Source organism: Vanellus vanellus (genome assembly GCF_965231255.1).
Source record: "Vanellus vanellus genome assembly, chromosome: Z".
Classification (NCBI taxonomy): Eukaryota; Metazoa; Chordata; class Aves; order Charadriiformes; family Charadriidae; genus Vanellus; species Vanellus vanellus.
Window position 1 is genome coordinate 72115072 of NC_138908.1, and position 144179 is coordinate 72259250.

General features: G+C 39.8%; 3 protein-coding genes across 3 annotated transcripts; 2 read left to right on the forward strand and 1 right to left on the reverse strand.

Moving 5' to 3' along the window:
- Positions 1-6291: 6291 nt before the first annotated feature.
- Positions 6292-97188, reverse strand: OXCT1 (3-oxoacid CoA-transferase 1). Its single transcript, XM_082497967.1, has 17 exons — positions 96882-97188; positions 93983-94091; positions 92495-92585; positions 77298-77433; positions 74821-74970; positions 72975-73081; positions 68218-68278; positions 49311-49418; positions 46523-46634; positions 45968-46062; positions 45271-45319; positions 41838-41910; positions 41003-41078; positions 24241-24330; positions 18831-18911; positions 16608-16709; positions 6292-10056 (listed from the first exon to the last, which is right to left on the reverse strand). Exons 1-17 carry the CDS (start codon positions 96963-96965, stop codon positions 10021-10023), a joined length of 1560 nt encoding a protein of 519 aa, XP_082354093.1. The 5' UTR covers positions 96966-97188; the 3' UTR covers positions 6292-10020.
- A 15169-nt stretch (positions 97189-112357) lies between these two features.
- RIMOC1 (RAB7A interacting MON1-CCZ1 complex subunit 1) lies at positions 112358-116376 on the forward strand. The gene is made up of 6 exons (XM_082497911.1): positions 112358-112472; positions 113040-113140; positions 113538-113684; positions 114077-114208; positions 114398-114512; positions 115815-116376. The coding sequence occupies exons 1-6, from the start codon at positions 112364-112366 to the stop codon at positions 116102-116104; spliced, it is 894 nt and encodes a 297-aa protein (XP_082354037.1). The 5' UTR covers positions 112358-112363; the 3' UTR covers positions 116105-116376.
- Position 116377: 1 nt separating this feature from the next.
- On the forward strand, positions 116378-125041 carry FBXO4 (F-box protein 4). The gene is made up of 7 exons (XM_082497912.1): positions 116378-116585; positions 116689-116924; positions 118604-118824; positions 119809-119884; positions 120405-120583; positions 121943-122118; positions 123137-125041. The coding sequence occupies exons 1-7, from the start codon at positions 116400-116402 to the stop codon at positions 123224-123226; spliced, it is 1164 nt and encodes a 387-aa protein (XP_082354038.1). The 5' UTR covers positions 116378-116399; the 3' UTR covers positions 123227-125041.
- The last annotated feature ends 19138 nt before the right edge of the window (positions 125042-144179 follow it).

Sequence of the window (144179 nt, forward strand, 5' to 3'; positions counted from 1 at the left end):
CTCACATGACTGGAATGTGGTCATGGGTGGCTATGTCCTTTTCAGGAAAGACAGGCCAGCCAGGCAAGGTGGTGGAGTTGCCCTTTACGTGAGAGAGCAACTACAATGTACCGAGTACTGTCCATGTGCAGTTGAGGAGCAAGTTGAGAGTCTGTGGGTGAGGATTAAGGGACAGGCTGGCAGGGGTGACACTGTTGTGGGTGTCTATTACAGGCCACCAGATCAGGGGGAGGAAGTTGATGAGGCCTTCTATGGGCAGCTGAGAGTGGCCTCACAGTCACAGGCCCTGGTTGTCGTGGGGGATTTTAACTTTCCGGATGTTTGCTGGAAGGACTACTCAGCCAGCCAGCCTCAGTCTAGGAGGTTCCTCCAATGCATTGATGACAACTTTCTGATGCAAATGGTAGAGGAGCCGACTAGGAGAGGTGCACTGCTGGATCTCGTCCTCACTAACAAGGAGGGTCTGGTGCAAGGAGTAAAGGTTGAAGGCTGCCTTGGCTGCAGCGACCATAAGATGGTGGAGTTCATGATCTCGGCTGGTGGAAGCAGAATAGCAAGCAGAATTGCAACCCTGGACTTCAGCAGGGCAAACTTTGGCCTTTTCAAACAATTACTAGGGGAAATCCCGTGGAGAAAGCTGTTTGAAGGTAAAGGTGCCCAGGATAGCTGGTCAGCATTCAGGTACTGCTTCTACCAAGCTCAAGATCAGAGCATCCCGACACGTAGGAAGTCAAGGAAGGGAGCCAGGAGACCTGTGTGGCTAAACAGGGAACTGCTTGGCAAGCTCAAGTGGAAGAAGAGAGTTTATAGATCATGGAAGGAGGGGCTGACCGCTTGGGAGGAGTACAGGGCTGCTGTCAGGGGATGTAGAGAGGCAACTAGGAAAGCTAAGGCCTCCTTAGAGTTAAACCTGGCAAGAGGGGTCAAGGGCAACAGGAAGAGCTTTTTCAAATACATGGCAGATAAAACTAACACCAGAGGCAATGTAGGCCCACTACTGAATGGGGTGGGTGCCCTGGTGACAGAAGATACAGAGAAGGCAGAACTACTGAATGCCTTCTTTGTCTGTCTACTCTGTCGGGGGCTGTCCTGAGGAGTCCTGTTCCGCTGAGACCCCAGATGAAGTTGAAGTCAAGTCAATGGATGAGTTTGCCTTAGTTGATGAGGACTGGGTCAGAGACCAGTTAAGCAACCTGGACATCCATAAATCCATGGGTCCAGATGGGATGCACCCGCGGGTGCTGAAGGAGCTGTCTGAAGTCATTGCTGGACCACTCTCCACCATCTTTACCAAGTCTTGGGAAACAGGCGAGGTGCCTGAGGACTGGAGGAAAGCAAATGTCACTCCAGTCTTCAAAAAGGGCAAGAAGGAGGACCCGGGTAACTATAGACCGGTCAGCCTCACCTCCATCCCTGGGAGACTGATGGAACAGCTTATACTTGGTGCCCTCTCAAGGCATATCAAGGATAAGAGGGTTATTAGGGGCAGTCAGCATGGCTTTTCCAAGGGGAAGTCATGCTTGACCAACCTCATAGCCTTTTATGAGGAAATAACGAGGTGGATGGATGATGGCAGAGCGGTAGATGTGGTCTACCTTGACTTCAGTAAAGCATTTGACACGGTCTCCCACAGCATCCTCATGGCTAAACTGAGGAAGTGTGGACTGGATGACCGGATAATTAGGTGGACTGCGAACTGGCTGAAGGAGAGAAGCCAGAGAGTCGTAGTCAATGGGGCAGAGCCCAGTTGGAGGCCGGTAACCAGTGGAGTGCCTCAAGGGTCGGTACTGGGGCCCATATTATTCAATATATTCATCAATGATTTAGATGAGGGAATTGAGTGTACTATCAGCAAGTTTGCTGATGACACTAAGCTAGGAGGAGTGGCTGACACGCCAGAGGGCTGTGCTGCCATCCAGAGAGACTTGGACAGGCTGGAGATTTGGGCAGGGAATAACTTAATGAAATACAACAAGGGAAAGTGTAGGGTCCTCCATCTGGGCAGAAACAACCCCAGGTTCCAGTATAGGATGGGGAGCTACCTGTTAGAGAGCAGTGTAGAGGAAAGGGACCTGGGGGTCCTGGTGGACAGCAGGATGACCATGAGCCAGCACTGTGCCCTTGTGGCCAAGAAGGCCAATGGCATCCTGGGCTGTATTAGAAGGGGGGTGGTTAGTAGATCGAGGGAGGTCCTCCTTCCCCTCTACTCTGCCCTGGTTAGACCGCATCTGGAATATTGTGTCCAGTTCTGGGCCCCTCAGTTCAAGAAGGACAGAGAGCTGCTGGAGAGAGTCCAGCGTAGGGCAACTAAGATGATTAAGGGAGTGGAGCATCTCCCTTATGAGGAAAGACTGAGGGAGCTGGGTCTCTTTAGTTTGGAGAAGAGGAGACTGAGGGGTGATCTTATTAGCGTTTATAAATATATAAAGGGGGAATGTCACGAGGATGGAGCCAGGCTCTTCTCAGTAGCAACCAATGATAGGACAAGGGGTAATGGATTCAAGCTGGAACACAAGAGGTGCCACTTAAATTTGAGAAGAAACTTCTTCTCAGTGAGGGTGACAGAGCACTGGAACAGGCTGCCCAGAGAGGTTGTGGAGTCTCCTTCTCTGGAGACATTCAAAACTCGCCTGGACGCCTTCCTGTGCAACCTCATCTAGGTGTCCCTGCTTCGACAGGGGGATTGGACTAGATGATCTTTTGAGGTCCCTTCCAATCCCTAGCATACTGTGATACTGTGATACTGTGAGTATGCCCAGGGCTTGGGCTAGCCAGCCCCTGCTGTTCAGAGAATCACAGAGTCATTTAGGGTGCAAAAGACATGAAGATCATCAACTCATTAGTTAAGCTAGTGCTGCCAAGTCCACCGCTAAACCATGTCCCTAAGTGCCACATCCGCACATCTTCTAAATACCTCCAGGGATGGTGACACCACCACTTCCCTGGGCAGCCTGTTCCGATGTTTGACAACACTTTCAGCAAAGAAATTTTTCCTAATATCCAATCTAAACCTCCCGTGGCATAACCTGAGGCTGTTTCTTCTCATCCCATCACTTGTTACTTGGGAGAAGATATCAACCCCCACCTCGCTACCACCTCCCTCACTAAGACGCATCCGCTTTACAGGAGTGCCTTGTTTTCATTTTTCAAACACAAGCATCCATGTGATCTCCAAGTTGGAATGGAATGAAAAACAGAGAGAAGCACATACCACGGGTCTGTTTTTTTTTCCGGCAGGAGGTACATGACTAGCGGCGCATTGGACACAGGCCGGCAAACCGGACACAGCGAGGCTCAGCAGTAGCTCCCTAACACCATTCCCCAGCACCATCTCTGCCCACGCCGCCCATCGCAGCCACGTTCCTACCTTCTCTCCTTCACCCCAGAACGAGCCCAGGCAAGCGGGAAGACTGATGACATTCAAGCAATGTTCCTCAGGCAAAGGCAGCTACTCCTTTAGGATTAGGAGGGTGCCAGAAGGACGAAGGCACAAGTGATGGGGTTTATTGGAGCAAATGCAAGATGGAACTAGACAGAGATGACTGGCAAGCCAGAGTGCGCAATTATAGCTTCAAAGTTTTTATTTTTAGGGATATTTATTGGACAAGACAGCTTTGCCAGCTATAGCCTTGCACAGATTGCTTTATTCTTGGACAGATCTGAGAGAAAGTGTTAATTGCTCATACAGCCAGATTTTCCAAATGGGTGGGGGAAGCACTGTTTTGCAGGATATGGGCATCAGATCCAATTTATAGTCTTTATTCACTCACCATCTAAACAGATGAGACTGAATTTGTCCTAGAATTAATGTATACTTTCTGTAGGTGGTACCAACATGCTGCTTCTGTGGTTTGCCTTTATTTTTTGGGGGTAACATAATAAGTTTGTTTTTCACATAGCTTTTGCTCAGTTTATGCAAACTAATTCTCCTCCTGGCTGCAGATTTTGTGCTTCTTGTAACATGTTTTCCCTGCACTGACAAAAGTTTTCAATTCCCTTTTCTACCTGTGTCTTATGTACTTGCCAGCTGACAGAACCAAAGGGAATCTTTAGGAACTTATCCAAAAAATAAAAGTAATTAACATAGGCATCTACAAGAGAACTTGATTAATTTAGGCAATCTCATCTTAAAAGGGGAAAAATCCGTCTCTGTACTCTGCTGAGGTGCCAGAGCGCCACACTGCTCGACCTGCCGCTTCTGGAGGTGCCTTCACGGCTTTGTTCTGCACTTGCCCTGAAACAGCCGGCTCAATGCAGGTAGGTGTCTACACGCAGGGGAGCCAGAAAGGAGGGGAAGCAAGCTGCTTACACAGTTTAAAGCCCACATTAATAAAACAAGACGTTCTTCGAAGGATAATTCAGGCCTTGCCACTGCTGGATGACCGTCTCCTGCTCCTTCTTGACTTCTCCATTCACAGCCCCGTAGCCCTCGCAATGCATTCTGCAAAGCCAGCCGGTTTCCCCCAAAGCAGCACTCTCACCCAGCTCAGCCCGCGGTGTGGTGGGTTAAGTGCTTTCCTGGGACAAGCAAGATGTGCTTTGAATCCTCCTGGGCAGAGTACGGAACTGAACCACCACAGACACCCTCCCTGCTGGGTGAACACAGGGAAAGAAGCATCACCACCGTTTTTCAGAGGGGCTGTGGCTGTGCCACTTCTGCATTGAAAACCGCACAAACCCGCGTGCCTGGTGGGACCCTTCAGCAGTCAGGTGGATGGACACCACCTTGTGCATCTCATACAGGCACAGGCTTGTGACAAATGTAATGACTTGCACTGCACCGAGGGCAGCACCTCTCGCCCTGCGCAACAGCAGCAGTGGCAATGCCTGAAAGCACTGCAACAGCTGCAGCATAAGCATGTATCACAGCTTTACACAAACTTGAGTTTTTCTCTGGATTGCATGCTCAGGGGACAGCTTTAAGAGCATGGAAACAGAAATTCTAGTTTTAGACTCTACTGCTCCCACAAATAAGTAATGTTCTGCTTGCTTTTGCCAGCCATTACAATAATAAAATACAATAAAAAACCTAAGTACCATGGCCGGCAGATAGAGAACCCACTGGCCCTGAAGGCAAGAATTTCTTCCATGCTCTCACTTCTCCCAAATATGAACATTAATATCTGAACCAGGCACAGAACATTTTTGCAACACAAACACGACAGCTACGTTTACCTTTGACTGGAGCCTCAAAATCTGTTACGTAAATACATTCAGGAGAGGAATATTCCCCCCACCCCCTGGTGTCCCCTGAAGTTGTTCATTAAAAACTGCCACACACCCTGCAGGGCAGGGATGTTCCCAGCTAAGACCCCTGGTCTACAGGAGCAGATGGATATAGGCAGAAGAGGGGTTCAGAATACTGCAATGCATCCAAGAAATGATTGGATATTGTAAAACAGGCAACAACAGGAGATATACAAGATATCACAAAACTGCTCAGTTATGCCTGTAACCAACTTCCTCCTCAGAGGAAAACTTTTCCTTCTATGTTCATATGAGTGGATTTTGTTGCTGCAAGACTGGTGTGTTATCTCTCAGTGGTTTTGCCACTTACCTGGTACCCCCCTTCACAGGGGTGACAGACACTTGGATTTTGACCACACGTATAAATTACTGAAGAGCTTCATTTCAGAGTGAATCATCAAGATTTTTTATCTAAGCCTAAACATTTTTCTTCACATTTGTCAACCTGCTTTCCAACGATACCGAAGATAAAATGATGCTATTACATATTTACTCATGACCTTACAACAGGTATGGAAGGATGACCCTGCTATCCACAGACAAGCATTTCCATCACTTTGCAATCATCTGCTTTATCATTCACCAGGTGGTTAATGGAATTTGTCTTCATGTGTCACCTAGCACTATTTTCAGAGTGCAGCCACACAACTAACATCAATGATTAACATCCTAAATGCTATCATTTCTACAGCAGTTTTAATCAAAAGGTAAAAAATCACTTCTCTAAGGACTATGTATGTAGTCCATTATTTGACTTGATTGAAAAACAAGTAATTACGAAAATGAATGTGATAATTATGTTTGAGACTGACCCAAGAGAGACATCAGTGAGAAGGAATGACATGGAGAATCCAGCTGATAGCTGAGTTTTGAGCTTCATTATTTCTGTTTATCAATTCCACCCACCATCAGCCAAGATCTTGAGGCTTTTGTATGCGCTGAGGTGTGACGTGTTGGTGTGAACACTACTTAACCTTTTACTGCTCCTAATGGCAGAACAGGATGGCATGAACAATGGTAAAAATAGATGAAACCTGAGATTTTTAATCTTTATTTTATTGATTGTTTTGCAAATACATAGGACTTTGATGTTTAGTTTGCAGAGCTTACAGTACAACTACATTTTCTACAATATTTCAATTTTTTACTTTTTCAGGAACAAACGTGAATAAAATATAAAGTGAAATAAGTCCAATGTGATAATACAGAAGAATCCCCTTCGTTAGGACAGAGTATCAACTGTCCTTGTTTTGTGAAGTGCTGCTAAGTGGAGGATAATCTCAGTGACATCCCAATAAACCTTCATGCATACCATCAACCACTGAAGAGGAACAAGCTCTCATCCCTCTAATACCAATCATTGCAACTACTGCTCAGAGCATACCTTACCTGTGAACCACGCTTGCGTCCACAGAGGAAAATACTTTGGAGTGCTTTAATTTCTAATCCTACTTTACAAATCAAAATGTGGAGTCACAGCTTGTTGCAATTAGCTTGTGCGGACACATGACGTTTTCATAACAATACCAATATTCTACCACAATATATTGCCCTCAAGATAAAAAAATTCAAGTGTGACATACGGATATTTGCACCACTGTTGTATAAGGAGAGAGCCTGTTCTCCTTTCTTCCCTGGTTTTCAGCATCATACTGAGTTTTGCTCTCTTGCATTAACAGATACAAATAAGAGAAGACACAGAAATCAAATATCCAGCATGCATGACAGTCTTCAAGTACTCTTCCACACTCTTGATCAAGTGTTGTCTCCAAGCTGAAGAGAAAAAATAACCTGTTGCACAGACCTTAGCTGGTTATTCCTCACAACATCCCTGTGAGGTAGGAAGAAAAAGATCCCCTTTTCCAGCAACAGGAGACAAGGCAGAGAGCACAGATGGCATTTCTCAAGGCAATAAGTGGAGAACTAGAAAAAGCTGAAGCTCAGTTCTTGGCTCCTAATTCTTTGCTTCAGAAACCAAGGTGCTGAACTCCCAGACATTATTAGGTCATTAGTCTTTTTATAGCCATATATTAATGACAACGATGGCTTCTGTGCGTACGCCAGCAAAGCATAGTTCTATGGCAGAAGCAGCATACACCTGATGCTGCCCTCAGACATTTCTCCTGTACTTTGTATATGTCAATAAATGTTCACTGTAATTAACTAATCAGTCCTACAACTAATGTAGCATACGCAATTTCAATAGATCAACATTTCATTTATAATTTCTTTAGGACTTCCCCAACTCTTTAAATATATATATTTTCTCTGGCTAAGTTACTATTAACTCCTTTCCCCTGTATAATAGTTCTTATACTCCTCCCCAAAACCAGTATCCATTCTGGGTACTCTGTACCAGAGCTTTGAGTGATGATGAACAAGGCACCTTCAGGGATCACACCCATCCCCTCAGAGTAGCTCTTCACCCATCCTTGGCCCTGAAGGCAAAGATAGGCACCTTTTGCTGTGTACAGCACCACAAGGGTCAGAATTGTCACTGAAGTGTCTTTATGGATTGGGGAAGAGGCCTCTGGTCTGCTCTGTCCAAAACTGTTTCACACTGAGCTAAAAAGTCAACTTCTGTTGTACAGAGACTTTAAATCTACAAAACCTCTGTGAGCAGAACTTCAGTCCACCTCCACAGCAATGGAAATCCCCAAACATTAAGAAAATAACTTGTCTGGAATGAGTGAGTAACATAGGGAATACACCTAAATAAAGAAAACAGGTGAAAACTAAAGCTAGGTAAAAACTAACTTGTGCTAATCCTGGGCTAAGGTATTCTGAAGCACTTTGATCAATGTAGTTTCAAGTCTTGCATGCAAATTACCTATCGAACTAATCCCTTGTATATGTGTAATCATTAGATTAGCACTAGTCTTTGTACAACACTTTTCTACACCATGGGCTCAGCATCAGGTCTTGCCTACAAATTCAGGCCTACCACCCATTAGCACCCCTGTGTTCAAGTCATACAACTTAGTATTAGGGAAGTAATTTTGTACTAGCATAAAGCTGCTTACAAAGGCATTTTGTTTATTCCTTTGTGGGAAGCAGGATAACCTATTCTGGTATTGGGAAGAGATTATCAAAAAATTGCTTAGAGTACTGCAACTAAACAAAATAATCTCTCTAATCAAAACAGTTTTACTGCTATAAAACCCATGCGTGGATCAAGACAAATTGTAAAACTGACCCATGGAAAAGAAGCATTTTTTATTTTAGAACAGAAAAATGCAGTACAAAGGCTAGTATAGGAGCTCAACACTGCAGGATTTTCCCATCTGCTTCCCAAGAAATGTGTTGCATTCCTTCCGCAACACACACTATGGTGAATACCTCATCCATCTAGTATTAGAATGCCCTTCTATACCATATCCTAACACTACTCATCACATGTATGATAGGCATATATATATATATTTATTTGTGCATCTACATGCTACATGTTTTTCCGTCACTTAATCTGCTACTGACCTGATGTCAAACATTATGTCAGGCATAATTTTAACTGAAGTGTTTTACGTGGTCCTATTTGTACAAATGACAGAAACCATTATACTTGGAGGGAACACTGTATTTTAGTAAATATGGATTTCCAGTCAATTCATGCTCTGTATAATAAAGACATACCATGCTGATTTAGGATGTGAGATCCAATGCTGTCATATTACCTATTTGCAAAAATAACAGTCATTTTGTAATTAATAACAGGGAAAGGAAGTTCTTTATCAAATAGCATTGATTGTCTCATGTCTTCATTCTAGCTATCATGAGTTTGGGTTCCAAACTCTTTAGTTTTTGTCAATGACAGGATAGGCAAGTGGTGCAAGCTTTCTGCTTTTACCCTTAACCAACTGTATTCCCTTCCAAGTCCCCACAACATTCTCTTCCCCGGTTTCTCTATGCAACACTGGAAGGACAGATCTCACTCCAGAAACAATTTTCATCTGCTTTTGAATGGGAGTTGGGGAGAAGAATTACAGCTGGAGAGTAAGAGTGGTTCATGTAGGGCAATTGTGCAGCTACCAGTTGCCTGCGTGGGGAAGGAGACTTCTTAACCTTCCTCCTTCATATTAGCCTCATTCTAGTTTGTATGATTTAAATAGAAGGGGTCAGATTAGGACTTTGGGAGGTGTAGGCTTCTTAATGACAACAGATACACACCGTGGAAACAGCAGATACATTCAGGGCTAAGAACGCAGCTTCTTCCATCAGTATAAACAGTTTTGTCACAGACTCATTAAAAGGTTGAGGAAAAGGGAAGTCCATATTCCTTATGTCTCTCTACAGCTTCGTACATTTGCCATAGACCACTCCAGAACCTCCCCCCCCTCCACTTTTACAGTAGAATGGACATGGTAAATGCTGTAGTTCCAGAGCAACGGAGTGACTTGTAAGTTTAATGACATCAGGAAAAGCAGAGACAATCATAAGTTTTGCATGGTCATTTTCTGCATTTGTGTAAAAAATGTAGTATTTGGAAGAGATACTACAAGGCATTTTTTGACAATGTTCATTAACACTTTAGTATAACATTATTCAAAATTTAGGGAATAAATTCGCCCTTCCATGAAAATTGGTAATGTTATAAAAGTAAAATACAATTTAGTCTGATAGTCACAGTCTGAGTTTAACTGTCTGGAAACTACCTACAAAGCCCTTAAAAAAAAAAAAAAAGTAAAATTGCAAAACAGTCATCGATTTCTCTTCACTGAACTCCCATTTGGAAACAAGCCTTCTGGCAAGTTAAGCCCAGTCTGTATTTCACGTTTAAATCTGCCTCATTGGTATTAGTTTTGGCGAAACCTAGCAAAAAGGAGGGAAAAAACACAACAGTTGGCATACAGATATAGCAATACAACCCACTGTTCACTTCCACCTCTCTCAACTATGTGCTACTGATGATTAGAGACACTGTATTTATTTAAACTGATATATTTGCCGTATTTCAGAGAAAAACACTCCCACAACTAAATTTTCTGATGCAGCAATACAAGATATGTGTGGTGCCGGTATCCAGCCTCTAAACTTCATTTATTTGAGTTGGGTTATTGATTTAAGAATGCAAGCAGATTAAACTTGGACAGCTGAACCTGTACTTGCCCATGCTAACTGCATGGTCTTCTCGAATGGCTTCCAATGCCAGCAGAAGGGATGGCTGAACTCAGGTGAAGCAGCTCCTCAATTGTACAGCATACAGGATGAAGTATGAATGTAACTCAAAAATATACTGTGGCTTCGTTAATGGACTGGCCTATAAATGGTCATAGTTTGTGTACAGTGGGGCTGCACTTGCTACAAACAGCAATAGGAGAGAGAGCTGCCAATAGGCAACAGCTTCAGCCATCACTTTCTAATCCATTTACATTCATGCATCAATACAATGAACGATGCAGAGGCAACAAAACAGATTATATTCAATACATGATTGAATCGCCACTGAAATATTCGCACACCGAGGAATCTTATGATTTCCCTTCGTTGCTCAATAGCCAAGACCGTTCTGATTTTCTTCCCCACGCACCAGGAGACAGGATGCTGTCTGTCAGTGCTGGGTTGGTACAGAAATAGTCAAATGAGTTTTGGAACATACATATTAACAGGTGATATACAATCAAATGTACACAAACAATATACACATACTGTACCTACAGTATATGTATACATTTGATTTGATTTTTTGTTTGATGATGATAGAATTCAATACTTCTAATTTTACTTTTTTTTTAAAACTTGCCTTTTTCCATTCACATTCATTTTTGTGTGAGGACACACTTATATATTCTATTGTTTTAATTCTGTATACTCGTAAAACTCAATTAGTGATATTATGAGATATCCAGCAGACCAAAAATAAAGCACAGTAAGCCTAAATAGGAAACTAGATGAGGACAGAAGGTGTGAATGGGAACAATATGGAGAAGACTTTGAAGAGTAGCGATGGTTATTATTTGGTTGAACCCTAACTGCAGGTCTACACAAATACCCTGAGGAAAAGCTCTCCACAGAAGATCCAAGCCTCTTAAAATACCTCCTGTTCCCAGCCCTATTTAAATAGGTGTCCCAGAGTGAAGATCAAAAATAACTCATGGGATCTTACTTGTTCAGGATGAAAAACAATTCCACAGATAATCTGGCTCCTAGTTGATTAATGTGTCCCACTGAAACATCGCATACTGTGCTCCTTCTGCCTCCTTATCCCATCTTTTTCACTTAACAGGACTGAACAAGCTAACTCATGATCGAATGATATATAAGGGCCTTTCCAAGCATTACAGCCTCTTTCTTTTAGAGGTACAGAGCTGTATTTCCTGTACCAGTTAAGAGTTCTGTGTTATCCTTCCTCCAGCCACCATATATCATCATTTATAACCTTATGAGAATAGCCATCAAGGAAAGCTTAGTTCCTGAAGAATGTGTTTACTGTATCAAATGTTAATGAAATGTTTTCAGTGAATGGAAACTGTTCATTGATTTTTCAAAGTTGTGCGTAAACTAGGATAATAAATAGATGTAATAGGTACAAGTGCAGAGGAGCTGGAGAAACTCTCAGAGTGCACCGGCATTCCTGGAGGAGTTCCAGAAATGTTTCAACGTTTCTGACTCCAAGTATCTATGTGCTTCACTTAATTTGTGTCTATTTCTGCCTGACCCTGGGATGGTTCCATTGAAGTAAAGGCAAAAACTGAAGGATGAAGATAGCACCATTAAAATCCGCATTCTGCAAAAAATGACAAAAGGCAATTTACTGCAGGAGATTATTGTTTTTCTGCTGTCATAGATTTTGGTGCCATAAAAACCTCAAGTGTTTTACATTTGAATGAGCATATTACGTTAAATGTAATGTCTGCACATCTGATGCTAACAGCTGTCATTTGTGTGTACCACTATTCACTTCAGAAGGGGTCTGATCCCCATGGGTGCTGAGGTGCCACAATGCCTGCTGAAGATAACAGAGGTGGCGAGAGCCCAGCACCACTCAGAACTAGACCCAAATACAACTGTTTGCTCTAAATAAAATGTGATTAAATGAGCAGGAAAATGCTAACGTTAACAAAAGGGATGGTTTGTGCTTGGAAAACAAGGAGTAATCAAGTCCAAAACGCAGAAAGCCCCCTGAGCCCACTGCTTTAAATCCCAGTAGAGTCAGTCAATTTGGTAACACTCTGTGCTAAGAGCACAGCATTTGGTAAAGGCTGAACATGCTTAATGAAGGTTATTTTACAGTACACAGCCGCAGAGTTGCTACTTTCTTACAGTACCTCCTAAGTAACACATTCTTAATGTTATTTCACTTACAGGAAGAATAGCTTATCTTGGAAGCTTCAAAATCCTTTGCTAACGTTGAACAGGTAGGTGTACCAGGAGCAGTTTGCCTGGGCAGTCTTGTACGCAGATTCCAAAATGGTAAGAGGACACATGGCCTCAGGGACTCCCTGCAGTTCAAGCTTGTTGACTCTCTGATTTCCAACCCCAAACTACCCTTTCCAGCTACACAAACGGCCCTATGCTTATTTCATTACACTTCTTTACAGCAAGCAGTTCTTCCAAGGCCTGACTCTGAATGATGCTGAGTCCTAATAACTTCTAATGACCTTATCGGGTGTGCAAAAGCAAGTTATTGTTCAAAAATGTAAAAACAGCCCCTCAAAAGAAAAAAGACAACCAGTGTTAGCATATTTGTTAAAATAAGAAAAGTTGCATATCCCTTATTAACTCTTAACTATTTGAAATTGCAGATAAAAGCAAACCATAATTCCAACATCAGGTTTTGTACAAAAATCTGTTCCTAATGTGACTTTTGTAGTGGGGGTGATTGATCAGGAAAAAACAACATCCATTTAAAAATGGACTCAATCCTGCAACAGCCTGTTACCACATATGAAAATGTACTTCCACAAAAAAAAAAACCTATACCCTCTATTATTTTGTACTCACTGCCTTGAACATGGACAGTCAATTTCTTTTTAAACATACACTAGGCAATTGCTATTCAACTACCCAGTGTTTCCTCGGCAGACACTTTTCCTAAACTCCATGTTATCTTTTAAGATAATTTTGTAAAACTGAGCACTTACACTAAGAAAAAAAAAAGGGGGGGGGGGCAGGGATGGGGAATTTTTACTAATGGATTTATCCTGATTTATAATGAAATACGTCTTCACAGCACAGTAAAATCAAGGGTGAATTGTTTATTTTTACATGATGTCAGTCTATAATGAAGACTCTAAATCACATTTTCTTTGACATTTTGTTGTCACAAATGTCCTTTAGGAGATGTTTTTCTATATAAGTAAGCAGGCTGTAAAAATGGGACTGTATAGCCAAATGTGTCTCAAAGAAAGCCATACAGGCTATAAAGTTCTCCTCTCCAAAAAGGAGTAGTCTGCATGGGGAGAGATAATTTTATATAAAGGTACAGTCATCCCTTAAAATCTCGCTTGTAATGAACCTAGAGAGACATTTGGTTTAGTTCAGATCATTCACTGGATCCACTGAAAAAAGCTGCTAGAAAAGGGTCAGCTTCTCGTTTTCTACCCATTAGTTCTGTTTCAAAGTAGCAAAACATATGATCCAAAAAAACCCTGCTTTTACTGTAGCAATACAGTATCACTAAAGTTCCTGTCACCGATATAAACAAGAACAAGATGTCTCATTCAGTGAACATAAATAATCACAAGCACAACTGCTACTCTTGCAAGCAAAAGCCTGAGGCAGAGTCTTGAAATGTGGAAAAAAAGGACCAAGGATGCTGCTTTCTGAACAAATGCCTATCGCAATGCTCAAATTTCTATTTTCTGAACTCCAAAACTAAGGGAAGGAGCTGTAGGTATTCACTGTATATGAAAATCAGGCCATCAAGGGTCCAATACTACGTAACAGTGACCCAGTCTTGCTGTCACTGATATCAACAGAAGTTTTGGTAAGGGTTTCAATGAGAGGAGGACTGGGTCACTGTGGCCTGGGAACATTCTTTAAAGGAGGGGAAAAAAAAAAAAAGAAAGAAAGAAAGAAAGGAATAGCCAGTGCTCTTCCACGCCGCAGCTTTAACCAACAAATCATTGTGGTTCATACTTTCCATCTGCAGTGCTATAGAGATTTCAGGCACTTCGGAAGTACCAGTCAAGTAAGTAACGCTGACCCCCTGCGCATACCTTGGCAGAGGTACATGCTTTGCAAGCATTTATGCAAGCCATGTGCTTTCAAGATAAGTACATGAAAGTGCATAAACCAAGCAGCATCTACATTTTTCATGCCCACAACTCCTTTAGTGCAGTTCGTGATTTCATGCATGACCACAGCACCATACAAAGCAGACTGCACTGGAATTTGCCTTCAGGAGAACTAGGGAATGGTGCCTGTGAAGTGTCCCTTCCTGATCCCAGCGAGACAGATCCCAGGGACCTAGACGATGGATTGCTGCAATACCTCTCATCAATTGCTAACTTCAGGCTATCCTAAAGATTCAAAAATTATACCATTCTTTTTTAACATTTACAGGAAAGCACTAAGGGACAGTGGGCGGTGCTAATCTTTTCTTTGGGCCTAATAGCCTTGCCCTATGATACCCACCGTGCTGCTGCAAAGCTTAATCTCATAGACCATCATTTTAAGCTTATCACCTCTTTTTCTGAATTCTTTGGTTGCTTCTGCTTTCATTGGCTTGAGCATAGGCTCCTGGACTTTACTTTGGCCTAAACCACGACACACACACTCAATTAAATACACATATATTGGTCACCTGAATCAGAAAAGAAACCAACTACTTCCAAACAATCAGGTTTGGAACATGTAAGGACTGGTGTCTTCTGACAATAAAAGTACTTTCCTGTAGTTTCAGTCTATTTAAATGCTTACTAAACATGGCACTTTCAAATCTATCATAAAGTTAATCCCCAAACTAAATATGCAAGAACAAAACAAAGTGACTGACCTACAAGGTTATTTTTGTGTTTTAATTTTGGATGCTAGCTGTTTGACAGGCTGATAAGCCAAAGAAAAAGAAGTCCTGACATTACTGAAGTTTTAAAAATTGATCATTTTTTCCTAAATCACAGTCAGAAGCTAAATGAATAATTTCTTTTGCACACAAAATTGCTGAATATGGAAGGTTGCTTCTGCTGTAAATTAAAAAATAATAATGATTTACATAAAATGTTACATGGAAAATTAATAATGGAGCAAAGTGATTTTGTAGCAGTTTCCTGCACTTTGCAGTTGCAGGTCACTTGTCTTTAAACAAACAACTTTTCTCAGATAAATGACTGTATTTTCAGAAGTGAACAGCTCTTTATTTAAAATATTTAAAACTCCACAAGAAAAATATACACTATCATACTTAGTTATCAGAAAGTCCCTCTTGTGGACACAGGAAATGAATGAAATTCCACAGGCTCATGGCTCAAAGTTTCACCTACTGCCAATAGTATGTTCAAAGCCTTAATAACAAACTCTTTCACATACTAACTGTTCTGCAGTCTTTCAATGATGTGCCCTAGCCCTGCCACGAAACTCTGCAAAGAGGAAGAGTATTGCACTTCATGACCAAATACTCCCCAACTATTTTAAGAGCACAATTTGTACACTGTCATACTTGCTGTCCCCACTAAAGGAGGGCTGACCTACCCCAAAAGACTTCACAACACAGAAGAAAAGATTTCGTAATGTGCGTGTAGGACAAGGCCATGAAGAAACTGTATGCTACCAACCACACATATGTAATCAGTTACAATCTAGTGTGCTACAGTTCTCCATTAATAAGCTCTCCATTTTGTGTTAGCATTGAGTGAGACTTAAGAATGAATGTGAAGGTCAAAAGGCAGTGGATTTCTGGATTAATGAAGAGCATAAGTTTCATTGGTACAAGCCAATGAGAGAGAAAAGGCAAAGATATCAACAGTAGAGTATTTAATTGATTGGCACTAGTAACACAGAGTGGACACCTGTAGTCACCCCTGTTGAGAAGACTCACAACCCCACCTAAAGATAGCATGACAACTTAGCAACAGAGTGAGGTAAATTAACTTATACAGTGGAAAAATAAACATCCATCAACCTCTAAGATATGAATCAGCTCCCCTCTTCAAAGCATCATAAAAGTAACCTTTCTACACTGTCCCTTTAGTCATTTCTCCATCTCTTCTGTTTTTCCTCGCTCCTAATGCTTCCAATATAATGATACTAGGTTAGCCCTAAATTATCTTCTTACTTTTGTTGTAAACCCCATGGGAAATCTACACAGCCCTCACCTATAAGGAGGAAACTTACTGCATCTACAAGTCTTCATGCGATGAGTATTTGTGAAGAGTATTTCTTCTGACACCAGACTAACTATATTTGTTTGTAAAATGACTTACTGTGAAGTCACAGCCAGTGCTTTTCTTGATATCATCCACTGTCAGTCCTTCCCAGATTTCCACAAGGGTTAATCCCTTCTTCTTGTCCACATCAAACACAGCCTATCAGGTTGAAATAGCACACAATTAATTTTTTATTATCAAAGCAGAAAACGAGGATGTAAGTAGTAATATTGTACAAAATGGTGTGCTGAAGTAGGTAGAGTACCCTCAGTAACAAAAGATGCCATTATCAAATGGTTTCACTTTTCACTTTTCTGACTGACCAATAAAGATTTCTGCTACAGTTATCTGTACCTGAAAGAAACCAAAATATGAGAGGTGTTTTGTGGGTGACAGAGCACTGGCACAGGCTGCCCAGGGAGGCTGTGGAGTCCCCTTCTCTGGAGATTTTCAAGACCCGCCTGGATGCAGTCCTGAGTAATGTGCTCTGGGCAACCCTGCTTTAGCAGGGGAGTTGGACTAGATGACCTCTAGAGGTCCCTTCCAACTCTAAAAATTCTGTGATTCTGTGACAACATGCATCTGGTCTTCATTGCATGAAATGAGGACCATGCCTCCTGCTCTAGTCTCATGAGAACTGGAGGTGCAAAGGAAAGGGCTGAGACGTTCTTTGCTGCAAGACAATCCTCACCAAGAGATCATGAAGGAAAACAGGAAAAGACAATGTCTCCCTCATTCTTCTATTTCATTTTAAGCCCAGTAGTGAGGTACAGAATGGTTGATCACCTTCGTCAAACTATAAGCTTCTCCAACAGCTATTGCACACCCAGGGCAAACTTTAGTATTTTCAGAAGACAAGATTTCTTGTTGTATTTTAAATAGAGAGCCTGGGAGGAAGTGGCTGAAGGAGCAAAGCCTATTCTTTCTAATATCTTCATAAGATATGCTTTCCACTTCAAAGGCTCACGATCACATCAAATAAAAACACCAGTAAAACACATCTGGTGTCTACCAGAGGGAGATACACAGGTTGGAAGCTAGTTGCCAGGGAAACCATAAGGTCTATAGTAATTTTCTTTAAAAAAAAAAAAAAAAACCAAACAAAAACAAACCCCAAAGTCAATAGCAAAAGACCAGTGAAGATTGAACCTGAAATGAAAGTGATGTCTTAAGCTCATCATAGAAGTGTCCTAAAGTTCAGCTCTCCTCTGGGCATGAGACTGATTTACGGGACCGAAAAGCAATAGCTCTTCTAAGTCTTAAAAAAGAAGCTGGTCATGAAGAATATACACACTAGGAAGCCAGTATGGAAACAGAATTTGCAACATTATCTCAGTACTGTTGTGCACCTGTGTCATCTCCTAATAAAGCAACCTGACCTGAAAAGTGGTGACTCTCAGAGAAATTTCTGCTTGTTGATTATTTTCTGTCAGTCCTTGTTCACTCTCATTTTTTTGTACCTTACGTTTATATGTGGCCAGTTAGTAGAAGACTGGAAAAACTTCCACATTTTCATTTATTTTCCCTTACTTTGTGGATGAAAAAAAAAACCTTTAAATTACGGTAGCAATATACCACCAGGAGAAAGCAAATTCTACATCAGCACCTTTGATGCATTCTACTTAATATGATAGATGGCTCACAGAGGGACTACTCTAAGCCCTTATAAATGTAAACACTGATAATAAAAGGAGTGTGATTACAGTAAAAACCTTAAGTCACTTATCCTTTGCTGAAAAGATCCACTAATGTACTCTGAGCAGCAGCAGTATCAGATGCTCACATGTACTTGCACTGGAGGGTAAATTGCTTCACCAATGGAATCAAGTAAGGTCAAAAGAAAAGCCTTGCTACAGCTACAGGTTTTGTTTTTCTGAAAGAGTCTGCAGCATACACCAGGGAAGATGCCAACCACCTGACACATACATGCTACACAGTTCTGGCTCTGCTGGAAAAAAAAGGAGTCATGATTAAAGCTGTGTTTGAGGATTTACATCTCACACAGCAAATTTTCAGCATACTTCTCATGCATGGCACCTTTGTCCTGAAGGCATCTAAAAGTACAATCCAGTATGCTAGATGTCAATGGTGAAAGCTTTAAACTGAAAAATATGAGCCCCCAGACCTCTGGAATTGAACTTCAAGGGAATTATGTCCTTCACTGGCAACAGATACTGAACGCACTCTTCATTTTTACTAAGCTTTACTACTTTTACTGACTGTCCCTTCTTAGGAATAGAGGAGGAAAGTATTGATAAGGATTCAAAAAAAGTACTTTACCTTCTCTGTAATGATGCGGTTTACACATTGTTTCCCAGTAAGTGGCAAATTGCACTTTTCCAAGATTTTATGGACATTGCCCTGTGTTTAACAACATACAGACAAATGTTACTTTTCAAAAACAACACAGCTTACTCAGAATTCAAATACGTACATGAAGATCACAGCTCTGGCCATTCAGTGTTATCGAAACATTCACTGTACTCAGAACACTCTTTGAATTAACTTCTACGGCAGATTACATCTTTGGCAATTTGGGACAGTTATTACTTAAATCCCACATATAGGGAGATGACTAATAAGAATCTCACTGTATCACTGAGTGGACTCCTGAGTTTAGAAGTTCTGCATACTTCTGCTTAATAATTTGTCTTTCCTGCTGCAATGTGAGGGTAAGAGAAACATGGGACCTCACTGATGACACATAAAGGACAAAAATTAGGGAAAGACATTGCAGGCACAACATTTCTCTGTCTTATACTTTATCACAAACAGCATGTGCAGGATCAGCCACACACACAGGGATTTCAAATCCCCAGGGCTCAAGTGCATAGTCATGCTCTGAAAATAATAAACCCAGTTTCTTTACCCACATTAAATTCCCATTCCCTCCATCTCTCCAAGAAAGCACAAAAGCAGACTAAGAGATGAGTGCAAGATGCTCATCTTCAAGCACTACACAGGAGTTACATTATCTCTGTTTTAGAGATGTAAATATAGTAGAAAAGAATGTATATAGAGAAAACAGGATTTACTTTAAGGCACTTCCTTTTCTGGACTATCAAATGCCAGCTACTCTAAACCCTGGGAAAAGTATTACCTAATGAGAAGACAAAGCTTCTGACATGAAGCTGGGCAGGTAAGGTAAGAGTGGTGAGGTTTTTCCTTCCTTTTTTTTTTTTTTTCTTCCCTTCTTTTTTCTTTTTTTTTTTTTTCTTCAATTTTTTTTAATAGGAGTTCACAAATGGCTTTAGATCCTGCTAAATGAATGTAGGCTGCAAGAGCTCTGGATGTATAAAAGAGATGGATCACTACATTTTTAGTCAGTATTTGTAGGCGTTTTACAGAGGTAGCATTAAGTGCACATTTCTCCCATTATCACATGCTTTTATTTTTTCTCTAATTATCAATTTTCAGTTATGCATTTAAAAACTCTTAGAGTATTACACGTCTCATTTAACCATGTGAATGCAATACTTTTTAAATGTACAATCATCAGTTTGCCTTAAGGCTTAATATGAACTCAGGAACCATCTCTCAGCCAGTTTGACTCCTGAGTGATAACAAAATGAGCAATCCATGTGCTTTTGCATTTATCTTTATCTGTGAGGAAATATTTCTTTTTTCTAATGCTAATTATACTGGCAAGATCGATATTTGGTATCAAGGCAACTATTCTGATGAAACTTGCTCACTCTTAATGAAAATAATGACTTGTGTTATTGTTATTAATATACAATATTGTTATAAAATATTGTATATTGTTATTATTATTATGACAGTGTTATTTTCAACTGACCTACTTACATCATGTCCATCTTGAGGATGGACATTTGCACTTTGCCCTGTGCACTTTGCCTAAAAGACAAGATTAATGCATGCTATTTGTAATATTTTCAGTAACATATCAGGTACGCTTCTCAGCCATATGAAATTAAGTGTCTCTTCTTGGTACTCAATTGAGACTGAAATGCATGGACTTGCACAGGTGACAGCTTGAACGGCTTCTGTGCCCCTGAGAACTCATACATTCCAGCTTCTTAACACTCGTGCTGAAGATTATTGTATTGCCAGTTAGCATAAAAGGTGACTTTTTCAAGACATCCATCAGGGCACCATCAGAATAGGAATCAAGATGGAACTGCATGAATTTATACCCTCTGAGTTTATATGGGATCTATTCAGATAAAGGAAAAGACTGTTGTGTAGATACATAACACCTTATCAGTCTGCTTTAAGTAAAAAATTCTGTTGTAGGAGAACAAAATGTCCTTAATCTTCCACAACACATTAAAATCAAAACTATTCACAATGATGGAAAGGAGCTTTCAATTCAGTGCTCCATGTTTCAATCACATCCAAATCAAGTACTTAAAACTACCTTCCATTCTATTTTTCTGAATGGTGTAGACAACTCATTTCGTAACGTGGAACAATTACCAGCCATTACTATGTTTTGCAAAACATGTCAATAATGGTATGGGGGTAAGAACTTGACTTTTATTTCTCTTAGGCAGTACTTAGCAAATTAGGTACAGATGCACAGTGACTGTTTAGATTAAATAACAACCTTATATTCTATTATTTTTCTTCATGATTATAAACAAAAGAGTAGCTTACCAAAAAATATTAAGAAATACCATAAAGAATGAGACTTAAGGTCCATTTGCCAAATGTTTCACAGTGGCCTAAGCATATGGAACAAAAATTGAGGCCCCTCCTTGCACAGATGTACCCTCCTGGTTCCTGGCATGCTGTGATGTATAGACTTCCTGAGCTACAGACTGCTTCTGGGCAATGCTATTTAATTGTCACTGATGAACTTAACCTCATAAAACAGTTTAGTCCCTTTCATACAGACTTAATTCTTGGAGCTCCTGCATCATCCTGCTCATCATCCAGAACTTCATTAGCCAGCCGTGAAAAATATTTCTGGTTGTTTTAAACATGCTGGTTGCTAATTTCAGTTGGCTACCCCTACTTCTTCTATAAGGGAGTGACGAGCCATTCTGCATCTACCTTCTTCATGCCCTTATTATTTTGTGTGCTTCTATGTTACCCTTCCCCAATAGTGTCTCTTAAGCTGAAAAGCCTTCTACAAAACTAATTTCATGTTGTTTCATCTTTGTTCTGTACCTTTTGGTTTTCATTACGTGTAAAAAATTAAGTAATTAAAAATGTAAATAATTTGGGGCAGACCGTATTTAGTTTTGTTTGTAATATACTCCATATCAGAATTTAAACAGATGAAAATGGTTTGAGTATTTATTTGAGTGTTGAGATAGATACTAGTTTCACCCTTATAATTAAGTGTAAATTACATTTTGCCTATGCTGGAAGGACTCAGCCTATCGCTATGTTTAAAAACTGCATCATGTACTGAAAGGAGAATGCATTTTTAAATTCTTAGAAAACTTATTTTAATGTTTAACAAGCCATCACTATTACACAAAAACAATTGAAAAGGATTAAAAGACCTTTCACAAGATCACAAATCAGACGAAAGTGACTGCAAGAACTACCCACAGCAGCAACTTTTGAACATGTCCATTGAAGGTGCTGGGTATATTTCATGACCTTCCACTCTACTTCCACCTATCAAATCTCGACTGCTGTTGATTTACAGAAGACTTTGGCGTCTAATGATAGATTTCTTATTATTTATTTGGAGAATAAGATGACAAAAATGTCCCTATACTATAAAGCCAGCAGACACAACAGAGTGCCACTGTACATGCAGACATTTTTTTCACTCAGTAGCACTCTGGGCTTTTAGCAGGACAAAAGATTGTTCCTCTGATGCATAGATGTAGATGAAATACGTTTGTGCGAAAATCTTTGGTGTAAAAATTAAAAATCCATGAATATAAAATCGGCTCTGTAAGAAGGAGCCACCCCCAAAAAAACCTTCTGATTTTCAGAACTGGTCTTACAGGTGCTATATTTGCACTTATATATATATATACGCACATGAAAAAAAAAAAAAAAAAAGAGGAGCACCTGAAAACTATAACAGAAGCTTTTGATATCCAAACATTAGATTTCCATATTTCCATATTTCACCATCTTCACTTTTGAACAAACAAGAAGAAGCAGTATGAAGACCTCAAAAAGATGCTAACTAAGCAAGAACGGTGCCAATAATACCCTTCATTTTAAAATAAGAATAACTTGAAAATCATGCACATGTTTAGTTTCGCAGTGCCTTCTCACAAAAGCAGAAAAAATAATTTATGAAAGCCTATAACTGGCTCTCTAGAAGTCCACACTAGGCATACCACGTACATAAGAGCTCAAGTTACGTATACACATTCCAAAATCCCTAAGTCTATGCCTGGAGTGTTTTTAACAGTGAACTTATCTGTGTTTCCATCTTTTTCAGGTTTCAGTACTCCTACTGAAAAACAACCAACATGCAAACAACTTCCAAGCACTGTACTGAACAAAGATATTGGTAATAGTACTTTTAAGAGAAAAACTAGCATGAATAATTACACTGTGTGTGGACTGTGAGCTTTAACCAAATTCCGCAGTAACTAGAAATTTAGCTTAAATGTTTTTTCATTAATACCTGAAGTATGTGTCTGAGCAAATGGATAATTACATGTCTAGGTTTTGTGAGGCTGTGATAGTGATGAGAGTCATATAGATGAATTTGTTTGAATTTTACTTATTTATACACATGCATGCAAAAAATAGTGGGTGAGACTCAGCCCTGTTACTGAAAACGTGCACCTTGAGATCACAGCTTAGTATAAACTGCGAAACTACTATATTTGTCAACAATTATTTTTTTAGAGTGAAAATTCATTCTTTAAATCACATTTAAAAAACACACAACCGTTAATATATTTAGCTTTCATATTTACATATTTACTATGGTTTACTATGCGAATTCCTTATGCTTGCCCTTATGCATTCTGACAGCAATACACAACTAATATCTTTAGCAGTAAACAACTCATTCTTATTGCAGACATACAACAAATTTGGAATAACAGAAAAAAAGAAATTAAACAAAAAGTTCATTTTTAAATATTTGGTATAGTTCCCTGAAAATAAGTATTTTTGTCCTTCAGTACATTTTTCTCAGAGTTTGGACAGTCCTGTTTTAGAAGTTTCAAATGACAAGTTCCCTATGACCTTCTGTGGAAGACCACTGTTTATATCTATAAAACTTCCCCCACAAAGAAGTCTCTAGATTAACCTCTATCACATAATGATGTAAGGCAGCCTGCATCTCATCATGCCAAAAAGATCTATTCTATTAAGCTGTCAGTACCAATTTGACTGGCAACTTCAAAGGTAAATATCTTTCCATCATAACAAGTATTTAACCATGGGGAACCTAATTTTTCAAATTATTCTGAGGTAAAGAGTAAAACCTCTGGGGTAGCATCTACTGTAGCTCTGGCAATTGCCAATCATTAAATCTGCATGAAGTAACTAAAAAATGTGTGCAGCTTTTAAAACATCAAGTTAATATTTCATCTTTTTCCATGGTGAATGATTCACTCACAAGACGAACGGAACCATATTAACCTAGCCCCCTGTTGCACCTCCATAACAAACAGAAAAACTGTCAAATCCCCACAAAGTAGCAGAATGAATGTAAGGTGTCTTTTTTTTTCCTTCTTCCTTTTTGGTACAGCACAAAATTCTTATTTAGAAAGAAGTGGCAGAGCCTTACCTTGGCTGAGTGCTCCATGGTGACAACCACTTTGGTCTGCGCACTGGATACCAGGTCCATGGCACCTCCCATTCCTTTCACCATCTTACCCTAAAATTAAATTTTTAATGGAAATGTAAAATTTTTACTATTTAAATCCCGCAAAGAAAGACCACCTATATCATAAACACTGTATTCAAACACTAACAGAGCTTCACCAGAGTGACAACAGCTGCCTCATTCTAGGCTCTATATGACGGAAACAGGAAAAGAATGACAAGCAGAGCAAGGATCCACTGCCATGGCTGGTGCCCTGGGGTGTAGCTAAAATCTGGGTAGTACCATTGGCTTAATGGAAGCCCTAACACTGAGGAGCAACAAATTTAGTTCCAATGGTCCTGACATTAGAAAAGCAAAGTGTTTGTTCTGCTGTTGGTAGAAAAGTCATTACTTCCTCAAACCAAATCTTTGCTTATGAAATGTAGCAACAAGAACATCTGAGCACTCTCCACCTGCCAGTTTAGAAAGCCATGGCTCGTATCACTGTATCAGCACAAACTGATCTTTTTATTCTATTCCAGATGTTTGTGGATGTCTTTTCAGAATATGGGCAAATAAGTAAATGTGGATTAGCATTCACTTCTGTTTGTCCCTCAAACCAAGCAACGCTTTCTGCCTCTGCGACTTAAAGGGTGTCCAAATTGCACCTATTATCACAGCAGCTGTATTACAGCTTGATGTTCAGCTACCTTTATTTTTACTTTCCATAATGGTACAGCATTCAACCCCTGCCTGCTTCTACCACCTTAAACTGAACACATCTGATCTTGGAAGGTAAGAGATGTGGCACACTGCAAACAACCGTAAGTACAAAGTTCTATCAGTACGAGCAGAACAGTCACTTTTGGACAAGAAGCACTAGACCCTAAAAACCGAACAAGGTAACAACCTCATATGCCACTCCAGAGTTGCTGAGGAGGTCAAAAAGCAGAGTGGAACATCAAGACACCTGCATGATAGGGGAGGTTAGGAGGAAACACAAGGCAAGGAATTTCACACATTAAAATAAATTAATTTCTGTCTCAAGTGTTTTGTATTTGCTCCCTCTTGACTGGTTATTAGTGGCAATTAAAATAAATTATGGACAGTAATACAATGGACAGTTTTATACATAAAACCTAAAAGTATATGGTTAAATGACTGGAAAACTTCCTAGTATAAAGCTTTTCTCTTATGCTTCCTTTCATTAGCTATGTGATTCAATACCTTACTAGCATCAGTACCTACGGTCCATGACCTAAAACATATGGAAAATACTTGTCTCATTAAGCTGACAGGCCAGCAACTTATTAGTCTCTTGATCATTATGGCCTCTCGATCATAAAAAAGGGAATATACCTCCCCCAGAAAAAAAATTTTTATTTTCTTACTGTTTGCACAGTGAATAATAAATCACATATTCCTATATCTATAAACAAGCCCTTTCGAATTTCTCAGGTCAGATTAATATTTAATATTAATCACAATTACTACTAAATATTTCTTTGCAAATACAAACCTGAGAGGGATGAGAGGATTTATCTCTGTCTTTAACGTCCTGGCACTGCTCAGATCATTCTCCACCCTACCTGGAAATACAGAGCTCTTACAGAGACTGCAGTGACCTCTAACCCGCCTGCCAGAGGCTCACCGACAAGATAATGCAGAGCAGCTGAAGATGATGGATTATGTCTCCAGTAGCTCAGAATACGTTTGCATTGAGGATTATGCTACCTGTCCTGACAATGCTGTTTCTTCTTTTTCCAGGCTTTTTAATTCTATTAACTAGTAAAGACCTATAACAACTAGGAAATATCTGAAGAAATATGCGCCGATGAAGGACAAACAACAACAAATCTACTGCTGGAGAAGCTGTTGCACAGGACTGAGAGAAAAGACTTCATCCTTTGTGTATGCAGAAGCAGAAAAATGCAAGTAAAGTTGAAAAGAAGGACCTAGGGATCTTTCAATTGCTACATCTGCTCCTCTTTAGGCAAACATCACTGTAGGGTACCTGGTAAAGCAAATCGATTAAGTATTAACTCCAACTAGCCAAGTAATGATATACTTTTATTTTGAGGAATATGGAAAGCATAAGAGCCTTACATTACTCGCAATACATCTACCAAACTCCTACAACTTGCACTTTCCCCCAAAACACACTGGCATAGGGGACAGCTGCAACCTAAATTTGAATTAAAATGCTTGAGACTAAAATGTGATTCCCAAAACACATTTTGTTCCTTTTTGCCTAGGATAGGCATGCAGACCAAAACAGTTCTGAGATTTATAAACACTGCACATTTACAAGCAACAAGCAATTTCTGTTTCTTTTAAATTTTAATATCATATTTAATCACATCTGACATAATTCAGATTGGTTTATTTGAATACTTTGCATGTAATGTGCAGCCTGTCATAAAAATAAACATTTTCACCTCCGGAAGACCACTTCCAACAGCCACCTCTGCTGTGAAATCTCTGAAAAAAAACTAAATTGGGTTTACAGAGCTGGACACTAGCTGAGATGGGAACTATACATTTCACTTCAAATAAATGTTAATTTTTATTTATTTTTGATTGAACAGGGCAAATTGCAGAAAGTAAAACTGTTTACTCTTGGTTATTCAATAAGGCATTTAAGTGTAATGTAACAATGTATAAAAAGCTCAATTGTTTTAAACAATTAACAAAATAAAAAAGGAGGTATTTCAAATAAGCAACTGCTAAAGTACATTTGCAGCTTTCCTGCATCTTCTTACCATGTTGGTAAGGTGCAGGGTTTGTATGCCCCTCCCCCCTCATTTATTTATTTAAAATTATTTTTGTTAGTTCCCAATTACATTGGTACTGCTATCTTAAGAAACCAGAAGGAAAGACTTAGTTCAATGGTAGAGCACTGGTAATTTGAAGCACTATTATAACGCCCACTTCATCAGCAAGAGCTTGAAGTGAGAAGAAAAGCTTTTTGAATTAGCCATGCGCTTCCTGGGAGGTGCAATGCTGCTAATATTTATACAGAGGATTAGGTAGAGGACAGAAACAAGCTGACATTTTCCTTGTAGCTTCTCAGTTTCCACAAAAGGTCCATATTACTGGGAGGAATTCTGCTTTTCCTGTTGTGCTTCATCAGCGGTTCTTGCTACGTCTCAGTCCAAATAATCTTGGGGTGCAAAAGGTGGACATTTCATGGACCTGATGAATTTTGTTTTTTTTTTATTTAATTAAGATATTCAGCTCTTCTGCTTCTTCACAGCCATAAACCCACAGAAAATTAGTCAGATTTCTTATAATGCCTACTTATTGCAAAACAAATTATTTTGTTATTGTGGTAATGGGGCATCTTTAAGAAAATATAAGAGAAGGGTACATATTTTCTCATCTGATATCTTCATATTGGAACATCATTTGAGTGGTCAAACTATAACATTAAAAAGCCTTAGAATGTACTTTAGCCTAATAGTAATTCCTAAGCAGATACTTTGCTTGGTTTTGGTCACTTGCAGCATCCAAGATAATCTGTGGCATTCCAGCAGAAGCTTGTGACTACTCCAAGGTGGGAAAGACAGTCCAAGATATTTTTCAAGAGAATGTGAAGGTTTTCCACAACAGTATTGCAAGCTAGAAAGATGCTATAGCAAGCAGGAAACAATTTATAAGAAAATCCAGACTAAAAAGAGGTGGCTGAGAGAAAAGAGGAAAACTCAGAAGCTTTCAAACACTGTTAGGGTCTTGAATCCATGCCGGTGTCTTAAACCTTTCCTCTATATTCCCAGGGGGAAGGACTTTTCTTCCATAACTGAATTTTATAGCTACTCCCAACATCATAGGATAAAACGCCTCTGAACTGATCTTGGTTATGTTAAAAGAACACAGTCTTTTGAGACAAACACATATCACATCAACAGTACAGCAAAGCAGATGTTACTGACGTGTTCAAGAAACAGTGAAAACTTATCAGTTGTAAATGCAGAGTTTGAAGGATTAGAATGCAGATGGAAATAAAAGCTTGAATAATTCCATTTAAAATTGAATATCAAAGGACAGACAAGGTGAAAATCTATATCTGTTAGAAAAGGAACTGAGCTACTTCCCTGTTAGGAGTTCTTGTCCATGTTGCTAACTGCCCTAATACTGTATTAAATAAATAGCATTTAGTCTGAAATTTGTCTCTCCTTCCATAAAATAAAAGAAAGAATACATATTGCCCCACACTATGCTCAAAGTTAGTAGAACTACTATTTCAAAAACTCTTACAGAAGATAATGAATGCTTCTAATTTAAACTACAGTCCTCATGGAGGCTTCCCATTCAATCTGAATTTTCAGTCATTGCCTCGAACAAGATACTTCAGATGACAGAGTAAAGACTTTAAGAATGTCAGTATGGTCTCTGATGGCCACAGACACAGACCAGGTGGCAGGTACAGAATCCATCACCAGTCTCAGCTTCCTTATGAAAGGAAATAATTATATCATGCCAGGGACAGCTACTAAAATTCAGAGCAACTGGAACAGTATGAACTCCCCAGAGAAAAGCAGAAATGAAGGTAATGCAGTGGATACACAACACTTCCATCACCGCCATCAACGGTGATAACTCTGCAGTCAAAAGGATGAACTTAGGATTCCTTCAAAGGTTTCCGCTCTGCCCCTCTCTGCAGTGCTATGTGTGCACTACTAACACAGGTTAGTCACACAGTCACTCCGTATAGGTACTGCCTGCCTTCACAGATGCGTCAGCTTCAAATGACACACACAGCACAAGTCAGTTGTATATGGCCCCGATAACCTTGAACTTAACAAAAATATCTTGTCAATTGTTGTAGGGTTAGATGTGGTTGGTTTAGGGTTTTTTTGTTTGTTTAGAGGGGTGCCTATTAGCACAGACCTTAGCTTTGTACAAAAAAGATACCAAACAGAAGGTAATATTAAAAAAATATGTATGCATAAATCTTCTCTAAAAACATAAAAATGTAAATGACAATCCTTTGCTTATTGTTAACACTTCAGCCCAGAGTTTAAAGAAAAGGTACGTTTATAGCTGATTCTAAAATGAAAGCCACAACTCTTCCAGATTTCACTTTCCATATCTTCAGTGAAAAAGACAGGATAAAGAACGTATCAAAAAAGACAGATAAAGCTGAAGATTAAGTGTTCTGAAATATACTTCCTTGTCCTATTTTCCACTGATTTTATGTCCTTATATGGCACAATTACAGAATTATTTTAATGATACTGTCAACTGTGACAGCTAAATTAGATTCTACTCTGAGAATATGACCAAGGAACACTGGGAAATCATTAATGGGATTTTTGAATCAGTAGAGTTGATAATGCAACAACACAACAAAGCGTTAATACTGGCTGAACGCAACAAAGCTGAGCACACTCTATGTGCGCAACAGGGTGAAGATACATTTTAAACGATGTCCAAAATAAAGATTTAGTTGTACGGCTTAGCCATACAGAGTATTACCTGATTTTCAAGAATGCTAACCAAATATCTCCTAACACGCACATAATGAAAAGCAAAATTAAAAAGTAAGTATAATTTTTGAAAGAATGGAACATAAGTTCTTGAGTTACTGATACTTCTTGACAAAATTTATCAATAACTCTTTCCTAAAATGTAGCATACACACATATGTGTATTAACTATATTTGTATTCTTACTTTCCACAACCAAAAATTAAGGCAGTATAAAATACATGCAAAGAAAGTTGGTCAAATTTTATTCATTTATCCTCCCATAAAACTAACTTGAAATAACCGTTGGCAACAGATTCAAATGATTGAGTGAAATTCAAACGAATACATCAAGAAACTGCATCTCAGGAGCAACTCAAAACAGTCTGTAACATGGTCCATTGAAATGGATTTGCTTTGCAGTGAAGAACGTTATTTCAGTGTAGTGGGACCTTTGCATACCATTTCCAAAACAAACGGCGTAGCATGAAATAATTAAATATTACTGCCAACATACTACTAGTCTCACTTGAAAGTGATGGTTCCATATCGTAGTCACAATTGTTACCGCTAACCCACAGATCACGAGTCTTTAGACATATGCTTGCATTTTTGAGACAGGTAGAATTTCTTCAGCTTCTCTCATTATACAGATGCCTAAAGCATAGCTGCCACTTCCCACATTGAAAATTTAAGACAGCATGAATAAAACACCAACAGTGATCTCCTACATTCCTTCCATACAGTCTGAAGAGAAATAAACACAAACCAAATTGATAGAAAAATCCCTCAAAAAGGTGGAAGTAAAGCTAACACAATACTCTCCCTTTCTCTTTTGGGGCTCCAGGATTCTTCCTATGGTGTTAATTATGTGCTGCAAAGGCACTGCAGGGCTTCCAGGCACATGTTTGTTGGCAGAGATGCAGTAAACTGATACATTACTGTAGGTTTCATTCCAAGACATGTATCCACAAAAACACAATCTCTCTTAATATTGAAATAATATTTCATTGAAATGTAGACTTCCAAGGAGATTCTAGCTAACTGCAGGCCCTATCTTTCTCCTTTGTTCAGCTACTGCTGTAAAAGCCCTATTCAGTCACGTCTCAGACATCAGACAACTTCACATTACTACTAAGAGAAACCCAGTCATTGAACATAATTAACCTGCATATTTTCTACTCCTACAGAATTTAGCTAATTTGTAGCAACAGGGCTCCTTGGAGAAGACCTACAGTGTTCTCAGGCATTCAGGGATAAGTGTCCTTTCTCCCATCATTAAAAATTATAATTTCAAGTCAGAAAAGCTCTTGCTGTGGAGCCCTCTGCTGTCACAAATAATAATTAAAAACAAAACCAAAACCAGAAAAATACACAGTTACATACTCAGCTGGCCTTTGCCAGTTTACTTCCATTTTAAAATGTCTCTACCAATGAACATGCAGGTCAACTCATGGTCAAAGTGTCCAAAGGACATATTTTGCACTGTTTTGACGGTCTATAGAAAAACTACCAATAATGTAAAAAATCATATTCTGAACATTTTAGGTTATACTGACCCCTACAGATAGTAAATTAAAAGATTTATTACTAAATTTTAATTGGGTTTCCTCATGACTTCCTTTCAGATAATCTTCTTTAACAAATCTTAGAATTTTTGTATCGTTTTCTTTCCATTTATCTCATTATTAAGGCTTTAATCCTTTAGGTTTGGCTACTCCAAGTTACAGCCTTAAAAATTAAGGCTGCTACTTCTAAAATTCGAGGATTTTTTATTTATTTGTGCCAAGAATAATCTAGATTTATGTATCCAAATTGCATCACCCTGTACAAATTACATCACCCTCTTCCTCAGCCCTCTAATTGCATTACCTTAGCTATCAAAACAATAATTTTATACTCCAGCAGAAGAATATACAAAGCTACAGTTAATTTTCTTGCTCAAAATTGTATTTGGTTTATATTGTTTGTAGGGAACAGAGATGTTAAATAGTATTGGTCCCAGCATCATCCCTGAGGCTGCTGCTTGTTAACCGAACTGCTGGCCAACTAGGCGTTGAGCCTGGTGGTTTAGGAATTTACCATCTTTTTTGGCACCTTTAGATGTATGCTGTCTGCCCTTGTGGACTTATACGTGTCTCTATGTTACTTAATCAGTCCTCAGTCCTCTTCTGCAAGGGGTACTACCCACCCTCCCCAAATTCTACCACTAGCCATAAGAGACCACACCACTGAAGTGTAAGGCAAAGATGCTGAGCACCTCAGCCTTCATCCTGAATCACAGAATCATTTAGGTTGGAGAACACTTTGAAGATCATTGAGTCCAACCATTAACCTAACACTGCCAAGTCCACCACTAAACCACGTCCCTAAGTGCCACATCTACACGTCTTTTAAGTACCTCCAGGGATGGTGACTCATCCACTTCCCTGGAGAGCCTGGTCCAATGCTTGACAGCCCTTTTGGTGAAGAAATTTTTCCTAATGCCCAATCTGAACCTCCCCTGGCTCAACCTGAGGCTGTTTTCTCTTGTTCTATCCTTTGTTACTTAGGAGAAGAGACCGACCCCCGCCTCGCTACAACCTCCTTTCAGGTAGCTGTAGAGAGCGATAAGGTCTCCCCTCAGTCTCCTTTTCTCCAGGATAAACAACCCCAGTTCCCTCAGCCGCTCCTCATAAGACTTGTGCTCTGGGCCCTTCACCAGCTTTGTTGCCCTTCTCTGGACACGCTCCAGCATCTCAATGTCTTTCTTGTAGTGAGGGGCCCAAAATGGAACACAGTATTTGAGGTGTGGCCTCACCAGTGCTGAGTACAGGGGGACAATCACTTCCCTAGTTCTGCTGGCCACGCTATTTCTGATACAAGCCAGGATGCTACAGGCCTTCTTGGCCACATGGGCACACTGCTGGCTCATCTTCAGGCAGCTGTCAACCAACACCTCCAGGTCCTTTTCTGCCAGGAAGCTTTCCAGCCACTCTTCCCAAAGCCTGTAGCTCTGCATGGCGTTGTTGTGACCCAAGTGCAGGACCTGGCACTTGTTGAATCTCATACCACTGGCCTCAGGCCATTGATCCAGCCTGTCCAGATGCCTCTGTACAGCCTTCCTACCCTCAACACTTCCACCCAACTTGGTGTCATCTGCAAACTTACTGAGGGTGCACCCGACCCCCTCCTCCAGATCATTAATAAAGATATTAAACAGAACTGGACCCAATAGTGAGTCCTGGGGAACACCACTTGTGACCAGAGAAAAGATTTAAGTCCATTCATCACAACTCTTTGGTCCTAGCCAACTAGCCAGTTTTTTTACCCAGCAAAGAGTACCAACATCCAAGCCATGAGCAGCCAGTTTCTCCAGGAGGATGATGTGGGAAATGGTGTCAAAGGCTTTACTAAAGTCCAGGTAAACAACATCCAAAGCCTTTCCCTCATCCACTAAGTGGGTCATCTTGTCATAGAAGGTGATCAGGTTTGTCAAGCAGGACATGCCTTTCATAATCCCCTGCTGACTGGGCCTGATCACCTGGTTGTCCTGTATGTGCCATGTGGTGGCATTCAAGATGATCTGCTCCGTAACCTTCCTCAGCACTGAGGTCAGACTGACAGGCCTGTAGTTCCCCATATCCTCCTTCCAGCCCCTCTTGTAGATGGGCATCACATTTTCTAACCTCCAGTCAACTGGGACCTCCCTGGTGAGTCAGGACTGCTGATAAATGATGGAAAGTGGCTTGGTAAGTACTTCCACCAGCTCCCTCAGCACGTACCCTTGGGTGGATCCCACCCAGCCCCATAAGCTTGTGTGTGTCTAAGTAGTGTAGCAAGTCGCTAAACATTTCCCCTTGGATTATGGGGGCTTTGTTCTGCTCCCTGATTCTCTCTTCCAGCTCAGGGGCTGGGTACCCCGAGAACAATTGGTCTTACAATTAAAGACTGAGGCAAAGAAGGCATTAAGTACCTCAGCCTTTTCCTCAGCCTTTGTCACTACATTTCCCCTCCATCCAAAAGAGGATGGAGAGTCTTCTTAGCCCTCCTTTTGTTGTTAATGTATTTATAGAAACATTTTTTTTATTGCCTTTTACAGCAGTAGCCAGATTAAGTTCTAGTTGGGCTTTGCCCTTCTAATTTTCTCTCTGCATAACCTCAACACCTCCTTGTAGTCATCCCAAGTATGTTCCCTCTCATAAATGATAAACTTCATAGTTTTACTTCTCACATCTACTGAGTTTCTGCCTACTGGAGAGTGATGTCACACATTTCATCCATTTTGCTCTTTCAGATTCATCAACATCCAGCTGCTGGGCTCCTCCACCACTGGTTCAATGTTTTTTCTGCTGTTACAGCATGCCAGCCATATCAGTAGTTATATTATTAGTGCTGTTTAATGGCTAAGGGATGTTAAAAAATGCATATTAAGATGTCGGAGGCCCTGGTGTCACAGGGGAACATTTCAGAAGTTCTGGCGTTTTGTTTTGACGATTGCCCAACCTCTGATTCATGTCACAACGGCAACCAGAGTCATGTACCTTCCATTAGAGAGGCTGTAGAAAATAATGCAGCACTTTGTAGTAAGGTGTAGCCACCAGAAGGGCAGCAGGAACTGTTTCATAAAATGCTTCTATTCTGAGAGTCTCAAAAAGTCATCAGTAGAAAGGAACTGCAAACAAAGCAAGTACAGGCAGGGAGATGTGCAGTCAATCCCACAATTTTTAAAATCCCAAGAGAGACAATTTAAACTGCCACAGGAGCCAGGACTTCTATGACAGTGCATGCTTGTGCTGCTGCTCCAAAGATGCAGTGAAGCAGACTTGCCAGTAGCAATTTCTGACAGTAGCTTGAAAGATACAGGTAAGTCAGATACCGTGTCCTTCATTCACAAAGGGAAATGTGGCTCCACCCAGTAGCTTCCAGAAGCCATGGGCTCCCATTTGCTCTGGCCTGTCTGCCCTGTTCCATGGCTGTGACCTCAGCGTTTCTCTTCCACCTCTCTTGGTCACACTCTCCCAGCTGCACTCTGTTTCCAGGGGCTCCTCAGAATTTTGCCACCTCCTTCTCCCTTCCCTCACTAGAAACCCTCTTGTTAGCTGGAGAAATACCAAAGGGAGGAAGACAAAAATCCATTAAGTAGTAGTGCTTAATGGAGTAAAACTATCAGTAAATGACAGTGTTTAGGAAGTAACTCCTACCTAAGCAAACAGCACTGTTTATGGCATGTGCTTCAAATATTCTCACCCTCTTCTTCCTTTACTCACGGGATTTTCCTCTCCATTAGAAATTAGAAGATAAGAGCGAAGAAAGGGTTGTACTAATTGCGATGAGCCTTCCTCAGCTTAGTTCCTAATAATAAGTGCAAGTAAATACACACATGCATGCACTACCCCTCAAGTGTTATCAAGCTTTTATGGGACAGAAAGGATAGCTTCATGATGATACGTACTCAAAACATGAAATTTAGAGTTATTACTTGCCTCTGAAATAATGGTGAATACCACCAAACCAAGAACCCAAAAGCTACAGTGTACAATAAATACTTAAACCAAACCTAAATGCAAAGCTAAGTGAAAAATATTACAATAAAATACAGCTTAAAGTTTCCTTACACTATGAGCTTCCAGCAAAGTCGATCTTTCTATCAGCCCACACAAATCTTGTGATAAAAAAGGTGCATCTTGCTCATAATTCAACTTAACATGAATGATGATAACATATCTTAGTTACAGGAAAAGCAGGAGGTTCTCAATGCCTACATGCTGGTTAATCCCATTTTAAAAATCTGTACTGTAGAAGAGTAATAACACATCAGTAAAGCAGATTAAGAATCATCTGAACAACAGATCTCGAAACAAAGTAACCAAAGGGAAATGACTGCTGATTGGAAAGGCTCCTGGCTGGGTTTAATGTGTGTGTCATCAGGCATATTTACTCATAAGTAAATACAAACTCACTGCAAAATAAATTTGCAGACAGCCAAAGGTTAGTAAGAGTAGCACGTGAGGACAGCAAAAAGTCACAGGGACCCATGTGGCATATGCTAGTAGAAAGGTACACCTTAAAAGTAACAAAAAGACAAATAAAAGCTACCCAAAGTTGTAATTTATACTTTCCTGTTTTGAGAATGTACCTATTATTCATAAATTTGGGGCTGAACAGAATAGAGAGGCATCTTCAGAAGCAAAATAAGCAATTCCAGATATGGAAAATAATGCTCTTGATATGGACGCAAAACTAAAATCAGCATCTTCTAGAGAACATAAAGCACTGAAGGAAGGAATATGTAAGTCTGCAGTTTTGAGAAAAACTTAGAATGCAAACTAAGCTTCAATGTTTCAAGAAATATGCTTGTAAATGAATCTGTATTATTAATGTAAAATGTTTGCTTCATCTTTTGATAGTTCAGGTCTTGAAATACAAGTCACAAAAACTGTCAGTGAAAGAATTTCAACATCATGATCAGAAAAATGAGTTTAACTTCTATATGGCAAAAAGTATTCAGAAAGTAAAAAGTACACAAAGCTACTGGAAAAGTGAGTGTTACTTAGACCCTGAAAGCACAGTGTGGTATTGTAAGTGTTATTTGTGCCTGCAGTGTCTGTGAATGCTGTGCTTTTGTTCGTCTAAGTCCAGGATAAAAGCTAAAGTAGAGTTCTTGGAAGCAGTTCAGACTGTTAAATGTTTTGCTTCAACACAGATGTTACTAGCAAGTTGAAAATACTACAAAAATAGTTCTGACAGTCTCCAATTGTGACATATCTTTGGAAACTAATGCTAACACGAATCAAACAAGCTCTAGAGAGTCAACTAAATATACTGCGGAAAATACCTTGATTTTGAAGTTTACCTAAATACAACACAAGTTGAATTTTCACCTCTTTAGAGAAAGAGAACTATATTATGTACCCCGAGGAAAAAATTACTTTTTGATTCAATACTTAAACAACATCAAAACATACTTTGTTGTATGAAATATAAACACATGTAGTTTATCAAGTTTAGAAAATGCTTGCTAAGCATGAATAATTTTGTCAAACATCAAAAAGACAAAATTATGGAAAACAACAAAAGTTGGCATAAGAAAATGGCAACACATGTTGACTTTAATTGCAAGTTTTAATTTAAAAAGAACAAGTCCTGTAACTTTATTTACAAATACTATAATGAGTAACAAGCCCTGCTTGCTAAAAAGCTTTGAACACAGTAAGAAAGTCCTAGGAAGAGCCAATGGGAGCGGAGGTCAAAATAAAAATAAAACTGACAATATAGCACAATGGGCTTCTTTTAAAAAAAGAAAACAAAAAACCCACCCCAAGTAAAATGAAACCAAGTAAGAAAACAAGTGGTAAATTGCTTCAGCTCATAACACTGCTTTTCAAGAACAGTCCAGTGCACAGTTTTTAGATTCAGCACAGATGTAACTGCATGAAATTTTGTATCTTGACATACCAATATGGTCAGTTGAAATTACTGTGATTTTTTTGGCATTAAAATCTATCCACTGATGATTCAGGAGTGCTTTTTTTCAAACATTTCAGCTTTGTGAACTATCACTAGAGGTACATTTTTGCTGGTTTACTAGGAATACTTTAGAGTAGGAAACTATTTCTTACTTGTTCACTTGGGTATTTTGAAGAATAATTCTCTTGCTGCTTCAGTTTACAAAAGCAACGTAAACACAAACAAAACAATTCCTCCTACCTAAAATTCAATCCACACTCTTCTGCTTTCTAATAGGCCTTTCAGAAACTCCTTGAGTACACAGAAAGCTTTACCAGGTGCAGGAAAATTTAACACTGCTTTTGCAGGACCAAAGGAGAAAGAATCACAGAATTTTCAGAGTTGGAAGGGACCTCTAGAGATCATCTAGTCCAACTCCCCTGCTAAAGCAGGATTGCCCAGAGCACATTACTCAGGACTGCATCCAGGTGGGTCTTGAAAATCTCCAGAGAAGGGGACTCCACAGCCTCCCGGGGCAGCCTGTGCCGGTGCTCTGTCACCTGAACCGTAAAGAAGTGTTTCCGTGTATTTGAACGGAACTTCCTGTGTACTAACTTGTGCCCATTGCCCCTCGTCCTGTCACTGGGAACCATTGAAAAGAGCCTGGCTTCATCCTCCTTCAACCACCCTTTAGATACTTGTACGCCATAATAAGGTCTCCCCTCAGCCTTCTCTTCTCCAGGCTAAAGAGTCCCAGCTCCCTCAGCCTTTCCTCATAAGGCAGATGCTCCAAGCCCTTAATCATCTTAGTTGCCCTTCGCTGGACTCGCTCCAGCAGTTCCCTGTCCCTCTTGAACTGGGGAGCCCAAAACTGGACACAGTATTCCAGTTGTGGCCTCACCAGTGCAGAGTAGAGGGGGAGAATGACCTCCCTCGACCTACTGGCCACACTCTTCCCTATGCAGCCCAGGATTCCATTGGCCTTTTTGGCGACAAGGGCACATTACTGGGCCATGGATAATTTACTGTCTACCACAACCCCCAGATCCTTCTCCTCAGAGCTACTTCCCAGCAGGTCCGCCCCTAACCTATACTGGTGCCTAGCATTCTTCCTCCCCAGGTGCAGGACCTTGCACTTGCTTTTGTTGAACCTCATTAGGTTCTTCTCTGCCCAGCTCTCCAACCTGTCCAGGTCACGCTGGACGGCAGCACGGCCCTCTGGGGTGTCAGCCACCCCACCCAGTTTGGTATCATCAGCAAACTTGCTGAGGATACACTCTGTCCCCTCATCCAGGTCATAAATGAATATATTAAACAAAATTGGACCAAGTATTGACCCCTGGGGGACACCACTGGTTACAGGCCTCCAACTAGACTCTGTGCCACTGATCACAGCCCTCTGAGTTCTGTCCCGCAGCCAACTCTCAATCCACCTCGCTGTCACCTCATCTAGCCCATACTTCCTCAGCTTCCTAATGAGGATGTCATGGGAGACAGTGTCAAAAGCCTTGCTAAAGTCAAGGTAGATGACATCCACGACTCTCAAAAATCAAAGAAGAAAATCTCAGGAGTTATGTACTCTTGAGTATAAAGGGTAGTCTAGGGATACGTTTAAACAGTGACTTTCATCTTGCAAAAGTATAAAGAGAATGACAGTTTAAGGCAATGCAGCTAAACAAAGCTGGGTATTAAACTGATAATTGAAATAAAAAGATGTATAGATTGAAATAATCTTGAACTGTCCCTATAAGAAAATCGCTAAGTACTATTTACAAAATTATTTATAACTTCTTTTTTCTAATCCATCTTCAATATTTTGACAGAGACGTAATAATTTATAATCCTTTTTAAAAGCCACTATATAAGCAAGTAATTTCTACTTGTATGAGACATCACAGCCACCACAAGTTAGTGAAGGCATTGCTTTCACAAAAAGTGAGCTACCTCATCCAGTAAAAGAAAAGAGTAGTTCTCAGAACGACATGAAGGAAAAAACATCCCACTCAGCTTCTCAGTGACGTATACCTGCAGTACTGGACTGACAGTGTAGATTACTTACATTTATTTACGTCAATCATCTGAAAAAAAAAATACAGTTTACTAAATGTACCTTTTTTAAAGTTAGCTATTTAAAATACACAATTAGTATTTGGGTGACTTAGACCTTTGAGATACAGAGCCATGGATAAATCAGATGAACACCAATTTTAGTTACCTGTGGTTTCAAATCCTTGAAAACTTACACTATCGTACTTTTTCCATGGCTCAAACAGCAAACCTAAGGTTAAAAACGTAATTTGATTTATCCCTTAAATTTCAAAGTGTGTGGGGGTTCCTCCATAGAGGCTGGTTTCATTATTTTGAAGTCTAGTGGCAAGTTCTTGTAACTCAAGACAAAAAAAAATATATTGTAATTGGATAATGCAAAGCTAACCAGTATTACCTTAATGCACGTCATACCTGGACTCCTACAGTATATGTGACCATCAGATTATGTTTAAAACACAGAGTTATACTATCAAAAGACATAAAATAGCAACAGAAGAGCACACCCAGGATCCCAGAGTGATGCGCTAACAGCAGCATTTATTTTCAGAAACCATTTTTCACAATATTAACTGGATGACAGTGCAAGTAGAAGAGAGTCTTGAAAAAGCTAGCACTTTTATCCGTGGGGACTGCAAAGATCTAGCCAGAACTAGTCCTTCTGTTCTCAGTTGTGTGACCATAAACCCAGGTTGTGCTGTGAGAACATCCAAGGAAGACTGTTTTCTTAAGGATTTCTCTGCTATGTGCCATATTCCAACCTATCCATAACCCCTTCACATTCCCTACAAGCACTCACACAGACACCTGGAATTGCCCTTCAGATAACCCTTCCTCCCACATCTGCCTGTACAGACCCTGTCTTTGTCCCCTCTCACTAAAAGCAGCTTATGCTCCAGCCACCGCCCCATGACTGGTGCGCTCACAGGCCTGCTGGAGAAGCCACACAGACTGCTGGGCTCAACTAACGCTCCTCTAAGAGACAGGACATTCACTTGGGTTTTTTACCTCCTCCACCCAGCTTTCAGTTTTCAAAGACATTTCTGAGACCTTTAGCACTACCCAGACATAGAAATATGCCTCATTACCTTAAACCAGGCTTAAAAGAAAATTTGTTTTTAGACCACATCAGAAAGTACCATATTGAAAGCCGTTGAAAATATCACACTTGTAAACCAAGGGAAAAATCTGTATGTTGCTTCATGTTAAAACATAAAATGTGTTCAAAGAATGGCTTAATGTCATCAGCTGCTTAAATAATACTGGGATTAACTTTTATTTTTATGGTAGGACTATTCAGGTAAATAGAGCATTATTGTTTCCTTCTAGATGTATTCAAAATCGCAATGCTGTGATCCTTTGACAGCAACACTGAGAAAAATAATGCAGACCTTTTTATAATGTAATGAGCTACATGCTATTTTACACCTTCCTTCAAGTTCTTGCTCCAGGTAGAAGAGTTGTCACTCTCAAGAAAAAGCATCAGTCCTCAGCAAAAAAAGGCGATATTTGAAAGGCATAGACCCAAGAGGAAGGAAAAAGGCTTACATAAATCGTTTAGCTTCTCACAATGCTTAGCACAAGCATAATTTTAGAGGGCTCACTCCTGATAACTGATTGCTTGGTGCCAGCAGTACACAAGAAAGTGCGTTAACCTTAAAGCTACACATATTCTCTATTTTAATGCTTTGAGCTTTACAACCACCATTCCGCTTCAGACCTTTTCTCCTTTGCCTGACCCTCAGCTACATTTATATTATCCTAAATACAGTGCACTGACAGTAGTGCAAACACCTACTTACAGGAATCATCCAGTTGGCCAGGTCACCGTACTTAGACACCTGCATAGCTCCAAGCATTGTCAAATCGACATGGCCTCTGGCAACAGAAAGTGTGTAATTAGCATATCATGTTCAAGTAACAGCCCACAGATCTTAACAAGCTTTTGTTCACATTCTCATTACATCAATATAAAGACAGTGGCATACCACAGAGGTAGCAACCATTTTGTCACACGTGTAGTTGGGGTTTTTTTTCTCCTCTAGATGTACTGCTAATGCAAATTTTTCTGTCTGCCTACTGAGCCTCAGAAATGATATTACTTTTGTCTGGTTTTGGTTAATTGCATGCACAGTCAATCAGCTCTGAACTCATACTTCTAAGTGCACTCCTTCACATATTTACATGTGCTCATTATCTTTTCAGAGCCATTAGGATTTAGTGTTTGTTTGCATCCAACCTCCTTCCCGAAAAACAAACAAAAAACAGGTGCAGACGGTGAATTTCCATTAGGGAGGTGGAATGAGGATCATAGCTGCAAGCTGAGCAAAGAGAGTATACAGAGTGCAAGTACAGATTAGATACTTGGAAATGACCAAAAAGTAGTTGTTAAAACACAAATGTGTTTATATATGGCCAGGTGGTGGTAGACATGAACATCACTACAGTATCTACTAGTTACAGTGTTTTTCCAATTGCTAGACCTAATCCTCTGTAAACCATCCCTGATTAAGTCCATGATCATTTTACAGGTTGTTAAATGCTAACCATATTTCAAAGAATTACTAATGAGTTCAGTCACTGACTCAGTTTATTATTTTCATGTTTCAAAAGATCAGGATTTGTGTTGTTACGTACCCTCTTATCATTGCAAATGATTCATCGCTAGAGAAATAGGAAGAACCTGGAAGAACAGTGACTGTCTCCTTACCTGTAAAAGAAATAAGCTATAGTATGTATGTATTTTGTCTCTCTGGCAAACAAAGTCACAGCTATTAACCAAGAAATAAGGTTGGGGTTTTTTTATCAAATTCCTTTGGATTCTGTACAGCTATGGACCTGATAACACTTACTAGTCACATGTAAACCTTAAAAGTCATAACGAGTTATGAAGCAGTTTGTTACAGTTTCTAATGACAGGATTGCCCACTCTTTGATCACCAGCAGTTCCAGGCAAGAAGTCACTGACACCAGAGGTTAAGAAACCTCTGTGGACTTCAACTTTCTGCTTTATCCACAGAGAAAGTAAAAGGTATCTCTCCTGCGATACAGAGAAAGAGCACCTTAAGGAGACAGAGGGGTTGGAGAAGAGTAAGTAGACCAGATTGAATAGTCTGGAGTGATAATGATGTAGAATACAGAAAAATAAATCACAGATCTAGTCTACTCTTGCATTGTTAAAGTGTACAAGAAAATGCGCTTCTGTGTGCTGTACTGTTCTATGCACAGTGCTTGGGTCAAGCAAAGGAGCACACATGGAAGTATCTTATCTTGAGTCTGTCCAGAGCCCTCTCTTTCCTCTTCTGCCACCACTTTGAATAAGTCTAAACAACAACCATGGGTACAGAGTGCCTCTGGAAAGGTGTAAGAAACACAGCTGAAGGTGTAATTATAAACTAAGCAGGGGAAAACAGAAAGAAAAAAAAACCCCAAAACACAAAAGACTTCAGCACCAGATGACACTGTGAAGAAAAAGTCACTGTAACAAGAAAGGGGAAGAAGAATGAGACATCATTATACATTTTCCAGAACATAGGGGAAAAGACACAATGAATTAACTAAGAGGATGGGAAAAGGGAAGGAAACACTGTAGGAAAGTTAAAATAGAGATCAAAGTTACCTGTTTTAATTTATTGAGTCCCCTTTATGTGTATTATGTGCCAAGACATTGTATCGAAATTAAATTTTGACACAAAATAGTACAGAATTAAGGTCATACAAGCGGTCTTGCAGTCTGATCCCAAGAATTTACCATGCAAACATCCAGACCCACTGAGACTGCCTGAATTGTCTTTCCCAATGGAGCAGAAGAGACAACACAGCCTACAAGCAGCAACATGGAGTGAGAACCCTGGGATAAAGCAAAAGCTAATGCAATGCTGAGAAGAAAGAGGCACAGGCTGAGGATCACAGAATAACTGTAGCAAGAGCACTGTATTACCCACTTGAAAATGTTCTCAGGAAGCCAGCACTTGTAAATATTTCTGCTCTAAGACAGTCTACCTTTCAGTTACAGTGAAGATAAACTTCATGTGAGACATTCAGGAAATGGGACAAAATTCCCCCCATATTTCAGACAAATAGAATTACATTCGCAGACCAAAAATTAGCAAAAGCCCAAACTGAGACTGCATTTTGAAAATGTGGACTTTGGGGGCTGATACTGTACCATTCCAGTTTATACATGCGAACAGAATTAAATCCTATTCCTTTGCGGTTTGGATTCTATTTTCTTCACATTTCTTTAAATTTGGCTAGAAAGCACCTAGAATGGTTTTAATCCAACTAAGTGTCAGAGGGATTCAGCAGCTTTTGTGTACTTCAACAATGACAGCGATAATAATTTTGGTGGGGGAGCTGAGGTTCACCTATCCTGTGTTCTGTCTACTGTTGCTTCAGAGGAAGATGTGAAGGTGCTTAACACTGAAATACCAATACTAGAATAATCTGATTTCCATGTTGCATTCTAACCTCTTATGTTAGCTTCATCCTTGCAAGATTATATCTTCAAAAATATTTATCAACCATAAACAACAATTCAAGGTCATCTTGACATCTACATAAAACCACAGTGATTTTTCAGAGTATTTATCAAGTTCTTGGATATTTTTTCCATCGTCACTGTCTTAACATGTTCATTTCTAATGCATCCATATTAGAACTTAAATTCTAATATGCATGCATGTAATTTCACCTTTTATAGTGTTTTTTATTTTAAATAATATTTTCCTTCCAATGACACCTTCAATATTTTTTTTTTAAAAAAAGCACATCAATTTCAGTTCAAGCATTAACACACCTCTCTCATGCCTCTGACATTTTCCTTGATAGAGTGTATCACAACAGTTACCTAGCTACTGGTGAAATTCTGGACTCAATTCCTTAATAAGTTCTTATTTCAAATCAGAAGATGGTCTTAAATAACTCCTCATTTAAAATATAATACTGAAACAGGGGCAATAACATAGCAGTATAATTAGTCAAGCCAGGTAGCAAATGTTTCAAGTCAGTGAACAACTGCTGGACTGTACCTGATACTAAATTAAAAGCTTGTTTGATGTCAGTGCTTAATCTCCTTGGTCTTTTCAGAGTTTAATCGTACTTGCTAAAGCTGAGAAAGGTACTGTCTGTATAGACAAATACGTATGTACCCATACATATATGTGTATGTATGCATATGTATACATAAACAAAAAATATAAAATGCATAGGTTTTCCGTATGAAAAAAATCAACTCTAAGATGTCAGCTATGGGTCTACAACCTATATCTTAATATCAATGTGAATTTGTAAGGTGCCAAGGCCTACTTCTGTTTGTCAGAATGCAATATATAGGTGTAATTTTACAGAGAAACAGAGAACGGATGCATGCACAACTTTCCATGAAGAAAACAGAAATTGGACAGACTCACTAAACCGTAAAAAGTGTAAGTTTTCAGACTGCTTAGCTGCTTCTGAGGTGAAATGCCCCAAAAGCGCTGGGCAAAAAAAAATCATGTGGTGACTGGCATTTTCCCCCTAAAGTGGAAAAGGCTCCTGCAGCAGAGCCCTCCAGTGCCCCAGGTCCAGGTATGGGAGGCCTGTCCCCCTGCCCTGGCTACCGCTCTCCTCCAAATGCAAACAAGTTGCATTCCTGGCAACTCACTAGCCAGGCATAAACCAGGCCATTATACATAAGACGGTTTAAAACATGTCCCAAATATAAATAAACCATTTTCTAGAAGACACAAGGTGAAAAGCAGCAGGAAAAAAAAAAAAAATCCATATTCGCATATAAGATTCACAAAACAATGTCACTTCTGAAAAGGAAGATTTGACCCTTTAATGCCTGGCCTGGAGGAGGGTTTCCTTCAGTAGCTACTAAAATGCACCAAAGCATTCTAACTGTCTAACTAGAATATTAAACATCTCCATTGATCAAAACCAGTCTTCACTTAAAAGAAGACATGTACATTAATATTTGTATGTAAATAAAACAGGAGTCTCAGTTCAAATAGTGAATCAAATGAATTTTTTAGATTAACAATGAATAATAATTTTCCATAAATTACATTTATTTAAAAGATTTTACCTGCATTAATCAGGTCTGGATCTACTTCATTTTCAAGTGGATAAGGACCCTGACAACAACACAGACATATGTCAGCTTTATATTAAAATACTTTTGAGATACAATTCATAACTGCTTTAGTATTTCTAATGCTTATTACTGAAAACAGATCTTCACAGACACGTATTTTTTTTTATCTTTAGCAGAACAACACCCCGACAATACAAGCCACAATTTCCATCAACTAACATATCAGGACTGATGGACACACTGTTAAAAGCTGTTAGAATTACTAAATAACCAGGAAGTGGGGGTTTTGTTTGGTTTGAATGGCAGACATTTTCCAGAAAAGGGTATGCAGGTGCAACTTCATAAAGCCATATGACAGTGAAAATAATATTCACTTTAAGCTTTATTTAAAACTATGTTTGCTAAGGCTTACAAGGCTTGGTCTTGCAAACTACTGAAGGTTCTGACTCCTTCCAGCAAAACATGTACTTAAGAACATACTTAGCAAAGTAGCACTATAATCCTGAAATGAGCACTTCCTTAAAAACTTCCCTTCACTATAATGAGAATTTTCTGATCATGCAATATGGCATATATTTGAGTATGTTTTTTAGTAAAATTAGAATCAGGTTGGGGGTGGGTGGGGAATAAAACCCCATGCACTGCAAGGTACATAACACCGCAGTAAGTGACCAAGATATACTCTTACCAAACCCAGGACTCCATTTTCACTCTGTAAATGAACAGTTATGTCTGGACTGATGAAGTTACTGGCCAACAGTGGGATTCCAATACCCAGATTAGCTGAACACAGTAGGTTAAGGCATAAACAGGAACACATACGGCAAACCGGTAAATTAAAAAAAGTTATCATTGTACTATGATCAGATTAGAACTGTTCACTTCACACTCACTTTCATTTTTAGTTAGATGGCTCACATTTGTGATGAATTATTTTGCCATTTGGACTGTCCAACTGCATTCTGTCAAATACCTTACATGATAAAAAAACCACAGTGCAAGTAAATTTCATTTCCAACATATGTAACTTTTTCAATAAATTCTTGCAAAACATTCAACATAAAAACTCTAGGTACCCGATGCCTTAACATCCCATCTATTTCAAAAGGGTGTTAATAAAATGAGAGAATCCCAGGCTCTGGGAAAGACAATGAGCATAGTAATTAACCTATCTTAAACAAAACAGCTGCTGCTGTTATTCTTGTGAGTCGTCACTTTAACTTACAGCACAGCTGAAGGATACCATACATGCCATCCTCAAACTCTAAGGCAGCCCGTCTGATGATCCTCTCCCTCACATTGTCTCCTTGTTTTTGTTTGGCTTTTGAGTCTTCAGGCTTTCGGACTGATAAGCGCTGCAAAAGAAGTAGCAATCATAAGAACAGATTAGAATCCAGATTCTTGCTTGTCAAGACACAAAAGGCTGATTTGTGATTGCACTGTCATATTTGGTCTAAGAAGAATGTTATTTATCCATCTTCTACAAAAAACAACCTTTTTTTCTATCAGTTCAAGCTTATCTAAGCCAATGGAGTCATCAAATATCCCCAATGATAGCCTTAGAGAAAAATCTTTTTTCTTTGTCTTTATTGCAAAGGCTGAGAGAATGTGTGATACATAGACAACTAGTTAAGAAAGCACCAAGCATTAGTGCAAATGCTAGCAAGTCTGAGATTCATTTGCACGGAGATACCTAAATAAACTTGTAAAATGTCAGCCTGAAACACAAACATTGCTCTCTTTCTGCATTATTTTAATTCAATAGTGCTATTCTAGATTTATATGCATGAGATGGACAAATGCCAGTCATCTGAAGATACTGAGAGCTGAGCAACCAAGTTTTCAATCACAAATCTGTGTAATCTTGCATAAATCTGCCTGAACTTGTTTCCTTAGATTTCCTGGCCTTAAGTCCACGCTTTCTAAATCACATGTAGGTCAAAATGGCATGACATTCAAGAAGTTTACAGAACCATTTTGTAAATTATTGTTTACACAGATTATGTTATTTGCACATCTCTCCCATGCATATAAAACTGCTCTGGGCAACCTCATGTCCTGCACCCCAATATGTCTTCACATCCTCTCCTACTTCAGGCTATAACAAACCCATCAGGCAAAATTATCCTCTGTTACTTTTCATCACCAGAAAAGAATTTTTGCACTGTCTTTTTTCCTTATGTTGGGAGTCACTTTCCTCTCAGGCAGTCAGAAACAGTATCAACCCTCTTGAACTTCCCAGCAACTCTCTTTTTATGCCTTGGCTATTTTCCCTAGAATTGCTTCACTTGCAAGTTATGGGAAAAGTCAGAAGAACCACAGAGGGTTTCTCTGTAGCAAAAAGAAGATTGGATAGAAAGTACAACTTGCACTAAAGGGACCATGTCTGAGTCAAATTAGGCAAGAACTGCTATTTAAAGACAGTAAGAGTTATGACAGCCTAGCTTCTCTTTATTCCTCATCTCCCTTCTTACCACTTATCATACTGAACACTTTCCTGTGTACAGCCACTCCACTCATACGTAATCTTTTCTAGAAGAATAAATAAATCTGCCATTTCCTTCCTATACTTCTATTAATGAGAGGCGCCACTGCCAGAATTACAAAATTACACAAACCAAATTAATCTCTGTTACAACTTTGCTGTGCAGTTTATTGTAGCTTCCCCCCTGCCGCTACACACCTTTACTTCTTAAGCATACAGGGAAGGGGGCAGTTGACTAGGTAGGTGTATTCACTTATGTAGACAAGCTAAAGAAAATCAGGTGGTTTTGTAGAAAAGTCTTCCCTGGACAGAGTTACCTCTTTGTCAGTCATCACTAGCAAAGTGCAATAAGAATACCAGTTTAAAAATTGTAAAATGGATTTCTCTCATGAAAGCTGAAAACTTTTCTGTGAGATATTGCATCCATTCAGAAAAAGAAAACAGGCCTTTAATTAGAGTCTATCACAACACGCCCAAAGAAAGAATAAAGAAAAAGAAAAGAGGTTTGACACATCTGTTTCCAGTCAAATACTCAAAAACATGCAATATGCTTTTGCAGAAGGAACAGATGGAATGGAAAAAAAAAAAAGCTTTTTAACCTTAACATTCATAAAAGAGTTTACTCAGAGAAAAGGCCTTGTATGACTTTCTAGGACTCTGTGACTTGATTTTAGTAATCAAAGTTTAATTATTACAATTCCTTGCTGCACCTTTTTTTTCAAGATGTTTTTTTCCTTGTGTCATGTATCTCCCCCTCCACCAGCTCTTCTGATGACATTTTGAATAATTCCCACCTCCACAGTATGGAGACACAGGAGAAATACAGAATTTTCAATTGCACTTTAAGAGCATTGTCACATCACCAAAATGAACACAGGGACATAACTTGAGCGAGGCAAAGCCACAGAAACAAAGAAGAACAATTACATAATCATAATTTTCTTAGATGTTTTCAGTGATGGAATACTATTGCTGCAATTTTTAATAGCTATTGACATCTTTTATTCAGACCAGAAATGCCACTGGCCAAAAAAGTTCCCGATTAAAGAAAAGGAAAGAAAAGTTCCAGGAACTTTGCAATGTAACAGAATTCAATACACGGCACAAAAGGGGCTGAGACTGGCTCTACATGAGACAAAAGCTCTCCAGTAGAAAAGTAAGTATCTAATCAAAGTCAGCTCTCAGTCTAGGTGTTCCCCTTGTTGTGTCTACAGAAGGTTAACTGAGAGAAGGAAGGATAATGAAGTAGCATTTTCCACCAAATTCTCAACTGCGTTAAAGCCATCCAAGACTACAGGCAGTTGCTCTAAAGTATTCAGGAACTGAACAAGAGAGGCTGAGGTACAAGTTCAGTAATTCTCAGGTCCCCACCTAATTACTAACTACCAAAGTACCTACCTAAGCTCCAGTACTTAGCAAAACTTGACAGGTCTTTCTCACACTGTTTTCTCAGTTCTAATACTTGGTGTCTAGAGCAAAACCCATGTGAATTCTAAAACACACCCCAAACTGAAATACATTGTGACCAAAAAGCTCAGCCACTTACTTCAATTCTCTTCTCAAACTTCTCTCCTTGTATCAGGCGATCAACATAGATTTTTGGAACATGAATGTCTTCTGGGGCAAATGCTCCTATATCAACAATTTCTTCCACCTACAGAGTGAAAAGGGAAAGTGAAAATATTTAGAAAAAAGTATTCAATGAGAGATTTTATTAGCAATGATGTTTCAAATATTAAATACACGGTGGATCAAATCAAGAAAACTAAGGAATGGGACAAAATATAGAACACCCTTTAAAACGGGCTATTTTAGATACTTATATCGTTGCTCTTCTTTCAAAGGATATTTCTACATACAAATTCAAAGTAGTTTATGTTTTAACAGCCCAGTTTGTACAACCACCTTGAAGAAATATACCATGTACAGTTAGATCAGAGTTATTTGTACCTACAAATAATTTCCATCCAAACAGAAGGAAACAGTATGCTGGTAACAAAATGTCAAAGTACAAAGCAGAAGTATGAATTTTAAGGATACAAGCACAGAAGCTGGATTGAAGTTTCTCCATAGCGTACTCAAAAATAAAATTGAAAACGTTTGAACTGTAATAATCGATTGCAAGAAAGATGTGAAGACTGGCACTGATCCACAGATAGTATATTTTAAATGTCACCTATTTGGAACACCACAGACATTGGGGTATTCCTTCCTGCTATGTCTGAATTCAGGTTGGTCTAGCCGGAGACCCTGCTATGGCCAGACGCCCGCAGCACAGACCTTCAGTGATGTCTGGTGCTTTCCCTGAGGAATCTCAGGCATAGACAGCACATCACACTCTGCCACAAAACAGACACTACTGTTACATGTATGTGTAATGTTAAAGCAACAGGTTAAAGACAAGATCTGAAACAATATACTGAAAAAGAAATTAAATAGTTTTCAAATTGCTTTATCGCCAAGAACTAGTTAAACTTTCAGGAATATCCAAAGTCCAAGAACCCCAAAACAAGTCCCAGGGTATGACATATCAGTAGGGGTACATCACTTAGCAGCCATCACCGGTGAAGCAACATTAAAGAGCTTAAAATTCAATTTGACATCCTACTGTTACTGCACAATGTGATCAATAATAAAATCTATAGTACATCTGATAGACAATTACCTTCCTACTGTGCCTTGCAGTGTGACAATAAACAAACAAATCCACCCTAAAAGCAGAAGAGGGAGGGGAAAAATTAACAATCTAAAGACCACAGGATCAGTTTCAGATGATCCCTAAAAAAGTCCTGGGTTAAACAGACAGGAAGAGATACGTTGCGAAATTCGTAAGGCAAAGGTGGTAAGGAAGAGGCAATAACAGGCACAGTGACACCAACCTCAGTATTCAGAGAACAGAATCACACATCCAGAAAGTCCTTATCAATAAAATGTCCTTGACAATAAAATCAACGTTTAAAAAATTCAGACTACTATACTTATGAAAAAATGGTCCAATCGCATCCATGCCCCATCTCACTTTATTATTTTATACATGAGTTTTAAAATTAATGTAGAGACCAAGTCAAACACAGGGTACAATGAAACCACCCTGAAGCACACAGCTGAAGCACACTGTCTTACTGCAGTGACTACTATCAGAATGTGCTCAAAGGGAAGGAGAAACAGGAGATAAAGACTTTTCAGTGAAGACACACATAAGCAGATGATCTGCTACCAGCAAAATTCTCGAATTCACCTTTTCTAATTACCTTTGCCTGCACTTATGAGGTGGAAAACTAGGCTTGGGGAATACTAATTGCTACTGATTTGAACTTTCTCATAAAGAACTACATTTATTTGCTGCAGCAGCTGAGATTATAAAACCAAAATCTTTGCTGGCACAATTCAACCAACTTCAACAGAATTATGCTGTCAGAAAGCTTGACACACTGTACCTCTCCCCCCGTAGAATACACAGAATAAATGATTTATCCAACAATAAACTGTTGAATTTTGTTATTAGTCACCCCATTCCCTTAACTGGTTAGTATTTTGTCTCTCTGGAAACAGCAGTCAGCGTGATAGCTTTTCCTCACAAGAACCATCAACATAATTATTTATTATTTCAGTATATCATCCTATATGAACATAACACAGACAGTATGTATTCTGTCCTAGGGATTTCAGACAAGCCTAAGGAACCCTGCAGACTGGAATACCTTTGTGTTCACAGGCAGTCCCCCCACTACTCTTACTGGTGTTTCACAACATGTTCCATGTTCTACCATTATGTGCAATAAGCACCAAATTTAGTTAAAATTAAGTATGTTAAAATATCCACATAGCAATAAAATGGAATTTTGAAAAGGTATTAAAAATTTGCATGTAACGCCTGCAAGAATATATATCATCCAGTTCTGCAGGGGAAATTAATCAGCATGCTTATATGAAAAGGAATGAATTTGCACAGAGGACGTAGAAATGTCATCTGATTGCTCCAACTCTCTCTCCCAACTCTGCTCACAAGGAAGTAGATGATACTCCAGCTGAGACATTGTAGATGGGCTGCCAGCAGCCTCCATCAGTACTGCCAGCACTGCTACCACAGATGAAGCTGTGCCAACGAAAATCTGATGGCTATGGGAATCAGCAACTTAACTTTCTGTGACCACTGCAAGACATAACCCACGCATCTTTCTAGATAAGAATAATAATGCAAAAATAAATAGTACCATAGCTGGGCATATTCACTTGCCTTCAGGTTTCATATTCCTTTATGAGTCTTTTCTGTAACACATCCACAGCCTAAGCCTTAATCACCTGCAGACATGCAGGACAGCACTTGTATTAATAATTAAAAGGATGTGTGTGAGTTTTCTTCCTGTTCTGCTCTCCATCTTATCTATCCTTCTGTTCTTCCTTCTCTCTACGTACCTTATCTCAGGCTTTCTTTTGTCACGTACAGAAGAATCACTGTAAACATCAAAAATCATCATATGGCATCCCACCCAAGAGACACAAAGTCTGGCAAAGCATAAAGAGGAAAATAATTAGGGCAGACCAGCTCCTGCACTTTTTTTAATTAGCAAATCAAAATACTTTGCTACCATTTAGATTGCCTTGATCCATGTATTCATTTTAAATCTTAACTTGACGAACATGCTAGGAGATAGAAAAGGTTGACATCTTTGCTACATAGGTAAAGCCAAAGAATAACTTCAAGAGACCATATGGGCTGAGTTCCCTCTTCTCAGAAGGCTCTGATGCACAATTCAAAAATCTTTTAATTGTTTCAAGAGTTTCACAGTACTGCTTTTCTTCCTGGGTATAAATGTTCTTGCAAATCTTGTCTGATTGCTGACAATGGGAGCAGAATGAATAAATTCAATCATTTCTGAATACTGGTTTATCTGCAAGTACACCCAGAACATAAAAGCTGTTCTCCGCTATGATTCACAAGAGCCTTCTGCCATTCCTTTTGGTATCAGCACTCATAGAATCAATGGTCACTTATTTCACAATATCACTTCCTTCCGTAATTTACATCTACTTTTCCATTTTTAAAGTAGTTTGATTTATTTTTGCTCATGGAAATTCGGCTACTCTTCTACAGTTTTATCTGAGAATTTCCGAAGGCTTCCAGAGACAGAAAGGAAACCTCAAAGGTTATGGACTTCCAGTAAGAAAGATAAAAAAATCTGGTTTCTTGACCAAAAATTGGCAATGAAATTACAACAACACAACTACTCATGCCAAAACACTTGAAAATAAAAAGGTTGCTCCTTTGACCATTTACCTTTTAATCTATTTCTGCAGCCTAGTTAGGCCCTTTATGATGCATGAAATATTTTCAGCTGTTTTAATTTTAAATCTTGGTTTTCATAAAACTAAGCTATAACCAGAAATGACAACATAATACCTTATTATGGGAAAAAAAAAATATCACAAATTGAGGGTAACAGAGCACTGGCACAGGCTGCCCTGGGAGGCTGTGGAGTCCCCTTCTCTGGAGATTTTCAAGCCCCGCCTGGATGCAGTCCTGAGTAATGTGCTCTGGGCAATCCTGCTTTAGCAGGGGAGTTGGACTAGATGATCTCTAGAGGTCCCTTCCAACTCTGATGATTCTGTGATTCTGTGAAATGAGCCTGTAGGTGGGTGAGAGAGAAAGAGACTGGGGGAGAGAGAGTGCTTAACCAAACCTATGCATTTTTACATAGCTTATTTTTAAACTGGGTTTATTTAAATCTCTCTATCAGTATCTTAATTATCCTAGTACACCTCAGTTCCTCAAACTGAAATAATAAAAATAACCAGCAGAACACAAGTAGAATAAAACATTACAACTGGTCCAACATCCAAAACAACATAAGAATGAAATCAGATTTAGCCTTTTAGATGCTCAAGACAAACTCATTGGAGCATTTCTTCAGTTCACTACTGTAAGAGTCAGGATGTCACTGGAGAATTCAGTGAAAAATGTATACAATCATAAGAAGTTAAAAAAATGTACAAGAAACCCACAATAAGGGCTACGAGAAATATTGTATGTGTCTGGTTCATTCAAGATCACAGAAACTGTGATCAATCATGTTGTGGTCAAACCAGGACAAATCATTCACCACGGTTAATGACAAACAGTAAAAAAAAAAAAAAAAAAGGTCAGTCTTAATTTTAATTGTTTAGACTGAATTTAATGAAAAGTTTTGATACTGTAAACCAGTGGAATACACTCTGAAAACAGGTCACTGGAAATTAAGAACATATTATACAAACTTACTGGGTCACAGGAAAGAGCAAAGCAAGTTAATATTTACTCAGTTCCGCCTGCACGAAGGGAGATGAGTTCAGTTCCATCCTTTTCTGATGCTAATATCAGCCAGATCATGAAATGTCTACTTGGGACAAACTCCCATAGTAATGAAATGACAGTCAGTCAGTAGCCATTCTGAAGAGGAGAATTTTACAACTTTAAAAAGCAATCAATTACCAAGTAGCCTGATAAAGGCACATCTTGGTCAATAATCACCACATTATGCTCATGTCAGACTTGGACTTCATGTCTTCATAAGCATACTGAGGGGGCAGGGGAACAGTAAAAATCTGTAAAGTTCAGATTTATTAGAGAACTTTTAGCCTAATGAGACTGATCTGGGTCACACTGAAGGTCCATTTAGTCTGGTAACCCTCATTCTTGTCAAAGAACAGGACCTTAAAAGGCAGCATGGTACTTTAGGTTATATTGGTTATATTCTCCCAGCTTCTTGAAACACACAGTTTAAGGACATCCTTGGTCAGAGGCTGAACATAGACCACTTTGCGTCATAACTTCTGATGGACCATGAACTTGTCTAATAGTCTTCTTGGAACCCAAAACACTCATTGCATTTCTACAATTTAACTAGTATGAAAAACATTTCTCATTATCTCTTGTAATTTCACTGTATGCTTCCTTCTCTTCACAATACAGGAATAGCACGCAGCTGTTCTTTACTTGCCTGTTCCATACCAATGAAGATGCTATGTACCTTTATATTTTTTCCTGGTTTCTAGTAGACTGTTATCCTCTGTGAACACCGCAGAGAAAAACACTGAAGTATGTTGCCAGTATGTCATATCTGGTCATTGGGGAAGCAAAACTGACATCGATCTCCTTGGTTGTCTCCAGGTTTTTCGCCATGTGGCTACAGATCCTCATAACTTAGGAGCCCCTGCTAGATTATACTCATTTCACCTTTGTTTTCTCTGTTCTAAATCTCCTCAATTACCTCCACTTCTAGTTGCCTCAGGCTTAATCTTTTCTCTCAGACTTCTCTGCACCTGATACCTGTCTCCTTTAACCATCCCTTTCTGTTCCACCCATCTAACCTCTTCCTCCATGCTGTACTGCTGAGAGCAAAGAAGAAAACAGACGGCACTAAATTACCTGCTCTAGGTACTCACGCATAGCCGTTCTGGGATAACAACTGCAAAGAAAAGAGGAAGCACACTTGATCATCTGCAAAAGCTATCTATATGTAAAGCTGTGTGCATGCATGAAAGAATATGAAGAATTTAACCCCCAGCCTCTGAAAAAGTTCTGTCATATACATAGAACTACACTTCAGAAATTTTTAAGCTAGCCCCATTTTAGCACAGCCAGGATACATGATATTCTTAAGTTTCAAGATCATGTTCAAAGTCAGAAGATACTGAAATTTCTCAAAGGAATAATCCTAAGAAAATAACATTCTCAAAACAATGTATTTTCACCTTATTTTTTTTTCTAATAACTGGGCAGTTTTATCAACCCCACCCCCCCTTTAGGCAGACTCACTGAAATCACAAGAGAAGTGATTTTATAAAAGAATAGCTACTTTAATAAAAAATGCCTACTATCAACCGTGCCTATAAATACGTACTGTAAAAATGTATTCCGTAGGTATAAACTGAAACTGGCAGGTTTTTCATCAAGATGTTCATAAAGTAGATAATGAAGAAAAAAGCAAAATCTATTAACTATTATTGGTTACTGAAGATACTCCATAAAATTGACGGAATTGCTTGTTTGACAATTTGCACAAGTGGGTCTATATAATTCTGTATGCATTCAAAAGCGAAAGTGAGAAATGATAGCTGTTTTCTTGCTTCACTGAATTAATTCACTTGGATTTTACACTATTTTTCTACTGTAAAATTACCTAAATTAAAAGTATGAGAGATTACTTTAAGATCCAGCAATCTACCAGTCCTGGTATTACCAACCAACCCAGCCTCCTGCAGCAGGCACACCTAAGGAGTGATTGCTGCCTAAACCCTTCTTAAAATCTGTTGTTTTGATATAAGCCATCAATGAACCCACGCTTGTTGTGATCAGGTTTTGTGACTTGTGCTTTCTTGATGAAATGAGATGATTTCATAATGCTCAATGCTTATTTTTATAACACTTAACTGGATGACAGTATTGACAACAAAAACTGGAATATAATTAAATTATTACCTTTAAATTATAAAGTGCCCAATATGTATTCAGTACCTAAGTTCTTAACAGAAAATGAAACATAACCATCCACTTGGAATACATTATAAAATTGCCTTCTCAGATCTGGAAAAGGCAATTTTGGAAAACACTTTTTTAGATCACATCATGTAATTATTTTTCAATCAAATAATTAAAATAATGGCAGAAGAGCCAGAAGAAAACAAACAAACCCCCTAGAACCCATGAACAAAGTCTTAATCTGTTAGGGGCTAGCTAATGACAAAAGAACCTACTTAACCTGTACTAGGTGTGTCTGCTGAATAAGGTAACTGACCACATCGCAAACCCTTCCATTCCAGAACAGAACAGCTGCTAACAGTACTAACTATAGTGGAATTATATCATTTAACATTTTTCAAACAAAATGTACATTGTTTTAAATACATTATTCCTGCGCTTCACTGCTTATTTTCAAAATATGTTAGATTGAAAGCCTTTGAACTGATTAGAAGGTAAAACTAAGTAACTGACATTTTTTTATTAAAATTATTCACATATTAACAAGAAGAATCAAAACATAAAAAGAAATTAGCTTCAATCTCAACACAAGACTTTATTTTCTTACTCATATTAGAGAAATGACAAATGAAAAGAGACTGAAAGAGATCTCATCTCCTACGCATTCAAAGAAATGTAACTTAAAGGTCAGGAGACAAATTTAAGCTTTACTTTCAAACATGAACTAAAAGGAATTTAAATACTGAAGGGAGAGGTTGAAAAAAAAAAAACACAAACCAAAACAACAAAAAACAACCCCAAAGATCTAATTGCACCATCCACAAAGGAATTCTTTGTATTTTCCAAGCTATGCAAGTCCAAGTAAACCACCCTAAAATGCAAGGAATACCTCTAACTAAGGATCAGATGAGAGCATGCTAAGCAGGAGACACACAGGAAAGAAATCAGGGTAAAACAATGCATTAGCAGCTAATTTATAATAAATTATGTTGCTGGTTCTCTCTGGTAAGAAAAAGCAATCCCTCAGGTATTTCAAGAAACGCATCATCTCAAAATGGCACTTTATGTGCACACACGTGTTAGTTATCCTCCATATTTCAGATGTTCATTATAGGCAGCGGTAGTTTACAAAGACTTCTGAAAACTATTTTACATGCTACCACTTTCTCTTTCGCAAAAGGGATTAGCGTGGTCCATTTCACCTTCAAAATCATAGCAGATATCCCCAAACCCCAAAATATTCACGATCAATAAAACTCTTCTGAAGTGTTAAGGAAGAAGGTAGTCAGAGTATTTTTAAAGGAAAGGATTGGAAGAAATAAAACAACTGATGGTAGTATGTCACGTGGCTTAGACGTTTTCAACAGATTAATCAGAAACCACAAGAATGTGGCTATCAAGAGACTGTAAGCAACAAATTTTAAGAAAAATAACATTTTTCTTACACTGTATCATTACTGTTCCTGAAAGCTGCCTGGAAAGGAGAGCACTAGACACACATGGAAATAAAAAACAAGAATAAAGTGCTTCGCAGAGCCAGAAATATTATTTGACACTGAAGCTGACAGAAACATGCTAAATCAGTCCTTCACAGTACAAAAATAAAAAAGTTTTTGCTTATCACAGCCTAATGAGGAAATTCTGATTTCTTTTCCTCCAGCAATGGTGAAAAGTTGTCTTTCATACATCTGGTATTCAAAGTCATAACAAGTATGACCTCTAATCTCCTGATCATACCAAGTTTTCTATTCCGTCTCTGTATTTATTAATCAGGGGGAATAACCACTGAAGCATATTAAGCCAATACCAATTGGCTTAAAATTCCCAACAGAACTCTTATGCAACTTATTTAAACTGTTTTTTTGTAAGCTGTGTGTTTGGTTTTTTTTAACCCTTCCCTCCCCAGCCCCCTCAAAATAGAAATACATTAATGATAGGGTTTTTTGCTGTCTCTGATTCCTCTGAATTGTTGAAAGAAAAATTCACCCCTCTCAGAAGCCTTCACATTCATTTAGTAATTTTTGTTCTTCTTGTGTCTGAAAGTCTAGATGATGTCTTGAAGTGGGTGCTTGGGTAGCCAACTTCATATAACTCGTCTGGCTCTCCCCTTTCCCGGAAACCTGCCAGCAGCTGTCTAAATCAGATAAATTTGGTTAGCGTATGTTCAACCTTGATGGAATCTGATGGAATCCATCACAAACTGCAACTCATTTCTACTTGTATCATGGTTCAATTTACCCCCTTAAATCTGGAGTTTCTTAAAATCCCAAATTAGTTCTAATTTTGAATGAATGAAGCTTAACTACCATCACATTTCTGTAAAATTTAAGACCAAAATCACTTAAAAACAGGTTTTCTCAATATATGAACACCAGAAGAAACTGAATGCATACATAGCTCACGAAAATCAAGGGATAGTCTGCTTTGCTGTGCATGGGGGGGCAGGAGTCTTCTATAATTGCTGGTGGCAAAGGCAAACACAAACCATATAAGTCCTCCTAAATGCCTTACAGGAGGTGACCAAACACCACAGCATCAAGAATGTGCTGCTGTCCAAGCTTGGAAGCCCGTTTCTCAGCTGATCTCATCCCAAGGTGTTACAAAAGCTAGAAGACGCTTCAAAATAACACAATTAAAAAAAAAAAAAGGCAAAAAGAAACAAATAGCACCAAGCAACAGAAACAAAGGTGCTTAAGAACTCATGTAATTCATTTAAAAGAACAAGGGAGAACCATGAGACGTCAGTATAACTTCAATCAGTCTGGAATTCAAATAGGCAAAAATTTTGGCATAAAAATGCAATTGTCTATTTTGAAGGTAATGTGGGAAAACGGTACCTGAAAACTAGTTTTATTGAGAAATTTAGTTTACTTAAAAAAAATAATTGCTAGATTTGTTTGTACTTTCATTTGCGGCTCTTAATGCTCGGAGTGTTTGAGAAATTCAGCACTTTGATAGCCTGGGGGCACAAGTGCTCCTTAGCGCGTTGTTTTCACAGCCAATTGGCTACATACCTCCCCTGTTTTGATTAGAAATATATTCCAGCTCTCCTCTTTGCCATTCCCCACTTTCAACAAGAAGAAAAAAAAAAGATATAATACCTTTGACTTATTCCAAAGGTTAACAAAAAAGAGAAATTTTTATAGAGTTTTTCTATAATAAAAAAACCCCAAACATCTGTTTAAACATGAAGATGTTTTAAGATTTGTTTAGCTATCGCTTTCTCCAGCTTAATAACAAGTACCAAACTGAGGAACTTAGTATCTAACTCACAGGAATATCAATGGGAGTGCATTTCCACACACTGGACTTCATGAGCGCAGGTTTTCTATAACGCAATTTCACACTGTTTGGAAAAAAAAGGAAGACTAGGCGACTTTCAAATACACACCAGGAAACTGTTTGGGAGACAGAAAGAGAAAACTACTCTGTGTTCGTCATCCATTCTTTTACCATCTCCTGCAGCCTGAAAAATCAGCATGATCTGAAGTCAAGACAGTCTTGGCATCTCAATCCTTCACTTCTCTTCTAAATCCTCATTTTCTCCACTGAATAATTCTATTCCATAGCATTTGGAGGGAAGAAGGCAGCAAGAGAAGACTAAAATTTGAGCTACTGATTCAAACAACTACTCCAAAATTCTTGCTGCAGCAATAGTTACAAGGCTGCAGCTTTTCAAATCTCAGTATTTTGACCATCTGAAAAAAGGCACTTGTTTCATGTCAGTAGGCAATAATATTGTGAATTGTTTGTAAGATTTTCAGTTTGAATGTCAAATCTTTCTCATTTTGTACCAGAAATCTCCATCAGAAATGACAAGAAGTTATTAATAGCACAGAAAAAAAAAACATTGCTTATAGACACATGAATAAAAGTATACACGCATGTAAATTCCTTGAATCATGCCTAAAACTCTCTCAGCGTTATCTTTTCAGTGATATAATCATGTGTGATTTAATATGCAAAGACTGATAAATCATTGGTTGATTGATTAATTAATGAATTTTACACACAAAGCAGTGCATACGAAATATCATTAATTTATTGTACCTATTAGTACATAAAATGAAATCTAGACTATTTTAAATCCTATTAATTTTCAAATTCTCATGATACAAGACATGAGTACTGTTAGTGAAATATACTTGAAATGCACAGTGTATCAGGCTTTCTATAAATTGTTATGAAGAAAACCTAAATTTAGCTTTAGGAGCAAACAGAGGCTTTCTATCAGTTTCCCCAGCACACTGACTTCCTGGCAATCTGCACTATCTACTGATCAACGATGGACTTGCTTTAGCTTGTTCTTTTTGAATGTCATATTTGTTCTTAACATATGTGACAAGGATAAAAGGATTTTTTTTTCCATTGAAGGTTATATTCACATCTGCAATGAATTTCTGATGCTGAATGCTGAGAAAGCTCATGATACTCATTCAGGAAAGTATCAATTTAGAAAGGAATAAAATATAAGAGACAGATAAAAGAAAAACAAATTCAAATCTACCAGCACAATGTTGTGTGTAGGTAAAACTATCTGAACAGCAGTCAGCAACAATTTCATCTGCTATGAATTTTACCCACTTAACATTCACTACTCCAGCAATGAAGTGCCAAATCTGAACCCACATAACTCGAGCATATATATAAAAGCAACCACAGAAAAAAAAAAAAAAAAACAAACCAAACACATAGCCAAATGAACTATTGAAAAAGTTTATTCCCCTGAAAATCAGAAGCATGTTAACTAAATATAAAAAGAACTACCTTATGAACTACCTTCTAGCCCAGTCTATTCCAGTGCTTCTCAAATCATCATAAGATGGTGGGCACAACAGCTGTAAAAATGCTTTCTTTTTCTGTTCTGTTAATAAACACATGCACATACAGAACAAGGAATCAAATACACTGAAGGGAAATCAAAACAACAAAAGAGCATTCAAGTCTGGGGGTGGGCTTCTTTTTGGCAAACTAAAATTACTGTGGCAATGATGCAAAAATGTTTATAGGAGCTGCTTTTCAAAATCAGTACTAGTAGTTCCTGGATTTTAATTTCAATCCTTCTCTGACTTGTTCTTTAACCCTCTATGACTGGCGCCATAATAGTCACCAAACTGCTTTTTAACATTGCTGAATACTGAAGCAGAAAAGGCGTTAAACACTTCAGCCTTCTTTCTACTCTGCACCAGTAATTTTATTCTCTTCATTGAGCAGTGAAGTATCGATGTCCTTTGTCTCCCAGCCCACTATGTATATACTCTTAGAGAGATTTCTTGCTACTTTCAAGTCTTCTTTATTTTGCACTGGGCTGGAGATTTCTGAGTTTGCTTCTGTGTGCTTAAGCTTTTTTGTTTGTTTGGATTTTGTAATGTTTAGCCTTAGACATTTGAACTTGGTCTCACTTTCTGTCATTTTTCATTTCTGTTTTTGACATTACAATGATTGTGATCAAGGTCAAACTCCTACTGCTCTTCCAATGCTTTCTCCATGCTGGAAAAGCTTATTCTCAAGCTGTTAACACAGTCTTTCCCTAACTTCACTTCTTCTTAGCTGTATCTCCCAGAAGCCTTCATCTACGAAGTCTTTGAGCTCACAAAATCAGTCCCTAAGAGGCATTCCTGATATTTTGCTGTTTTCCCTTCTATGCTTTCTAAGGATCATGAGTTTGCATTTCATAGTTACTCTCTCACAAGTGTTCACTCAAATCTTTCATCTAAGGGTCCTTTAGGAAAGGATACTGTAATGTCTATGCTTTACAACTGAGTTATCTAAATTCAGATGCGAAAGCATCTCTGATTCAGGATTTAACCAAAATCTAGGCATGTAAGTCCAATCATGCAGTCAAAAGCCCTGACTACCCACCTAGATGTTTAAGACTTCCATACTTATACTAAGAATATATATTTTTAATATAGAACATATTTTGCATATATTATACTAATACATTAGGACAACTAGAATTCTACTGTCACTCGTGACAAAAGCTGCTGGTAAGGTGGCAGGACTAAGCATCCCAGTGTCCATCCTGTATCAAATGGGATACTTAAACAAAACATTCCCCCACTGCAGATCCCTGGGACATCCCTTCAGCAACCATCCCCTGAGAGCACACAGAGTCATCACTGAGCAATTAAACAATACTGAAAAAGTCTACAGCAACACAACAGCTCAGTGGTTACAGCATTTACACAGGACCTCAATTCTGTATCCTTCTTGGCCTCAAATTCTGATCTGTTGTTTCCCAGAATCACATCCTAATGCAAAGTCTGTGCTCATCCCAAAACCAGAACTGCTTCCTGTACCAGGGTTCAGTATCAACTTCCATGGCTGGTGCATCTTTTAGATTATTATTCCACTTTAAAATAGTATTTACAGGCTTTTTATAGTAAACTGTCACTGCAAAAGCCTTGGAAGAATTCCTCAGAACAGAGGTATGCATCTGAGGAAAGTTTTGCCATTGTTAAAGCACTTGGAGGAATAGACATCAAAAAAAAAAAAAAAAAAAGGTTCATTTTCCAGTTTCCTCAATAAAACGCAATGCCATGATTTAGCACAGATAACAGAATACAAATAGCTTATTTCAGTCTGCTTCTGTCCCTTAGTGCAGCACAGTTCATTGTACCTGAGATAATGGTGCTCACTGACGTGGCTGTGTTGTTACTAGGCAACCACAGATAAAATGCAGGGTTTAATGATTTTTATTTAATGCATTTTTATGAGAAAGTACACTCTCTTTTTTCCTCCCCTGATATTATTTGAGGTGGAAATGCTGTTTACACAGGGAGATATATTTAGCCATACTCTGCAATCTGAACAAGAAAATTATTCAAACTGGATATTCAAACAGTCAGTCAATAAATATTTCTAAACATATTGACTATTAGCACTATCAAACACTTACATCATGGCAGCGGCTGAGATCTCAAACCACTTCACCAGGGACAAGTATTCAGTAGGTCTCACAGCAGAGAATAACAATGGCAATAGAACAGACAACAGCTTATGGACATTTCAGGCTGTTACTGATGTTTGTGTACTCCTCCATAGGAGACAGCAAGAGCCCTAGCCTGTATCACCCTTCACCCCTCCCATGCTGTCATGACATCTGCACCTGGCAAGGTCATACCATGTTTTTTCCTGTGGCTTTGGGTTGCCTCAATTCTCTCCAAAAAAGAGGCCTCATCACCAAAAGCTGTCCCTCTTGGTGGGGCTCTGCTCACAGGAGCCTCTACAGGAAGATGCACATCTTAGGAAGCATCCCAGCATCACAGCCCTTGCCCTAGCAGTCTAGGCACACATTCAAGCCTCCCTGTAACTCCAAGATGCCACACATTTCATTTCCCACCACTCAATTCAACGTGTCTGCCTGCCCACCTGCTGAATTCAGCAGACGTAACATTTCCAACACTCTCTGTTGGATGAAGGACACCACATATATAAGACCACGCAAGCCCTCACATTTCTTCACATGCCAAGTCCTTCCTCTGCACCTTTACAAGGGCTGGTAGCTCATATATAACTTGTGACCGCTGAGTTCCTTTTAGATCAGCTGATTTCCCAACACTCACATCTTTGCAATAGGAGCAGGAAAGTGTTTATAGATCTGATATTCAACTGAAAGCCTCAGGCTGAGTGTGTGCATGAGGGCTCATGTCCAAACAAAGCTACAGCTCTGACTGCATACTTAACTCCTGCAAGTTCTCCAAGATGAAGCGAGAAGCACATGAGTAGAAAAATTCATTTAAATGCAACACTGTAGAAGAATTAAAAACCAAATAAGCTCCTGCATCATTTTGCTTTCACATATAGATAAAGCCAAACTAACTAATGCTGCCAATACTTGATTATTTAACATTTTTGTCTGCAAAGATTACCCTCTAAATAACAGGAATCCTGCAATTCAGTTGAAAACTTCTTTCTGACCCTTAATACTGGTCATCTTTAATTTAAAGTAGAAATTCCACTGGACTTCGTGCAGTTGGATCTTTACAGACAGTTATCTGTTTCTCAGCATACATCCTTATTATTGTGAACATTAGCAGGTTCTACTTCCTATCACTTAGATAAACAAAAGAAATGCATGTAATGGCCCAAAATATTTGTGCAGGTCAGTAAACACCTCTTGCATTTCATCAGAAGCTTACAATCAATGTCTTTCTGATCTCTAAAAGAGTACTGAACATCTACTTCTGACCATTTGCCTAGTCAAAATAAACAAGGCTGAGCATCAGACACTTTAATCTGAAATTTGTTCTAGGGGAATTTTAAAAATCAACAATTCTCCGCTGTGTGCCACAGACACAACTGGTAACGGTACAGCCTGACTTCCTCCTCCTTCAGAAGCCTCTCTATGCACAGCCAACCTCGCTCCTCACAACACAGTAGAGTTTTCAAGCATGCATCAGTGGGTTTGTGAGGTGAGGTTTTTTTGTCTACTCTTATCCTCCACATCTGTAAATGCTGCCAAGTTCTCCCACCTCTGAATTGTTACAAAAATTAAGTGTCTGTCTGCCCTTCAGCTAAGAGAGTATAAAATGCCACACTGACTGCCAACTAGAGAACAGCAGCTTTAATACATTAAAGAAGAAAGTGTCTTTTACTGTGTATGCATGTCAGGAGATTTCACAGCCCCTTAGAAGGACAGACTAACAAATGCGATTGATTCCCAGTGCACTTCCTACTTTCACCAAGTGCACAGGTACCATGAGATTGGATTTCCAGTAGTTTAGATTTCCCTTGGTATGGATCTTACTATGCCAAGTGCCATTCCATATTTTTATCAATGATCACAAAACAAAATAAATCTGGGTAACGATTGGTGAAATAAACAAAGCAGTAGAGAAAAAAAAAGCAGTAGTATCTGAGAAAGCAGTAGTATCAGACACAACACACGAACTGGGTCTATTCAAACATTCAGAGTATCTGAGAAAGCAGTAGTATCAGACACAACACACGAACTGGGTCTATTCAAACATGTTTCATAACAAAACACAAAGTTAGGCTCTGTGATCAAGAAATACCTGCCATACTTACAGAATGCATGTTGGAAAACCCTGATTATGCTTTTCCTGAAGTATGCCAGAAACAGATTAACAAGATGTAAGCAACTTATCCTGTAGGATCAGCAAAGCACACAGGTATGCAAACAAGGAAGCACCAGGACCAAAGAGTAACTCTACTTTTCAGGTGACAGCAGTGTTATAGTGCTGAAGACACTACAGTTGGTCACATTTGTGAAGTTTCATAAAAAAACAGAGCAAGAAGGAGATGAACATAAAAAGGATAGAGTAGCTGAAGAAAATGTTCTACAGTTAGAATCATTAAGACTTAAATCTGTTCATCATACCAACAGCATTGAGAAGTCACTCAGTGGGAAGGAAAAGCCAATTTCAGAAAGTTTTTTAATCTAGCAGAAGCAAGTAAAAGCAGTGGAGGGAACCTAAAGCCAAACTAATTACAGTAAAAAGACATATTTATACCAGTGAGGGTGATTAACCACTGGAACAAGCACAAACAGAAGGATGGGTTTTCCATCTCTTGTTTTGTTTGCATCAAGGCAGGATAACTTTCTGATTAAACCTATCTTCCAAAATTCAAGTTATACTGATTGAATGTACTTACTGAGCTTAATAGTGACATGAGTGAACAGCCTAGCACCCATCCTCCTAACGTAAAGTTTAACAAATGAAGTTCTGTTCCTGAAAAAGAGATTGCTTCTAAAGGACTGGATAAAACTAGATGTATAGAGATAAACAGAAAAGGGAAATAAATAACGCATCAGAATTGCTACAAGGAACAACAGCTCTCTCTTTCTGTGTATTTATAGCATTCATTTTAAAGGAAGAATTTTGACAACTCAAAAATCAGAAACACAGAGGGATATGCCTCTAATTTTTGCTAGTTACCTGTTTCAGCTTGGTGGTTTGTGCTAGACAAGCAGATGTTGGCGGCATAAGTCCGGTTGCATAACAGGTACAAAGTTCCACATTCAGAATCAGGATGGAAGGGCCAGACTGAGAAACTAGAATTCTGCCAATCCCAATTAATCACTGCATGACTCTGAAAACAAGTCTGACCTGTCGCTGGTTTGATGGAAAGGAGCAGGGATGGCTTCAAATCGCTACTTCTCGGACTGTCTACTTAATTTAAGTTAAATGGTCAGTGGGCAAAAAACAGAAACAGAGCTGGGAACAGATACCAGAATTCAGAAATCCAGAATTACTACTCTACACAAACCTTTTTCTTCTCCCTGTGAGTAGGATTGAGAATTTCACCCTTCACCCCTGAACAACATAAACTAAAGAGTCAGGCAAAACTCTTTTCAGTTGCTTCAGTTCCCTAGTGATTAGCTCTAGACACCTTCAGGCTCATTACTAAGGATGTACTAGATGCCATATTGAGATAACTCCTTCCAAGTCACCGAGTTTGAACTCTTAAATCCAAACACAACATTCTGAATTCCATTTTGGAAGAAAGACACATAAAAGTTAAGCCAATGAGCCATTGCATTTGGCTCAAAATATCAATTTGTTCTAAACCTCTCATTATGTCCCTTCACCTATTAATTTGTCCATAAAAAACTAGAGTTGTAAAGTAATGTTAATGTGCCATCTTGCCAAAAGCTTGTCAGTTTTTAAATGGTATTGGAAATGCAACAAGACTCACGATGGACACAGTTCACAGCAGATCTACTAAAGACTGTTAAGTGGAATTATAGCAAGAAGGATATCACGTAATTGCTGCTCACTGACAAGAAAATTCTACCCTACCACACGTGGATAGAAGAGCAGAAAGAGAGAACGAGATGGAAGGTAGGTGGAAGGCTTTGATCTACTTAAATTCTCTAAATGACAGACTGAACAAAGTATGAAGGGCAAGTGACTGGAACGAAAGGGAATGATTAAAGATTCTTTATTTCATTCTTAAATGGAAAAATATTTTAAACCTTTCTTGAAAATCAACTATGAAAGTTCATGTACTGTTGCTGAATTATCACTGTAAGTTGTATGACAAATTCTACATTATTTTTTGCCGTAGTTCTGTAACATACAAAGAAATAACTCAAGTTCACAAATGTATTATTCAGAGATGTTTACATAACAAATACATTTTCCAGATAAGATTTTACCAAAAAAAAAAAAAATTCAAAAAAAAACCCAACCCCCAAACAAGAAAAAACAAACCAAAACAAAAATCCTGAAGAAACACAAGCCTCTTCCCTTTAGAATTTACTAGAAATAGCCTAGAAGAGTATATCTTGATCTTACTGTCAAACCATATTTAGCTTCTGTTAGGCATATAAAACAACTTACCACAGAGTGATGAAAAACCTAATACAGTAGTCTGTCTTTTAGATATTGCTATGCCTTAGCAACTCTCTAGTCACCAATATCTTTCCACTGTAGGCTGCTCCATGTTTTTAAACATTATCATTTCAGACAACAAAGAAAAAGGACAAAAAGATTGGAAGAAACTCCTAAATTATATAGTCCATTCTCTTTCTCAAGGCATAACCAAATGTCTGTATCTCATTTTGGACTGATATTTATGTAATTTATTAAATTTCAAAGATCACAACCATGACAGCTCGAGAATTTGCCCAGTCTATGTTATTATGTACTTATCTTTATTATCAGGAAGTTTTGCGTAAGGTCTTACATGAACCTCCTCAAGCACAGCCTAAGCCTACTATTTCTTCCTTCATCCATATATTATTTTACTTAACAAATCTGAAGCCCTTTCAAAGGCTGATTGCAGTGAACATGAAGTCCTGCCCAGGATCAGACGAACAGTAATAAACTGAGTAACCATGGTGAACTAATCACTAAAACAGAGCATAGAATTAGGAGTAGGCAATCCAAGAGACAGATTAGACCACTGTCCCTGGTATGAAATCCCCCCCAATAAGTCAAGAAAAGGAAAACTCTGTACCATGCAAAACAAAGGGGTTTGTTGACTACAGGGGTGTAGGGCTTACTATGTTTCAATTCCTTACCTCTACTACAGTTGTCTTGGCAGCTTTACACATAGGTTGGTTGAAGTTTCTTGCAGTTTTCCTGTGAAAGTAAAGAAAATTAATAAATATTAAAAGCTGTAATAGTATGAGAAAAGATTTTTCAGAGATAAGCTACTACAAGTATCTCTGTAATATAAACATCACAAATCTTTTTGCCAAATGGCTAGAGCACTAATAAAAAAATAGGAGGGAAGAAAAAGTATTACGGAATTGTGCTAGATACTCATGAAATTAAATCATATTTTGCTATATTAGAAAATACTTACTACAGCTCTTTTGACTTTTAATCAGCACATTATTTAATTGAAATTGGGTATGCTACTGATATCTTCATTTATTACATCCAAGAGCAGCAGCAAGCTGGGCTTTCTACAATGTACCTTCCCATTATTTCACTGCACAAAGAATAAAATTAATCTCCACAGGGGGACCAGCACAGGCCTAACAACCTCTCAAGTCCCACATACGCCTTCATAATTCAGACTAGGACTTGGGCTAACATTTTGCACAGTAGTAAATTTAATCCAATTCTCTTGATTAAAAAAGCTGTGCCAGTTCTGGCACCCACTGCAAGTCTCTGGCATTCATCCCAAGTATTCCCATGTAGTATTTCTGTAACAAGAAAAAAGAACCTCTAGGGAATAAAAGTATGCATAACCATGCTGGGATCTGCACCCAGATCCTAGTAGGCACAAAGAAAAACAAGGGACCTGTGTCAGCCCCTGTCTGTATTTTTCAGTAGCAAACAAAACTGTGTGGCATAATATTTAAGAAAAACAATGTCTACTTTAGTGGAGCTCCACCGATAGCTCCTCAGCATTTTTCTCTTTTAACAAGTAGAATTCTTGAAAATTTTTCATCAAAATACATGGGTTCAAAACAAGTCAAAACCTCCTTTCCCCCTGTCCCCTTTCCACAGAAGCATTTTTTTTCTGACCATCCTTATTTCACAATGCTGCTTCCTTTCTTCACCGTTTTATGCGATAACCATGCCTATCGCTGTAGCCATGCTGAACTTTGGGATGCTGCTGCCACCTCGTGGCTTTGGCGGAGGTAGGAAATTGAAATGGACAAATCTGCGATTACCATGCAGTTTTAACAGGATTTCTAGTGCAAAGACCTACAGAATCAAAGCTATACCCAAAGACACATATCTTGGGGAAATTTTGTTTTATTGGCAATACACAGCAGCTGTGAAGCCTCTAACAGGAGAAGAGACAATATCTTTTGTCCGTGGGTCTCTTCTGTGGCTGTGTAACCACAAAAGGATATGAGACACAATTAAAAAAAAAAAAAAAAAAGATTTGAATTTATATTCTTTGCCTAGTGCATGAATACAATAGTAGCTAGTAGAGATTTAGGGAAAACTACTCTAAACTAGGCAGAGTAGAAAATGAGAAGAAAAACAAAAGTTACAAAAGCTGAATTAAGATAGCAGGGTAATGGATACAGATGGGGCAAGACAGATGTGGAAACAAAGAATTCAGTATTCCATCCCAAGTGACAACTATGCTGAGGCAAGTACTTTCTCAACATTGTAGCAGCTGGTCTGCCAGTAAAAGAAACTGATATAAAATTATTTTTACATAAGGAAAAAGTTAGGAGAAAACACTCCAATGTCAATTAAGAAATTCTGACCCTGTTTATAAAAGCTTTTGCAATTTAGAATGTTCTTAGGTTAGTAAAGTTGTTTCAGAAGCAGCAGTCTTTTACAAGATCAAAGGTTCTATTTCTAAAGAACTCATCATCCAGAAGAAGAAAAAACAGAACCCATATTTATTTTCCAACACAGAATAACCAAGGAATCACGGAACCACGGAGTTTTCAGAGTTGGAAGGGACCTCCAGAGATCTGTTCAGGTTTTTGGAGTACGAAATCCAGAAATTAGCTAGCCAGGTTTGCCTTTTTATTTTAAGATAGCTTTCTGGACATCTAGACTCAGCAATGTCTACAAAGTCCATGCATGGTTCCAGTGATGGAATCCTAAACTGACTGAAAGGCATGACAACAGCTTTACTCCCAAAGGCGAAAGATAGCAGACTAGGTCATAGACAACCAAACCAACAAACTACATCCACTATGTACCTAATGGTGCAGGGATGAAGGGACACCTCAGATATGATCTGCATTTACATATTGCAGAACCACTTGAAGCATGAAGAGATGACCTGACATGACTGTACGTGACAGCAGGGGCACTGACTCAGGTTCTCTCTTTTGTCAAGAGTGTAGTTTCTTTGGCACCAAACCACACCTCTGCTTGTAAAGTATATTGGGCTAGAACAACTCCAAAGCAGAATGGTACCAGATGAAAAGGGAGGGGAGCCAAAGGAGGTAGAATATCCACAAAAAGTATTGCCACTCTCTGCTGTTGTCTGTAACAAGCAAAGCTCCAAGGGAGCTTAAGAACTGGAGACACTTTGTTTGGCTAAGTAGAACTAGTACCTGCATCAGACTAACAAAGCAAAATGCCCATATACGCATCCTTTCAGCTAGCAGAGGAAGAAGGTAGGATTGTTTCACTATGTATGAGGGAGTCCGGGATTATTTGTCTCAGTAATGGTGTACTATACCTAAGAATTATCTACTGGGCCAGACACAGGTCTTGTTAGGCAAAAGCTGTGGTGCCAAATCATCCAGTCAGCATAAAGATCCCTGGAAGGAAAGCAGCCACAGCATGCTGTATGGAATAAAAGCACTAGGGGACACGAAGTATCATGAATAAAAACCCTATTAAAAAAATTGCTTTCTAAAGGACCTGGTGCCATTCCAGATCCCCAAGATAACAGTATAGCTTCATACATGAGGATAGACAAAAAGACCATCATGCTGGTGTGTGGTCCAAATAAGTCTACCTAAAATACAACCTTTAGATTTAAAAAGGTCTTAGCTTAAGGGTGATTAACAGGTTGGCAGACACTTACTCCATTCCTGTTGGCTCCATAGACACCAGACTCGTGGGAAACACCATGAATAGTGCACACTACCAAGAAAGTGGTGGCAAATGTGAGTGAATAGAGAGCCTATGTTTATCCAGGCATACCTCAGGAAACAAAACCAGAAATCAAATAAAAAGAAAAAGTATGGAAGGGTCACACTGGCAGCGAATACATACTGAGTATGTAGCACGACATCAAAAAAACATTTTCCTTTTCATCCTGGAGATCACAGAAACATTGTTGTTATGTTCTAATCTATTAGAATTTCCTCGTCTGTTGTCTCCCATAGGCTAGGAGACGAGCCTATGTTTCCCTGTTGTAGGCCATAAAGTAATCTGTGTCTCATCCAAAACCAGAATGGGTCACTGCTTTTATGAGCAAATTCTTTTAAGCCAGCAATACTCTACATGAAATAAGACATGGGATGACGATGTTTCCATCTTTGATTAGTCACACTTGAAAGAAGGAGTCAAAATTTTTAAATCTCCACTCCAGATGGAAATAGTATCTGGTATCAACTGCACTGTGTGAATGTGGGAGACATATGAAGATTTCTGCAAGGAACAGGAGGGAGAAGGAAAGGCATAAAGAGAGACCACAGGACATCAAGGAAGAGGGGGAGAAAAAGGGAGAACATAACTAGTCTGTTTTTGTGGAGAACGAAGGAATTTTTCAGAGGTAAGTAAGCATCAGTAGATAGACACAGGGTAAAAGCACAAACAGTAGAGGCTCAAGATCAAACAAAAACAAGCCCAAGGGGGAAGACGGTTTCCTGTATTCCATATTCCAGAGCCTAAGAAAAGCAGTTTAGCAGTCATCAAATTCATGCACACACACACAAGAAAGTTCAGTTTTCAATAAGAAACCATCTTGTCTTGCCAGTGGGCAAACCAGGATGTCAGGAGTTGGGTAAAATAATTTTTTTCCTTAATTTTCAAGTATTTTAATATTATTAGCTCTGTAAGATATATCGATAAAAATTTATGTGAATACCTGTGTATATACACATATACACAAAAAAAAAATTACTTATCAGTATTATTTTATCTGCATATTTTTCAGCTGCTCTTTCTTTGTTTCAATACAGACAAAGATAGGCTGCATCATTCAGCATCATCTTGCAGTAGACTGCAACCAATTACCATAACACTTACCTTTTCATCTGACAGCCACAAAATAAACAAATAAAAACCAGACATTAAACATACGCAAACCTCTCCTGCTTCAGCTCAGGACAAACCAGAGCAACTCAAACTAGTGCAACGCCCAAATTTTTCACTATAAAAGATGTTTAAATTCATATGATGCCTCTCCTGACACCACTGAGACTAAATGGGCTTTAAACATACTTTTCTGGGGACAGAATCAAGTTCTCCCATCACTGACTGGCCAGGAAACTGACTCAGATCCCTTCACTTCTGACACACATGAACACGCATTTCTTGGGTCAGCCTTCAATCGCACAAGGACAAGGACCCAAACTAACATGAAAATTGAAGTGAACAGAATGTCACTAGATTAATCCACAGCCATCGTAATGACTTTGGTCTGCTACGTCTCATTTTTAACTACTAATGTTTTATTTCACAGCTATGTTTGAATTCTCAAAAGTCATTAGAAAAAGCAATTATATTTGTTTTTTTTATAGCAGTATAATTTGACAGTAGGGAAAGGCAACATGAAAGAAAGTGAAATCAGTAAAACATTATTTTGCCATCACACAGGAGACAGGATTCTCCTTCTCTTTCATTATCTAAACCATTAAAGAATCTCTTCCCGCTGGCAAACAAGTCATACCTGAAAATTATGTTTCCTGCACGATCAGCCTTCCATGCCTTCACAAGAGCAAAATCGCCTGTAATCGACTTTTCCAGAATAAAGTGACGGCCATCAAACTCTCGCACCTACAGAGAAAGGTACACTATTGAGATGCAGGTTTCTTCAAACAGATCTCCAATGAAATATTTATTTTATGAGGTTAATTTCACAGTCTATTTTATTTAGACTTCTTTTTGTACTACTTGAAGTTTTTTCTGAAAAACTGTAGCTCAACTGTACAATAACAGAGAAGCATGGAAAGGCTGTAAACCCCAGTTTTATCAGTGTCTGTTTAGTGAAATAGAACGAGAATCAGATCCATATTCCTGCTGCTCCACCTACTGGAATTAGACATGCTTTTTTCTACACAGCTACCAGCTAACCAAAAACTGAAGTGCTAAAGCAGAACTGTTTAAAGAGTTCATAATCACTTCCCACCACCAGAAAACCCAAATCTAAAATGAAGTGGATTTGAGACAGAGAACTCAAATCACATCATCTGACAGCCTGAATATCATTGCTTTCTTTGCATTTATGATCAATATTTGTAATGGTACTGTGCCTGAAGCCAGAATATGTAACTGACAAGCCACTAGCATTTTAATCCTATATAGAAACACGAAACAGCATTTCTCTTAACAATGTAGAAGGTTAGAGTATACAAAAATACTACTTGAGAGCTATTTAAAATTTCTAAGAGGGGGAGGAAGTATCAAAGAAGTGTATCAGAAGTCAGGTTTTCGGACCTGTAAAAGGAGACCTGAGCTTTTACAAAATGACACTTACACTCAAAATGAATTTGGAGAATGGATATGATCACATCATGCTAGCTGTGTCACTATCCCCCCGAGAAGACTGAGGAGAGTAACAGAGACTTGTCCACAAATGTTAAAAGTAGAAGAAAAATGTTATCAATATTATAAGCTATTTAATAAACAAAACATTCCTTCAAATGGTAAAAAATCATAACAACATACTCGGTAAGAAAATTAAGGAGGAAAAAAAAAGGACTAGGTTAATGATTATATACTGAAAATAGCCATGTATGAAATGCACAAAAACAGAGGGGGGGAAATTACCTTTACCCCAGAGACATTCTTGAATTTAATGCCATTTGCAGCCTAATTGGGACATACAGCATTAATCCCATCCGTTTCCTCAAGTACAGTTATAGCACCGAGTTATAGCACCTCCTCCCTTCTCCAGATTCTACATCCAATTCCAACGTGAAGGCCTTGTTTCTCACTTGGAAGCCACAGTTATTTCTTTGCAATTTCAAATGCTCAGACTGAATTGCATTTCAAGTGTTGGCAAATGGGTTTCCTGAAAGTTTGTGTGAACTGAGCTCTTCCCTGTTTAACAGGAAAATGTCCCATCCTTTCTAATGCTAAAGCTTCATGTACTGCTGGAGGGCTGCTTATTCCATACGACAGTATTTAAGGAGCACCTGCCCCACTAACAGGAGGTTGTTCTCAATCTGTACTGTGCACTGCAGTGGCTTGGTATAAGATTTTGTTTCAATACACAGCAAACTTGGTCAGAGAACTGTCAAGTGAAGAGTGACTCAGCAAGACAGGTTTTCATTTGACCAGTTCTTGGTGCTAAGTCACCCTAAAGCTGTAAAAACTATTTTAACATATGACAGACGACAGAAGTGAGCAGTGTGAGGAAAACTAATGCGTCTGGTACCAGAGCCATCCTCTTAATCCAATATACCGAGGTTAAACTTGGTCAGGAGATGCTTAAACTACTGTATAGCTTTGAAACATGTAAGAAATTCTGTTTTCAAATCAGAAGGCTTCCTAATAACAAATTGACATCTTACCTCTCTTGGCTGGCTAGCAATGGCAATGGTGCCATCTTTGTTGTATTTGATAGGTGCACCACCTTCCTGCACCAGTGTCCCATAGCCAGTACTGGTGTAAAATGCTGGGATTCCTGCTCCTCCTGCTCTAATACGTTCGGCGAGCGTACCCTATGGAAAAAACACATTTAAGAACTAGTCATTTGGGAAGAACAAATCCAACTTTGATTAATGGCTTGCAAGAACTTATTGTTATAGCCTGTCATTTGGAGCTTTTCCTTCTGAACTCAGCAGACCATCAGATCTATTTCTTCCTCCCATTTTAGGTCCCCTTTGTGGGACTGGTACTGGATATTGCAAGAAGTGCTTTACATATGGCCATAAATTGCTCAAGAGCACACCCTCACACAAATCCTTATCAATTCCCAAGCCCCAGCGCTTTGCTGTACCTCCTCTCCTTCAGCCTGTTTCCCAATCCATTACTCTGAGAAGAGTACAACGTTCTTTTTCTCTTTCCCACTTGGCTACATATGCTGGAAGGTTTCTCTTTTATAACAGTCCTACATATATGTGTTTCATTCTCCAACACCTTGAGACAAACTTCGTACCTTACTCCAAGTTGAAACAGTCATGCATAGAAGATTGCAAAAGGAAGAGGAAGTCCAGTGATCTGGGATGCCCATACTAAGAATACCAAGAAGCTGATAGAACAGCATTTCTACTCTATTTGACCACCCCATCTGTGTTCTGCTCTATATCCAGCTGTACCACAGATATTAACAGCCCAAATTCCTCATCAGCCCTAATTACGGACTTACTGCCAAAGACATGTCCGTCTGTTTTCATTACTGCTCCAATTTTTTTTTTTTTTTATATTTTTTCTGGACTCAAAGCAAGACAAGACCATCACAGTCAACTATCTAGCTTGACAGCCTCCAAAACATAGGTTGCATCTTCCCCAATTATCCTTCAAGAAAAACAAAAACTTCTGGTAGTTTCACAAAACAGTGGCAAGAAGCAGATGCGAACCATGCAATGATACAAAGTCCAGTGTTCCAAGCACCACACCATGACTTCTCACTTACGGTATATAACACGAACACAACAGTTCCCAATTTTGCCTAAAGTCATACAAAACTTGAAGAGCATTTTCCAAAAGGCTAGTTTACCTTGACACAAATACTTCAAATTCCCGCATCTCCTAGCAAGTCATTAATTCACCTTACTGTTTAGCATTGTACACTGTAGACCCATAATTTTCATGCTGGATCTAGGTAGCTTGTCTGCAGTCCACAAAGCCAATTACATGTCTAAGGAATTCAAGTTCTTCTAGATGAAACCATTGAACATTAAGTAGGAGGAAAGAAAAAACAAATTGTGAGGTGACAGAAAGGTGAGATTTGCAACTTTTAAAACAGGAGAAGTGACAAGCGCCTGGTTATTTCCTGTCAGCTGACTGGGTATAAAAGGAGCTTTTCTGCCCACCTCTGGGATTCTAAGAGACATTCCCAGGAGATGGAGCCCAAGACTCTCCTCTCCACAAAAACTTAAGACTGTTACTTTTCCCAGAGACTTAAATCAGTAGCTGTTTAAAGCCTTAAGGGTTATGTGTCACCTTTGGAAATACCACACACTAAGATGCTGCAGGCTTTGAAGCTAAGAGTACTAATTTCACAAAACTAGATCTCAGCAGAATGCGACTGACATACATGACTTTAGGATCTCATTGCATTCAGGCTATTTGGGTAGCTTCGCAGTGCTGAAATAGTTAAAACTATGGTGCTAAAAAGCAAAGTTGTAAATATTGGCTCATAACACTATGCAGAGGTTAATTCAGTTAAGATTTAATGAACAAACCCAAAAGAGTTGTCTCACAATGAACTGACATCTCCTCATTCGATTCCTACCCACTAGATGGCAGACACTGCCCACGCAACCATCCCCAAAAGCACACACGAGCTGCCACCAATATGGGAATTCAGCAACCCCCCGACTTCTTTCCCCTTATATGGACCACAGTAGTAAGCATACTTCGTGTGTTTTTCTAGAATTGTGAGGAACTACCAAACAAAAAACATCGTATAATAAAATAAATATATGTATATTACATGAATATAATGTAACAAGCCATAAAAGGAATTCACACAATACAAGCTGTCAGTTAATAGACCAGTTGCAGCCCACAACCCATGATCCTAAGATGGCAAGTGCCATCTGTCTTTACTGCACATCTGCACACAGGCAAAACATTTAGATTGCAAAATATTTTTATAAGAGCACTTAAGCATTATCCTACTCAGTATTCTAAATGAAAAGAATCATAGAATGGTTTAGGTTGGAAAGGACCTCAAAGATCATCGAATTCCATCCCCCCTGCCATAGGCAGGGACACCTCTCACTAGACCAGGTTGCCCAAGGCCATGTCCAGCCTGGCCTTGAACACCTCCAGGGATGAGGCCTCAACAAGAAATCAACAGTTTCTTAGAGACACTCCTTACCTGAGGTGTAAGCTCAACTTCAAGCTCACCAGATAAATACTGACGTTCAAATTCAGCATTCTCTCCAACATATGATGACACCATGCGTTTTATCTGCTTAGTCTGAAGCAGAAGACCAAGTCCAAAATTGTCGACACTGTGTAGAAAAAGTCAGACAATACTCAGCATTTATAACAGAGTTTTGTTATATTCAAAGAACTTTATAAACTTTAATGACTTACCAAGACAGGACAAAGTTATCTCCCCCCACTTTACACATACGGAATTGGAGACAAAAATCAAATCCCAGCTTTTTAGGAGGGATCATCATCAAATCTACAATTAAATTTAGGAGTCTAGCGCTTAGACCTCATCTCTTCCAAGGCACTGAATACATCCAAAACTTCATTTTAAAGACATTTCACATGTAACAGCTACAAATACCAGCTTAATAGGTGGTGTTATCTTCCATATCCCCTCCTTTAAAAAGCCTTAGTAATTAATAAAAGTCACACATGGCACAACCTGGCTTTGAGTGAACAAAGACTTATTTTTTGTTTAAACTCTTGCTCCCCAGGAAAAAGGCAAGTGATTGCTTAGCAGCTCAAGGAGAAAGGCACATTCACATTTGTAGTGCTGGTTTCTATATAAGAGAAGAGAGTAACTGAATTTGTATTTTCTTATTACAGTAAATAATTCACTTTCTTATTAAGAAATTGCCTACTTCAGCAAAAGACATTAACACTGCAGTCAAGATTTTCTTGTCTGCGTCATAATATCAGCTTAAACTGAATGCCAAAGATAACATGCAACATTTTTCTTGTGCCAGTTCTTCTAAATTCTGATATCCTAAAGACATTACTCTATTAAATAGTCTTCAGCATTTTTGTGATGTTTGTCACCCTATATATTCTTGTCCCATCAGTAGATGATATTTCAAGAGTTACTGTAACAAAAGTGCTCTGTAAAAAAAGCTATTACAATTTGAAAAAACATGAGTTTAAATTATAAAAAAGGAAATAAACAGAGATGATATTACAAAGGCATGTTTCTTTCACATTTCCAACACATTATGCAGCATATTGGCTGACTGGTACATGTGTGTGAAGCTCTACATTTATGTTGGTTTCTGCGACGTATGAGTGGAGAACTCAGACCTTCCACTCCCACTATGAGAAAGATGTCATGATCCAGAAGCATCTCACAAAAATTGTTATTTGTCATTAGTTGTTTCAATTCAGTATTACTTAATTATCCACACAATGGCTTGAGATTTCAGGATACAAAATCTTGAAAAATACTAAAAGAATCCTTTAAGAAACAAAACCCAGTATCCAGCATACTGTAATTAACATGCAAAGCTGCTTGCAATATATGCCTCCTATTGAAAACACCACTGCTGAAGAACACCTCCAAAAAGGTTGTCTGTATTTTCTAATTCTGTTAATTGCTTTAATGAAATACATTCCCTTCCTATATAAATCTCACCCTCTTGGTACTCTTACACCACCACGTCTACAATATACTCTTTCCTTCTTTAGGTACTGTCAGAAATGAACTCTCTTTCCACTAATGACCAGATGGAGAAAGTAATGCATCACACTGCTTTCCCTCTATTCTCCTTCCTTATACCTTACCTAAATTATTGTTAAGTATATCCCCTAACTCTGGCTTTATAAGTTATGGTGATGGGGAAAAAAAAGAATGTAAAGGAGACAGTAATACAAAGTACTGTAATACAAATCTATACTCCTCATGCTAAAAATACTATCTTACTCAAAAAAGGGGCAAAAAAACCAACTTAGAAACCAAGATATGATGCTGAGTGAGCTGAGAGGTATTTGTTTTGGACAATAAATCAGAGTGGATCAGAGGAAAGAACCCACTGAGCCACAACCAAACCTCACCTAATGAATGTTAATACTCCACCACTTCAGGATCCACATCAGACATCCCAGCTGCGACCTCCTGGCATCCTTCCAAAAGGCCAGGTTCAGAAAGTTTACTGTTATACAGAATTCATTTTCAAATATAAAAGTGGTAATGATGAACCCACTTTTTCCACAGCAGCGCTATTCTCTTGCTCATCCCATAGCACATGCTGTAGTGCTGCATGTGAAGGGAGAGGGGCTGAACAGAGCAGTACCAGCACCAGCTCTTCACCTCCTGCAATACTCACAATAGCTGCATGGACAGATGTGCAGTCAGAAAGACTTCTCAGCTGCATGCAAAATTAGGACTATTTTAAGGTTAGGACTATTTTAAGAAGATAACCCACTTCTATGCATACTCAGGCTTTTTGGAAACTGCATGACAGGAAGTGAAACAAGCTTCTCCGATACAGTTCTTTGAATTTATTGTATGTTCTCTAGCTGTAAAGAACTTGACTTAATATAAAAGCTTCCATCACTCCCCAACTCTGACCTATTAAAAAAAAATTAAAAATCTAACTCTGATGCAGTGTCAAAAGTGTTGCAATGCCAAAGCCTTGAGAATAAAATGTGTGCTGCCTGGAAACAGCTTATATTTCTGACTCCCCAGAGGAAAAACTCCAGCAGTCAAAACTAAGAGCTGGGAATAGAGTAGAAAGACGAGTCTTGTGGGCAAAGAAAGGGATTAAAAAAAGACTAAAAATACAAATGCCATCATTTCCTGTATAGGGTCACCCAAAGCAGGAAAATCCCTTTCACAAGAAAACCATCAAACCCTGACCTCTCAATATAAAAGGTACCAAGCAAATGTAACAGATCAGACAATATCTGATGGCAGTTTAATGGGTTTGTATAACTAGAGTACTGTGTAGCGAAAGTATAGACATTAAACAAAATTGTGCAGTATTTTGTAGTGCAAGAACCAGCAGGGGCAGCTTGAACTGCTTACAAACCAGAGTTTGCTACTTCTGCGTATCATTCAGGCAGTTAACGTGGCTCTTACAATTGCAAAACTTGCAAGCTATCAAATAGAAACAGGCATACACAAGATTTCTACATGCAGACACAAAATTGTGAGTGTACATTCACATGGGAAAGGGGTGACAACAGAGGGTCAAGAGCAGATTTATAATGGTTAAAGAAATTTCTGCCTCATTTCACTAAAAGCTATAATCCTTCCTCCTACAGACTCGTAAGCTGGACTGGAGCATGTTGTCCTTAAAGGATTTTGCATATGGTCCTGCAGTATCCCATGCAGTATCCCAAATGGATACTCTTGATTCCCTCATCTTCTACAGAAAGTTATCTTCTCTCAAACAAAAGTTTATAGCTACAAAGTTCCCTATAGAAATTAAATAGAAAAGCACACAAAATTGTTCTCTGTCACACTCATCCCAAGCTGTTCCTCACTTCTTAAGTCACTCTCTCCCCTCACCTCAAAGGCAGTCAATTTATTCAAAAATAAAATTGCAGTGAGGATCAGTCACTGAGCACACAGGTCATACAACTTTATTTCCCTAGCACAATGACAAGAGAAATTCTACCTTCAGAAAGTCATGCACCAAGAGGCTCTGCCTGCATAATAATACAAAATTACTTCAATTCCCAGCCACATTTCATCTTCAGAGCAGCATCACAACATCCAATTGCCGTTACTCATCTTATCTGTTTATTTTGATGTAAATTACTTAGAAGAAATATAGTGCTATGCATCTTTTTAAGGATGCAATCTGCATTCAGGTTTTCAGCTGAAAGAACCCTTTTGCTTTCCATACACATCAGTTTTCCTTTCATCTCCCTCCAAAAACTCATTTTGAGCACTTCAGCCTATTTTACATTTCCTATGTTTTTTTTTTTTCTTATATTTGAAGAAAACACACAGCAGTGAAAATGCTGTTCTCACTCTTATTTTCCCTACCCTTTGCTCTTTACTTGACATCTCTATCCCGGAATAAAAATAAAAACGAATTTCTGGTTTAAGGACATTTCTTTCAATATAACATTTCAATATAACATTTTCTTATGTTACTTACTCGTTCTCCCTTTCCATATTTTGTTGCTTTCTTGGTTGTTTTGTTTTAGGTGCAAAAGTTTCTTTGAACTTTTCAGCTTAAATTATGTTTATGCTGAAAATGTTATCCCTAAAATACCTGTCTTGCAGGCAATGCCCTTCCTATCAAATACTAACTGTAAAAAGGAAAAAAGATCCCTTACTGAGTGCATGGAAAGAATACATCCTGTATACCTATTTTAAAAGCTGGGTTCGGTCTTCTAAAAATTTAAACAAAGATGAGTGCAATAAAAATGCATTGCTTTATTTAGGAAGGAAAACAACTATATCAACTCCACCATGCCTTTATGTATGCTGTCAGAAACAGGAAAGTACACATTAGTGCTAGGCAGTTCTTTTGCCCTCAGAAGTGTTAAGATCTCTAGAAGTTTTCCCATTCTGTATTAGGATGAAATCTGAATCTACAGAATACATGAAACACATACAGGAAAAGAGATCTAACCTCGAACTCATCAAGAACGCAGGTGATACAAGGTCCCCATTTTACTGATGCAGATGAGAAAAAGTAATCACAATCAATGAGGTTTGGTTGTTTGGCAACACATTCTATCCTATTGTTTTGTCCCCCTCAGACCTACAAAACCTTCCTGTCGAAAACTAATTTCTGCCTTTTCTAATTAAAAAATTAGTCAAAGACGACTCCTAGCCAGATCTAGCCCACGTATCTCAAGTATGCTGGAAGTAGTCAAACACAACATTGCACTCCAGATAAAAGGTAATTTGGAGCTCTCAAACCTTTCTCTTTGGTGGCTCAAGGAAAACGTACTCTACAGAGAAGAAGAGATTACCTAAGTTTCCAAGCTGATAAAAGCTTTGCACACCAACAAGCCCTACAGGATCTGATGAAGCTGGGAATGTAAATTTGCAATCTTATGCAGAAAAAAGGAGACTTGGAATGTCACACTATTCTGGCAAGAGATATAAAAGATGGCTTTTGGGGTTTTTTGAGTAAAAGGAAATAATTACACTTTCCTCTCTCTCTGCATTTATAAAGATATTTATAGGTGTCTAAGAAGAGTGGGGGTGGTCAGGACAGACTGGCTGCCCTTACTGGGTACACTGGAAAGTGCTGGTAAGCAGCATCAATTAGCATGACAGATTCATTCTTCAGGGATCTGCTTGGTAGAGTACCATGGGATAAAGCTTGGAGGGAAGAGAGGCTCAAGAAAGCTGGTTAATATTCAAGGATCACCTCCAAGATCAGGAGCGATGCTTCTCAACGAAGAGGAAGTCAGAAAAAACATCAGGAGGCCTGCAGGGAAGAACAAGGAGCTCCTTCAAACTCAAGAAGGAAGCCTAAAGAGGCTGGAAGCAAGGACAGGTAGCCTAGGAATAATAGTGAGAAATTGTCTGAGCAGCCAGAGATCCAGTTCGGAAAGCTAAAGCCCTGAGAGCATTAAATCTGGCCAGAGGCATCAAGGGCAACAAGAAAAGCTTCTATAGGTTTGTCAATGATAAAAGGAAGACTAGGGAAAATGTGGGCCCTCTCCAGAAGGAAACAGGAGACCTGATCACCTGGGATATGGAGAAGGCTGAAGTAATTGACTTTTTTGCCTTGGTCTTCATGAGCAAGTGCTCTAGCCACACCGCCCAAGTCACAGACGACAAAGGCAGGGACTGGGAGAACAAGGAACTGCCCACTGTAGATCAGGTTTGAAACCATCTAAGGAACCTAAAGGTGCACAAGTCCATGGGACTTGATGAGATTCATCTGCAGGTTCTGAGGGAATGGTCGGATGAAGTTATTATGCAACTATCCATCATATTTGAGAAGTTATGGCAGTCTGATGAAGTTCCTGTTGACTGGACAAGGGGAAACATAACCCCCCATTTTTAGAGAATGAAAAAAGGAAGACCCAGGGAACTACAGGCCTGCCTGTCTCACCTCTGTGCCCAGCAAGATCATGGATCAGCTGATCTATCCCCACCCAGAATATTGCATCCAGCTCTGGCGCCCTCAAGATACGAAGGACATGGACCTATTGGATCGGGTCCAGAGGAGGGCCACAAAGATGATCAGTGGACTGGAGCACCTCCCCTATGAAGACAGGCTGAGAGAGTTGGGCTTGTTCAGCCAGGAGAAGAGAAGGCTCCAGGAAGACCTTATTGTGGCCTTCCAGTGCCTAAAGGGGGCCTATAGGAGAGCTGGGGAAGGACTTTTTACTAGTGCATATAGCAAAAGGATGAGGGGGAATGGCTTTAAACTGGAAGAGGGCAGGTTCAAATTAAACATTAGGAAGAAGTTTTTCACTCTGAGGGTGGTAAGGCACTGGAACAGGTTGCCCAGAGAGGTTGTTGAGGCCCCATCCCTGGAGGTGTTCAAGGCCAGGCTGGACGTGGTCTTGGGCAACTTGGTCTAGTAGGAGGTGTCCCTGTCTACGGCAGGGGGGTTGGAACTCGATGATCTTCAAGTTCCTTTCCAACCCAAACCATTCTATGATTCATTCTACATCTCTTAAAAAGAAGTCTTCCTCTATACTTGTTTAAAGATTTTCTGGGACCTGCAGTGCATATTCCTGGGAGATCCCCCCCAAGACCAGAAGTCACTGGTTATGAAACATTAACATCAATATTTGAGTTTTGGAGAATTAAAATGATGCCCTACTTGGCCTTTCTCCTCTCATAATTTGGGGATTGGAAGGACAGGAGAGTAACTACCTCACCCCTGAAGACTATGGATTGAGAAAACATGTAGTAAGAATCCTGGGGCAAGGCTCCACCTCAGGCAGAAACTTGCAGTTTCCTGCAACTTGCTGCTGCTGCAGTGTCGTGGTTTAGGCTGGTCTGGCCACTAAAGAAATGACAGATGTTTTTTATTATCCCCTCTACCTTCCCAGAAGGGGAAGGAAGAGAGACTTATGGGTTGAGGAAAAAAAAAAAGCAAAAAAACCACCCCACCCTAAAACAGCTTTAATGTAATATTAACAATAAAAATAAAATATAATAATATTAATAAGAAAACAGAAATATAAATACAAATATATACAAAACCAGTACCGTGCTCCCAGGACAACAGTCATGTCACTGGCAGGCACTGCCAAAGTCCTAGTCTGGACTCAGCAGCAGACGGGAACTGAATTCAGGAACACATGGATCAGGATCAAAGCCAGAAGAACAGACAGAGTCCTCCTTGGACACCAGCCATTGAATAAGAAGTTAACCCCTTTGATCCCTCAGCCTTATATTGAGCATGAGGCATATGGGATGGAATACCTCATTGGTCAGTTTTGGGCCACCCATCCTGTCCGCTCCTCCCCACAGGTGCTACCCCTTTACACTCTTCTGCTTCTGGCCCTTCAACTTGGCACATAAGAAAATTAGCTGACCTTGGTTGTTATAGAAATAAATATATTCAGGAGCCTCCCTGCATACCATTTTTCAGTGTTAACTATGGATATCAGACATTATCACCACCAGAAGCAGACACCGTCTGAAAAACATACCATTAATTTCAGAGAGTACCATTGGTTAGAAGAGGCTTAACCGAGAAGTAAACTTACTGAAAAGGAAAATTGGTTTTGTTCTATCTCAAACCAGCACATGCAAAGAAGCATACTTATGGTTGGTCCTACTCCTGGAGAAAGCTTTATGTAAAGACACTAGTCAGCTTCTGAAGATACATGAGTAGTCTCTCTAGATATTTGGCAGGTCCGAGTGTTGTACAACTATGCCTGAAACTTGATAACAGATGGACCTGGTTCAGAGCTAGAAATTTTCCTGGCAAGAGACTAGGAATGCGAGAGGGAAACAATTTCCTTGATCATTTGACACTTAAAAGACACTTAGTCTGTTTTACTTTGTAACATCAGCTTTTCAGTTCTCAAAAGGAACTGATCCAAGTTACATGCAATGACTTCCCAATCAGTCCACACTTCCTAGAGAAGACCACATACGCTTCCCAACTAAAAGGAATGCATTAATCACTACCTGTTTGGCACTTCTTAGTAACACAGCCTTCAGCTTTCAGGCTTATAGGGGTGCCTGGCTATAGCATGAAACTTTACCAACATGAAAGAAGGTATGTGACTGAAGACACCAGAGTTCTTAATGAGGCACATTCAGAGGTCCACAAAAATAATCACAAGGTATAATCTTAGCAGCACCAGAAAGTGATTCTTTATAGCCTTTGTGCAGGAAATCAGTAGATGCCTACTGATGATGATGTTTGCCAAAAGACACCAAACAAAAGTACAGGCCCACCAAGGGTAAAATAAATGTGGACACTCACTCACGTAACAGTTCTTGATGACTCGTCTTCCCCAGCCGTATAACTGGCTCTTAACAGTAAGATTATGTTCCTCAATAATCTCCCATGCATTACACTGGAAGATTACTAAGGAACCAGGTCAGATTTTATTCTGTTTCTCCTCCTTTTCTGTCCCCAACTTCCAGCAGAGTACATAGAACAAGGGCAAGATAAGGAAGGGGAGTCAACTAACAGGGAGAGGAAAACAGATTCAGCTCATAAATTTGACAGAGGCATAATGTTTATTTGTCCTATTGATTCTTGAGGCACTGTCTGCAGACACCTTTTTTCTTTCCTTTTTCCCAGGACATTTTCCCATCCGTCCTAATGGGAACTGCTTAATGAAAAGCAGAAAAGACAGGCAGAAGCTCTCTGAGGGAAACTGACTGAGAAAAGAGGAGGAAGAAAGTATGGGTGCTGCCCTCTGCTAAGGCAGTCCTGGTCAGGAGAAGGAAGAGGTAGGACAGAAAACAGGGCAGCGGGTCACAGCTCCCAAAAAATACAAAAACTGTCTCACGACCTTTTCAGCCCATGGCAAAGGACGAAAGCAGCAGTGCACTGAACCTCTCTCAGCTCAGCAGCCTGGGACTTCTTCCATTTTGAGGGCAGAAAGAAGAAAGAAAATAAGGGAGCCTGTGGCTGCTGGGAATTACAAAGCCCTGTGTGCAAACTGGCATGACTGAGCCTTAAGCTCCCTCTTGCTCCTTCTCTGCAGTGTTTGCACTGCACTCTTCTCCCTCTCTACTAAAGCTTTCTTAAGGGAACTCCGCCCTCTCTGCTCTGATAACTTCATCTCAGGTCCAGCCTCACAGCAAAACAGCAATATTTTTTCTCCAAAACCAATACTCCACTCCTGTAAGAATGATGGATGCAGGCATATAGGCCAAGTCGATAGAACGGTTGTGAAGGCAGACAATTTCTGAAGAGGACGACTACTGTACGTTGCATGGTTATGCCAGCAGCAAGGTCTCCTCTTTCCACATTCCTTTCTGCTGTGAAATGGCATATTGTCTTTTTATTACGACAAATAAAACAACTTTATTCAGAACTTTTAAAATTTACCATATTTTGCATTCACAGTGAAGTTATGTGTTATAGACTTAATCCCACAAATATTTCAATTTCATCATGAATTCATCCTACTTCAAAAGTCTTCTGGCCAAAAACTAGGTTTAACTTTTATTGTCACTTTTCTAAAACCAAGTTGACACAGTTCCTCAACCATGCTGAGTTCTATACCTATTTTGTCTTCCTCTTTTGTAATCACAACCAGAAAGTCATCTGCACAGCTGATTTCTCAATAGTTCCTTCTAGAGCAAAGTTTAGTACAATTCGCCCTGCCAAAATCCTAAATAACCTCTGCACTAAAATTAGCAAAATGACCTGGTCAGATTTTCAGGGATTTGCAGTTCACACAGTGTCACTAATTTAACAGCTGTAAGAAATCATCTGATTAGATTCTTTACAAAAAATGGAGATAAAAAAAAAAGTAAACTGCTTCAAATAATCAACTTAACACTGAAAATATCTTGTATACCTTGCCTTATTATTTTGGCAAATTGCCATGTGCAGGATTTTACCTAACTCCACTCTTATCTCTCCACCAAGAGAGATAAGAGTCATTGGCAACCTTGTATTTTACTTCTGAAAGTGTATTTAATTTGGGATGTTTAAAGAATTTCTTATGCATGTACAAAAATGACACACACAATGTAAGATACTCCGACCATCACCCTGATCATATCCTTATGTACATACAAGTTTTCTTCCCAGTCCCTTATAGGCTTTTTCAGTTGCATTTTAGCTCTCTGAATCAAGGGATTGTCGAATTCACGCCATTAAAAACACTTGACACCTTATACTATGTGAAAAAACTTCTCAATTCTCTGTGAATTTGGAATGCAACTTTCACTTCACAGTATTTTTTATATATACGTATTTTTAATATATATTTTAATATATATAAAATACACACATATATATTAAAAAAGTATAATAAGGAGGGAATTAAGCCATAGGAGTTAAAACATGCAACAACAAACAGGGAGTCTGTGGCAAAGATGGCAAACATATTTTGTTTTAACAGAAACATAGAATTCAAAGCAATGACTGAGAAATGAGATAACCTTAAATTTTAACGTATATAACATTTATCAATCCTGCCTTAAATCCAAAATATTTAATTGCTAAGAACACAAGAATACCTTCTGTGCCTTTTTGTGCCACGAGCTTACATAAGAGTGGTGCCTTATCTGGAGATCTGAAACTTAGAATAGGCCATTAGGAAAACAAGGGTATTATGTTTAACGGAACTAAATAACACTGCACTCAGGCATCATGACCAACAGTTCAAATGTTTATTTCAAGCAGTTTTGTCCTTACTAATGCACAACTTTGTAAGACAAAAAGAACTTCTTCAAAAAGACCACAGAGACCAAAGGTTCAAAAAGCTGGTAATGCCTTTTAAGCAGACAGTCTGAACCGGTGCTAATCTGACAGCATGCTCTGAATCTCCTTTTAGGTGATCACCCAGGTGATTAGTAATTAAGATATTAACTGTGACTTCTCTATTTTTAATGTAAGTGAAACCCTATTGTTCAACCTTATTGCATTCAAAAAGAACGTGTATTTAAGCTTTAAAAGCAGACAAAGCCCAAAAGGAAGTAGCTTATTTCATACAACAGTCAGACCACCCGTGCAGCTCCTACAAGTCATGGACTTCATTTTTACCAGGGACAAATTCAGCCAACTGAGAGGGCAGAAACAGAATGAAAGTGATGATGTCAGAATATGATTATCCACAAAATTAGTTATCCATTTCATTAAGCAAACTTAAAAATAATTATTTGGTGCTAATTTCTTAAACTTTCATTTTAAATATTTGGCTGTGTTGACAAGAGCATGTTGCAACACAGATCCTGAAACAATAGGTCTGATAGCCTGCATTAGGGAAGTCTTAGCATAAGCTGACCTAAAATATGTAAGTCCACTGTAACTTGAAATCAGTGTGCAACAAAAAACCATGCAGTCACAAGCAGATGAAAAAACAGCCATGTGCAAGATGGTAGTGTATACTAATCACAATCATGTTGGGAATTTACTGAATGAAGGTTTAAAATAAGGACCTACTTTCATACGTGGAGCGAACCAAATTTAAACAATAATGCAGCAAAAACGTAGCTGAGACAATCCTCTAAATATAAAGGGCTTATAATAACATAAAGAAATACTTAAAATATGAACAATGTAGACAAAGCAAGTTACAAGGCAAGATGTGAGAGGTTGTATTTTAGAAACATACCCATGCACCATGGTATCTTTCACTATCTCCTTGGTTCACAAGCTTGTTTCCCCTGCAGCAAATTGTGTAAATACCAGAGATACTGGATATTTTCACTGCTTCTCTTTCAAACACTTTGCCTTGTTTGGCTTGGCAAAATCCACCAGCTAGCACACAGCTTATGCGCTAGTATAATGCACAGCAACAGACAATAAGTTTAGCAGTATGATGTTACTAGCTAGGGTGTCTAAGAACACCCCATACGCTACTGTACAACCTGTCCTTGGCAAGCCTTTCAAAGGCCAAAACAAGGACTTTACCTGCCAGCAATTACGTGACTTGAACAAGGATTTGCAGGAGCAATCCCCTGCCTATTACACTGCAGCACAGAACAGTAGGGTGTGAACTTGCAAACAACCTACTCCTTTAAGGTTGTTTCCAGGCACTGCCAAGCATTTCTAGGCTTTGCTGAACCTTCTTTCCAGCTAAAAGACAGTTGGTAAGAGTGCTTCAGGACTTCCTAATTACTGCTTTTCCCCTAATGAAAGTGAAGTGCTGTCTCCATTGATGCTATTTTAGTTATAAACAGATAGCTCAGTAACGTATTTTGTGGTTCATGCACATTGAAAGACTTGAGACTTAACCCATGTAGCTGCACTGTTCTCCAGAACAGGTTGTTTGTCTACATACTCGGCTCCTTCCCTGCTCCAACTACAAGTTGCCTCCTAACCCCACTGCAGGATAAGCAAACCTAACCACAACCAATTACCCCCTGTTTGCTGGCAAAGCTGGAGAAGAGAAAGCAGCTGCAGTCCAGAAGATGAAACACAGAACAGCATCGTCAACTGCAGCACAGCAGCACCAAAGCAAAACGCAATGAATCCGGAGGGATCTTGGAGAGTGGGAAATTACTGATCCCACAAAATACCTGACACCTCAAGACTACATGAACAATTCATCCTTTGAATACTACTGCTGCAGGGTATATGATCGCTGTGAGTTTTTTTACTTGAGTTTTCAAATCTATTTATTAGTACTGCAACATTTTATAATATCACTATACTTTTTGACAAGAAGATGCTTAAATGGTATCAATTGCTGTGATGAGGATTCTGACTTTATTAATAACAACATCTGTGCTTTAGACTAGTTCCCAAACCCTAACAAGCTATAAACAGGCTAAGTTCCATATAATAGTAATAAAATAAATAGAAACAATAGATGAGACTATTTTATTATTAATTTAATTTCAAAATAAATGATACTGTTCAACATGAGAGCAAAACTATGATTTTTACAAACTAGACTTTATGAGAAGCCTCCATGCCCTTGGGAACTTTCAGATCATTACACTGTTCTGTGAGAACAGAATCTTGCCAGATTATCAAGAATGTTCATGGTAAACTAGTTTCAAGAAAAAAGCAATTAAATTTTGCTTTCACACCAGCAACCAAATGTTTTACAGTAATCACTCCAGTCTCAAAGTTGAAAGAATTTTCAGGAAAGTTAACATTATTTTATGCAAAATTAATTCTCACCTATAACACCACCAATTACATGCAAAATACAACACAAAATGTCATCTTCTCCATTCTAGTCCCCAAAGTTTCTCTTTTCACTTTTTCTCACCTCCCCCCCAAGTACATCTGTGCAATCTCTCTGTCTACATACATGTGCGTCATTCAGAAATAAGAAAGAGTATGAGCAAAGTGAATGATCTCTGCTCTAAGTGATAGATCTTTCCACTCAAGACTATTTGTCTCTTTCTCTCTTTTTATGATACCGCTGAAATTGTTTCCCACAAGAGTCTAAGGAGCTTGAGCTTGACTGTGTATGTGCCAAATACCAATACAAATCATAACTGTTATCCAATGAATGTGCAATGCCAAGCATGAGGCACTGAAAAAAAATCAAGATGAACATACTGTGAACTTCAGCCTCAGAAGCCTGGGCTATAGAGATAGACAGACAGACAGAATCTGTGTTTTTTGAATGGTATTCTGGTTTTAACTTACGTTAAACACAGCTGGGTTAAAAACAGACTGGAATACAAGTCTATGGACAAAGTATATGGGAGATGTAACGATGCAGCTGAAAATAACACAAAGCATTATTCGATAAATCCCACCTAATTCACTTCTTTGGCATGGCTGGAAGAATTGAAGGAGCAAAGTTTGACATCTATTTTCATTTTGAATGAAGAACAAAGTTCTTTATACCCAAACAATCTTTCTGGCTCCACAAACGTGTCTCTCTTTTACTCTAACGTAGGTACAGAACAGTTCCCCAGCGATTTTTTTTTCCCCCCCTACAGCTCTTGTTCTGCAATTGGATAAAGGCTGAGTTTCTACAGAACAGGTGGGAGACGTCCAATCCAAGGAAAGGACTCATAATTGCAAGCATTAATGAAGTTCCATGCAAACAATACAAAATTATTATTATTTCACCACAAATACAGCATTCAAAAGTAAAAAGTTCGCAGAAAATGTAGTAACAGAGATATTACCATTTGCTGAAAGTAAGGAACATTATAAAAAATTAAAAAAAAAAAAACCAGCAATCAAAGCAAACCAAACAAAAAACAAACTGAGAGAATGCTCACAAATTATCTTCCTTACCAACTGGGGTGTGTAACCCCAGTACATCTAGCTGTGAGAAGACTCTTATTTCAGAAGACAATAGAATTTAGGATGAGCTCCATCATCAAAGAAAATTTGCTAAAGAAAGTCCAATGCCACTAGGAGATACCAGTCTTCCAACATTCTTTAAATCTACAATGAACTAAATTACAATGAAATTATTAAGTTTCTGAAGGCGACCTTTAATAACATAAGTCAACGAACCAAGGTTAGGGCCACCTGCAGATGCTACTCATCCAACAACACTGCAAGGAACAGAATATCAGTTTTATTGACCAGGCTGATTTCAAATACAAGTCATTATATTCCAAATATCCATATTTTTATTCAATTTCATTTCTGTTTTATCAATGCAATTCAACAGATGTGGCTGTAGTTAGTTCTCTATGTGAATCTATATGATTGTCAGGTATGTGGAGTCTACTATAATGAAGAGCTTGTGTAAAAATTAGCCCTAATAAGAAGCTGAGACATTATATGTAAAAGAATTATTCTGTCAATCGCACATGAATTTCTTAATGGGCAATCATTTAAAAAAAAAACAAATCAAAAATTCCAAGACCCATTAAAGAGGCACTCCATTCTTTCATCATAAATATTCTCCACTGCTGTTGTGTTGTTTGGCCTTTTTTTTTTTTTTAAGTGACAGAATTACAATAAGAAGGTCAGAAAGCACCAAACTGTAGTTAAAAAAAAAAAAAAAAATCCCTATTTAGGACTTCATACACACACACACACAAAAAAAATCACTGATATTACATTTAAAGCATCTAAGTCAGAATTTTCAGTTACTGTCAACCAGTTAAACATATATCAATATAGATAATTGCAACTGTCTACAACAGTGATGATTGCTCCCTGACAAAGCTGAGTACACATACAGTACTGTACCTTCTGGGCTTATTCCAGAAATAACACTTTGAAACAAAGCTGTGTGGTAAACATGAAAATTCTTACGATGAAAAATAAGACTTTTTCATACTATCAGCCCTTTAACATCAACGGAATATTTAGTCTGTACTTATTAAACCACAGACATATGAATACCTACCCTGCATTATTACTGACTGCTGTTATTCCCTTTACTCCAGTCTTCAGTAAACCTCCAATGAGGTTTTCAGGAATCCCACACAATCCAAAACCTACGTAAAATAAAAGAAAATTGAGAATGTAACAAGTGTTTGAAAGAACACAGATTAATAACAAATCTGAGAATGTGCACCGTTTAATTAAAAATCTTTTCTTAGTAGAAAAAGCTTCTTAGTCAACTAAATAAACCAATAGTTCTGGAAAGAGTTGCACCCTAGTACTGGAATCCCCCAGTGACTAGATGCTTCCCAGTTTGGATGAAAGCCATTCAACCATCAGAGGTCTGCTCACACACAAATGGCCTTTGCAAAAGGGCTCCAGGACCTTGGCTCTCCTGATATGTCCTAATCACTGTAATCATTATTCCTCCTTCTCTTTCTACCCAAGTAACCTTCAGTTCTCTGCTGCACATAACAATGTCAAACAGGAGGAGTGAGGAGTTCTCCCATGCAGCTTAACCCATAATTAGGTGATAAAAATCTGGGAATCTTAATGCTCTCTGGAAGATGGGTAACTGGATGCACACTAACCCAGATCTCCACCCAGGCTGAGGTGCCTCACAGTCCTGCCTATTATGCAAGAACCCAGCATGCCTCAAATGAAATACCATGCCACATTTGAGGTGCATAAGTCTCAGGCCAGGCTCTAACACTACAACTACTACCATTTCCTTCCCAACCACTTAGCCTCATACCTTCCTTTGTTCCACCACCAACAAAAAACTACAGTAATTCTTCCTAGAAGACACTTTACCTCATTACACATCCCCAGTGAAGTTTCCCATATTTTACAACATTACATTCATTACTTCTTCAATATTACAAATCCTTTATAAGCTACTAAATTGAGAGATGGCTTTTCTTTCAGTATATTGAACAGCTTGAAATTGTGGAAATCATCTAGAAGATTCAAAAGTTCAAGTCAGTATGACACAACTTCTTGACTCTTTTGGAAATGCTATACATAACCATTTAGTGAAACGTACATAAGGATTATCTTCAATTCCTACAGCCAAAACAAGTTAGGTGATTTGTTCAAGGTCGGAGAGACCCAGTGACGAGGCAGATACAGAACATGGAGAACGCTACCATAAAAATAATCAAACCAAATTTTATTTTTTCACCATCTGAAATAATAATGCTAACTTGGAAAAGCCTGAGTTGATTTTCTGCATTTAAACTGGCACAAGAAAAGTCTAACAATTCACTGATGGGGAAAAAAAACTAAAGATTTTTCTGAGGATTTTTCCCTCCCCTAAAAAACAAACTGGGATTTTCTCACTGAAAGAGTCTGCTCCTCATTAGCAGAGCAGGAAATCACTTGTTTAAAATACCCATACATGTATATGGATTCTCAAATTAGGAAATATTAAAAGAAACATGGTAAAATGGTAAAAAGTATCTCATTAATAAAACATGTGATTGCATCCATAAAGAATCTAAATATTTACCACCAACAAGTATAGTTGCCCCATTGGGTATATCTTTTACAGCTTCAACAGGGTCAGTATAAAATTTGGTGTTGCGATGACAGCTGGTAGAAAAATAGCATCCGCAAATCTGGAACAACATTAAAAGAAATGCATGAATGAATAAAAAGCATTACATAGTAGCTTTATAATGATGACCATCCCTCTTGCTAGATTAAGGGGGAAAATATACAAAATAAGATATTGCTACTGTAAACACTGAACACTGCTGGGGAGCGAAGGGTTCAGGTCTCCAAAACAAAGGACTCTGTTGTCTCTCTATCCCCCACACCACCCATATTTCACGACACTCATATGTATTGTGAAGGCTTTCAGCTTAATATAAGCTGCATCAATTTGACAATATCCAAACAGATTTTACATTTCTGAATTCCATCCTAAACTTCTGACATTTGTGACTTACTGTGAACAGATTCACAAATGCAAATAGGGCAACCCAAAGAGTTCTCTCACCTATATATTGCTACGTGTAGCTTCAAAGATATCCAGACACTAAATATAACCAGAAATTACTGAAGCAGAGAGCCAACACCACCACAAAATTTGAATGGAGGCCAATGGACAATACAAGGTACAGCAAGGTGCTGGCAGTATAGTAAGAAGTTCAATGGACTGAACCTTCCCCCAGCTTCCCAACACAGTCTTAGAGCTCTTTGTGTTGTTGAAAACAGCCCAGATTCAGGGAGACTCCAACAAACTGATGAAAAAGGGAGGTCAAGAGGGAAGTCAATACAAATCCCACCCCCAAAACTAGTGCAAGGCCATTACACAGCACGATCATAACTCTTCTACTATATTCTCAGGTCACAGTTACCTTTTCTTTTTTATTCTTCTTTAAGTATTTCCCACTAAAACTGCCATGCATTAATACTCATCTAGTACTGCCAGGGCACCAGGAGCAACTGACATTTAAGTCATTACATTGACACAGTCTCCATAAATTGAGAGTATTTGTAAGTTAAAATACTACCTACTAGTGTTTCTGCTCCTAATTTGACAGCAGAAGTCAGAAATTTTAAACTGGGAAAGGAGAAGAATGAGTAAATAAATAATGAAGAAGCTAATCTACACACGTTTTAAAGATAATAACCTAATTCTTCCCTAAAGAGTTGCCTTAAGATCCAGTTTCAACCACGGCAATAATTTTTGGCTCAGTTTCAAGATTAGACAAACTGCCTTCTTTATAAAATTAAGGCTGCAAGAGTTTATACTGAATGTTAAGAAAACTCTTCTGAATGGAAGCTTATCTCCTTCCCAATGGAAACACTGATGTCCATCTGTTTTGATAAGCTAAAAAAAATAAAAATATCAGTACATGGATCATAAGGAACAGTGCCAGGTGAGAAAAAGACCCTTCCCCGTGCTCAATTTTACCATGACTATCTCTTTCAGAAACATTTTTCATAATGATGGTAAGACTGCAAAGGCCATCTCTTCTGGTCACATTCAGTAGGCAAGTGACAAAACGAGTAGTAAGTGCCGGCAGCCTTGGGAGCCCTGGTACAACAGGGCTGCAAGCAGGCATGAGGGCCACAGCTGGAGGGAAGCCAGGCAACTGCCATGTCCCTGTACCCACACATAGGAAAATATTTCAAAGACACCACATGATACCAGTTCTTTAATCTTCCCAACTGCCTGTAACAGTGGGGAACAACAGAGCAGCATGTGTTACCTACGCGTGCATTCCCAGTTTGGATGTCTCTAATGAGGGTAATCTGCCCTTCTATACTAAATATGTTCTTTTCAGTCCCTTTACCACCCACTCTCCTGTTTGAGAGCAATGGGCTTTCAGGAAACGGAGGTGCCAGGGATCACCCACGCCTCCCTGCACACCGGGGCAGCAAGCTAAGACATCAGGAGCTGGCTGCAATTCTGGCAGCCCAGTTTTAAGAGAGAAGCAAGATGGGGACAGGTGAGCTCCTAGAACGATCAACAAAACTGAAGTAAATTTTATAGAAGAGCAAAAAATAACTTAGCAAAACAAAGACTGAAAAAGCTACAATTATTTCTCCATAAAGATATCAGGAAGATTAAACAGGGGCATGAGAAGGAGAGTAGGCGAGCCGTTTCAACCAAAATAAGAAAAGCCACAGAAACCATTCTGGCTGAAGAGACAAAAAAAAATTAACGTGGCTACGGCTACACGAGGGGCTGGGAACCATTAGATGGGTGAGGTTCGGCAGCAGCTCCCCCCAGGCACAGCACAGCGAACGCGGCCGAACTCCGCCGGCGGGCGAAGGGCGGCGCGCGGCGGGGCTGCCCGGGCCCGCCCCGCCCGCACCTGCGGCCCACCTCTAGCAAAGCGCGAGCTGGTGACGGCGAGGTTGAAATATACAGGAACATACTGTAATTGTGCGGCGATTTCAAATGCAGAGGAAATAAAATTAGTTAATAAATTAATTAACCCCCAAAGCCAAACCTCCCCAAGGTCACCGCATCCTAACCCGCCGCCGGGGGCCGGGCCTGCCCCGCCGCCAGCTTTCGGTGGCCCTCTTTGGGGCCAAAACCTTCGCGTTCATAGGAAAAAAATAACCAACCAACCAACCAAAAAAAAGCCCACAAAAGACAAAGCCCCCGTCACGTTTCCCCGCGGGGGCGGCCAACACCACCCTGAGGGGCAGCAGGACGGCCGCCCACCCTCCGCAGCTCCCGCCGCCCGGCCCGGCCCGGCCCGCGGGAAACGTCAACCCCCGGCGGAGGCATCTCGGATAGCGGTCGGTACCCCGCCAAGGTCACTGCCGCCCGGGGCGGGCGCGGCGACGGCCCGGCGGGCAGAGGGAACGCGGAGGGGCCGGCGGCTGAGGGGGTCTCGTTATGTGTCGTCCCGTTCCCGCCTCAGGCGCCGCCGCCTCGCCCTTACCTCAGCCCCGGCGCCCCGCGGCCGGGCGGCGGGAAGGAGGATGCGGCGGCTGAGCGGCGGCAGGAGGAATTTGTACGCCGCCATCTTCGCGCTGCGCGGTTCTCCGGGAGGGGAACGGAGCGGAGGAGGGGGGCGGCGGCGGGTTGGGCCGAGGCGGAGAAGGAGGCGGCGGCGGTTGCTGTCCAACGGCCGGCGAGGGTGAGCGGGAACGGGCAGGACGGCGGATGCCGAGGGCGGATGGGAGGGTGGGGGGCTCGGCCCTGACGCCCACTGACGTCGGCTGCGCCTGAGGCGGGGCCGACGGAAGGATGAGGGGCCGCCGACTGAGGGGAGCCGGCAGCCGCCGGGACCCCGGCGGCTGCCGGCTCCCCTCAGTCGGCGGCCCCGGAGAGCTGTCCAGCATGAAGGGGGGGTGGGGAGAGGGAGAACCCCCCCTACCCCCGGTACCCCTGACCCATCAGTGTCCCCGCTTTCCACAGACGGACAGCTGGGCCTGGCGGCGGCAGATATCTTCCCCGTGAAGTTATGAGGTGGCTTAAATTTCTGCCCCCGCGGCTTGGCGGCGGCGGGGCTCACATCACGAGGGTGAAGCGACGGGGCGGACAGAGGGTTCGGTTTCCAGCGCATAGGCCCGCGGGGTGAGCCAGGCCGCGGCAGGCACACGGTCTCCGCAGGCCACTGGGATGCTATGTTTGGGTGGGAAAATGTTACTAGAATAGACGTATACTTGTCCAAGCAGCCGCGTGATGCGAGCCGGTGGCATTTCTGCCGCTGCTAGGAGGAAAAATTCAAAGCATGCCCCTGCCATTATTTACGCCTTCTAAAAATACCCCAAATGATGAGTGCGTGCCCTAACGATGCCCAATGGAACGGGGTTCACGGGGAAAAAAAAAAGTGTGAGAAGCTGTTAAGAGACAGGAAAAGAGAAATTCCCCTCACGCACATGACAGGAGATGACACTTGTGGCAGGTCACGCTGCTCTTCGTCGTCTTTCCACGCTGTCTCCAACGCAGCAGCCGGCCTCACACTGTACTTAGCCATCGTGGTATGAACACGCAGCAGGGTAATTTACAGCGAGGAAGCCGAGGTTTTAAGAGTGCGCTGCAAGGCTCCAAAGTGCTTGTGCACTCCCAGCCCGTTTTATTCAGAGCGCTGGTCCAACCTTGCGAGTGCTGGTCCCGCGGCCCCTGCTGTGCCATGCCACTCTGACGGATTTTAAAAGGCGGTGGTACCTGTTGTTCACATAACAGACAAACCCTGCAGATGCCAATGGAGCGTGGTGGCACCTCCACTTTCAGGAAGGTTTTGGTTTGTTTGGTTTTTTTTTCCTAGGTACCCACTGTATTTAGCTAGTCAGTTAAGTCTGGGGCAGTTCCAGGTGTAAAAAGCTACAAATTACAGGGGGTTAGTGAACCAAAAACCAAAGTAACAGCACAGCTTGTATTCTTCCAGGGATAAGCATCAGCAGAAAAGTTTTACAGGACTGGATTTCTGAATCTTGGTTCTACCTAAATTTCATATAGATATGTCAAGTCCTTAAGTCACATTTCCTTTCATGAAAAAAATTCCCTAAGCATTGAAAAACTTGTCTAAAAGGAGTTTATTCTCTTCAGTTCAATGAATATCTTCCTTTAAACCAACAGTGTGCATTCTCAAACTTACCAAAGCGTTCAGTCTTGAGTACTTGTTACACACCCAGCTAGCATTTATTTTTGCATGGGGTTTGGACTATTTGGGACTCCAACAGCGTTCCTTCTTGGAGGCTGGAGGAAGGGGGCTAAGTGCACGCAATAGGTATAGCGCATTACTATTAATATCACAGAATCACAGAATGGTCAGGGTTAGAAGGGACCTCTGGAGATCATCTAGTCCAACCCCCCTGCCAGAGCAGGGTCACCTACAGCAGGTTGCACAGGACAGCGTCTAGACGGGTTTTGAATGTCTCCAGACATCCAATCTCTTTGGAACACCTATTATGCAAAGCTGGTAATTCTACTTACATAAATTACAGTTTCTGAATTAGGAAATTAGAGGGATATAACTTTTCCTTATCAGGTGCCATGGATTATCTAAACCCCAAATTATTAAAAAAAATTATGCAAAGTCCACATGCTTTGGACTGCAAGCCTCTTATTTTGGCTTAGAAAAGCTCCAAACAATGAAAAACTGAAGAAGCAGATAAAAGAATTTGCTCTGGAGTAGTTTAGAAAGGATAGTAGATCATCTACTTTGTCTTAATTTTTAAGATGTCTTAAAGGCCTTCACACAACAAGGACTACAACTAAGCAGCCAATATCAAACAAGTCTCTAAAATCAGCGTCATAGAACAGTTAGAGTTTGGAAGGGACCTTAAAGATCATCTAGTTCAAGAATATTTTTAATATGATTGTATTTTGTTCATTGAATTGAATGGCATAACTGTAGTAGCATGTGAGTCACACACTTTTCAGTTCAACAGCATTTATAAATGAGTAGTGGGAGAGCTTTGAGCCCTTGGTGCCAAAACCAAGCCAGCAGGTAGGCATTCTGGAGCTGCCACAGGTTAATCATTATAAACACCGTATAACACCAGCTTACTTATACTATTGCCAAACATAGTAAGATGTAAAAGTCAGCACTGTGACACAGTGAAATAACATTTCCCAAAGAAGCCACCACAGAGTTAGCAGATAGGCAGGCTATTTTTATATGTTTGATTTACCTACGCAGAGGGAAGAACCAGAACTCTAAGATGAACAACTTTGTTTCCAGAAAAAATTTTTAAAATTTGTTTAAACTTGACCCATATTTTAGCTAATTAAAATTTAGTAATTTACCTTTCTTTCAGATTCATTGGAATTTGGCAAGAAAATTCATTTACTGAGGCATGAAAATCCCATACGGAGCCACACAGAAGGGAAAGCTCATTAAACTATGCAGCAACTAGAACACACAGAGAACAGCTAAACTTACCTCCAACATTTTAATAGGTTCCAGTTCTGAAACAAGAGATTGGTGTTTAAGTAGTTTTGCATATTAATCAAAATACTAAATTATTTTTTATATTAATCATTTGAGAGGACTGGAAACTCATCTATGGGATGGAAAGTCAAAGAAAATTCAACGATTATTTCATAGCATCTACATCCTCCTGCAATAGTGGAGCATTACAGGGAAAACAAAGAAAGAAATGATATACAGCTTACAATACAGATCTAAAGACACTAGATAATTATAAATATATTCCAGATGAGAATACAAAAAGAATGACAAGCTCCTGTGCTTGTAATTCAACAAGTTTAAGATCAACTCACATCGTTTACAGGAAATCCATTTAACTAGGGGAAGACAAAAGGGCTGGCACCTGCATCACCAATGATTACACTAGTAAGCCATGTGAACTTAAATATTCAACTTATTAACAAGGTCCAGGTGAAAGGAAGGTCATTACAAAGAAAAATGGACATTTACAGGTCTAGTGAAAACTATACATGTTAAAAATCAGCAGGGATTTGGCAAATGAAAGTTCACACATAATTAAACATAAATACCAAAGGCAAAATTAAATTGTAAAACAAACAAGAAAAAAACAAAAAGCCATCTTCTAGACAGTTATGGAAACGTAAAGCAAATGACAGAACCACAGAGCCAATGTATTTGAAGGAAACAACCTGTGGAGCTGTTGAGGAATCCCTTTGCCAACTAACTCTGGCAACATTTTCTCTTCAGAATCTTAAGTTTAAAATCAAAGGGGATACCAAACTATCTATGAAAGGATCATGAAGCTGGGTAATAAGGACGAATCAACAACCTTTGGCAGGAGCTGTACTTTTTCCCTGAAGGATCTCTTGAGTAGACAATAGAAAGTCAACAAATATTTTTGTTACAATATCTTAGTAGAATACAGGAGCTCACCTAATTAAGAAAATAAATAAAAAACCTAATTGGATAAGGAGGTCCATATTGTGAAAAACAATCTGGGGGGATTTTTTGTTTGTTTGTTTCATAGTAGTCCAGTTTCCATTATAGCAGTCTCATATTTTAGGCAGGATGCCCTACTTTCATATAAATGAAACAGAAGTTTCTGTACCATGTCAGACTGTCATAGCATTATTACAAGCTAAGATAAGCAACTATGCAGAACTCCTTAGAAGCCACTGAACACTTTATACTTGGTCAAAATTGGCGAATTAAAGTTACCGCAGCAAGTTATTCACTTACTAACCGCAGCAGCACTGAGAAATAGCCACTGAAATATCAGCAGCTAAATCAACAGTTAAATAATTACTTCAACTCAGTAGTCTTGAAAATACAAAACTTCAAACTTTCTGACCACTGCAAATGCTGCACCTCAATTCAAAACCACAGTACTTACAAGGTGTAATTATACAGTACTTGAAATTAAGGTGTCATTTTTGTTTAAATAGAACCACAAAGTCTGTTACTCAAAATGATCCTTGGCACTTCTATTCATGTTCATATATTGCATATTTACTAACTGCCATCAACACTGTCTAAATTAGTTAAGTGTAATAACCTTCAACAGTGACAGTCAGTACATCTACTAGTTCTGGAGAAAGGATAAGTGACTTATCATTCCTTTACAGCAGGAGTGAGGAAAACCCAAAATGCCTATTCAGCAGATACTGGCAGACATCAGCTGCGTAAGTTCTTTATGTTTGTGTATTGATACATATGAAGGCTAGTTTAAATTCTTATTCAGAAAACCCTACTAATCTCTTACTCCTCATTTTTACCAGGAATATTGTGCTGCAAGAATGCAACAGAACAGGAAAGTCTTTTTTTCCCCACTCCCTGGCCAAGTATAAGAATGGAGTTATTTTACACTCCATACTGATAGTGTTGTAAAACAGTAATGGTAAAGATAACAAAAGGAGCTACAGAAACAATAAACTGTAAACAGGAATCCTGAGCAGCTGTCACACTGCGAGTCAGTTCATGTTTGGCAGAACGACTGTAACAGGCTTTTCTGGATTCTGCAATGCAATGTTACATTAATAAGCTGCACAGGACACTTTCAGATAAACCCCATCAGCAACAGAACGTACTTTAAACTCAGAACCTAGAAGGACTCTGTAAAACTAGTAGTGAAGAACTCTTTTTCCTTGTATTTGATACACAACTTACAAAAACAAATATAAAGGCTTAAGATGGTAAAGCAGAACTATGCAGATGTTGTATACAGAAAACAGACACACACACGCGCACACACCCCCCATACCACACTGCAGCTAGTGCTGTACAGTGAGACTACAGGAGGTGGAAATGAAGAAAAGCAACACCTGCCTGGTCTGCAAGTTTTGCCAGTAACTCTGGTTTCCTCTTTGAAACTTGGACTTTGCCATCCATTTCATGGGTGTGGAGCTTAATTGGCAAGCACCATTTCTTGGCTACAAGAGTCTAGCATGCAAATTCACGCATGCAATCCAAGCCCTTGTAATTATTTTATCATCCACTGACTAGGGAGTCAGTTGCCTGTGTGTGCTGACAAAACCAAGTGCCAATCCATTCTCAGCTGAATTATTTTGCCTAATTCTTCCAGCCCATCCAGCTGCTGGAGGAACAGCTGCCTGGAGTTCAGAACAGCTTGCCCCTACAGCAGGCAGGTCATCAATGGCTTGTTTAATATTCTCAATGGTCCAAAACTTACACATCTAATAGGAAAAGCAGATAGTAATTACCTGTGACATTTCATTTCTCAGTTGCAATCAAATGAGCAGAAGAATTAGTAAGGAAGGTAAGTTAACTTTCACATGGGATATATGGCAAAATCTGAAACATTTGTTAAGTTTTTATAAGGTGATTTAAAACGAACCCCGGCCATTCACTCGTGCATCTTTTTAAAAAGCCTCTTAAATCAGAATATCAGGTTTTCCTTCAGCTCTCCCCCAGTTTTGGTAAAGTATATCTGATTTTAAACCTGGTTCTACAAATGCTCTAAATGAGCTTGGAAGCCTGCTGAGCCTAAGCAGCAGGTTTCCCACGTTTACAAGCATACAGCTGCTTGTTGAAAAGCTCTCCAGCCTCTTGCTTTCAATTTCACCAGCTCCAAATATCTCATCAAAGACCCAGATGCTTTGTTTCAGGGGCCAGTTTGAAGCCATACCCTAACAGTTCACTGAAGACTTCCGTACTCTGCTTTCAGGGTTTTGCAGAGTTTCAGGAAACACAATCATTTCAGATTGACATCACTACCACGAAACATCCTGGTTAAAAGGTGGACTATATTGAGCACACTGGTGACACCCTGTGGCATCCTGCTGGGCTCTCAAACAGAAAGGGCTTCAAGGTGTTTTGACATTTGCCTTTCTCCAGCACCAACGCCTGTCCTCACTTAAGACAAGCAGGCCCCAACAAGGTGCTACTTCTCCAGCAAGTGTGGCATAGAGATCTTTAAGTACTAATGGTAACCAGAAAGACTGGGTTTGAAACCAATTACTATGGGAATGGCAAAAAGGCTCTCAGATTCCCATGTGATTTTAAATTACCTTTAGAATGTATAACTCTCATGACTCCAGATTATTTATCCAAGTGATAAACATGATGCTTTTTGGTTGTAGTGCGTTTGAACTGTTAATAAATTAAAGCAAGCACTTCCAGAATTTCAGTCATCTTGTGAGTTACCCACAACAGCAATCAGAAAAATCGACAGCAATCCTGGATTTCCCATTTACCTCACAGGGTAAAACCTTGATTACTATTATCATGGTTTGCTAGTTCAGCAGCTGTGCACCGTAACAGAAGACCTACCTGTGACAAGAACAGGTCTTCAAAATCAGTATGCTTATATTTATTTTCCTATGCCTTTGAGAGATAGGGTATTTGGTTGAACATCAATTCAAGAGGGTACTCTCAGCAGCCACACTCCCAGGTAGCAGATTTCCAGCAAGCCAGCCAGAACACCGCAGACACTTCACATCCTACTCCACACTTAACGTACAAGAAACACGGACTTCTTGCCCTAGCAAGGACGGTACATGCATTTGCATGGTTGAACATTCAACAGCAGTACAGGAAAAGGGGTGGGGAGGCTTTTAACACAGATGAGCTTCCCAGTCATGTTCATCTGACAGACACAATTACATGAGCACAACTGAAAAGGCAGCATCATGAAGAACGGGAAGAAGCGCCAAGGCAGCAGAGCAGCTGTTTAAACTAGTACTCCTCCAAGAGAAACGCTTGCCAAACTAAGGCATGGCACCTCTGTTTTGCGTTCTCAAGTACACGTTGCTGCTTATCCATCCCATGATGCTGTCAGGAATGTTTTTTGTTCTTTTTTTCTCAAGAGAAACCCCAGAAGAACTGGAAAAGCTTTAATGCTAAGTGCTACATAGATTAATACAATACCCCAATAAGTAGATTTAATTTTGCTATGATCCAAGGGAATTAACTGTATGAAACCTCTTATGGTGGCACAAAACTTTACTAAAAGCCAGATGAAGGTTCTCTGAGGGTACATTACAGTTTCAGAAGGAAGTTACGGTCTCAGCGTATCGCCATCCAGATCAGCTTGGTGATCCAACTGCAGACTAGGTCTGTGGAAAAAATGGGTAGCGCTCAGACAGACAAGTGAGCTGACCTTACACACCAAACAATCACATGGCTCCAGGATTAACACAACCAAAGGTGGGAACAAGCAGTCAGGGATGTGAAGCTAATCACTTTTTTGACCCAATGACATTACTTCTGTGTTAGCTAGAAGCTGACTGTAAAGTAATACCCTAAATTACATACACAGTAATCTGTAACAGTTGGAGACAGGGGTGAAGATTGGTATAAGCAAGTTCTCCCAGACCGACACGTACAGGAGCCCATAAATGAGATGTGGCAGGCACAAGCATTCTTCTGGATGAAGGCACAGTACACACCATTCTTTGATCATTAACAATATACCTGAAAAACACAGGTTTCCTTGCCAGTTGCAAGTAAACTTTGTCATTCCATTATAGAAGATTGTACACTTTATACTTGGTTTTTAAAAAGAAACTACTTCAGCTCTCCCTTGAGCAGCAGGAAGCAGTTCCTATTTGTCAGTCTCTAACAATCCCTTCTTCTAGGGAGGTTGCTTTAGAACAGAGCAGTTCCAACATAAAAGTTCAGTGCATACCACTTCTAATAACCAAAAATCAAACTGCTAAATCATCTTGTATGTTCAGACCCTGTTTAAATGCAAATCAGGTACCATGTTGTCTCAGTTGCAGGAGACCACACCGTAAGAAAGCAGCTGGTTTATATTTTGTCAGGGCACCAGCTGAACTATACACAGAGTAGAAAGCAGGTAGAACAAAGAACAGTAATGCAAGGTTAGGCAAACAAAAATATGACACACCTACAATGTCTACTAACGGCACTCACATGCCTCTCCAGAATAAACATATTTCACGTTTACTGACAGAAAGGTAAAATTCCATTCCAGATCACCCTCATGCCCCGATTTCACGTTTGGCATGAACAGTATAAATATCAAATGCTCTGACTTGGATATATTTCAGACTGAATACACAGCCTTATTTTAAGAGGACTGACTGAGTTTGGTACTTCCTTATTCAATGCCATGACATTATCCACTATGACACTGAATTCTGGAAATCATTTCATCGTGCTTAATGCCACAAACGTGGAGGAAATCTTTGGTAACTACCTTCCACTTTCTGAGAATTATTGTAAACCAATTCTAGTTTTACACGCCTTCCCTGGTAATTGCAAAGCCACACTGTGAAAGAGAGAACATGCATCCCCTTTTTGTGAATCTAAGGAGCATTTGAAAGGTGATACCATAATATTGACCATCTTTTTTACAGACATTATGAGATACAACAAATTCATGAAGCTCACATATAATAAATAAAGACCCTTGTTTAATAGTTTCTGTGCACAAATAGATTTTTTTTTTTGCTTATTTTCAAGAGAAGAAAGATTTGCTTCAAAGAATACAGTGATGAAAGACATGCGAAGGACCAACTATTCTGTAACACATTTTAATAAATTCAGTTTCTCTCAAGTATTTATATAAAACCAGTTCTTCTTATACCCCTCAGCTAAAACAGTTTATGGTGTGAGTCCAACATTTACGTCTGAGTTCAACAATCCAGTTGTTACTGCAGCAGCTCTGACCAGGTGAGTCACAAAACAGACTGTGAAGCTGACACATCCCTCCAGTTCACCTCTTTGCTCACTAAAGCTCATCAGCTGATGCAAAATGAAACATGATGGACATGAACCAAACTTCAACCTTATTTTGAGCTATTACTCAAATCCACAGGAGACAAGTATGACTGTTATTAATACATATAAATAAGTAAAAAGAGCAAGTACCTTGGATTAATTTTTATAAAGTGCTCCTTAGTTACTAGAGGCACCCATAACAGCAAAGCCTCATTTCCAAGAGAGCTAAATCAGCATAATGCCCACCACACGCACACAAATTCTGATCAAATCCTGAATTCCCACTAACACCCAGTAAAATAGAATTTGTCACTAATTTAGGTAATTATGCTTTTGTCCACTATAAAAATTTGTAATTTTTGTAAACAAACAAAAACATCAAAGAAGTTAAGTTGCTTCTCATTTCTTTACTAACAAAAATATACCACTACTACTTAACATTTTCAAATATATCTCTAATTCAAGTAATTTAACAGAGAACACATACATTTGTGAAATCTATTGCACAGCTGAATAAGCCTATCTCATCTTTCCTAAGTTAATTCACACCTGTTTCAGTTATAATTACTGTATTAAATTCAGAGACAGCTGATGAACACTTAAATTACCCATAAAAATTTATGAGGATCACAAATTATTCATGCTTGCAAAATAAGGGCATAAATTTATTCTTGAAATCATAGTAATTTAGTGTCATTCAAAGATGCTGTACCAAATATAGTATTATAATTTCTCCCAGGTTCTACAGAACTTGAAGCATGCTGCTATAAACTCAAATTAGCCAAGTACATCTGTATTAATATCCAGGACGTCTCCTCTGTTCATTTTGAAGACAAATTTTGACCACAGACTCTAAAAGTGTTAAGAATCTGCTAGATAAGGGAAAATGTCTGACATCTTTTGAGTCTTCTTTGATCAGGTCTAATCTAGTTTTTCCATCTCTGTCTTTCCATTAATTTTTTTCATTACTAACTACTTCCACCTCCACACATACCCCCTTTTTCCTTTCTTTTTTTCCTTTTTCTTCACCTTTTTTTTTTTTTTTTAACATTTAGAGTCAGTTCATAACCAAAGCAAGCACTAAGTAATCCAGTAATCATCACCAGGCTTAGTAACCTCCGGTCAGAGGACAAATTTGCTGAAAGGAAAGCCTCTTTCTCACAGCTTTCTTACTAGAGATCAAACAGCACACAATCGGAAGGCAAGGGGTGCCCTCATGGGGGGCAGCAGAGTGGGAGGTGCTGATCTCCTCTCTCTGGTGACCAGCGACAGGACACAAGGAAATGGAATGAAGATGCACCAGGGGAAGTTTAGGTTGGACATCAGGAAAAGGTTCTTCACTGAGAGGGTGACCGGTCCCTGGAAGAGGCTCCCCAGGGAAGTGGTCACAGCACCAAGCCTGTCAGAGTTCAAGGAGAGTCTGCACAATGCTCATGTGGTTTAGTTTTAGGTGGTCCTGCGAGGAGCAGGGAGTTGGACATGATGATCCTTATGGGTCCTTTCCAACTTGAGATATTCTGTGAACATGTATAGTTCACTTGAACCCAACAAAATTTCTCTCTTGGCTACTTTCTCCGAGAATTAGTATGAGTTCACTATCACACTGCTTAGGCGCCATAGTTCAAGAAAATCTGGACAACCTTCACAACTTAAAAGATCTAGGAGTTGCTACTAATAATAAAAGTGCACCAATCATTGCTGTGCTAAGCTGCTTTCTCTAGACAAATCTGTATTTTTAATTAAAGCTAAAACCATTTTCCTAGTTTGGGTAATACTAAATATACAGAGGAACAACACACTTGTGTTTAATAATTATTTCTTCAACATTCAGAAATAAAAGATGTTACAGAACTTCTAAAGCAAGGTAGATTATGTATATCCAAGACATTAGCTGTTCCAATACGTTCAAAGTTTTCAGGTATTCAGAGATGTCAGGCTAGCCCGGTTTCACAGTTACATATATTAGGACAGTTAGTAAGTGTTGATGGAATACCACAGGACAAAAATAATTCCAAAGTGTATAGTTACAACCAGTCTGTTCTCTAGTGACATATACATTTACACACACAGATCTCAGAAGGACAGAAAGAGGATGTGGTTTGGAAGGAAAGAAGCAGCAGAATCTACTGTAGCAGTCTCCAGAATCTACGTTACATTCACACCCTACATACCTACATGTGCATACACAGTGAGCTATATTTATATATAAACCCAAAATGACAGGAAAAAAGTTGTGGCAATGCCATATTCTTGGCTCTGAAGGACAAAATCGTAACTGCTTTCCCTCTTCCATCAACTGCAACTGTTTACACACCACAACACTTTTCCTGTTGTGCTTCCACCAATTTAGAAACAGAGCCTGTCTCTAAACAGTCAACACCTTGTGCCTTCCCTTATTAGTAACAGTAGCCTTAAAAACAGGTAGTGCTAGGCACTGAAAGGTCACAAATCCCACGCAAATCCCTTCACCTGAGATCATTTTACCATACTGTAACTATTCCCTAAAGTAACGCTATGGAGCAAAACACTTTTTTGCTTCCAGAAAAAGCGTCATCCCAAAAAAGTGTTTATTCTTAAGCATGGAAAATTTTCAGAAAAATATTGGATGCAACTTTATCTTTGTGTGAAGCTCTGAGAATTTGAATTTTAAGATTTCCCAGCCCTGAAAAGGACAGTGAGAGATAGCAAACCCCAAACCAGGCCATTGTCTTTCAAATACCTGGCAGGGATTTTATCTAAACAGGTTCTAAGCAAAAAAAACAAAAAACAAAAAACAAACAAACAAACAAACAAAAAAAAAACCAAAACCCCAAACCAAAACAAAAAAAAAAACCAAAACACAAAACCCAAACAAAACATAAGTCAAATTGAGGTCACTTCTCTCAAATAATCAGACACCTAGTCTTTCACCAGTTTTTTAGACCAAAGCACTTTTGAAGGTGTGGGGAGAAGACTAGCACAGCAGCTCCACAAACTACAAAATGCAGCTTGGACGTTTGGTGCCAGAGGGAACACATCTTGAGGAAGGGATGGAGAGGGGGCTGTTCAGACCCCACTCCTGCCAGGAGAGAGGCAGAGCCCAGGGGGAGGCGAGGGCTTGCCCACTGCGGTGAGGCAGCAGCATCCCACCCTGGCTCAGCCCAGCCACTCTTCCAGGCTCTGCAGTCCCTCAGGTGTCTACCCAGAAGTCGTGCCACCCCTGTTCCTTGCAAATCACCTCCCAACAGGTAGTATGTACGATACAAGACAAGAAAAACACTTCAAAGCCACTAGAGGTGTCTTCTGCTCCCTCACTGATTTTATGGCAAAACCAGATCGGGGGGGGGGGGGGGGGGGGAACAAATAAATAATAAATCCACTAAAAATCTTCCAGGTGCTCTTTTCTTCAGAGAAGTGGACATCACCCCATTTTTTTAACATTTGTAGCAGCTTCTATTTTACCAGCTTGGTATTAACAGAAACATATTTCTTCCATCTCAGCCACCAATAAGAAAGGTCAAAACCAGTTTTCACTGTATATTTAAAGAAAGAGTGGATAACAACTTCTGGAAAAAAAGTAATTGCATCTACATCTAGCTTTCAAAACAGATACAGCTAAAGTAAGCTGCAGCACTGTCTGAAGCACGGGAAGAAAAAAAGATACCACTTCCTTTATCAAATAAGTCAGCAGCACACAACCAGTTAGGTTTTGTTGTTGTTGTTGTTGTTGTTGTTTTATTTTTATTTTTTTTTTTTACAAGAGACATCTTGAGAGCTGGATAACATCTCTTTCACTATTAAGGGCTGACCCATCTGCCCACTTCACTAGTTACAAAGAAGCCAACTAAGAAAGCCACACAAAATCATAGCTGGGTATTGAAACAGAGAAGGGAGGGCAGGACCAAGGAAGCAATGGACCTGAAGAAGAGAACTTACCAATGCACAGTCATCCTTCAGTCCCAAAACTGACAATACGAGAATTGTTGTATCCGTGGGTCTTGAGGGAAATGGCAGATCAAGTCGCTAAGCCACTAGCCATCATATTTGAGAAGTCGTGGCAGTCTGGTGAGGTTCCTGCCAACTGGAAAAGCAGAAACATCACCCCTATTTTCAAAAAGGGAAGTAAGGAAGACACAGAGAACTACAGACCAGTCAGTCTCACCTCTGTGCCTGGCAAGATCATGGAGTAGATCCTCCTGGAAACTCTGCTGAGGCACATAGAAAACAAGGAGGTGATTGGTGACAGCCAGCATGGCTTCACCAAGGGCAAGTCATGCCTGACAAATTTGGTGGCCTTCTACGAAAGGGTTACAGCAGCAGTGGACAAGGGAAGATCAACTGATGTCATCTACCTGGACTTGTGCAAATGGTTTGACACTGTCCCACACAATACCCTGGTCTCTAAATTGAAGAGACATTGATTCGACAAATGTACCACTCAGTGGATAAAGAACTGGCTGGATGGTTGCACTCAAAGAAATACGGTCAACGGCTTGATGTCCAAGTGGAGAGCAGTGACGAGTGGTGTTTCTCAGGGGTCGGTACTGGGACCTGTACTGTTCAACATCTTTGTCAGCAACATGGACAGTGGGGTCGAGTGCACCCTCAGCAAGTTTGCTGATGATACCAAGCTGTTTGGTGAGGTAGACACGCAGGAGGGGAGGGATGCCATCCAGAGGGACCTGGACAGCCTGCAGAGGTGGGCCCAAGCCAAACTCATGCAGTTCAACAAGGCCAAGTGCAAGGTCCTACATCTGGGTCGGGGCAATCCCAAGCACAAATACAGGCTCGGTGGGGAATGGCTAGAGAGCAGCCCTGAGGTGAAGGACCTGGGGGTGCTGACTGACGAGAAGCTCAACATGAGCCAGCAATGTGCAATTGCAGCCCAGAAGGCCAACCGTATCCTGGGCTGCATCCAAAGAAGTGTGGCCAGCAGGTCAAAGCAGGTGATTCAGCCCCTCTACTCCACCCTCCTGAGATCCCACCTGGAATACTGCGTCCAGCTCTGGAGTCCCCAACATAAGAAAGACATGGACCTGCTGGAGCGTGTCCAGAGGAGAGCCACGAGGATGATCTGAGGGCTGGAGCACCTCTCCTATGAGGAGAGGCTGAAAGAATTGGGGCTGTTCAGCCTGGAGAAGGCTCCGGGGAGATCTTATTGCGGCCTTCCAGTACCTAAAGGGGGCCTACAGGAGAGCTGGGGAAGGACTTTTTACTAGGGCATGTAGTGATAGGATGAGGGGGAATGGCTTTAAACTGGAAGAGGGCAGGTTCAGATTAAACATTAGGGAGAAATTTTTCACTTTGAGGGTGGTGAGGCACTGGAACAGGTTGCCCAGAGAGGTTGTTAAGGCCCCATCCCTGGAGGTGTTCAAGGCCAGGCTGGACGTGGTCTTGGGCAACGTGGTCTAGTGGGAGGTGTCCCTGCCTATGGCAGGGGGGTTGAAACTCGATGATCTTCAAGGTCCTTTCCAACCTAAACCATTCTATGATTCTATGATTCTGTGATTTGCTGTGGGGCAGTAGCAAGATTTTGTTAAAAGGAAAACTTAACTGTTTTCCCCTTATGGCATTGAAGCTATTCAGCACTTCTGAAGTTCACAAAATGTGCTATTTAAAGTTGGACAAAAAATTGGAGCGAAAGTCTCATTCCTGTAGCCAAAGGTATGCAGTTGCAAGATGACTGTACTTTTACAGTTGTACCTTTAATGTGTTAAGTAGTCCAATACTAAAACATAATTAAAAAAAATCAATGAAGATATATTTATTGATAAAAAATATGGTTCTGGCATTAAAAAAAACGCGATGCCTTTCGCAGAGCAGCTGGATGGGGGCAACACCGGGACAGGCCAACGACTCTCCCTGGGGACCCCGACACAGACCTGCACGTGCCACACACGCCTGTCACAAAAGAACTTTAAAGTCCACCTAAAACCAGAACTGCAGTCCCAGCCTCCGGGGCGCACACAGCGCTCCCACCAGCCCCGGCTGCCGTTTCGCTGCCTGCCCGCTCCGCCCGCCGCAGCCACGGGACGGCCTGAGGCCAGGCCAGGCCCACCAGGCCTCATCACCACCGCCGCGGCGCTGGCAGGCCCAGCCGGCAGCAGCGCGGAGCGGAGCAGCAGCGGCCGCTGCTCCACCGCAGCCCATCCCGTCCCGTACAGTCCCGTACAGGCCCGGCCCGGCCCGGCCCTGCCGAACAAGGCGCCTCGCCGCGCCCTACCGGTGCAGGCTCGGCCCCTCCGCGCCTGCGCGCCTCTCCCCGCCCCAACGGCCCCCGCCCTCACGGCCGCCCCCAACCGCCGCCGCGTCGCGCGTCGCGGTGACGGGCGGCGGTGATGGCGGAGGCGGGGGTAGCCGAGGCGGGGGTAGCGATGTCCGCGCTGCTGCCGCGGCTGGCGGCGCTGGGCCGGCGGCTCACCGCGCCCAGGAGAGCGGGCGGCGACGGTGAGAGGCCGGAGGAGGGAGGGGAGAGGAACGGGCCCGGCCTGACTTGGACGTGGCGCCGGCCCGCTCCGCCCTCTGCTGCCGGCGCGCCGTCCCGCAGCGCCGCGGGTAGAGGGCCGGGGGGGAGGCGGGGCGCGGAACGGAGCGTCGGCTCGGGGACAGCTGCTGAGGGCTTCCCCTTCTCCGTCTTCCGAAATGAGACTCGGGCCAGGAGCGGTGCTGCTGGCGCCGGCCCAGGCTTCCGTGGGGAAACTCCCCGGAGGGACAGAGCGGCTGAGGCCTAACGGGTACTGGCGCGTTAGCAAGTGGTGCTTCTGGTACATGACTTCTTTGCCAATGGAGTGTGTGGAACTGGTTTTGAAATGCCAGACCGTAACTATGAGTGCCCTTATTTAGTCGTGAAAGGTGTTGTCTAACAGGACAATGGGCCGGTTTAAATGCTATGTTATTCAGGTGCTCTTGTAGATACAGCAAGGATGGATAAAACTATGAAGTGAAAAGGGGGAGTAAGCAAGGCTCTTGCCCAGTGCTTTTCAGTGCTAAGGAAGCGTTGTATTCTTTCTTCAGATACCTTCTTAGAAAAGGGCTCTGCTACTCTGGACAAATTAAAGGACCTCTGTAACGAAGGGAAAGAACATCCTTCCGTGCTTTGGCAGCTGTATACACAGGTAGTGTATTTAAAGCATTAAGAACTCCCTTTCAAGAAAATGGACTGTGTAGAGTATGGGAAAGGGTTGGGTGTAGGAAAAGGTAAAGCAGAAAGGGATCTCTGTTACTTGGTGTTTGCAGTCAACATCCATGAAGCACAGGGCTGCTTTTTTCTGGACTAGAAGATAAAGTTGATAATAATTGTGTTGGTACTGTACGACAGAAAGGGATTTGAGTTTACGTTCACTGTCAACAGTCTTACTATACTTTAAACTTGCAGCTTTTGTAAACTAAACATTAAAAATTACTTTAAAATGGTAATGTTGTATGAACAGTAGCAAGTTTGTACGTTACTGCACACCACTATTTGATTATTTTACTGGTAGCATTTTTACAGTGTGTATCGTGTTTTCATAGGCTGTCTTAGACATCACATATTTTGAGGAAAACCAGCTTGTGGATGAAGATTTTCCAGAAGAATCTTCCCTGCAAAAAGTTAAAGAACTTATTTGCATTCTTTCAGAACCAGAAGGCCTGGTGAGGGAATGCAACATAAATGAAAAAGTAAGTACTAACAGTATTCAGCCAGAGAATTAATTGTTTCATCATTTAAAAATAAAAAAATCTGAAATACAATAGTAGTATTTGTATTTTTGATAGGCAGAATTTAAGATATTTTGAAAAATTTTCAAGTCTTGTATTTAAATAGTGATTACTGAAAATATTTTTTCAAATGTGTTGCGTCTTCATAATTTTTCTTGCTAACATTTCATGATTCAATGTGCTTTTGGCAGTTTAAATCCAAATTGTTAGGCTTGTGCCTGTGACTGTTGATGTTAAGTGTCTAACTTTAGATACTGTACTTAATTTGACACTGTTTGTGTGTGTGAGTGTGTACATGAGCAGTTCAGATGGTTTAGTTTTGGGTTAGCCCAGTTTGTTGGATTTTATTTCAGCCCATCAACCTCCTTGGTGCAGAGTTGTTAGAATGCCTTTACTGGAGAAAAGGAGCTCTGCTTTACATGTATTGTCATACAGCAAAAGAAAGGAAAGAATGGCTACGAGGAAACATTGCCATATTTAAAAAGGTAAAGAAGATTAAAAAGTTCTACGAGCATGTGAATACAGTTTTAAAGGTTGACTTCACTTTAAAATATAGCTTTTCTTTTTCCTTTTAAATAGGGGTTTGGGATATTCATAGCAAGAAGTATTTCTGGCTATCATTAATCAGATCTTCTCTAAAAGTCTTTTCCCCCTCATTTTTTAACTGTACTCAGTGTCTTAATGATGGAGTTCATTACTTGATGAAGATGCTTAGCTTGAGATGCCCTCTTCAGCTAAATGAAGATGTCTCATTTCAAGATAAAGACACAGCTAGATTACTCAGTGAAGGTAAAAAACTCCCAAAACTCCAAAACCCCTACAACCCACTCCTCTTAACTGCTCCACTTTATGAAATGCTTTATTGCCTATTTTTGCTGTTTGACTTCATTTGTATTAAAAAAACTGCCACTTTTTAGAACAACAACAAAAAAAACAGATGAGGCAGATAAACGGGCAGCAATGCTTTCTGCTCCCCCACACTTCTTTTTGACTCCTGGATTTTAGGACTTGGCAGTGCTCATTTTCTCTATGTTTTTGAGTGCACTGGAGGAAAGTGAAATGAGGAAATGGGTCTTTTATGCACAGCATGTTTGTTTTACAGCCATCCAGTTGTCAATTGGCAAGTGTTGAAGGCACAAATATGACTGCAGAGGGTGCTAGAAGACCATGTTAGTCTTCCTGTTTAGATCTAGGAGAACACAGAGAAGAACACAGAATTACTGATATCTCACAGGTAGAAAGTACGTGCAGAACTGGTTAGATTTGGCAAACTTTCATTCTCTCTGTCTCCGCTTTGTGTAGCTTTATGTAGCTTTATGTAACTTGCATTACTCTTGTACGTTTGTGTGAGGATCTGAGGCTGCATTAGTGTGATGCAGGTAGGGTGGTACAGCAGGGGGGGATTTTGCAGGTAAAACTGCTGGTACTGAGAACGTGAGGTCCATGTCGTACATACTCAAAACTAGCTCTAGCTATGGGGGGATAGAGCACCTTCTTGGTTAGTTTCATCTGAAAGTGGCATTGCTCCAATTCAGCTCTACAACACAATGCCAAGTTCAGTAACTGATTTGTAAGTTTATTTAGCAGGATTTTTTTTTTGTTTTCAGTGACCATGGGTACATATGTGGTTTTCTATTAAAATACTAAAGCTGCTGCTGGTTAACCTGAGTTAAGGTGGTGCTCAAACAGCATCTTTTTTTAGGCTTAAATTTGGGGAGGCACAGAAGTATTCTAAAATAAATATGAGTAATCATGCCTGTGCTTAATGTATTGTAAAGAAATACTGAAATTCTCAAAGATAAATAGGCAAACAATTATCAGAATAATATTTATATGGAAATATTAAAGGTTTTAGCACTATGGAGGGGCAAAATGGCTAGAGTAATGAGCAAGGCCTTGATCCAGGTTTTCTTCTAGGCAGTGTCAGTCATCTCATGGTTAAAATTTGGTTTTTTTGGTGTACCTCTTTCATAGGCTTGTACTGCCTTTTTGAATTTTTTTTACAGTGTCACTGATAAAAAAAAAAAAGTTGTTAACAAGCTGTGTACTTGCTTAGAACAATAAAGTACTTGATCTGAATTATTTTTACAGGTATATTTAGTGACACTCACTTACTGGCAATGATGTACAGTGGAGAAATGTGCTACTGGGGACTACAACACTGTGGAGAAGGGAAGCAGGAAATCCTTGGGACAACAGATTCTGTGTCTAACAGTGACCTGAGCTGCGGATCACAGAGTGTGTCGCTGGATTTCCGAGAAATGGGCAAAAACATGTTAACAAAGTATGTGGCTGTATGTGAGGGACCTTTAAATGGCCAAGGGTGGAACACAGCAACTGCAAAACAAATGTTGTGTTACTTCATGAAATTCCACAGCTAAAATATGCTGCTTTCGCTGTGCTGAAAGAAACCTTGTGCCTGAAGAGCACGCTTAGGGAGGTGATCTCTGCTTCAGTGACTGTTGTTCTTATCAAAATGTATTCTTCTGTTGCATTAAAAACATGCATTCAAAGGACTCCTGGAACACAGGTCTAAAGTCTAATCAAGCCTTTCTAGAAAAAAAAAAAATGACTGTGTCATAAACTCCACGCAAGGATGACTACGTGTCTCTCCACCCCGCTGGCGCCGGCGCACTGGATCCGAGGGGGGTGGTGACGGCAGCGGGGCTCAGTGCCATGGCGGCCGGTGGAGCGGAGGAGCAGGGCGGCTTGGAGGCGGCTGTGCGGGGTGGCCTCCGCGTCCTCCGGGAGCGATGGATGCGGGGCACCCGCGAACGCGGTGGTACCACCACGTTCGCGGGTGCCCCGCATCCATCGCTCCCGGAGGACGCGGAGGATGTGAGTGCCCTGCAGGCGCTGCCGGTGAGTGGGGCCCGGTCAGGGTGGGAAGCTAGTTATCCCGCCTCTTGCATTTCCACTTCTCAGTTCCTGGGTCGTTAAACCCGCTGCTCTTGACGGTTTTCAGATTGATGTGCAGCTGAACATCATGTCCTTCCTCTCACCCCAAGATTTGTGCCGTTTGGGAAGCACGAGTTGTTATTGGAGGGCGGCTGTGCAAGATCCATTGTTGTGGAGGTATTTTCTCCTCAGGGATCTCCCCTTTTGGACATCCGTTGATTGGAAATCACTCCCAGATGTGGAGATTTTTAATAAAGCCTTTTCAGAAGACAGTGATAATGCGCTGTATGATTACATGACAGTGTAAGTATCTTCATATTCTCTTACATGACTTTGTAGTATTCAGCCGACAAGCATGTGTCATATTTACAGTAGTAAAGCTGTGCTGCAAGCCACTGCTTAAATTTTGATGTGTCTCAAATCCATTGTTTATTTTGGAAATTAAACTTCGTGATGTTTGACAGTTTGGTCAGCTCTTTCTCTTTGGAATTCAGGAAGAATGTAAATATAAAAAAAAGTCAAACATAAAAAAATTAAAGCTTTTTGTAAACTGCATGTCTGCTGTGTCACAGAAATACAGTCATTTTGGAAGGTGTGCATACTGTTGATCTTGATAAAAATGTGTTCTTTGCTCTCAGTACAATGGCAAATGATTTCTTACTTTAATAAAAGTACTAAGGAAGGAGTCTGCAAAGTACAGCAAATGGAATGAATCTTTTCTTTTTTTTTTTTTTTACCCCCTCTTACCTGGAAGACCTAGGGGGAAAAAAAAAGTGGCTTTTTTTTATAATATGCACAGAATAACAAGTGGTATTGCTTTACCTCTGATCAAAGGCCATAAGACCAAGACTTTGGTTTCAGCTAGTATAGTTGAAAAGCGTAGCAACTCTCATAACGTGTTTGGATAACTGAGAAGAACTCTTAAGACAAGCAGATTATTCTGTGGGTTTTTTTTAACTTCATCCGATTCCTTTAATTAATTTGCAGTATTTTTTTTTTTTAATTTGTAGTTAAATTTTCCAAAGATAATTTCATGAAACAGTTGCTTCATGATGAGTGCACTACTAACCTCTGCAATCTCTGTGCCCTTCATCCCCACTTTACAGATGGGAAAGACACACCCAGAATTTGAAGTGCAAAATATCTACTGATTTTGAACAATGGATTTAAATCTCTGTAGGTCTGAATACTTCAGAGCATCAATTATTTGAGAGCACCTGTCACTGATTTCCATTGTGTCTGTGAGTGCTCATGGTTTTGCTTATCTCAACTGAAGCATCTCAGTTGGGTTGTAAAGGATCACACGTTTAATGTTTTCCTGCAGTGATTTGTCCAGCAGCAGCCTACTGTGACCACAGAAGCAAAGACTGAAGCTGCTTCACTAGGATGACTGTTACTTCTAGGACTGTTACTTCTTTCCCTTGATTACCAAAGACTTTTCATGCCTTCCAGCTTCTGCATCAAATGAGCACATAAGCTTGCAGACAACATCTGTCTCATTTCACAACGTGCGTTCTCTGTGCCTACAGGGGATACGGTCCTTTTCAGGCAGTTACCTGTTTCATAGTTAATAAACACAAAAGTGGTCTAATCGAGGTTTGAAATGCACTCAGAAGTCTCATATTTTTTTATATTGTATATGACTTGTTAGCTTTGATGTTATTTTACCAATAGTGTGTGTTCAGTGAGGATGGGGACATGTGTTGTGTTGTTTTGTTTTTTAACGTAAACCAAAAAATCCATATATAGAAGTGTACAAAGGTCCAAAAGTCAGCATTTGCACTTTGAAAGGACTGATGGCTTTACCTGCTTTGTACTGGTGCTTGAAATAATCTGTTTGGAACTTTATCATTTTTGACCTGTGCTTGAGTTGTACCAGTAACAAACCATGAGCGGCGTGGGACCTAAATCAATTTATGTTGTTTGATTAATACCTCTTTTGTATTTTGTGTTTAATTTCTAGTTGCATCTATTTTACACAGATATATAAAAAGCTGTCCTCAGAGTAGAAGAAGTTTGAAATCAAGCCGTCCCCGGTATGGGGCAGTGACTTCCTTTTTGCAATCACTGGTCACTCAGGCAGAACCTCGCTTTGCAATGTTTGGGCCAGGTTTGGAAGAGCTGGATGACTCTTTAGTGCAAAAGATGATGACGTGCCCAGAAATTCTGCTGGTAGCTGGCCTACCTCAAAGACAAATTCATGGTAATGTTGGTTTTGTGTTTTGGCTTTTTTGTTTTGTAAACAGATATAACAAAAAAATTGGGGGAGAAATAGAGAAAAGGGATGCTTTTTTCTCCTCTTGTATCTCAATAGCACAATGGTTCAAAAAAAAAAGTATTTTCTCTCTTTGTGTTTATTCAGAGGAATAAATGCAATGAACATTTAGGATAAAATTATAGTTGCAGTGAATTTATGATTAAATTTGCACAATGTCGGAGGGATGATTTTGCTCCTTATACTTCTATTTTGATCCTAAATTCCATGTCATACCTGCTGTTGTAATGAAAAAAGGCAGATGGAACTTTCTTTAGATACTGCTTGCAGTAAGCATCTAAAAACACACTTATTTTTACACAGGAAGTCGAGGCTGATCCTTCATATGATTCAGTCTTGTGGTGTCAAATGGTGTGAATTTCATTAGAAGAGTTATAGGAGCAGGTGAAGGATTTTTTTCAATGTTTAAAACATAGTTTTGAACATCTCTAATTTCATTGCAGTCCAAACCAGAGATAAAAATTGATTACTTTTTAACTAATGTTTATTTCAGCACAGCAGAATTGAAGTAATTAAATTGTATTTATAGAAAGTGTGAAAACGTGTTTTCTTAGTGGTTTTATCTTTTTTCTTTTATGTCCTTTTCGATTGCTCTGCCAGTTTTGGCTAATACATGCAAATCTAGGTCCTCTCTGACTTAGGTTTCTAGGTTCAAGTCTAAGTATCAGAAACATGGAAATGCCTTGTTGTTTTCTTTTAATACTATTGAATTGATTTTAATTAAATTAATAGTCTGATCAATTAGAGCATATATAAAATTTCATCATAAAGCAGTAAACGTGCTACCCCTTACAGCAACACCTAGGCTTGGATATGTCCATTTTATAGCACCACTGGAATTTTCAGCCTACCACTTAGTTATATTCAGTAACCAAATAGTTGTAATCTCATCTATTCATTTTTTCCCTGTAGGAATTGGATCAGGAGTCAGTTTTCAGTTTAATAACAATCAAAAACTCAACATTCTGACATTGTATTCAACCACCAGGTAAGATTTGTTCTCCACCAAAACCCAAAAAGTACAGTTTCTCGGTTAGTTCATACTTTTCCTCATGTCTTTGTCATGTATTTTTTATGCCTGCATTCACATGCATGGATATCCCATATAAACCGAAGCTTCAATGGGTATCTTCACTTTTTCTTTCCTTCTCCAACTGCTAAATTTTCATGTGGAAATAATAAACCTTTTCCTAACCTTATACATAGCAAATATGTATGACAAATACAGAACAGGTGCTTCTGTCCCTCTTGATACCTTGATTGGTTCTTTTCTGAAACACTATATAAACTCATCCTGGGGCATATTCTCATATGCATCTTGCAGATTTCTAACCATGTCTATATGTACACTAGAAAAGAAGGGTGGGTGGGAGGTGGAGGGGAGAAATGAAATGCTTTTGCTGGCTTGAATAATTTTCCTGTCCCTTTCCTGTGCTGCCTAGACTCTCAAAATTGAGGTTTTGCATTCTCAATTAACCTGACTACTGAAATATTGAAATATCTTTCAGTGTGGAAAGGAGGAGAGCAAGGGCAGAGCAAGCTGTTGCTGTGAATAAGATGTTCTACCAAGAGAACAGCATAGTAGGGAATCAGCAAGCCATGCACTACAGTGTAATAGCTCAAGTTAAAAAGGTGTGCGAAGTAGTTGATGGATTCATTTATGTTGCTAATGCAGAAGCTCATAAAAGTAAGGGGTTTCTCTTTATTTATTTGTATTTTATGAATGATTGGAATGTCATAGAAGATTGCAAAGAATATACAATACATCAAAATCCATGTTCTTAGTCTTTCAAAATCTGCTTCAGTAGTGCTATTTCTTCATGGCTTATCCAGTCGAAGGGGTCCCCTATTCTAGTCACTGTCCCTCAACTGCCTGTGAGGTGTTATGGCCCCCTTCTTTCACTTACAGCAGGTACTGATGCGGCTGCTGTCTAAGCTACGTGTGGGAAATCATCTGGATTTGAAAAACAAAAACGTAAAAAAACCCTGGGCATAGGTAGAAAACAAAGCCTGAAATGCATTAGGGGTGGTGTAATAGCCTGGAAACAGAACCTTCACCAGGAAAACTGCAGTAAAAGGTGCAATTAGTCCAAATCAGGATGCCAATTCAAGTCAGGAGACTAATGCAAATACCTACTATGGTGATTGTCTTTATATCCACCAACTTTAAATGTGAGTCCAGCGAAGGACAACTAAGATGATTAAGGGCTTGGAGCATCTCCCATATGAGGAAAGGCTGAGAGAGCTGGGACTTTTTAGCCTGGAGAAGAGAAGGCTGAGGGGAGACCTTGTTATGGCGTACAATTATCTAAACGGTGGGTTGAAGGAGGATGGAGCCAGGCTCTTTTCAATGGTTCCCAGTGACAGGACGAGGGGTAATGGAAGTTCTGTTCAAATACACGGAAAAACTTCTTTACGGTTCAGGTGACAGAGCACTGGCACAGGCTGCCCAGGGAGGTTGTGGAGTCCCCTTCTCTGGAGATTTTCAAGCCCCGCCTGGATGCAGTCCTGAGTAATGTGCTCTGGGCAATCCTGCTTTAGCAGGGGAGTTGGACTAGATGATCTCTAGAGGTCCCTTCCAACTCTGAAAACTCCGTGAAGTCATTAAACTCCATAAATGGAAGGAAAGGGCTAGCTCAGAAAAGAGCGTAAAAAAAATGTGCAGGGATATAGTAAGGAGAAAAGTATGGTCAGTAGGGAAGGGCTGTGGACTGTACAGTGTGTGAGTATTTCTTAATGGCTTGTTGCAGTTTTGATCTCTGTGAGGTACTTGGAAAATGCTCTGATATTAAGAACTGGAATAGGCTGCCTATAGAATCTATGGAGATATTTAAATAAGATCTAGGTGTGACATGAGCATCTGTGTGACATGAATCCAGAACCTCCAGCCTTGTGATAAGCAGAACTAGATAATTTGGCTATGTCCCTTCCAGCCCTCTGTTTCCTCACCTCTGAAACCTTAAATATTTGAAAGGTATAAAAAAAAAATAATTCTCCTTGGGATTTGCATATATTTAATACTCGTATATTAAAAATTGTTTCTTAGAGCATGATCGTCAAGAGGAACTGGCTCGTATTTTGGCAATGATTGATCCATCCCTTGGGCCTCCAAACAGACCTCTGCTAGTTCTGTCTTGTGTCTCTCATGCTGGTGTGAAAAGAATTCCATGTGTTTACGTGGCACATCAGTTGCAACTAAATCTGCTACGTCAGCCCTGGATGGTACTTGCTTTTAAATTTTTATTTTCTATTTCTTGTGGCTTAAATTTAATTTAGGATTATGGTAGTTCCTGAACTGTACCTACCTAAGCAACTGTGCAGCTTTCAACGCTAGTACGTGAGCGCTCAGGTGAAGAATTTAGTTTCTCTGGTCATCTAAGATGAAGCATTAGCCTGTCTGAACATAGAGGAGCTAAGTGGCTTGCCCAGGAACACACAAGAAACTTCAGATGGAGTCAGAACATAAGGAACGATGAAATGCTGGTCTTGAAGGGAATAAGAAACTTCAGTTAATTTAAATCTAAATTTCCTGAGTCACAACACAAGGCCTTGGACACAAGGTAGATTTTCTGCCATTTTCAGGAGACTGTTAATTGTCACTTGCTTGACATGATAAATCGAGTTTTTGACAAATCAGGTTTTACCTAGCATGTGAGGTCCTGAACCTATTCTTTTATGCTTGCCAAGCACAGTAAATGTCAGTATGGCTCAGCCACACATAATTTATTTTTGGTGACATTGTGTAGCCAAAGAATAAGACTTAATCAGAAAAAACAAAATCCTGAATTGAGGTAATTCCTTTGTTTTCATAAGGAAAATGTTTACAGGCTTTTAAAAAAATAGAGTTTATAATAGCCATTTTATAATACATTACAAAATCTAAGAATTAATAATATGCATTGAATTCTAAAGCTAGCAGTATTTTTACTTTAAGAGTTACAAGAAGAATTTTCAAGTAGACTCTCATTCACAGAGGAAGTATAATGTTCCAGAATAGGTGATGGAATGATTGAGATAAAATTCACTTTAATACCAAGAATGCAAGGCTTTCCTGATGGGTCTTATAATTAATTTTGTAAAGAGTAGTGTTTTCTTTTTGTACCTTAATCTTAAGAACACAATTTTTTCTAAGAGACCTTTAAACCAGTGATAAAAATTTAGTTTTGATATAAGTATTTCTGACTTTAAGAATAGACATGGAGTGTTATCTCGAATACCTGAGCTTTTTTTATTTTTACAGGTGCAGGACACTGTAGCTGCAACTTTAGCTGGATTGCTAAATGGAATTGAGTGGCTGCTGGAAGAAGCAAATTGTAAAAATGCACAGTAATGGAACCATGCATTGTTTTACTATATAGAGACTTTGGTGTTTTGCAGTTCAGATGAAATGAGAATCTTGTCCTGACACAGCACTGTCAGAGGGAGATCTAAAAGGCAAAGCTGCATACATTTCACTGCACATACTTTAACATTCATTAACTGTAGCCCTGAATTAAAAGTACAAGTAGGATTGCCTGGATTACAGCAGCTGATGAAGAAGTGATTTTGGGGGGCAATCTGGGTGTTTTGTTTTTTCTCTTTCTTTCAAGCTGGGACCTTTAGGGTGCAATCTTTTCTCAGTGTATCTGATAATCTAATCTCCTCTGTAAATACACCTAACACTAGGCTGGTTTATCAGCACAGCCCTATGGCATGCATCACGCATTTAGTAAGCATATTCAGTGAAGATCTTGACAGTGACAGTTCCCAACCAAACTAAATATACTGTATGTTGTACAGTAGTAAGCTGACAAAAAGACTCTATCTCTTTCAAAAGAGTAAATTCCCCTGTATTTTTCCCTGAAACAATGCCTAGACAAGAAATAGCACCTATGGGAGAATTGTCAGCCTAGACCAAAATTCTTGGAAGCAAACAAACAAACCGCCACATACAAATTGGTTGTTTCTTGTTTGTGATCTTCAGCATCTTCTGCTTTCTGTTGCAGTGAAATTATTAGCTTGAACTGAACACGCCTCTGATGTCATGAATAAATGTTAAATAGAATCATTATTACTTCAGGATATTTGTTGAATACATAGAACCTATCAGTTACTCAAATAGTTATGACCATTTGCAGATGTGAAGCGTACTTGGCTTGAAATTTTCTACACAGTTGCAAATACTTTTGTAAAAAGGATAAAAAAAAATGTTGTAGAGCTGGAATTGCATTTTCTATGTGATGTCATTTGGGATAGTCCTAGTCTTCCACCTTTTTAATGATTTTTAATTACTGTATGAATGTTCAGAAACTTCCTTTGGATTTCTTGCCTGTGCAGGTATTTGTTTTGTTCTGGGTTGTTGTTTTTGTGGTTTTTTTTTTCCTTCTCTCACTCTCTCCACATAAATGCAATAGTCTCACAATTTTTTCTTGGTACCTAGATAAATGACTACACGGTGCACATTCAGCTGTAGCTGCTCTCAATCTGGTATCTGTGTGTGATGCTCAACACAGCTATGTCAGAAATATTCCATTTGAGAAGTTTTTTGTTTTTTTAATGAACTAGGACAGACACAGGAAGTGCCTCTATTTTTTTTTCATCTTTATGCACAATTAACTCAGCTTTCTGTATGTTTTTGTATGTCTTCTAATCTTTGGGGGTTTCTAGACTTTGGGGGTTTCGAGGGAAAAATCAGTGGGAAGCTATCCTATGATAATTCTGTGGTTTATCTTTTTTTTTTTTACTAGGATATATGTACTTTACCCGTTAAAATAGATAAGACACAAAAGATTTATGAGTATTTGGGGGAATATTCCATGCTTTGTGACTGGGTGTGTGTGACTTGCCTGCTAGTCGTAATAATTCCGCAGTGAATTATATGTAGAGGTTGAATGCAGCGACCTGTTGCTATCTTAGCTACTACAAATACAGGTTTTTTTTTTATGCAAGATCCCCGTTCTGATTTCTTCATAAGGAATAAATTATTTTCTAAAGAATTATGTTTACAGTCTTTCTGTGCGTGCTAAGCCCCCCCCATGCGTGTATATATGCATGCATGCACACACACATGTCAGCAGTTGTGCTGTCACAACAGATAACATTAACATTGTTCATTAATGACTAATGACAGCAATGTGTTATCTGTTTAATTAACAGATATTAATTCACTGTCATTTTACAAGGTTAAGATAATGTAGGGAATATAATTTTTCTTAACCCAAAGAACATCACTTATATTAACGGAAAGAGAGAATAGCTTTAAGAATTACAAGATTTAAGGATGCAGCTTAGGAAACACACGGTGGGAAGTAGAAGCCTGTGCAGTTGCAGAATGCCAGCATCATAGCAACTGCAGAGCTGGTGGTGGGCTACCTTGCATGACTGAGTACTGTGGTGGATCAGTACAGGCATGAAGATGAGCATGTGTGCTGTGCAAAGGAACAGCTTAGATGCACAGAGGTATGCTATGGAAGGGGCAACCAGCCTGTTGAGAATTTATATGCCAAATAGTTGCAGAGATGCACTGCGGATTTTATTTAATGCTACCTTTTAGATTCCACTTCTTACTGTTTAAAGTCCTGAGTCTGATAAGTCAATTAAGCTTGGAACTTAAATCACTACAAATTCAAAATTAGTTGGATATGGAATATTAGAACATCACTAAAATGTACTTTAAAACTTTTTAATGTAAACCCCTCTTTTTTTTTTTTTTAATTTATTTGGGTTTGAATTTATCACAGTAAATGCAACTGTGATGGGTTTCTGAGAAATAAAACCATCAGGATTTGGATCCCAGAAATCTTGCTGTCTTTGGGATGAAGGATTCTAACAGTGCTAGAAATAAAATCACTTTCCTGCCGACTGAGGCAGGTTGTTTATCTAAACAGTGGTTGCAAAATAAAAGTAAAAGGTTAAAGTGACAATACATGTGATTTATAAGAAAACTCAATTACTGAGGCTTCTCCTGAGCAGCAGAAAGTGGCTGTGGGGATGCTAATTTTCAAGTCTTTGAATAACAGAAGTGCCTGCTGCCAACTCCAAAGCAGGACGTGAGGGTACGAGGCAACACAGTGACAGCATGTCTCTAACTTGCTAGGTGTCTCGCAGTTTCTTCTAATGGAGCGGCCCTGGGTGGACACAGCCTCCAGGCGGCAGCGGCCGCGGGGGGGACCCTTCGCTTCCCGGCGGCTTTAAAGGGGCGCTGCGGCTCGCCCTGTGTCCCACTGGATGGCACTGCTGATCCACATCAGCCACTGATGCTGTCCAGCCAGCATCCCTACAACCTTTGCCAAAATCGCTTCAAGTACCGTTTTACTCCCTTCTCAGATATGGCACCAAGCAGATGTAGTTATAGAAAAACCTATGAGAAAATCAACATGTTTTTCAAAGGCTTATAAACAGGAGATGTGCTGCCTGTTCTTTTAATCTGGTGGGTACCAGTATCAATTTGTGTGGTGGGATGAGTACTGCAGAGAATAGCTGGACTTGCTGTCAGGAATGTATGGAAAAAGTTGCTGGCATCATTGCAAGGTGATTGATGCTTTAGTCTGTGATATAGTTTGTCTTTTGTCCCATTTTAACAGTAGTGGTTCCGGATAAGATACTCTCCTTATGTAGAAGAGTGAAGAAATAATATTCTTCAGCCAGTTACAGAAGGTGATATTATAGCTAAAGCTTGTGCTTAAATCTCAGGCCAGAGGATGTTTGCACGCAGGCTGCTCTCAGTTCCCTTGGGAGGATGAAACTACAAATCAAGAATGTAGGTAGGCGTATAGCAGAGATGTTTAATGGGTGAGACAGAGCAAATGACAAAACACAATGGATGTGGATAGAAAAGTATATTTAAGAACCAGTGAGATTAGATTATCTCCCACGCTAGCTCACTCTCTCTCCAGCATTACATTTCCTATGTCCACCCTTCCCAGCAGGGAGGTCACAGCTGGTTCAGGGTCAGGCAGAAAGTCCTGTCCATTTCTGTTGTGCAGCTGCTCACAGGTACCAGTCAGGGCATTACTTGGCAGGTGCTCCAGCTTCTTAACCGTCTTAGTGGCCCTTTTCTGGCTTCTCTCTGGTTTACGCCTCACATACTGCAGGCTTAAAACTGGACACCCTGCTTCACATTCAGACCCACAAGTCCTGCGCAGAGGGGAATGAACACTTGTCCTCAATGTAGCCCAGTATGTGGTTAAGCCTTTCTCACTGCATGGGCACACTACTGAATCCAGATTCACTGGTCCACCAGGAGCTCCCATCCCTTTTGCAGAGCTGTTCCCAACCTATTCAGTCTCTGACCTGCACTGATGCACACTGTGTTCTCTCCCGGATGCAGAACTTTGCATTTGTCTCTGCTCAACATCTGTAGGTTTCTGAAGCACCCGTTGGCCCATGGAATGCACACTTGCAATATCTCTGGCTGTCCTTGCACAAAGAGCCTAGTATCTCTGGGAACACTGGTCCTGCACATAACAACATACAGAATCAGTCACCTAATAGAAGAGAAAAAAGGTATGCAGTCTTTTCCTGAAGCCTGAAATCAATCAAGTCATCTGCTCCATCAAAAAAGTTGAACAATACTATTCTTAAAGCCTCAAAAGAAATTCCTTCATCGTTTAGCAAACCAGTGGGAGACAAGAGCTGTGAGTATGAAAGGCCTATATTGTCCCAGAAGAACATTTCACCAAGCTGTGAAAAGTGTTGCATTGTGAAATGATCCTAGTGATAACCCAGAAACAGCTATTGTAGTCATTAAATTATTTAATACTGCTCTTTGGAAAGTGATAACAATAAAATAAACTCTTCCGCTTGTTCTCAGGAATGACAATTAAGGAACTGAGGTAGGTAGAGAGTTACTGAGGGACTGAGGGCTGTATTTACTCAATAGTGTTCTCTTGATAAAAGGATACCATTTTGGTGTGGTATCTTTCATATCTTACCCACAGACTTGAATTACAAAGGCAATTCCACAGTCTGATGTCAGGGGACACTTGTTCCACAAATGTGAACATATAAGGGCTACTCTCCAAGAAAAAAAAACAAGTCTTTTTCCTCTACTTTGAATCAAATCCAGCTTGTTTTTTATGAAAGGTTGTTATATAAGTTTCCTAAAGAAACAAATCTTGAAACAGCAGTTGCTCAGAGGTTTCTCCCTTAAGACTGATGGTGTTCACATCCAATTACCTTTGAAAATCATCTGGCTTCATCTTAAATTTTGTGGAGATTTAAAGAAATGTCCTTACCTTTAATTCATATGAAAGCGATAGTTTAAATTTTACCCGCATATGTGCTACACATTAAATTCTGTGGGATAAATTATTGTGAATGTTGTCATGAATCTGAATGATGAGGATTTAAGTAAACAAGTTACCTGGGAATCCTTTTTTTAGAATATAACTAGAATATAACCTCCATCCATGACATGTCCAAACCTTGCACAGTATAGTATGAGGATGCACTAATACAGCTGCACATTATGCTTCTTTTGAAAATCACAAGCTATTCTCATGATAATAAATGCAAATTACAAATTTAACTAACAAAAATATAAAAAATCTTATGTTTTTCCCAAAATTAGAGACTCAAATTTTGTAAAAACATAAGTTATTGAAAGCAAAGAACCTAATTACCTGATTACTGCTACATTGATACAAAATAAGAGGGCCAATTCTGAGTATAATGAACATGTGGTTTAATTGTGCACTTGAATTCAAGGATCTTTCAGTCTTTTGTTGAAAAGAATTGCTGCTGAGCCACTATCAATATCCTTCTTTTCAGCTGACAGACTTTAACTGCTTTTGGACTCACTAAAACCAAAAACCTGCTACCAAGTATTTGTGCTTCTTAACTTGCTTTTCACCACAGGAAGAGAGTTGATACAAATTAGCTGGTGTACAGACACACAATGAGACATTTTTCCCCTAGCAGTTCGCTGATCACTTGTTCCAGTCACAAGTAGCTAATAATTTAAAAATAAACTGAAAATTAAGCAAGTTAAAGGCCGTATTAGTGTAAAGATTTTTAGGACTTGTCTTGGTATGCCTGAGTGTGCCTAAGGGTGAAATAGTTTGAGGGGCCCAGCTTAAAAGAAGACATTGGAAACTGCTGCCACAGTAACCGACAAGATTCGTGATAGACACCCAAAGTCACCAATAATGGGAAATTCTGGCTAACATCCAACACCCCAATACTGATATTTCCACAGTACTCATTGTCTACGTGTGTCCCTACTGCCACCTGAGTCACCCCTTCAAGGTTCCCAGGCTAAGCACGAGGCTCGCAGTCAGTTCCTGCCTTACTTTCCCCCATGAGCTTCTGGTCTCTAAGCGGTGCAGCACAGCAGTTTCCTTCCTGCTCTCTTACCCTGTGCGCCAAATTAATTTCATTGGCTGGACCTGTGATTTTCCGAGCAGATGATTCTGAAGTCAAGGAAGAAAATGCAGAACTGTGCTTCATCTGGAGCCTGCGGCCCACGTGAAATTCTGAACTCAGAGGTGTAGCCATATGCCAGGAACCCTCTCCTAAACCTAATCACACCCCAGGTATTTAAATTTACTGCATATTTGAGCAAACAGAATTGCATACACTGGGAGAAAGGAAGGTCTTGGAATGTTTGAGCCACATCCACAGAATTTCAATAGTTATGGCACAATATGCAGTGAAATTCCTGAAGTCCTATCCTGAATTTCTGGTAAAACGCTGCTCAGATATTTCTGTGTGTTTGTATGTTGCTAGTTTGATTTATTTTTATGCAGATCAAAGTGGAATGGAGATATTTGGGTACTGGAATATCAGTGTTGTCACACCATTCCCTGCAATGGCAGAAAGGTCAGGTTTCTCCAGAGAGGCACCTGCAACATACCCAGAGATTATCAGGCTGCATATTTATCTGAGCGCAGGTAGAAGCTGACATTTCAGCCAGGGCACCACTCCTCAGAATAGTATCTTCTTCCTGACATGACTGCAAAATACCTGAGCAGACTACGTTTGAATGTTTTCTCCAGTTAGAGAGTGAGTTCAGAAAAAACTTGCTATTCTTGAACAATTGCAAGCAGGGTCACTCTTATTCCAAAATAAGAGCACTTTGTTGATTCAAAGTGTGTTAAACTATACCAGAAGGACATAAACCTGTCCTGGGAAAAGAGCATCAGCACACTCAGGGATGAAATGTCATAAACCAGTTCCAAAGTAACTTTGCAGAAGGTAGGCCTTAAATGATAATGTCCTGTAAAATAAACAAATATTGTAGTTCCAAAATACAAATGCAGTGAGTTAAATCTTTTTATTTCTTCCTGGGTCATTGTTTGGCACACTGTGATCACAGGGGCTATGTGAAGCGCACATCCTGGCCTCAGTAAGCTGTGGACCATGCTTCCATTGTACTTCAGCTGCAGCACATCCCAAAGCGATGCTCTGCGGCACTGCTTGCACCCTGAAAACCCTGTATGGTTGCTTATTGTGAAGAGAGTGCGTTGTTAGTTGTATGTTTGTGGACCCAGGTCCACAAGGCACAGCTTGCAAAGTCCATCCAGGCTGACAGCAAGCCATGACAAGGAATAACGTGGGCTTATCTCCTCTGAGGCGCCAGTGCACTGGACCCCACCCAAAACCTAAAATTTAGTCCCAGTCATATTGACAGTGAGCCGGAACCAGTTCCTTAATAGAGCATAGATGTAGCCTGAATCCACTATAATCACATTCCTGCTGGCTCAAGTTAAGGGAGGATTGGGAACTTTTAACTTGCTGCTGTAGATCAAGATCAAGGAATTGCTAAATAGCGCCCCCTTGTATTTATCACCAAGGTTTCTAAAGATAGATTTTCATCATAAACTATTTAAGGGCATTTAAGTAGGGTGTTGTTGAGAGTATCTAAAGTTAGGACTGAAAGTCCCTGTACAGAGAGAAAAAGAGAGAGACAGAGAGATGTATCATCAGAGAGTATTCTGGAGATCCTGTGTTACTTTAGCACATTGCAACATCACTGCTCCTGAAGAATTTGTTTTACGATATTTAATTCATTTTTGGTTTATATCTTTAAGGCAGCCTGAAATTCTTGGATAAAAAACATGCTGGAGTCTCTCCCAGCTAATACTCTGCTTTTGTCTGGACACTGGCAATATCGTGTCTTGCTCCTTGCTATCAATCTCACACAGAGGTCACAGTGTTGTTCCCTCCGGAAAATTACCCCATTGTTTGCAGAATAATAAGGGCTTCCTGTACAGACTGTTTATTTTAAAGTCTAGGACATCAGAGTGCATTTCTGCCATAAATTTAATAGGGTCAGTGCTATTACTCCTTTAATATGCTTAATATACTCTAACATCTGACTACAGATTCAGATCCTTCAAGTACCACTTATGTGGCAAGGGTCATCAAAGTCTATACTTCTCACATGACTGAAATTTATCATGTGAGTCCTTGCAAAATAAGTGTCTTGCTTTTCCTTTAGAAGTTATAAAGGAGACATATATGTAGATATAATAATCCATTCAATTTGTTTCTTATTCAGTTGAAGTATTCTAGCCAGACTGATTTTGAAGCTCTCGATTTGTTTGACTGTAGGGATGTCTTGGTTGATGTCATTGTCAGAAACCGAGGACTGCAGTTTATTTAGTCCTGTGCTTGCCAGATCCCCTCTGTATAGAGCAAGAATCACCCTTTTCTTTCTCTGGTGTTGCCACAGTGATTTTCCCTCATTTAACAACATGCTAAAGGCCTGTGGTTGGTTACTGGCGTAACTCGAACAGTCTACAGCATAATGAAGAATCTCTCAAACCAGGGGAGGCTAGAAGAACTTGGTTTCATAATTAAACAAAAGTGAATTAGCAGTATAATTTTCTTTCAAAGAAATAGACACCAATCAACACCAGTGAGGGAAAAAAAAATCTACTGAAGTCACTAGTGACTACTTTGGTTCAAGAGTCAAATGGAGTTCATTGATCTTTTCTAGTAACCATCATTCTCCTCTTCCTTCCTTACAACCCTACTTGCAAAGGGTTTGACCAGAATGGACAAAGGGGCATCTCCTCATATTCTCCAGCATATGTACCATCTCCTCAGCATACGTACCATTCCAGCACTCAGCATCCAAGGCATTGCACCTGTCCTCACAACTCCTCTGACCTCTCCTTTCTCCCACCAGACCTGATCCTGGCCTCCCAATCCCAGGGAGAACTTTGGTCCTCCGTTCCAATTCTCCACTGTCTCCATACAGAGACTAGCTGACTTTTCAATACCAAGGTGGGTTAAATTCACCAGGGCTTGACCTCCCAGTCCCCAAGCCCTCTCACTCCTTCCTCAGATATCCTGGTTGATTTCCAGTTCTAACAGTTGCGTTTTAGCTTGAGCTCTCACTTTCTGCCATTACCTGTACTTCTCAAAATTGCACCTTCCCTGGGCTTTCCAGACTTTCCAGTCTTCTTTTCCTTCTCTGACTGCTCACCACATCCCTGTCTGTTTCTTCAGTATCTCTTAGTCATTTATATAAGGTCATCAGAATGGCCATAGTGAGTCACTCCATCATCTCTATCAGATAGATACATCATCTACAGTGATTGGACACGAAATGTACTTTCCTGGCCCCCAGCAATCCATTTTTCAGACATTCTGAAGCAGTCATGATATCTTTGCATTTATTAACACTAATAATTTCTCCTCCTTGCTCTTTTTTATGTGGCTGTCTCCTTTCTTTTTACGTTTTTTTGAAGCCAAGGTCATCTATCATCTCTTTGTCTAGGTGAATCATGCTATCTCTTAATGCTACTCTATGAAAGTTTCTGGATCCAGGTTTTGCTTTTATTTCTGCAGCACCTACTGTTCTCAGCCAAAGACACAGGAACAATTTGTGCAAGATACTGTTCAAACTCAAAGCAGGAAGATAGATCTTACTCCAGTGCACTCACCACTTAATTATAAGATGAGAAACACAGGTGGATAAAAGTAAGTAGGAGTGTTTGGATAGGATCAGAGTGGATGGCTCTGCACAGTGATACAGGCATCACAGTAAAACAAAGTATTAAAGACATTTTTCTTTATTTATCTACTTACTTTCTGATATTGCTTCAAGTAAACAGTCATCTTCCCTGTGTTTCAAGTTGTTCATCTGCTTGTTATCCTCCCATGGCTTCTTTTTCTTGTCTGCAAAACCAGATTGTGTAAAGTTTCACCGCTGCTTCTTTCATTTATTATGAAGAATCAAAAATTCTTTTTCCTGTTCACATCACTAAATAAGGGGGAGTGAAAAGAAGTTGGAAAATCTATCACCTAAATAAAATATCTTATGTTTGACAACTGAAGAATATCTTTAGAAATGTTCTATCTGGATAGCCCAAATTCTAAGTCCCACTCTACATGATCATCAGTTTTACATACTACGTGAGGAGAACCTTTTCACGTATTGCCCTTGAAAAGAGTTCATGGGTTTCTGGGCCATGCAACAGGCTGCTGGCTATTAGGAAATAGGAAACTGGATGGTGTAGATGTGTTTTTCTGTATTGCTGCTCTCGGACTTCCTAGAATTTAAAAGGCAAACAAAATCAGACATGTTTCAATGCATATCTTAGCAGATTCTGCCCTCTTAGCTCAGAATCAACTGTCATAAAAATATCAGACTGACAGTCTCTTATTCTCTGTTTGCTTCATTGATAGAAAGTCAGGAAATAAATTCTCATTTCTAGAAAAATCTGTGAGCTTTTTTTAGCAATTGCACCAAATGTGCTATTTTCGTATGAAAATATCCAACTTTAGCTCTTTCTTGAATGCAAGAAAAGTACTTTTATTGTTAAAAATAGCTGTGATACTCCTCATGAAAACTCCTCAATAAAGAAAGTTAGACATTCCTTCTTATAAGCAAGCACACATGAATTTGTCCTTTTGATTTTTTTTTTCCATTTATTTTGTTAAATCCAGAAAAAAGACTGCATAAGTGTTTTTGGTTTTGGTCATTTTCCCAAAAACTAACCAAAGAGCAAAAGTGTGCAGAAAATCTTGGAAAATGAATTTTAGATATGCAGTAACAATTTCTCCACTGTCTGCAGGCACTCTGACGGAAAGAATATGTATCTTCAAATTTATGTATGGAAATTGGAGTATGGAAATGTTGGGGCAACCTGTAATAGCAGACAGCATATCTCAAGGTCAACAGTCTGCTCAACTGCCAGACATCCACAGCCTTAAAGTTCTATCTTTCTAACAGAATTCTACACAAAATATTCAATATTTCTCTATGACAATGAGGGAGAATATTACCACTGCCTAATTAGTTCTCTGTCTGCTTCAGAAATGACAGTGTATGTGCTTGTCACTGAGAAAAGAGCAGAAAGCACCGAACCACACAGCTGCCGCTGTGGTGACACAGAGCCATGTTGCAAAGGGAACACTAATAAGCCCAAAAGGTACACACTGGAGAAGGGAAGACTTTGTTTGTATTTCACAGTGTACTGTAAAAACCAGCCCCAGTACTTGAGAGGGAGCATTAACAATATGATAAGAGGTAATTCAATACCAGCTCTGCAGTGCTCATACCAACTATTTTCTTTCATTTACCTAGAACAAGAAAAGAAACTTAAACAGTTTGAAACTGGTATGCTTACTACTAAAGGTACAAACAGCAGAGAGTACAGCAACACTGGGAACATTTTGTATTTTTTACCCAAGTACAGCTGCTCTTATGTGGCTAGTGGCAGAATTTATCATAAAAATAGATTTAACTACTTTATGAATGCTTATTATTTCATGTTGATTACTGGTGGTTTAAGCCAAAAGTTGCACCCATTCCACCAGACCAATGAGTATTATTACAGCCTAGAATTAGCTCTGAGTAAAACTTACTACACAGTTCCAAACAAATAAAGAGAAAGAGGCTTTTTCCTTTTTTCTTCCCATACAGACAGATATCTTAGGCAGTCTGTTAATTCCAGTTGCTATAATACTGTTTAGGCAATTTGGGAAGGATACAAATAAAATGAACTGGAAGACAGAAGGGGGAAAATAATTTAGTCAGCTTTTCACATGGAGGAGGAAGAACTAAAGGAATATCCTACCTCCAGCAGGATGTTTGTAAGTTTGTTTTGGATGTTGTTATTCTGTTATTTTGTTCTTAGCTTTTAGGTGTGGAGGTGCCCTGTAGCATTATTAATGGGAAATAAAATGCATACATACATCAGGGAAGAGGCCTGGTGGCATTCTGCCCTCTCAAGAGCACTTTCCCTGTTTTATGTCTTTGGGTCCGTAAAGAAACTTATTACCTGAATGTTAAAAGTCAATGCACCAAGAATTGTTGTTACTGATTTCATGTGCATCATTAAATATTTCTCTACATATTTCACATACAGCTTTATGCATTCTAACTGTCACTAACGTGACCATGTCCATCAATAAGTTAGGAGCTCTTATGGATGACTGTGAAATCTAGTCATTCAAGAAGAATACCCAGTGTTTCAGTCCTGAGTCTTAACTAAATCACACCTGCTGTAAATTCAGCACATTATATAGGAACACTGGAACATCAACCACCCTTAATTTAATACCAACATTGTAAATAGGCTACTTGACTGCAGACAATGCTGTAAAGTCCGTTCACACACCGTTTTCCTGAAGCACAAACACACCACACAGACTTAATAATCTGAACAATATAAATTCAACAAATAATCACCTCAGTCTATTTCTGGAGGTCTTCATTGCCAGTAGGATGAAAAGGGAAAGGATTAAATGGAAAACATGGGGTTTAGCTTTAAGCTAGGTGAGATCATAATTATGTAAAGCCTTCTAGGTACAATGTATTTTCAGATTTATTTGAAAAATAAATTCATACTCCCATCTCCATTTATTTTTTTAAACCTTGGGCAAAGATATGGTGGAAATAGTTGGCTTACGAAATGTGATTGCTAGAATATTAAGGTATGACACAACAGGATTATGTTGTTCTGACAGAAAGACAGACTGAGCACAACAAGAGATCTACATCACTGCACCTGAATGAATCCAGTGGTATTTTCTTCGTGCAGTGTCATGTAGGCATCTGAGTTCACTCAGAAGTAGCTGAGGCATTTCTGAAATGGCACTGCATGGCATGACCCTACAGTTGTCAGTTCACATGCACATCTCCAGGGCTGTAAATACGGATGGCTGTATGACAAGAATTTATAGGACTTGCTTAACGGGTTGAGCCAAACTCTCTTTTAATGAGAGCTTTGGGCTGCTCTCTCAAGAGATGGAAATCTCGGCTCAAACCAGGCATTCAGTCAGGCAGAGAAGGAGCTAGAATTTTTGTTTCTTCTGAAGATTGGATGAACTTCTTAAGATACAGTCTATACTGTGTAAAGACAACAGCACCATTGAAGCAACTGTCTCTTCCTCACCTACATTTCTTTAGTTACAGCCTAAATATTTGAGATATTCTGTTGTGGAAATTGTAAATTAATTGTTTTGCCATCCTTGAAATTTCTTGCTTTTTTCCTTTGGCAAATACTGTTCACTGAATTCAGGCATCGTTGAGACTGACAAAATGGTTGTCAAATAAACTATGCCTAGAACCCAGTTAAAAATAAAAAAAAAACAGTTTGTCTAACCATGCTTGTCTGGAAGTGTGAAACATTTCTTGAAACAAACTTGCCCTGATTTCAGCTGGGATAGAGTTAATTTTCTTTCTAGTAGCTGATATGTTTTGGCTTTAGTATGAGAATAATGCTGATAACACATATTGTTTCAGTTGTGGCTAAGCGATGTTTACATTAATCAAGGAATTTTTCAGCTTCCCATGGAAGCTGAGAGGGAGCACAGACAGGACAAGCTGGCCAAAGGAATATTCGATACTATAGATGTCATGCTCAGTATATAAATGGTGGTTGGCTGGGGGGCAGGAATCCATGATTGCTGCTTGGGACGAGCTGGGCAACCGATCATTGGGTGGTGAGAGTGACTCGTGTTGTATCACTTTATTTTGTATATTCTTTTCCTATTGTTGTTATTATGACTATTATTATTATTATTTTCCTCTTCTGTTACTGTTCTATTAAACTGTCTTTACCTCAACCCACAAGTTTGTGGGGTTTTTGTTTTTCTCTGCCCCTCCTTTTCTCCCTCTTCTCCCTACCCTACTCAGGGAGGGAGGGATGAGCGAGTGGGTACATGGTCCTAGTTCCCGGCTCAGGTTAAACCACAACAAAACTGTAGTATTCACAGTGGGTTTTGCAAGTAACTGGAAAATCTGGACATGCATGAAATAAGTTATTTCAGGTGCATCACCAGCATACGTTGCACAAACAACATTTGTAAGGTCTTTAAAGCAGTGATACTCAGCAAGAGTGAGAAGGCAGGGAAACACTTTTGAACAGAAAGGGCTCAACAGGACTGAAGAAAAAGAGTTTGTGACTGAAAGTTTTACACCTCTTGTGTATATACTGGAGAGCCTAGCAAGGAGGAGAACAATGTATTTAAAAGTTCAATAGCTTTGTGGTTCTGAGATGTGTCCTGAAATGAGAAAGCACACTGTTGATCCTTACCAGCCCTCAAGGACTTTACTTCACTGCTCTAGCTTTACAACAACAAAGTAGCCTGACGTAGGGCAACTCTGCAAGGCTAAGCCAGTGCAAATGGCGTCTGATACTCAATACCAAAAAGAGAATAATCAAGAGAAATTCTGATTTTGCCATTCAGTGGGAATACTGTCTTGAGTTCTGTTTCTTGCTCCCAGAGCTCATTTATTCATTGGGTCTTAGGTGGAAAAAATACACATGGTTCTCCTAGAGATCAAAAACCACGTTCTTTCCTTGTTGACTTTACCAGACAAAAGACTAAGTCGGTCACAAGGTTCTTGCATTTCTGGCTGTGTATTGGTGCTTCCCTGCCTTCAGTCAGATGAGGAAACACATTCTTGGGCCCCGTCATGCCAAGCTGAAGGAGGCTTGATCCTTAATCTCTGGTTTCCTTTGCTAGTCTTTTATCACTAAGCTACTTTGAAAAGGTCCTGTCAACGTCCTCTTTCATTTTTAAGTGCTTTCTATTTGAACAGGGTACGATCTGATGGTGTGTAAGAGGGGATGCCATGTAAGCATGTAAGTATTTCTGAATTGCAACAGAACTTAGACATGATGGATTTCAGGCAACTTTGACAACTAGGTAACACTTGACAGTGGTTAGTCTGTTTTGCACCTCTTAGAAAGTCCCAGCCGTGACACCTAAGCATGGTCTAAGTTTGCTCATGGTAACACAGAAAGTCTGTAGATGAGCAAGATGAGCAATGAATTGAACGCACACTGAAGAGTTCAGTGGGAACTTTAAATTTTCAGTTGAAATTTGTGTAACTCATTGAACAGCTGGAGACAGCATGTCAAGTAAAAATTTTCAGGAGAATGTAGGTATCAACCCATAATGAAACTTTTCTTCACTCTAAAGGAGATATAAACAGACACAATAAGAATTGTATTACAAGTGTTCATATTATTCAAATCCTGACACCAGCTGGTGTTCAAATTACTGAAAAAACATCTTTGCCAGTTCAGAGATAGGGAGATTAGTGTAATGGGAATAGTACATTATAAGTCTAATACTCTGCTGTCAGCAAGGGCTTTTTCCCTCAGCAGCAGCATCCTAAATTGCCTTTCTACCCGATTTTCTAACCACACTAATTAAACTTCAGAACCTGATTTCATGTCCTCATCCGTGCCACTACCTTAGCCAAAAGGGGAAATGCTATACTGATGTAAGTGACAGAAGAAAGCACATTTCACTGGAAGAGGACCTCAAACGTTCTGCACCAGAGGTGCTGTGAGAGGCAGCCTGGAGCAGAGCTGGAGCTGGCATGGAGAGGAGCAGGACATGGCTGACTGGCTCGGTGATTCCTGTTTACCAGTTCAATGGGAATAGCATTGTGTTGAGACAACCTCTACTGCCTGAACCACAAGTTAATCAAAACCCCAAAACAACAATTAAAAAAACCTAACAAAACCTGTAACTGCGCCATTCACAAAAGGAAAAAAAACCACAGCACACTCTGTGCTTTGCTACGCCTATGGCTTCTCTGCCAGAGGGACTGGGAAACGACTGTATCATCTTCATTTGACTTGCATGTTAGGCTACAAAGCTTAATGAGTGAGAAAAATGCAAATGCAGAGGGGTAAAAAGGTAATAAATTCCTTGTGGCCTACATATAGTGACAGATGCACTGAAGACCATTCCCATTTATACCACAGGTCCTTGACCATGATTAAGGGATTGGAGCATCTCCCTTATGAGGAAAGGCTGAAAGAGCTGGGACTCCTTAGCCTGGAGAAGAGAAGGCTGAGGGGAGACCTTATTATGGCATACGAGTATCTAAAGGGTGGGTTGAAGGAGGATGGAGCCAGGCTCTTTTCAATGGTTCCCAGTGACAGGACGAGGCGTAATGGGCACCAGTTAGTACACAGGAAGTTCTGTTCAAATACACGGAAAAACTTCTTTACGGTTCAGGTGACAGAGCACTGGCACAGGCTGCCCAGGGAGGCTGTGGAGTCCCCTTCTCTGGAGATTTTCAAGCCCCGCTTGGATGCAGTGCTGAGTAATGTGCTCTGGGCAATCCTGCTTTAGCAGGGGAGTTGGACTAGATGATCTCTAGAGGTCCCTTCCAACTCTGAAAACTCCATGATTCCGTGATTCCTCTGGCATGGTAATAGCATTACGCTAGGCAGGATTGACATTGTATGACTTTATGCCTGATTACAGCAGGCCCTTTTAATTCAGCCCACACAAGACAGCTGCCTCCTGGGAGCTCCTGCGAGGGCCCTGGGCCTGGGCCCACCCCACAGGGACCCTGCAGCCCTGGCCGCCATGTTCAGCGTGCCTCAGTGAGCGGCTTTGGTGTCTGGCTGTGGCCTCCCCTTGAGCTGCAGACCTTGTGACTGAGGGAAGAGGCCACACTGAACAGACAGAAAGTGTTGTGTTTTGGTGGGGAAGGTCCTAACTGGCTGCCAGGAGCATTTTGTCAGGCATTTTCACACAAAGCCTGTGAGTGGGTGCCAAACCCAGCCGCCCTGTGAAGAAGCTGTTGGTAGGGACAACAGCCAACATGGTGCTGCCCAGGTGAGGCAGCACTGCTGCTGCTGAGCCCTCTGGGGCTTGCACAGAGCACAGGGGCCTTCAGAAAGCCAAAGTATTAGCTGGCTTTGTTGAGTATCAAAATCAACAGAACTAGAGAACAGAGGAGTCTGGTTTTTGTCTGTTTTGTCTCCTCCTGACCTGCCTCTCCGGTTGCTTTCAGATGGCACCTAAGGAGGGAAAGAGGAATGGAAAGTGGGGAGGTGGATCTCAGCTCTTTGTACCAACAAGTAATACGAAAATTGAAAGATTCAGCTGCACTATTTGATCTGCCCAGCAGTGAGGTTCATGCAAGACCCATCTCTGGTGGTATTGGTCTTTTCTCTATGGCTGTAGAGGCTGTGGAGTTGTTTATTGCACACAAAACTAAAATAAGTTGATATAATTTGGAAAAAGGACTGTATAGGCTCTTCTTTGACAGCAGTGTGCCCTTGCAGTGAAGAAGGCTACCTGTATACTGGGCTTCAGTGCAAGACAGGAGTGATGTGTCCCTCCTGTGGCAGTTTTGGGAGGCCACTTCTGGACCGCAGAATCACAGAATGGTCAGGGTTGGAAGGGACCTCTGGAGATCTTCTAGTCCAACCCCCCCTGCCTGAGCAGGGTCACCTACAGCAAGTTGCACAGGATGGCATCCAGGCAGGTTTTGAATGTCTCCAGAGTGGGAGACTCCACAACCTCTCTGGGCAGCCTGTTCCAGTGCTCTGCCACTCTCAAAGCAAAGAAGTTCCTCCTCATGTTTAGATGGAACCACCACATCTGGTTTGGGGGACTCTGGTCCCAGAGGTGTTGACGAGCTGGGGAGCAGCAAAATAATCCTGTTCAGTGAATTAAGAGACAGTCAGAGCTTGAATTCACAGAGCCCTTGTAATTCGTTGTAGTAAAATAGAAGAGCATGCACCCCTCCATGGAGGTGGTTTAAAATGAGCATGTCATAGATCTTTTACTAACTGCAATACTTTTAAAGCCATAATTTTGATTGCAAGATAGTTCTCAAGGCTGCTCTGCATTTACCTGGTATAAAGCAAGAGGAGAAAGCTAATAAAAAGTTCTCACTATAAAGTTGTGAAATACGTCTCAGTAACCTCTCAAATCATCCAGACCAAATGCTCTCTTCTCCTTCCTTCTTCCCCCAGTGAGAGCAGTGTGTCAGGATACACACCGCCTGTACTAGCCAAGTGGTTCTGTCATATCACTTATATTGGCTAAAACCAATCATGAAGGTCTACAGGACAGAGAGCTGAAGGGGGCAGAGCAGTGCCATGCCACTTCTGGTCCTTCTCTGCTGGAGTACCTGTCAGACCATGTGGGTATCAGAAGGCCAGAGGGCTCCCATGAAGCTCTAACTTACATCCAAAATTAGGCAACAGAAATCAGCTGACAACCAGAGGGGGAGCAGTTTGGCCCCAGGTGTGCTGCTTTCTGACTAAAGTAAATAAATTGAGGGTTTGGAGTAGGTTGGGTGGGTAGTGTTGCTTTCTCAGGATGGATGAGGTCTTGTCAGGTGTGTTAGCAAATAAAACGTATTAGTTCACTAGTTCTTGCATATCATTTAGCTTTAGCATAACACTGTCTCTGAAATATGTGATGATGATCAAGTATTAGCCTAAAATCTGTGCTGTATGAGCTAATGAGGAGGCCTTGTGGGATGGCATAAGCTTAAAAGTATCTCTGTACCTGGCAATGAGTTAATAGGAAAGTGCTTCCTCAACTAAAGGAAGCTGTGGTGTCATGGGGTGCTATGTAGTACAATCATTGTTATAATAACTGAAAAATCAGTGGTAATATTTCTTTCATAGAAACCAGGTACAACATTTGATTTATGCAATTATGTTATTGCAGGTGGAATTATTCTCCTAAACAGAAATGTGGCTTTCATTTTCTGAAGTGAGATAGAAGGTAATATAAACCATTCATTTAAATAAATTGTATGCATGTGCTAATATACCCTCTAAGGCACTTACTGTTTGTGCTTAACATTCCTACTTGGACAGATACGTGCATATGTCAATGTGGCTGCATATTATTTTAGGTACTTGCATAATTTTCATGGGTTTCTTTTCAGTTACCTAGTGTTTTTTCAAGGAAGACAAGGTCATCTTAAACACTGCAATACCTGCATTTACTGATAATGTAACAGGATGTTGTAAGCATAATTGGTGGGTTGCCTCAGAAACCTACATTTCTAACTGGCATTACTAGGAAACGTTGACTTTTAAAATTAATTCAATACTATCTTCTAGAGGAAAAAAAATCTTATGAAGTTGTGAAGGGATTGAAGCAATAAAACCTTCATGGACAGATTTTCATCTGTATTCCTGGCTCCAGGAGACTAATTACTTCAGAATCTCAGTTGTGACAAACAGTATTTTATTAGTACTAAAGGACTTGTCACATTTTCCACCAGGTAGGAAAGTTGAGTTTGTTTTTTGTGCCTTCCTCTCTAATCGAAGGACTCTATTCTCTCTGGATATATTTATTTTATAGTCTGGAACCAGACGGATGTTCAATCTGTATTATAACCCCACCCTCTTTGTATCCTCCCTTCAACATTGAAAGGTAAAAGTTATCCACCCTAAACAGGATTAAGCACACCCTCTGCAAGTTTGCCAATGACGTCAAGCTGTGTGGAGTGGTTGACACTCTGGATGGTAGAGGTGCCATCCAGAGGGACCTGGACAGGCTGGAGAGGTGGGCTTGTGCAAACCTCATGAAGTTCAACCAGGCCAAGTGTAAGGCACTGCACCTGGGTCGAGGGAATCCCAAGCACAAATACAGGCTGGGTCGAGAATGGATTGTGAGCAGCCCTGAGGAGAAGGACTTGGTGGTGTTGGTTGTTGAGAAGCTCAACATGAGCTGGCAATGCACGATCGCAGCCCAGAAAGCCAGTCCTGGGCTGCATCAAAAGAAGCGTGGCCAGCAGGCTGAGGGAGGTGATTCTGCCCCTCTACTCCACTCTCATGAGACCACACCTGGAGTACTACCTCCAGCTCTGGAGCCCCTAACATAAGAAGAACATGAACTTGTTGGAGCAGGTCCAGAGGAGGGCCACGAAGATGATCAGAGGGATGGAGCACATCTCCTATTTATACAGGCTGAGAATTGGGGTTATTCAGCCTAGGGAAGAGAAGGCTCTGAGGAGACCTTCCTAGGGGGCCTACAGGAAAGCTGGAGAGGGACTTTTTACAAGGGCATGTAGTGATAGGATGAGGGGTAATAGCTTCAAACTGGAAGAGAGTGGATTTAGATCAGATATTAGGAAGAAATTTTTCACTCTGAGGGTGGTGAGGCGCTGGAACAGGTTGCCCAGGGAAGTTGTGGATGCGCCATCCCTGCAGGTGTCCAAGGCCAGGTTGGATGGGGCTTTGAGCAACCTGGTCTAGTGGGTGGTGACCCTGCCTATAGCAGACGGGTTGGAACTAGATGATCTTTAAGGTTCGTCCCAACCTAAACTATTCTATGATTCTAAATTCATTGAGTGAACGCCTTGTTCTGAAAGATTGGATAAACAGTAAGAGGATTAGGAAAAAAACCCAAACCTGGGAGAATTTAATGTAAAAGAGAAAGTATTACTAGAATGAATATTCTATGATAAATATTTTCAAAAGATAGATTTTTTTAAAAAAAAAACTTATGTATTTACGGATCATAAGAACATATCAATAGTAGACACAATGCAGTAAGATCTTGAGTTTAATTGTTGCTGGCCAAGAAATAGATTCCAGTTTAATAGAGCTTGAGAATATCACAACCTTATAGAAATTTTGTTCTCTAGTTTCAGTTTGCATGTGTAAAGACAGAAGAATTTTACTTTAATTGTTTTCGAAGGAGGAAGTTAGTAAAAATGTAAGCAGAAGTAGAGTCTACATTTTCAGGAATCATAGAATCATTTAGGTAGGAAAAGACCTTTAAGATTATTGAGTCCAACAGTTAACCTAACACTGCCAAGTTCACCACTAAACCATGTCCCTAAGGGCCACATCTACAAGTCTTTTAAATACCTCCAGGGGTGGTGGCCCACCCACTTCCCTGCACAGCCTTGTCCAATGCTTGACAGCCCTTTTGGTGAAGAAATATTTCCTAATATCCAATCTAAACCTCCCCTGGCACAACTTGAGGCTCTTTCCTCTTGCCCTATCACTTGTTACTTGGGAAATCAACCCCCACCTCGCTACAACCTCCTTTCAGGTAGTTGTAGAGAGAGATAAGGTCTCCCCTCAGCCTCCTCTTCGCCAGGCTAA

Coding starts and splice junctions, on each gene's coding strand:
- OXCT1 (XM_082497967.1), bottom strand. CDS start 96,965: ATGGCGGCGTACAAATTCCTCCTGCCGCCGCTCAGCCGCCGCATCCTC. Junction 46,063..46,522: donor GTTTGAGGATGGCATGTATG/GTATCCTTCAGC, acceptor TACTGTGTTCAG/CTAATCTGGGTATTGGAATC. Junction 18,912..24,240: donor CCATGGAGCACTCAGCCAAG/GTAAGGCTCTGC, acceptor TGTTAAACACAG/GGCAATGTCCATAAAATCTT.
- RIMOC1 (XM_082497911.1), top strand. CDS start 112,364: ATGGCGGAGGCGGGGGTAGCCGAGGCGGGGGTAGCGATGTCCGCGCTG. Junction 112,473..113,039: donor CAGGAGAGCGGGCGGCGACG/GTGAGAGGCCGG, acceptor TTCTTTCTTCAG/ATACCTTCTTAGAAAAGGGC. Junction 113,685..114,076: donor AATGCAACATAAATGAAAAA/GTAAGTACTAAC, acceptor ATTTTATTTCAG/CCCATCAACCTCCTTGGTGC.
- FBXO4 (XM_082497912.1), top strand. CDS start 116,400: ATGGCGGCCGGTGGAGCGGAGGAGCAGGGCGGCTTGGAGGCGGCTGTG. Junction 116,586..116,688: donor GTGCCCTGCAGGCGCTGCCG/GTGAGTGGGGCC, acceptor GACGGTTTTCAG/ATTGATGTGCAGCTGAACAT. Junction 120,584..121,942: donor TAATGCAGAAGCTCATAAAA/GTAAGGGGTTTC, acceptor ATTGTTTCTTAG/AGCATGATCGTCAAGAGGAA.